The sequence below is a fragment of the Dysidea avara genome, chromosome 2, assembly GCF_963678975.1.
Source record: "Dysidea avara chromosome 2, odDysAvar1.4, whole genome shotgun sequence".
In the NCBI taxonomy this organism is placed as follows: domain Eukaryota; kingdom Metazoa; phylum Porifera; class Demospongiae; order Dictyoceratida; family Dysideidae; genus Dysidea; species Dysidea avara.
The window spans coordinates 29770259-29893825 of record NC_089273.1 but is presented as its reverse complement, the minus strand read 5'-3'; the positions used below and the strand labels follow the sequence as shown (position 1 = coordinate 29893825).

Sequence of the window (123567 nt, the reverse complement as noted above, 5' to 3'; positions counted from 1 at the left end):
AATTCATGTAAACTAGAAGAGTTAACTATACTAGTTTACATGAATTAGTTAGTTTTCCTGTCAATATACTCGCGCAACCCCGTGAGTATATTGACAGGAAGAAAGAAAACGCAATTTTCGCACCTCCGTAGCTCTGTGCTGCCTTGATGAAACAACACGAATTTTGCTGTGGACACTCCCTCCACCTTCAGCATTCCACATTCCAAATTTGAGCGAAATCGCTTCAAGCGTTCCCGAGATATGCGACTTCAAAAATTGGCTTAGTTTCTTCGTTTTTTTTTCTTCTTATTTTTCTTCCTCTTTTCGCACACTTACAAAAACTGATATAAAACGCGAACGCCTTATCCGATCGCCTTGAAATTTGGCACACAGAAGGGGGATATAAAGGCGCATCTCTGTACCAATTTTGGCTGGAATACGATAAACAGGCAAAGAGTTATGAGCGATTATGCACGAAAAATAACACCAATATGTTGTCACGCCTACAGGGTAAACCGCGTATGGGAAGAAGCTGAAAATCGGTGGGTGAATAGGTTAACTATTGAACCTCAAACCTTTTGTGGTTTGAAAGAAATCGAGCTAAAAACCAGGAAGATACAACGAAAAAACCAACAGTGTGTAACAATTACGCAATCGAGATTAGCTAATAAAAAACAACTGCTTGCCACGCCTACCAGGTAAACCGCTTGGGGTAATGCTTTGAAAATCGCTGTACAGATGGAGTTATCATCTTAGAAAGGCTCTTCAATGGTGTAGAAGAATCAGACTTAAAGCCACGGAGTTATAACACGAAATCCAACTTGGTGTAGCAAGTGCGAGATCGAGATACTCTAATAGAGCAGTCATCCTAATAGAGCAGTCACCCTGAACAGAATTCAAGAGATCAGTTAGAAATAAGTAACCTGTATAGAGATCAGCTACAAACAAATCACCCTGTAGAGAGTTCAGCTACAAACAATTCACCCTGTTCAGACATCAGTTAGAAGAAGTTTTCTTGTAGAGAGTTCAGTTACAAACAAATCACCCTGTTGAAAGATCAGCTAGAAGATGACACCTTGTAGATAGTTCAGTTACAAAGAAACCACCATGTAGAGAATTCAGCTACAAACTAGTGACCCTGTAGATACATCAGCTAGAAGAAGTTACCTTGTAGAGAGTTCAGCTACAAAGAAACCATTCTCAGACTGTAAAGAGCTCAGCTGCAAACAAATCACCTATACAGAATTCAGGTACAAACAAATCATCCTGTAGAGAGATCAGCTAGAAGAAGTTACCTTGTAGATAGTTCAGCTACAAACAAATCGTCCTGTAGAGAGATCAGTTAGAAGAAGTTACCTTGTAGATCGTTCAGCTACAAAGAATTCACCCTGTAAAGAGATCAGCTAGAAGAAGTTACCTTGTAGAGAGTTCAGCTACAAAGAAACCATCATGTAGAGAATTCAGCTGCAAACAAATCACGTGTAGAGAGTTCAGCTACAAACAAATCACCCTGTAGAGAGATCAGCTAGAAGAAGTTTCCTTGTAGAGAGTTCTGCTACAAACAAATCACCCTGTAGAAAGATCAGCTAGAAGAAATCACCTTGTAGAGAGTTCAGCTTCAAAGAAACAATCATGTGAGAGTTCAGCTACAAACAAATTGTCCTGTAAAGAGATCAGCTAGAAGAAGTTACCTTTTAGAGAGTTCAGCTACAAAGAAACCATCATGTAGAGAGTTCAGCTACAAACAAATCACCCTGTAGAAAGATCAGCTATAGAAGAAATCACCTTGTAGAGAGTTCAGCTACAAAGAAACCATCATGTATAGAGTTCAGCTACAAACAAATCACCCTGTAGAAAGATCAGCTATAGAAGAAATCACCTTGTAGAGAGTTCAGCTACAAAGAAACCATCATGTAGAGAGTTCAGCTACAAACAAATCATCCTGTAGAGAGATCAGCTAGAAGAAATTACCTTTTAGAGAGTTCAGCTACAAAGAAATCACCCTGTAGACAGATCAGCTAGAAGAAATTACCTTGTAGAGAGTTCAGCTACAAAGAAACCATCATGTAGAGAGTTCAGCTGCAAACAAATCACCTGTAGAGAGTTAAGCTACAAACAAATCTCCCTGTAGAGAGATCAGCTAGAAGAAGTCACCTTGCAGAGAGTTCAGTTACAAAGAAACCACCATGTAGAGAGTTCAGCTGCAAACAAATCATCTGTTGAGAGTTCAGCTACAAACAAATCTCCCTGTAGAGAGATCAGCTAGAAGAAGTTTCCTTGTAGAGAGTTCAGCTACAAAGAAATCACCCTGTAGAAAGATCAGCTAGAAGTAGTTACCTTGTGGAGAGTTCAGCTACAAAGAAACCATCATGTAGAGAGTTCAGCTGCAAACAAATCATCTGTAGAGAGATCAGCTACAAACAAATCTCCCTGTAGAGAGATCAGCTAGAAGAAGTTTCCTTGTAGATAGTTCAGCTACAAACAAATCTCCCTGTAGAGAGATCAGCTAGAAGAAATTACCTTGTAGAGAGTTCAGCTACAAAGAAATCACCCTGTAGAAAGATCAGCTAGAAGTAGTTACCTTGTAGAGAGTTCAGCTAGAAGAAGTCACATTGTAGAGAGTTCAGCTACAAAGAAACTACCATGTAGAGAGTTCAGCTACAAACAAATCACCCTGTAGAGAACTCAACTACAAACAAATCGCCCTGTAGAAAGATTAGCTAGAAGAAGTTACCTTATAGGGAGTTCAGCTACGAACAGATCACCCTGTAGAGAGTTCAGTTACAAAGAAACCACCATGTAGAGAGTTCAGCTGCATAAAATCAATCGCTCTGTAGAGAGTTCAGCTAGAAGAATTCACCTTGTAGAGAGTTCAGCTGCAAATAAATCACCCTGTAGAAAGTTCAGCTATGAACAGATCACCCTGTAGAGAGATCAGCTAGAAACAAGTCACCCTGTAGAGTTCAGCTAGAAGAAATTACCTTGTAGAGAGTTCAGCTACAAAGAAACCACCATTTAGAGAGTTCAGCTGCAAACAAATCACCCAGTAGAAAGTTCAGCTATGAACAGATCACCCTGTTGAGAGTTCAGTTAGAAACAAGGAATCCTGTAGAGAGATCACCTAGAAGTATCACCTTGTAGAGAGTTCAGCTACAAACAAATCACCTGTAGAGAGTTCAGCTACAAACAAATCACCCTGTACAGAGATCAGCTAGAAGAAGTCACCTTGTAGAGAGTTCAGCTATAAAGAAACAACCATGTAGAGAATTCAGCTGCAAACATACACCCTGTAGAGAACTCAGCTACAAACAAATCGCCCTGTAGAAAGATCAGCTAGAAGAAGTTACCTTGTAGGGATTTCAGCTACAAACAAATCATCCTGTAGAGAGTTCAGCTACAAAGAAACCATTCTTTAAAGAGCTCAGCTGCAAATAAATCACCTGTACAGAATTCAGCTACAAACAAATCACCCTGTAGAGAGATCAGCTAGAAGAAATTACCTTGTAGATAGTTCAGCTACAAACAAATCACCTTGTAGAAAGATCAGTTAGAAGAAGTTACCTTGGAGAGAGTTCAGCTACTAAGAAACCATTTTGTAAAGAGCTCAGCTGCAAACAAATCACCTGTACAGAATTCAGCTATGAACAAATCACCCTGTAGAGGGATCAGCTTTAAGAAGTTACCTTGTAGATAGTTCAGCTACAAACAAATCTCCCTGTAGAGAGATCAGCTAGAAGAAATTACCTTGTAGAGAGTTCAGCTACAAAGAAACCACCATGTAGAGAGTTCAGCTGCAAAGAAATCACCCTGTAGAAAATTCTGCCAGAAACAAATTGCCCTGTAGAAAGATCAGTTAGAAGAAGTTACCTTTTAGAGAGTTCAGCTACAAATAAACCATTCTGTAAAGATCTCAGCTGCAAACAAATTGCCCTGTAGAGAATTCAGCTACAAACACATCACCCTGTAGAGAGATCAGCTAGAAGAAGTTACCTTGTAGATCGTTCAGCTACAAACAATTCACCCTGTAGAGAGAGCAATTAGAAGAAGTCACCTTGTAGAGTGTTCAGTTACAAAGAAACCACCATGGAGATTTCTGTAATCAATATATGTGACCGGATTTGCGAAAAGGGGTCTTCCACACACATCCAATTCTGTAAACGGTGGAGACCATAACTCAGTGTTCAAGTAACATATTAACCTGAAAATTGCACCATGTATTCGGCTATAGTGGTGCTCACCACTGTCCAAATTTCAAGGCAATAGCTCTTTCCAATCTGAAGTTATCAATTGTCAAAGTTGACAAATTGGATGTGTGTGGAAGGCCCCTTTCGCAAATCCGGTCACATATGTATTATATATATAATTTGTACATTTACTGATAAAATATTTAAAGTACATCTACTTCATCTTTTCTTTTTCCTGTAGTAAAGAAAAAAACCATAGGTTAAAAAAGTCCCAAAGCTGGCCATAGGCCGGCTTTGGGGTATACAAATACAAAAAGAAATGAAATCTAATCCAAAACAGCTAAGCTGTAAAAAAAGTGTGCGGCCCTCAGAAAGGCTATGGTGAAAAAAGATGTGAAATCCAAGGTGGCGGCCAAGAAATGGCTGTGATGGTAGCTAGGTTAATGGTAAAAATTTTAATAATGACAATTCAGGTAAATTTTGTGAAGCGGCACAAAAATTCACCTGAATTGTCGTTATTAAAATTTTTACCATTAACCTACCATCACAGCCATTTCTTGGCCGCCACCTTGGATTTCACATCTTTTTTCACCATAGCCTTTCTGAGGGCCGCACACTTTTTTTACAGCTTAGCTGTTTTGGATTAGATATATATTTCTGTTGGATAAACAGCATGAGAAACTGAATTATTATCCCAGTCAATGTGTGGCAAATTAGCATCCCTGTTATCCAAATAACAGTATTCTTATACCTAATATACAATTCTTCAATAATTTGACATAGTTTCTGCATATAATTGATGTCTTGGTTTGGAGGTATATAATAATGAGAACTCTATTTCTGGAGAGAGAAATTTTACGCACCAAAATTTCACAAGTTGTGTTTATAGGAATTTTTACACAGGCAAGAGATTTGTGACAGGCAAAGAGAACACCCTTAGATCTATCGTTACGAAAAAGGTCATAATCTAGGGAAAAATTTCACAAGAATAAACTGAGGGTTTTAGCCATGTTTTGGTGCCAGCAATAAAATGGGGAGCTCCACTTTGGATAACATTTTAAAAAGATTCCTTCTTTGAAAGCAAACCTCTAAAATTTAATAATAATAATTTATATTGCATTTGATGATTGTTGTGACAAGGATTAACATGAACATCAGAATTACTAATAGTGTTATTATTATTATTTATATTATTGTAATTGAGAGGGCGGAAAGGAGTTAGCAATTCTCCCTCCACACAATCTGGCCAATTGTTGCCATTACAGAAGCAGCATTTCCATGTTGTACATCAATAGCAACCTTCTGAATCAAAAATTGGGTGGCCCTATTATCACCATGTATTAAGATTTATAAATTCTCAAATCCCTTCACAAAACAGCTATGTACATCGAATATTGAACTCATAGAACTGATGTGATTTCATCGTGTTGTTAAACCACATGCGTCTCACTTGAGTGATTCAATTTGCAAATATTATGACATGTCATGATTCACCTTGCACAATGGTGTAGTTGTTGTTGTTAATACGCATGCATGTAGTAAGTTACATGCAAATTGACCGCTTCAGTTAATAAGGTGGAAATGCTATTCCAAATGGCTGTGCCGCGATAATACATACTCCTCTTTCCACAGTTCAAATTCACAGCAGGTACATATAGATGATGTGCATTATGCCCAGCACGGCCTGTCACAAATACAGTAGTTCTGAAGGTGATGTGTAAATAGGGAGGATTACTGTACAAATGCACCTAAATTACACTTACAGCTGTCACCGATATTAATAAGTGTAATCCCTCACAAAGGCACCCCAAAATTTGGAGAATTTGATAATCAGGATGGTCAATGGCCACCCACTGTTTAATGATTTTTTCATTGCTTTGTTTTGTTTTTCATCAGTGACTACATTTATTTTCACTGCTGCACGTTTTCCCCATTAAGTCACTATTAATGATTTTCATCAGCACCCGCACGTATTTTACTGCCGCACATATTTTCCCATTACTTTTTTAATAGCAAAGATTATTTGACCTGATTACGAAATATACTATTGTGGATGCGCAGTTCAATTTTCAAGATTACTGCACTCATACAGTAGCTAGCTATCTCATGCATTGTAACCAAGAGAAGTGAAAGATATGTGCAGTTTGACATTGGTGTTTGCGGAATTTTACAAGTAAGAAGTTGGAGGCTCAAGTTGAACTCAGTGAACTGTCAAGAAGGACAACTATATGTACATATATGTGCCAGAATCTTGTGGTTGCTAGGATACCACATGTAGAGTTATCCAAGTTAGCTACCTGTAACTGTCACTAATACAGAGTTGAAGTATGAAAATAAGCCTAGCTATATTGTGGCAAGTACTAGGGATAATGGATAATGGTAATGACCTGCCCACCCACAGTCCACATTTTTGGAATTTTCTGATGAAAAACAGAAAATCACCAAAATTAATAGTGGCCTGAAGTAGCCATCATGATCGCTATTATGCGTTTAGTGTCTTAAAATCTGATGCCTCTCTAATAAGGTCACTTCTGCATGGTGACATGGTCCCAATGTTCATAGCTGAGATGTTACCTTGATATAGCCTATAGCTAGTAAGTATTGTTGACACAAAGATAGCTAAATGTCAGTTTTCCTGTATATGTTTACTTCCAGCACAAAACATGCCACCGTGGCTTATTCTTCCACGAGCTGTTTTATAATGCGCAAAAGAGATCAGGAAATGTAAAGAAAGAAAGAAATAAAGGAAACCAGCAAACAAACAAAAGAAAAAACAAACAAACAGTGATGTTATTTTTCATTGTTCGTGTTGTTAGGATTTTTGAAATTCACATAATTCCTTATAGTTTTCTCTATGGAGGCACTGCATGCTTTCATGCATGTGATTCATTGTGACTGTATCAACAAATTAAATGTTCCAATCCGAATATATTGCAAACATTTCTAAGTAGAGGATGAGAAAACGAAAATATAGCTTTGGATGGTGGCCGCTAATCAAGGGAAGGTAATAAAGTGTGCTTCCTCAATAGATATATTGTAGAGTGATTTTTGCTGTTATGTAGTCATCCAATAGTTTGCATAAAACCCTGTACAGTAAGTGTCTGTCATCCTTATTATGCAAATAACTATGTACATATATACTGTATGCATATACGTAGGTTGTTTTATAATTATAGCTATATATGCCCACTGTGCTGCATTGTACATTACACAGCTACAACTCTTTCATACTTACATTTACATTAATAAGCAGTGAAAGGAATTTCTGTGAATACATACTGATGTTATCAGGGGCGTATCCAGGGGGGGGGGGGGGCTTTGGGGGCTGAAGCCCCCCCCCCCCCCCCTCATATTTAGCTTTTACTTTATCAATATGCTGAGTATTATAATGAAATTTTGTCTTAGCATAATTATATGATCACTAATAATACAAATACTCATAAAACCACCTTATAAACATCTTTCCAAGGTATTATCAGTGGATTTATGCTAAAGTTTATGCAACAAGGACCTGGATCAGCATTGGAGGTGTACAGGATCGAGATACTCTAATAGAGCAGTCAGCTAACTACTCTAATAGAACATTCACTGGAAACATGTAGTTAGTTCTGTTGTGGAATTTTTCCAAATCTGCCTGCACCTATACATACAATGAAGTGCATTGGTCTGTTTAAAGGGCTTCATTCATCTACTTGTGTAGTTAATATGTATGGCAATACTTAAATCAGGTACACAATTTCCATTGAAAATGCTCTCAGATTCAATCTTGTATTGTTCAAATTTCAAAATTTTCCACTTTCAACATTATTATTCTAACATGCACCTATTTAGTGTTGTGCAATTGTGAGAGAGGTGCATCATGTACTTGGTTGTCTGTACCTACCCAAACTTTTCCATTAACAAAATGCTTCAGAGAGCCATACCAATAATCTAAAGGCAGTATATAAAATATCTACAGGCAGAAAATATTATGAATTTTAAGTGGAAATGTCTCCAAATTGCAGTATTTTAGCATCTATTTTTCAAAATTTTCCTGGGGGGGCATGCCCCCAGACCCCTCTAGTTCCAGCATGCTTCGCATGCTGGGAAGTGTGCTTCATACACCTCGACCCAAGAGATTAGTACCTTGAGTTAGCCCCCCCCCTTTTATAAATCCTAGATCCACCCCTGGTTATGACCATTAAGATGGTATGTATAGTTTCTCCAGGATGGTATAGATGACCAAAACAAGATGATATGTCACATTAGTAATTCATTGAAGCTAACCAAATCTGTAATCTCCTACACATCACAACATATAACTCAGGAATGTGTAACATGCACAATGTACAAAAGCACTATTCTAATGGTGCAGCTTTGTACACTGTCACAAATTAGATGAAGCAAGTAAAATATGTACCGCTTTATTAATTATGCTGATGACTTTTAGTACTTTGTAATCATTATGCATTTTCAGCACTTATTGGCATCTATATACCTACATAGTATAGACTTCCGACGCAACTTCAGATATTTATTATTTAGGTACCATATGATTTAGCGTGTGTACTGTGTTTGTGTGTATGTGTGTGTGTGTGTTTGCATGCGTGTGTGCTGGATCACAAGCAGTGGTCAGAGATGTTTTCCAGTGCTGTTGATGTTCTAGCTGAGCAATTACTTGTACTGCTAATGTATTTTCCAACCTAATGGAAATTGGCTTTCACTGTGTTTGTGGTTGATGTTTCAGAAGAAAGAGTGATTAACAAGACATCATAATGTTTGTGGGGCTGGCAAACGTGTCAGTTGTTGCTGGTTCAGAAGGACTCCTTTAAAGAACTCTGCCATTATGGTTCACTGCACTGTGGACAGCTACCAAGTGACGAAGTACATGTGTGAGTGTGTGCATGCATGTGTGTGTGTGTGTGTGTGATGTGTGCCTATGTGCTTGGTCATTTTAGCTAGCTACCATGTTATGTGAACTGCTTAATGTGGTATCTTCAAACTACGTTCAAGGCAATCACTCACAAACACAGTTCAACATCATCAATAGTGCACTATTAATAGAATCAATACACAAGGTGGGTGCATGCGCATACATATTGTACATTACATCATAGTGTCATTACAACACTTAACATATCCCATGTTCAGCACATAGGATTGTGAACAATGCATGTGTATTATAAATAGTTTTTCACAAAATACTTCAGGAATTTACCAAAATTTTCACCTATAATGCTCTTCATTGTTCCCATTTTGCTCCTAGGTTAGCAATTATTTTGGAATGTTTTAATCAGTGAATGCCCTGTTAGAGTGTTAAATAATTAGGGACCTGCCGATTATGCTAGCATAATTATGAGCATAATAGGTGTCTGAAAGCATTGAGCGTAATGCTAGCATAATAGGTAGAATATTTGTGTAATAGTATGAATTCTTGCTTATCAAAATAGCTATCACAGAAACATCGATATATTCTAATAGAACAGTCAATAACTAATAGAACAATCACATAGCTGACTGTTCTATTAGAGTATATCGATCTTTTCTGTGATATGCATTTTGACAAGTAAGTTTGTGCTTCAGCCACTTATTATTTATCCATAAATTGGAAATTATTAGCAGAGCATGAGAACTGAGGCATAAATAATTGGGCATAATTTGAGCATAATGGGTAAGTATTGAGCATAAATTTAAGCATAATATGTAAATTTTTTAGCAGTGCAGCATAGCATAATAGGTAAAATTATGAGCATAATCGGCGGGTTCCTATAAATAATTAATACAAAATGTGACTGAATTTTGGAAAATCATCTTTATGGGAGCATTCGACACATTAAATATGTGACTGGATTTGACAAATCCATGCTTCCGTATATATACATCCAATTCTTTGATTTCAACCAACTGTAAATTTTGATCATTCTGTATGCTACACTATTCTTTCATTGCAATATGCAATGACAGGTCAAAATTTAATTAGAAAGTGATAGTTTATTCATACATCACATTAAGGTTCTTTTTAAAGTCATAAATCTGGATGTGTGTAGTACCCTGGTTTTGTAAAATCCAGTCACGTACTTAGTTCTGAAACACAGCATTATATGTTTCTTATTCTTATTAGTACTTTACAGTGTCCAGCACTGACTGTTTAATTCCTACCCATTTAAGCGTAGAAAAAACCATACATTATACAGTAGATACCTTGAATTACAAGAAAAATTTAGAAATATTTTGAAAAGTGTATGCTGCTATTAGCACCATGCTAGTTTCATTATTTCAGGCACAAAAATAAGGGTCATTTTCTAACAATAATTATTGGTCACAAATGACTGTTCTATTAAAGAGTATCGATCTAAGAAGCTATGAGCTCTATTGCAGTTTCCACTGACTGCTCCATAGTATCGCCACAGTCAGCTACCTGCAGTTTGTGAAATATCCACCTATTATGCTATCATTACACTGGCATAGCACTCCAACCTATACCATTTTGCTTTTTATTGTGCTGATCAATAATAATAATTATACTTCACACAGGCCTAAACCTATGATCTTGTTTCACTATTTGTTTTGCTATTCCCTCGTTTTGCCACTTTCTTTGTCTTGATCCCTAATCCAAATTAAATTTTCTATTTTTATGAGCAAAAAATTAAGCAATTCAACACTGCTTGAAGAAGGCTGTTTTACCATATTATTATGTTGAACTGGGAGTAAACCACAATAAAAATCAAGCAGTAACTAACAAATTGGAGCATTTTATTTACTCATGATTCACTTCAGTAGAGTAAATCAACAGTTTCTGTTGATTTACTATTAGTTACTCTAAGTAAATCATCAGTAAGCAAAATGTTCCCATCCGTTAGTTTACTGTGGCTGCTCGATTTACAGTGGTAAAAACCTGGTGAAGCAGCCTTCTACAGTTCAAGCAGTGTTGTAGCTTGGGAAAAATAAATTTTATTGCATAACAATATGATATTATATTATTGATTCTATCAATGGAAAAGCATAAAAATACACAATAGGCTGATTTTGACAGCAATGGCAAACATATAATAATATAACCAAACTCAGATCTATATAGTGCTTGGTCATGTGTCCTAACATAAGTTATGATCACCCTAACCAGCAATGTATACAGACGTAATGATGTTTGCACAGCTGCAGCTGGGCAAACTAAAGTTGACAGGTCCAGTTGCATTTTCTGTATGTAGCATGGCAATAGCTACTAGATATTAATTTTGCCATAAAAGCAATATTAAAAGGACCATACTTAACTTCCAGTAGCCTTGTCAACTGTTCCAGTCCATTTATTGTATACAGTGGTATCTAAATTGCATATAATATTATGGACACTATTTACCATTATCGTTCATGGGTTATTTATTATTGTCCTTCATAAAGTGGTGTCCTTAGTTAAGGGTATATTAGTATTATTCCACTATTTACTGTTGGTATTATTAATTACTGGTAAAGGCACTGCCTGTATACCGGGTCAACACAAAATTTTTACAATCATAAGATGGCTATATAAACTAGTATAATGTTGATTTGGGACCCAGACAGGTGTTCTTTACAAAGTAGCTGTCTACAGTTCAGGGGTATGTATGTTATAGGAACAACCCCAAAGGAAGTCAGATAATAAGCTCACTGCAATGTTGACTGCTGAAATGTTTTGATGTTAAAGGATGCAGTACTACAGAAGCTTTATGTCTACTAATTGTCATGTTCTTTTGAATAACAGGACACTGTGTAAATAATTCAACACAGCTGATGGAATACAGGAGAAAGAAATGAAAATCGAAGACACATACACATTATAGAAGAGTTCTCTGACATTCTGAGTGTACATGTGTTATGACATGCAATGCAAAATAATCAACACAACAGCATTATAAGAATACAGAACTACAGTTCTGTTATATAAACAAAGTGCAAATAATGAGTAACATAACAGCAGATCTCTGTAAATGTCTGAGGTAAATCTTTAAAAGAGCAAAGCAATTATCAGTGCTAAAAATGTGATGGCTGGTATTGCAAATACTCTTCCACCAGTCTGTAAAAATAGAAATACAACATGAAAGTCAATGAATTCTTAGAGAATTATTGTGAAGAGTTATTAGAAAATTTAGTTAGTATGTGTGTATATAGCATAATGCATTGTGACACTATTCATTTAATTAATATTATGAACTTCAGTCAGTATGGACTGCATTGACACCCATGCAGTGAGGAGATACGTACCCCAAACTGGTAACTTTAACAAACTAGATTACCAAGTCTGAACAACACTGTTGACAGTACAATTACCGCATAGTTTTTGGCTGACCTACAAGCCATAAAAAATCATCCCCCTCTGAAACATTGGCTTCTTGTGCCCAAAATATGGTTGGGGAAATTTCCTTCAAAATTGGTATGCAGACTTCCCTTCCTGGAGGGAAACTCTACAACCAAATTGTTCCCAATTGGTTAAAATGAATCACTGAACTACATATGTGTGAATATTACATTTTCTCTCTTCCTGTCCATATATCCATGGTGTGGTGTGTTGGCTTTTCTTAGGTCACACAACACACTACTGTGTGTCTTGATGGAGATACACATCGTGCACACTGAAATTATATTATTGTACATTGCATGAACAACTTACAGAGCAAGTCCTAACAATCATGATGTCACATGCATCCAAAACGTCCTCAAAAGTAACTCTACGAACCAGTGAACTCCTGAAGTGGTTGAAGGTTAATATGCATCGTAAATTTACCAGCACTATATTTATGAAATCTGTACTGAGATACAATGCGATTACAAGACACAATATGCACTGTAAAAATTACATCCATACCTTTAGGGGTGTTTCTCTGCACCAATAGCATGTTTTAGCCAAAATTTGTGGAAACTCACAATTAAAAGTGATGCTTGGTTGTTAGATTATTAATACAAAATGCTAACCATTATAAGCAAGGTATAAATAAAAGCATGTAGCTGTGTTATATGTATTGTACATGTGTTATGATTCTATTTCAATATATAGGCAGACTTCTTTTGGCTTTAGAGATGTCATCCTGTTAGCATCTGTGACACCTGTCCCAACACCCTCCCTTCAAAGGGTCAGACATTTTAGTATTCGGTGTTATTTAACACCTTAGTGGGAGTTTTGTAACAAGCTGATGAAGTGTAATAAAACACCCGCAAGGGAGCCCCAGAAACATAGTAGCTAGGACACCCAAAAAGTTGTTTTGGAACATCTTTGTTTTTACAGTGTGTACAGTAAACATTTCAGGGTTCTGTAAATATTGAATTTTGCAGTATGGTAACGGTAGACTTATGCTTTCCAGATATTGACCAGAAACCAGCTTAATCATAGCACCTTGGCAGCATTGGTATAACCAGTGCAAATAAATGCCTTAAGTGCAATCCAAAGCATTTTAATAATTTGCTATATAATTAAAAACTTATCAACTATAGCCTTCAGACAAGCATAACTCAATGCTTAATTATGGGATTAATATTCCACTCTTAGATATGGCATCATCCCACTGGTGCCTTTTGGCATACTGCAGTACATACAGTACATGTGTCATGGACTTATGTACCACACTTCTTTTGCTAACAGGATGGCATGTAATGGCTTCATGTTGTGTCCATCACATAAGAACAAAAAGAGAATTGCCCATAATTTTCATACCGCACTTCCAAAATTTGAAGTGTGCAGATTGGTTGTAGTCTATGTTTGCATATTGTTCTTTGTGTGCATACAGGGCTGTGTTACCAGCTGAACATATTCAAATCTATGCTACATACTGGGCACATGTTCTGTCATACAGTCATAGCTAAATACATCTGGAGCTATTCTTTACTTTGATGTGGTGGTAAGGACTCAGGTGAATATCAACCAACTATAGCTTGTAAAATGAATACAATCCCTAATGTTCCCTTACACTTAAAATTTTTAACATTGTATAAAAGTTTTAAGCAGTCTTAACACTGGTAGTGACACTGCTCAAGTTCAAACCACACACACAACAAAACAACTTACAGAGCATGTGTAATAATATCATTAAGACAGCAGCCAGTGGCACTTATTGCTTCTTCTAACATCTATGAAAATGAAAATGTGCATAACACGTATGAAAGTGAACACAATGCTGTATGTAATGGTGCTTGCTGATAGAGCCAATAAGCACTACATTATGTACATTCACAGAATCTTGGTTGCAATTGTTTCAAGCCCAAACACGCATTCAAGCAACTTTCTATGAAACTTTATTTAACAGATATTCATACTGACTGACTGACTTACTATCTTACTTATTAATAACATCTTCAGGTAATTATAACTCGATAATGGACAATGACATGGATCTGTCATGATTAATGGTTATTTTGCCTGCTGATTAGAATGGGTGCATTTGTATTTTGTCTTTAAATCACTCAATGCCGTAACAGTCATTATTATACGGAATCCATTATAAAGCCCATAGCATCATTTCTAGTGCACTGCAACTTCTGTTTTATGTTTTAGTAGCTCCTATACTTATCCTGTAGCAGTCATGCCCTTAAGTGAATGAGAACAGGGATAACTGGTCCCTTGTGAAAAAGCCAAAAAGAGTACATAATTATTATGTAAGTATCTCATAAGTGGCTGGAGGTGATTCACTTGCTCAAACTTAGTGGAGTTGTCTGGTCCACCTGACAGTCAACTGTACTCTAAAATTATCTCCATTTACATGGCTAGCACAAAGCTGAAAACATACAAGCTACTTTATACTTTTTTGCTGCTTTCTTGTATCTCCTATTAACAACACACTAGCGTGTCCATTCATCTCATTACATAACTTGCAGACTAACAAAATGTATGGAATGATTCATGCAAACATACAGTACACATAGAGTAGCATACAGTTTTGCAGGTGGCAGGACAGGTACTGTCAGCACTTATAAGCAGAGATGAGCACATTCCAGTTGTCGAATCCTAATAATGAAAAGTAGTTATGCATAAAATACGTACATCAAATCGCATAACTAGATACAGTATAATATGCATACAGTATGCAGAAAAACTGACAGATTCAAATTTGACATGACCTATATAGTTGGGAGTGGTTGCTGGAGACATACACTCCCATATAGCAACAATACAGTAAAAAATTCTACTGCATACAATAGCATTTTTAATTATCTCTTGAACCCATTGTAGTCCCACCACAAAATTTTTATCAAACATGGACCATGACCCAATGATTATTCACTTTAAAAAGTCAAACAGTTTTAAACAGCAATATTTGAAATAATTATTAAGAATCATAGTGTTCAACTAAGATACCCCAAAATTTATGCATCACTTGAAAGGTCAATCAACAGTCTTCAATTGGTAATAGTTTTATTGTAAGATATTAACACAGTACAAAGTTACGATTGATTTTGTAACTTGAGATGGACCAAATTTTCATTGAATATTCAAAATATTTGTGGTCACAAATCAGAAACCATGTGGTGTGTGAAGTTAAAATTGGTATGGGTGATGAGTATCACAGGTACTTCAAACACACCAAGTTTCATCAAAATCCAAGAGGTGACCTTAAATTCCTTGTTGATTTGACACAGAATGACCCATAAACATCATTCTGTCTGAAATCAGGTAAAAACAAGTCCCCAAGCCAGTTCATAGTTGGCTTTGTAGGTATTGAAATACAAAAAGAAGTGAAATCACAAAACAGCTAAGCAGCCTTCATAATCCTAGGTGAAAAAAGTTGTGAAATCAAAGGTGGCGACAAGAAATGTAGGCACTCAAAATCCTAACAGTATAACTCTATAAAATGCTGGAAATAACCTTAAGGGGGCAAAGTGAAATGTGACATCATGAAAAAATCCTCTTAAAATGGCATACATAGTTTGCTAAACTCTAATATAGCCCTTTCCAGATATGACAATTTACAACTCATATCTTCTGATGCCTTTTATGGATCTATGTAAAACTTTGCCATATATTCTTGTACTACGAACAGCTGTAAGCTGACAAAGATTTAAGTTACAACCCTCTTTATAAAATAAGTGATAAACTATTGTTTTTATGTTGTACCATTGGAAATGCTACAAGTGTGTGCAAAATTATGCATGCATATGTAACACGTGCAGGGGATTTCATGCATACTAATGTTATGTTCAGAGCCAGTAATGAATACAAGAAAACAATACTTGCTATGAACATAACATCAAAAAATCACTTACAAATGCAGTTCTCAGGGTTTGAATTGTTGGCTCCACCAGATTTATAGCATAGCAACTCAGTCCAGTAACATCACTTCTTCTACATGCTAGTGCCTGAAAGTCACTAGCAAACTGACGAAACCCAGCATCAGTGTCCTAATAGAAATGAATATTTAATATGATACAACTGTGACCAGATTTGCAAAAAGGTATATTCTTTACAAATGAAATTGGACCACAGATTGAAGCTTCATAACTTTTTTTATCATTTCATATAATTGCCTAAAATTTTCCATGAGTGTAGCTACCAAATTAAGGTAGATTTTGACACTAAGAGCACGTTAATCAGTATAAGGAGTCAAGTGTTTGTTAGTTCATTTTATTTGCTGGTATGAAAAAGGTGTGGTAAGGTACCTTTACGCAAATCCCATCACAGTAATGCATTAACTGCTATACAACATGTGACCTGGTCTGCAAAATGGGGTCTGATAGCCTTGCATGTACTTGGCTACCCGTAACTTGATTTGTGAAAATGCGTGGTATCACGCTGAAATTTGGTCCCCTTATACCCGCAACATAGCACTATGGCTTGGTGTAATATGAAGGTGATAGATTGAAAATAATTATGAGGAATTATGATTAGTCAAACTTGACAATTTGGAAAGGCTGTAATGCAGACCGAATCACATATTATACAATAAGCTAATACTGTTTATCATATCATTCAATCAGTTGTAGGCTTGCGCCTATTATGCCGGCATAATTTTGAGAATAATAGGTCACCAATTTCGTGACAATAATTCCGGAATAATTAAATGCATAATTTTAGAATTATTGGACGTCCACAGGAATAATCAGTGGAATTAAAGGGCATGTCTATTCTTGATTAGCTAGAAGAAAGAGTTAAGCTACTAAGAGTGTTATATAGCTGATGTAAGTATATGAGTGCTGGCTGAAAAGGAGCTAAAAGCCTTTGATAGATCGATATACTCTAATAGAATGCTGAAACACTCTAATAGAGCAGTCAGATCATGAGCAGCTACAGAAGCTAAATGAGTATTATTTTGGAATAATAGGCTAGACACAAGAATAAAAAAGAATAGTAGTTGAAAAATTTGGGAAATTCTGGAAAGAATAATAGGTAATATTTTGAGCATAATACATGTAGGTGCAAGCCTAATCAGTTGTTGACACTGAGATGTCATTGAAAAGTATGATTTAAAGGTGTAGTTTCATTATTATGATTGAGTTACAATCCAGTCATACCCTGATTATAACAGAAGACATGTGGGCAATTAAATATATGCACCCTATTACAGTGTTAGTGCACAGACTCACATTTTTTGTTTCACAAGCAGTAAAGTATCTGGAAACAAGATCACCACAGCTTCCTTGACACATTATATTAAAGTAGCCATCCAATTGACCAATTGTTACTCCACGGCCACCAGCTGAAAGGATGGAAATGACACTGGTGAAGGCACTGGAACAAGTGCTGTTGGCCTTTATAGCATTTTCTGCCCTGGCACATTCATCAATGGCAGGATTGATGGCATATTCCTGTATAGTATAGGCAAAAGATATCATTAGTTATACACAGTATTGTAGTGATGTATACATATGAATAACACATGTATGTGTGTGTGAATATAAGAGATAGCTAGATTATTGCGTAGCAGTACAAAAGCTAAATTTAGTGTAACCTGAGGAGCAGTGTTTATTCTAGGGCTGTTATAGGAGGGGGGGGGGATTCCACCCTCCCTCCTAAAATCTTAGACTCACCCCCTAAAATTGTGAGCAACTACTACACTGTACTTAGGTTAACCTTGTTTTTAAAATGACACACCAAAAATACTCTCATATTCTATCTCAGAGTGGTTATATGTAAAATTTTCCCAGGTTGAGAATTGCAAATGTGACTTAAAATGCTCTCAGATTCAGTATCAGATCAATTAATCTGCTATGTCATAGGGTACATATACGACTAACAAAATTTCATGCATAATTATCATTATAGTGATGGCTATTCAATATCTGAGAGCCCAAGTCTACCCAGTTTTTTCCTAACTCTCCAAGTTATCCTTAAATTCAATCTCAGTATGTGTAATTTGTAAAAATTCCTACTTAAAAAAATAGCATGTACAGCCGCCACAAATACCCCTTAGATTTAATCTCAGAAAGCCTGATCATACAATCTGGCTTCACCCAATCAAAATCAACACTCATGACACAGCCTTAACCAGTGTTTGGCAACTATCTCAAGTGTTTTACATAGTTGTGAACTTGGACAACTATTTAGCAGACTTTCACCTGGTCACCCCCCAAATTCCTGCTAGGAGTGACCATGTATTAGAGTGTAGTACCTTTTCACAAATCTGGTTACAAATTACAAGTGTATTATTATAATACAAAACCTGTTATCCACTGAATAACTTATCCAATGTACACATGACAGTCATTTTTAGTTGAAATTGTGACCTTAGTATTAACGTTGAAGGTCTACCCACTTACAAGAAAGAATCAACCAATAAATATCTTGAATTACAATAATTTATTTGATATATTGATTGCTTTCTGATTGAACAGCACAACACAATATCTCAAAATTCTCATTGTTTCCTGTAAGACCATATGGCTAAGTTTTCTAAAGCTTGAGGCTGACTGAGCTGTAATCAAACCTCTTATCAGATAAATCTTCAACAAAACCATTGTTATGGCATTTATACTAGTGTGCAAAATTCAGTACTGTAGGACTTCCATTATCCGAACAACTGTGTGCCAGTTCAATCATAAAAGTGTTGAATTTGTTTGGATAAATGAAGCCCATTCATAGTGTTGGGCAAGTTACTTTGTAAAAGTAACTAGTTACATATTACATATTACTTGCAACTGAACTATTTAGTTACAGTTACATATTACTCATAAAATAAAGTAACTATAATAATATTACATATTATATTACTTTGTGTCCACAGCCTTAAGCTGTCACGTGTGAAACTACCACTTTATCACATGACATGATTGCGTTGTTGAACAGTGTGCAAAATCTTGGTTATAAGTAAGAAGCTGGTGAATAAGCTTCATTCAGTAGGCTTCGTTACTTCGTTGTGACTAGGCGTTACTCAGAGAATAAATAAACGAGATTAGTAACTTCGTTACTTGTAGTAATAATATTCCGTAATATTATACTAGTTACAGTAACTATATTACTTAGGTAACGCGTTACATTTGTAAGCAAAGTAACTTGAGTTATATTACCCGTTTTTATAGCGTATTCCGTTATATTACTTAGTTACCACAAAAGTAATAATATTACGTAACGCGTTACTTATGTAACGCGTTACTCCCAACACTGCCCATTCATTTATATACAGAGTTCTGTTCAACTACTCTAATAGAACATTCACCTAATGACAAAAATAATACTCTAATAGAACCATCACTTATATCATTTGGATAATTGAGATTCAAATAATCGAGGTCCTACTGTAATAATTGCTGAAGACAAAAAACACTGAATCACAAGAACTGTTAATTAGCACAACAATTCTGCAAACAAGATGTTCTAAAAAGCTACAAATAGTACCATCTTTCTACTCATATAGCTTTCAAAGATGGTGAGTTGTTTACACACTGTGTTCTCCTTTGGTTGTCTGTTAATATGCACTTGCAGCAAAGTCTAAACAAGTTCACATGCATACATTAAAAATGTTACATGGAGTGCTATAGACAAGAAATCTGTTGTGCTGTTATTGTATCATATAACACAAGTCCCTAGACTTTTAGCTGCATTTTTAGGAACCAAGAACAACTACTACCATGTAACTTGAAACAGATTGTGGCAAACATTAAGCTATGAAGAAATCAGAAAGGAGTTTATATGACACTTAAAAGACATCAGACCAGATTAAGAAGAATGAAACTTTGGGAGAGAAACTTTGCACATTGCCATATACAACCATAATCATAGGTGGCGAAAAGGGGGGGGGGGGGGGGACTAGGGGGCTAAAGCCCTCCCTCAGAATGATACCACGCCGAAATTATCCTTCTTGGAGTGGGGCTGAAACTGCGATAAAGATCGAGGTACTCTAATAGAGCAGTCACTCTAATAAAGCAGTCACAGTATTAGAGCAGTGTGTAGTGAGCTATGTAAGGAGTTTGATGTAGTTTATCAGCTATGAATGCGTAGCTGGTGAGGTGGACAGCTATTGTCAGCTGGTTGCAAACTTTTTGTTTTTTGGTCTCACCATACCAAACCAGAGACTAAGTCTGGGTCAGCCCAGCCCCCCCCCCCCCCCCCCCCCCCCCCTCATATCAACTACTTCCTCCGCCCCTGAGTCCATAATGTCATTTTGCAAGACTAAGGAGATGCCCACCCCTCCAAGAACAATAAGAGAATTCAGATTATTCTTGTGTGTTGTTATGCTACAGGTCTAGTAAACGTATCCAGAATTTGACTGTTCTATTAGAGTGGTTGGCTGTTTTATTACAGTATCTTGAACATTATAAGCACAAGAACTTGACCATCCCATCTTTACTTCCTACATGTATTTAGGCAATGATTGTAATTCCTCAGGCACTGTATTGTTTAAAGTCATACAGTATAAAAGAAAACTGTTCATATGTAGATGTTCTCTAGTAATTCAAGTGCACCAATTCTACACTGACAGTACAATGCTATTTTACATTGATGTGTCCAAACAATTGTACAATGATGGTATAGCATAATGCTACCTTGTTTTCTTTCCTATAAATTAGGCCTGCGCCTAATATGCCGGCATAATTTTGAGAATAATAGGTCACCAATTTCATGAGAATAATTCTGCAATAACAGGATGATTACAGGCATAATTTTAGAATTATTGGACGTCCACAGGAATAATCGTCGGAATTAAGGGGCGTGTCTCTTCTTGATTAGCTAGCTAGAAAAAGCAAGTAAGCTACTAAGAATGATAGACAGCTGGCATTATTATACGAGTGCTGGCTGAAAGAGGTTGAAGAGCCTCTAAAAGATCGATATATTCTAATAAACCGCTCAAATATTCTAAAAGAGCAGTCAGATCGTTTCATGTTAACAATCTGCAGACAGCATCAGGGATTTAGCTGCATGATTGTCTGCAATTCTGAAACTTGGTCACCTCATACCAGTGTATTTCTTTAAGTCTTTCAACAAACATATTGATATCATTGTCTACTGAACTTAGCTTGGTTATAGCTATAGCTTTAATACACTGATAATTGAAAAATTACTCCTGATAGCCATTTTAAACCTGTTGTAATGGCTATAACAATTATGTGTAAGGTGGAATGCTTCAATTTTGGCTAGCTATTAATCAATTCTGGCAAAACTACTTATATCAGGTCAGCATCTTGAGAACTAAGCGACTATAGTTACAAAAACTAAATGAGCATTATTATGGAATAATAGGATAGATACAAGAATAAAAAAAAGAATAATGGGAGAAATTTTAGGGAAATTCTGGAAAGAATAATAGGTAAAATTTTGAGCATATTAGGCACAGGCTTACTATAACTTACGTTTAACTCACAGCACGCACGTGGTAAAACAATTCTCTTACAATAATAAGTTGTTTGAACCAAGTATATAGTACTAATAAGCATTTAAAATGAATTTGAAAACACAAACTATTTTCATTTGTGAACTGCCATTATTATGTAACATTGTACTAGTCAACTACTGTGCAGCGAGTTGCCACAAAGTTGCATACTGTTGATAAGGTGTTAAAGTTTTCTGTGCCACTAGAATTATAATAATATTTTGTGACCGAATTTGCGAAAGGGGTCTTATAGCCTTTCCAAATTTCCAAGTTTGACAAATCATAACTCATCAAATGTTTAACCTATTGTCTTAAAATTACATCCAGGAATGGTGCTATGTTAGGAGTGTAGAGTGACCAAATTTAAGCTGATACATACTCACAAGTCAAGTTATGGATTGCCAAGCATATGTAATTGGAAAAGCTATAAGACCCCTTTTCGCAAATCCGATCACATATACTGTATGTGAATGCGAGTGGTTTTTCATGTGTGTAACCATAGATATTATACATAACATGGATTGGAAACGTGCATAAATAATTCCGTCTATCCTCGTTACAGTGCACTAGTTGTAAAGTTGTTGACAGCCTATTCACAGGCCTTTTCTCTTGGTTATTTAGCAGCGTAGACATGTTGTGTACTGAACAAGAATGCGGGCGTGTTTGCTGATATTGGAGGTAATACCATTGGCAACAGATGGATAGTGGCAGGTGAGTATCAGTGAATATCTCAGCAGTGCTGCTACTAGTCAACTAGTGATGGTCATATTTGCATTACTTATTAAATACTTGTATGTTACAATAAAGCCTTAACTGAAGTCTTACTCTGCTAGGGTAAAATAATTACTAAATTAATGTAGCGTCTGTTCTGGCTTTGTTTTATCGGAGTGGAAGAGCTATACAGTAATACAACTATATCTGAGTAGTCTATTTACATCGTACCTGTTATAAGTGGTGCAAGCAACAGAATAGAAGTGGTGCTGTTCATTTGGTTTTTTCAGGAAAATTACAGGTTTTCCATAACGCCATATATATTTCAAGTTAACAATGAGAATTTTGCCACCCTACTGTTCACCAAGAGCCAATGTGTCTAACCAGGCAAGCCTCCAGTTTATGTAGGTGGTAATTTTTCCAGCTATAATTGACAAGTTTTTGGCTGACGGTACAAGCCATAAAAAATCATCCCCCTCTGAAACATTGGCTTCTTGTGCCCAAAACATGGCTGGGGAAATTTCCTTCAAAATTGGTATGCAGACTTCCCTTCCTGGAGGGAAACTCTACAACCAAATTGTTCCCAATTGGTTAATGGATCAAGGAGCTACATATGTGTGAATATCACATTTTCTATCTTCCTGGCAATATATCCATGGTGTGGTGTGTTGGCTTTTCTTAGGTCACACAACACACTACTGTGTGTCTTGATGGAGATACATGTCATGCACACTTGAAATTATATTATTGTACATTGCATGAACAACTTACAGAGCATATCATGATGTCACATGCATCCAAAACGTCTTCAAAAGTAACTGTACGAACCAGTAAACTCCTGAAGTGGTTAAAGGTTAATATGCATCATAAATTTACCAGCACTATATTTATGAAATCTGTATTGAGATACAATGCAATTACAAGACACAATATGCACTGTAAAAATTACATCCATACCTTTAGGGGTGTTTCTCTGCACCAATAGCATGTTTTAGCCAAAATTTGTGGAAACTCACAATTAAAAGTGATGCTTGGTTGTTAGATTATTAATACAAAATGCTAACCAGACAACTACACACTCAACAAAACAACTTACAGAGCCTGTGTACTGATATCATTAAGACAGCAGCCACTGGCATTTATGGCTTCTTCTAACATCTATGAAAATGAAAATGTGCATAAAATGTATGAAAGTGCACACAAATGGACATATATTTAATTCTGTATGTAATTAATAGTGCATGCTGGTAGGGCCAATAAGCACTACAATCGTACATTCATAGCATCTTGGTTGTATTTGTCAAGCTCAAACACGCATTCAAGCAACTTTCGATGAAACTTTTATTTAACAGACTGACTGACTGACTTACTATCCTACTTATTAATAACATCTTCAGGTAAGCATGTAACTCAATAATGGACAATGACATGGATCTGTCTTTTCCATCACATTGCCTGAGATGTGTTTTTGGCGCATCATAGAATGTACAGCTTATGTGTCATGGACTTACAATACTTTGTCCCTCTTTGTGACCTATACATATATAATTTTTATTTTTTTGTTTGTAGCATAATAGTGTCAATTTGTGGGTAGTAAGTCAACGACTCTGTTGCATAAGCTAATAGAAACTAGGGCTGTGAGATCATATGATCATATCGATTATGGGATTAATCATGATTGTTTGTGAACATCATGATGTTGTGACATCATATGTAAATGTGAAAATTATACTGTCATACTATTGTGGAAGAACAAGCCATTTCTGAGACAGTTCATTTCCATACAAACGGTATAATGAATACTAGTTTCCTTAGAAATTCAACAGTTTGTAACAGGTATTAAGCTTTTTTAAATAGTAAGTTTTTTTTCACAAGGAAGTATCACTGCCTATGGCCTTAATTGTCAGTTGTACACAGTTTAACTATGAATTCATCATTAAATATACAAAGTTGTACACAAAATAGCCTTTAATGCATGTGAAGTATAACATCGTGATAGTTATCATAATTGTGATATGTTGCATCTTACAATCGTGAAGGTAACAAAATTTCATAATTGTTCAGCCCTAATAGAAACCATCCAATTTTTTGGATTGCAACAGTCAAAGTAAGTGAATCAATTGCAGGTTTTGTTTCCAGTATGTAGGGCTGTGTAACATGCAGGGAGATAATGGCATGAACATTAATGGTTATTTTGCCTGCTCATTAGCATGGTTGTATTTTGTATTTTGTCTTTAACTCACTCACTGCCGTAACAGTCATTATTCTACGGAATCAATTATAAAGCCCATAGCATCATTTCTAGTGCACTGCAACTTTTGTTTTATGTTTTAGTAGCTCTTGTACTTATCCTGTAGCAGTCATGCCTTTAAGTGAATGGGAACAGGAAAAAGTGGTCCCTTGTGAAAAAACCAAAAAGAGTACATAATTGTGACTGAATTTTGGAAAATCACCCATATGGGCACGCATGAAATAATTAGAATTTTCATGTTTAGTGGGTTGCTAATAAGAGCAGGACACAGTTATAAAAATATTTCAATAATTTTCTTGTAATGAAAGGTATTGAGAATGGCTAACAAACATTACCAAGTAGACTTGTACTATAAAGTTTGGTGAATGCACCCATATGGGTGATTTTCCAAAATTCGGTCACAATTATGTAAGTATCTCATAAGTGGCTGGGGGTGATTCGCTTGCTCAAACTTTGTCTGGTCCACCTGACAGTCAATTCCACTCTGCAACTATCTCCATTTAAGTGGCTAGTACAAAGCTGATTTATACTTTTTTGCTGCTTTCTTGTATCTCCTATTAACAACACACTAGCATGTTCATTCATCTCATTACATAACTTGCAAACTAACAAAACGTATGGAATGATTCATGCAAACATACAGTACACATAGAGTAGCATACAGTTTTGCAGGTGGCAGGACAGGTATTGTCAGCACTTCTCAGCAAGGATGAGCAAATTCCACTTGTCGGATCCTAATAGTGAAAAGTAGTTATGCATACTGTAAAATACGTATAGCATATCACATAACTAGATACAGTATAATGTGCATACAGTATGCAGAAAAACTGATAAATTCAAACTCGACATGACCTATATAGTTGGGAGTGGTTACTGGAGGAATACACTCCCGTACAGCAACAACAGAGTACAAAATTTCACTGCACACAATAGCATATTTAAGTATATCTCTTGAACCCATTGTGCATGGTCCCACTACAAAAAATTTATCAAACATGGACCATGACCCAACGATTATTCAATGACATTTAACAAGTCAGAGTTTTAAACAGCATTTTTTAGAAATATTAAGAATTAAAGTTTTCAACTAAGTACTTTTCAACCTTAATCAGGGTGATATCCCAAAATTTATGCATCGCTTGAAAGGTCAATCAACAGTCTTCAATTGGTAATAATTTATTTTAAGATATGTGACCCAGTCTGAGAAAACCGGTCTTATCACCCATGTCAGCAGATTCGATTTTTCACCCAGGACACACAGCTACATCAATAAACTATCTAATTCCACATTTAAAATCAGCTAGACTTGAGTGGTCTGGTTTTGCTGGCTGCTTTTCCCAAGCTCAGTGGCAATCCGTACGTGTGGTGTGGGGCCTTAATAGAGCTCTGGTCAGCCTGGGCATGACTGTGTGTGTGTGTGGCTGTACAGCTCTGTGGTGTTGAATAAGTACCTCTGCTGTGAGCTTCCTTTCATTTTAGCCAGTTTTGAGACCTCATTGGCTCAAAACTTGGCCTAATTCATCCCTTGGCCTTCCTATTCAATTTTCAACACCATCTTACCCACCTTCCAGGGCCCCCACCTCCCACCCAATTTGCAGCTCGCCTGATACAGTCAACCTTGGTTTAAAAACTATCTAAAATGGCGGGAAACTTAGTTGTTGACTACTTGCACAGTGGATGCTCTGGAAGGTAAGGAATTGGTGTAAAACGTGTGAAAATTCCAACACACATCCAATTCTTTGAACTTGGAAGACCATAACTTAATGATACAGTAACACATGAACCTGAACATTTCTCCATCCACTAAGCTATGGTGGTGCTCACTACTGACTAAATTTCAGGTCAATAACCTTTTCCAATCTGAAGTTATGAGTCGTCAAAGTTGGTAAATTGGATGTGTGTGGAAGACCCCTTTTTGCAAATCCGGTCACATTATTAACACAGTACAAAGTTACGATCGATTTTGTAACTTGAGATGGACCAAATTTTCATTGAATATTCAAAATATTTGTGGTCATAAATCAGAAACCATGTGGTGTATCAGGTTAAAAATTGGTATGGGTGATGAGCATCACAGGTACTTCAAACACCAAGTTTCATCAAAATCCAAGAGGTGACCTTAAATTCCTTGTTGATTTGACACAGAATGACCCATAATCATCATTCTGCCTGAAATTGGATAAAAAGAAGTCCTAAAACCAGTTTATAGTTGGCTTTGTAGGTATTAAAATACAAAAAGAAGTGAAATCACAAGACAGCTAAGCAGTATATAGGCCTTCAAAATCCTGGGTGAAAAAAAGTTGTGAAATCAAAGGTGGCGGTAAGAAATGCAAGCACTCAAAATCCTAACAGTATAACTCTATCAAATTAATGCTGGAAATAACCTTAAGGGGGCAAAGTGAAATGTGACATCATGAAAAAATCCTCATAAAATGGCATACATAGTTTGCTAAACTCTAATAATAACCTTTTCCAGATATGACAATTTTATAACTGATATCTTCTGATGCCTTTTATGGATCTATGTAAAACTTTGCCATATATTCTTGTACTATGAACAGCTGTAAACTGACAAAGATTTAAGTTGCAACCCTATTTATAAAATAAGTGATAAGCTATTGTTTTTTATGTTTTACCATTGGAAATGCTACAAGAGCGTGCAAAATTATGCATGCATACTGTATGTAATACGTGCAGGGGATTTCATGCATACTAATGTTATGTTCATAGCCAGTAATGAATACAAGTAAATAATACTGGTTATGAACATAACATTAAAAAATCACTTACAAATGCAGTCTTCAGGGTTTTAATTGTTGGCTCCACCAGATTTATAGCATAGCAGCTCAGTCCAGTAACATCACTACTTCTACATGCTAGTGCCTGAAAGTCACTAGCAAATTGACGAAACCCAGCATCAGTGTCCTAATAGAAGTGAATATTTAATTTGATAAAATTGTGACCAGATGTACAACAAGGTATATTCTTTACACACAAAATTGGACCACGGATTTGAAGCTTCATAACTTTTTTATTGTTACATATAATTGCCTAAAATTTTCCATGAGTGCAGCTACCAAATCAGGCTGGAGTTTGACACTAAGAGCAAGTTAATCACTATAAAGAGTGAAGTGTTAGTTAGATCATTTTTTATTTGCTGGTATGTAAAAGGTGTGGGAAAGGTACCTTTTCGCAAATCCAGTCACAAGTTATGCATTAACTGCCATCTAACATGTGACCAGGTCTGCAAAACGGGGTCTGATAGCCTTACATGTACTTGGCTATCTGTAGCTTGATTTGTGAATATGCATGGTATCACACTGAAATTTGGTCCCCTTATACCCATAACATAGCACTATGGCTTGGTGTAATATGAAGGTGATAGATTGAAAATAATTATGATTAGTCAAACTTGACAATTTGGAAATGCTGCAATGCAGACTGGGTCACATACAGTAGGTTGTAAAAAAAAGTTTACGTTTCATAATTGCAATTACACTGTAGTAGCGTAATTACAAAAGTGTAATTACTAATTATGCTCTATTGGTAATTATGAATATATTGTAAATATGGCTGGTGAAAAACCACTTCATTGCATAATTATGGATTACAGTCAAAATGTAATTACAGTACAAACATGCGTAATTACTTAGTAATCACACCGTAATTACAACTACAAAACGTAAACTTTTTGTTGTAATCTACTGTATAATACAATAAGCTAATACTGTTTATCATATCATTCAATCAGTTGTTGACAATGAGATGTTGTTGAAAGTATGATATAAAGGCATAGTTTCATTATTATGATTGAAATACCATCCAGTCACACCCTGACTATAACAGAAGACATGTGGGCAATTAAATATATGCACCCTATTACAGTGTTAGTGCACAGACTCACAATTTTTGCTTCGCAAGCAGTAAAGTATCTAGAAACAAGATCACCACAGCTTCCTTGACACATTATATTAAAGTAGCCATCCAATTGAACAATTGTTACTCCACGGGCACCAGCTGAAAGGATGGAAATGACACTGGTGAAGGCACTGGAACAAGTGCTATTGGCCTTTATAGCATTTTCTGCCCTGGCACATTCATCAATGGCAGGATTGATGGCATATTCCTGTGTAGTATAGGCAAAGATTATCATTAGTTATACACAGTATTGTAGTGATGTATACATATGAATAACACATGTATGTGTGTGTGAATATAAGAGATAGCTAGAATATTGTGTAGCAGTACAAAATCAAAAATTTAGTGCAACCTGAGTATAGTATTATCACTATCTTAGCACATTAAACAGGAAATCAAGACACACAGTAGAGTGCCATGCAGCCAAGAAGCCAGCATGCCACTCTGTGAGTACATTGACAGGAAGAAAGAAAACAGTATTTTTATGCTTGCATAGATACATGTTCTCTAGAATGTAGTATTGTCATTGTCTCAGCACATTAAACAGGAAGACTACATAAATATCATAATCTCTAATACTCAAATAAGTGATGGCATTGTTACCTTCAAATGTGACCAGATTTGCGAAAAGAGGTCTTCCGCACACATATAATTCTATGAAATTTTCTTTATCCACTACACTATATTAGTACTCTTAATTGCTTTCTGATTGAACAGCACAACATAATATCTCAAATTCTCATTGTTACCTGTAAGACCATATGGCTAAAGTTTGAGGCTGACTGAGCTGTAATCAAACCTCTTATCAAATAAATCTTCTGCAAAATCATTACTATGGCATTTATATTAGCGTGCAAAATCAGTACTGTAGAACATCCATCATCCAAACAACTGTGTGCTAGTTCAATCATAACAATGTTGAATTTGATAAATAAAGCCCATTCATTTATATACAGAGTTCTGTTCAACTACTCTAATAGACCATACACTACTCCTATAGAATGTTCACCTAATGGCGAAAATAATACTCTATTAGAACAATCGCTTATACCATTTGGATATTTGAGATTCAGATATAATCGAAGTCCTACTGTAATAATTACTAAAGACAAAAAACTGAATCACAAGAATAGCTAATTAGCACAACAATTTCTGCAACCAAGATGTTCTAAAAAGCCACAAATAGTACCATCTCCCTGATTCTTTTTTACTCATATAGCTTTCAAAGATGGTGAGTCGTTTACACACTGTGTTCTCCTTTGGCTGTCTGTTAATATGCACTTGCAGCAAAGTCTTAACAAGTTCATATGCATGCATTAAAAATGTTGCATGGATGAAATAGACAAGAAATCTGTTGCACTGTTACTGTGTCATATAACACAAGTTCCTAGACTTTTACTGCATTTTTCGGAACCAAGAACAATTACTACCATGTAATGTGAAACAGAATGTGGCAAACACTAAGCTATGAAGAAGTCAGAAAGGCGTTTATATGACACTTAAATGACATCAGACCGGATTAAAAGATTGGGAGGGGTGGAAACTTTGGGAGAGAACACTTTGCCCATTGTCATATACAACAATCATGTCATTTTGCAAGACTAAGGAGATGCCCACTCCTCCAAAAAATATGAGAATTCTGATTGTTTTCGTGTGTTGTTATGCTACAGGTCAAGTAAAAGTATCCAGAATTTGACTGTTCTTTTAGAGTGGTTGGCTGTTTTATTACAGTATTCTGAACGTTACAAGCACAAAAACTTGACCATCCCATCTTTACTTCCTACATGTATTGGGAATATTGTATGTTCTCAGACACTGCATTGTAAAAAGTCACACAGTATAAAAGAAACTATTCATATGTAGATGTTCTCTAGTAATTCAAGTGCACCAATTCTACACTGACAGTACAATGCTATTTTACATTGATGTGTCCAAACAATTGTACAATGATGGTATAGCATATTACCACCTTGTTTTCTTTCCTATAAATAACTTTTAACTCACAGCACGCACGTGGTAAAATAATTCTCTTACAGTAATAAGTTGTTTGAACAAGTACATAGTACTCATAAGCATATAAAATGAATCGGAGAACACAAACTATTTTCATTCATGAAATGCCATTACTATGCAATATTGTACTAGTCAACTTACTGTGCAGCGAGTTGCCACAAAGTTGCATACTGTTGATAATGTGCTAAAGTTTTCTGCACCACTACAATCATAATAATAACATAATATTCTGTGACCAAATCTGCGAAAGGGGTCTTATAGCCTTTCCAAATTTCCCAATTTGACTAGTCATAAATCCTCATAATATGTTTAAACCTATTATCATAAAATTACATCCAGGAATGGTGCTATGTTAGGAGCATAGAGTGACCAAATTTAAGCTGGTACCTTACAAGTCAAGTTATGGATTGCCAAGCACATATGTGACTGGATTTGACAAAACCAGGCTTCCACACACATCCAATTCTTCGACTTGAACTGCTTGTAACTTGACCAGTCAGTATGTTATTGACCTACTATCTTCACAAAAGTCTTTCACTACATTGTGCAATATAACAGGACAAAATTTGAAAGTGATAGCATACTCTTACATTGAGTTATGGTCATTCAAAGTCGCAAATCTGGATGTGTGGAAACCTGGTTTTGTCAAATCTGGTCACATATAATTGGAAAAGCTGTAAGACCCCTTTTTGCGAATCCAGCCACATATAATGTATGTGAATGCAAGTGACTTTCAATGTGTGTAACCATAGATATTATACATAACATGGATTGGAAATGTGCATAAATAATTTTGTCTATCCTTGTTATGGTGCACTAGTTGTCAAGATGTTGACAGCCTGTTCACAGGCCTTTTCTCTTGGTTACTTAGCAGCGTAGATATGTTGTGTACTGAACAAGAACACGGGCGCGTTTGCTGATATCAGAGGTAATACCATTGGCAACAGGTGGATAGTGGCAGGTGAGTATCAGTGAATGTCTCAGCAGCACTGCTACTAGTCAACTAGAGATGGCCATATTTGCATTACCTATTAAATACTTACAATAAAGCCTTAACTGAAGTCTTACTCTGGTAGGGTAATATAATTACAAAATTAATGTAGGACCTGTTTTGGCTTTGTTTTATCGAAGCAGAAGAGCTATGCATTAATACAACTATATCTGAGTAGTCTATTAATCTATTTACATCGTACCTGTTATAAGTGGTGCAAGCAACAGAATAGAAGTGGTGCTGAGCATTTAGTTCTTTCAGGAAAATTACAAGTGTTTCCATAATGCCATATTTCAAGTTAACAACAAGAATTTTGTTACCCTACTGTTCATCAAGAGCCAATGTGTCTAACCAGGCTAGCATCCAGTTAATGTAGGCGGTAATTTTCCCAGCTGTAATTGACAAACACCACTTAGTAGCTTACAAGAAAGTGAAATACTCCAGCTGTAATAGCCAAATTTATTTCATGCACCGTAACGAGGATAGGATACATTTTTATTAACACACATTTATATGCGTGTTTCCAATCCATGTTACATTGTACGTATAATATATGGTGTAACATATTCTTATTATGTATGTGGGTACAACATTCTTCTGATTGTACTACCTGAGGACAAAGTAAACTTACAGGAACGCAAGACCATACTCATTGAGACAGCAGCCAATTTCAGCTCTGGCATTCACAAGAAGCTGTGTATGTACATATATAAATAAATTGTATACAATTGAGTAAACAACATTGCAATAATTAATTAGCAAGTTAATGCTTTATAAACCAGTTGCCCAGTTAATACTAATTTAAAACCTGCAATTTCATCACATTAATATTGGTTATGTATTATTAAATGCATACAGCATGATATAGTAATCCATTATTACCACTGTTTGTTTTAAAGGGAGTGTATCTCAAACAAACTGCTTTTAACTACAAACAATGATTAAAACTAGTGTTGGCCAGAGCCTCTTATGCTTTTGAAATTGCCTATTATGTTTTTAAGCAATGTTCCAAAATTTCCCCTATTACACTCCAGTTATGCCCAATTATACTCCAAGATGCTCATATAAAATTGTGTCTTGGCTGTTCTATTAGAGTATCTTACTGTATCTAATACATCTGTGAACGTTCTATTAGGATATTTCAACTTTCAACATGGGTTGAATGTTCTATTAGAGTATACTGATCTTTATCTAATTTTTTCTTCACAATCATAGCTGTAGATCTAATTTTTTACCATGTTTACACACTATCCTATTCTGCATCATGCAAAATAGGCAGAGTTTCAGCTTCTTTGATAACCAATGCACAAAAATTGTGCCTATTATGCAGGCATTATGCTCAATGCTTTTGGCTATCTATTATGCCCCAAATTATGCTGGCATAAGCGGTGCAGGCCTAATATGTAACCTGCTGAGCAATAACCAGACTTGTTTGCACAATTCTGTTTTTGAGATGAATTCAATTAAAATTTACATTGGGAAAAACATGCATGCTACGTATGTATATTTTAATTATATTGTTACACTTTTATCTTGTGTGTATGTACAGTACCGTGTTGTGAGCAATTTCAATTGTTTGGTGTTTTGGATAACAAAGGGCATACCACACAAATTAATTTTGGTAATACAGCATACACAATATCACTTACAGTATGTAACATAACAAGGTAACATTGGGATACAGGTGTAGCACATAATCAAGCATAGATGTACACAACAGTGTTTCACAGTACAGACGTCCAAAATGCAATTACCTGGGCACATTCAACTGGACACTGACCATCAGTAAATACTGGAATACAAGCTGCAGAACCATCTGTATCCTAGGTTATATGTAAATAAAAACAGAGTTGTGTATTATAAATCAACAGGCTTTATTTATTTATTTGCCTACCAAAATATTTTGCAAAATTATTGATGATCCATATATACTTATGCAATTGTGCATGCAGTTAGCTACATACTTAAGCATGTACAAATCAATATTATCTTCACACATGCACAATTATGATTAATACTCTGTAGGTTGTAGGTGACAATGTTACTATATGGATAAAGTTTAGCTAAACTTCTTTTACAGCAAAACTCAAATGGAATTATTAATTTTTAATTTAGTTTATAACTCTGTATGTTTTGTAGTACAAAATCTACAGTAGTTGCACAGAGCAACAGCATGCAAAACTATATGAATATATGCAAGCAATATAGTAACTTACAAATGCAGAATGAACAGCAGTTATTCGTGTACTAAACAAAAGTACAGGTAGACAACTTCCTCGATCATTCCTTCTGCAAGTAGCATTAGGATACAAAGTAGCTACAAAGTCAAAACTTCCTAAAAGATTAACGTCCTAAAGAATGTACAATCAATGCAGGTTGTCACAAGCATAAATAGATATGCATAATAATTTATGCATGTACATATACTGTACATATGCAAAAGCAACTGTCACCATTTGCAGCTTTTGAAGTTACTGTACTGTATGAGACCTTGTACACTGTGGATTAATTTAAACTACAATTTGTGAATAGATATGGAAATTTGAATAAATTTAAGATAGTTGCTATTCTATTGTACTGAACAATATCACTTCAATACTAACTCGTGTCACCTAAATGTTGTTTATGCACATTTTAATTGCTTCAGTATGCACTGAAGCAAAGCTCAAACCAATAAAACCTACTTATGCACCATTGAATTTGCCTGGTCATGGAAAGTAAGAAAACTAAGCGGCACATGAGTTATGTGTGGTTATTTACAATGCAGTGGAATACAATCTACTTACATTTTTGTTGTTGTTGGAGTGACATTCTTTTGTTCATATGGAGGGGTAAAGGAAACACACTATATCTTGATGGATTTGCCAGCTCATGGTGAACAGATTGAGCAAAGATAGCTTGTGTATTGTGATTGCTTTTATTTGCTGAATTGTTGCTTTACAGATTAATTTTATTGCTGTTTCAACTGTTAAGTGGTATCTCTTTAAGAATATTCATCATAAACGACTGAAACTTTGGCCACTCACTCCTTTGTTATTATAGATAACAGAGAGGCAATAAAAATAATGAAATTTAGGGATATCTGAAATGCACATTTTATTGCACTGAGCAACATAGGCGGCAGAAAGGGGGGGGCTTAGCCCCCTCAGAATGATATCAGGTTGAAATTATCCTTCTTGGAGTGGGGCTTAAAACCGTGATAAAGAACAAGATACTCTAATAGAGCAGTCACTCTAATAAAGCAGTCACAGTATTACAGCAGCGTGTAGTGAGCTTTGTAAGGATTTTTATGCAGTTTATCAGCTATAAATGGGTAGCTGGTGAGGTGGGCAGCTATTGTCAGCTGGTTGTGACCTTTTTTTTGGTCTCACCTTACCAAACTGAGACAATGTAGTGCCTTATTTTCATAAATCTGGGTCAGCCTAACCCCCCTCATATAAACTGCTTACTCTGCCCCTGCTGAGCAATAAAACTTTAATACTCATGCCAAATACTGTACATTGCTGTTACATATGTATAGTTGATTAGTCAAATTAAGGTTTTCAAAGCTATTAGATGTTATTAAAAAATCGTTGTCAAATTTATAGTTTAGTAACAAACTGCTTATTTTCATACACTTTCCTGCATTCTTGATATGAGTCCTATTAGTGGTATCTACTATTAAAGTGGTTCTGACTGCTACAAATTATCTTAAGTATTTGGCATTGCATGAATTACATAATATATGTAGGTTGTTCCTTTAACTTCCATTAGTCATATACAGTAAGTGCATACTGCTTAAGGTAGACATGTGATGTTTCAGTACACCTCATCCCATTGTTCTTGCTAATGCAATTGGCTGAAAGATTGCAATGTACGAATAAGTACATGCAGGGACTTTTTGATAATTTTCTACTATTGATGTTGCAAGGGTGTACAGCCACATACGATACATATTAAGTAAACATTAGCAAGAAGAATGTGCAAATGTTAACATACATATTGTCACATTGTATATGTGACCAGGCCTGCAAAAATAGGGCATGTGTGCACATGATTTTTGCCAAACTTTTCAAAGTTGCATCACTCATAACTTTTGATACCATTGTGCTATGGCATTGCAATTTTCCACTTGTAGTACACATTTAATTGGCATCACGATGCAAGTTACAGAATGGAAATATACTTTTCCAGTACTGAGATATGACCTGTATAGTGGCAAGGTGTAGTTTGTGCCCACATGCCCTGTTTTCGCAGGCCAGGTCACATATATTGTATAACTCATTTTTTATACAATATGTATGCCTCTTGTTAACGTACATATTGTATACAAAATCAGCTATAGCATTCAATTAAATTATGTGCACATATACAAAGCTACTGCACATGTATGTGTGTGGCTGTACTATATTCAGAGATCAACTATTAAACTACGTAGATTGTATACCACCTGTCTAACATAACATTACAAGCTACTCATCATACTCACAGCATCAACTCCAAAAGCTTCACAAGCTCTTGCGTAGCTGGAAAATTTTCCAAGGAAGCCTTTACACAACTGATTAACACATATTGATCTGGCATTTGCTTCAAAATCTCCAAATGGCAATGGAGAATGGAATGCACGGAAATATGGCAAACAGAAATCATTGTTGTTATAATATGTATTTCCAGCATTGATGCAGCTGCTAGCAGCATCTGTGACCTGCACAACCTCCTAGAAAAACAGAATGTTTTATGTGCAATCAATATACATCCTACGTATAGTATCATATGACTATGGAAACCAGTAAGGAGTTGTCATAGACAAGTGTGTATACTGAAACCTCACTTTGCAGCAACCCATTTAGAAGACCACTCATTATTGGTAATCTCTAGTACTTGTTGATCCCAAACACTGCTAACTAAGGTGCATTTCATGCTCTCATTAATAAGGCCACCTCATTATATTGCTGCCAATTCTTCTGTCCATATTTCAATGACATATTGTTGTATTTTATACAGGAACTTATTATACTCATGTAGGATGATGCATAGCATATTAGCAGCAATTTCTTAGGAGTGGGACACCTTTATACTAAATTGTGGTCTAGACAGTGAAAGGTAAGGGTTTACATGCCAAAACTGAAAACTTCTGTGTTATTATTCTTCATAGATACCTTGTGTTACCAATAAAAGAAATGGGAGGACAAAGGTACGGTACGTACCGCTCTAAAGCAACGTCATCTTGCAAGTGTGAGCAACCAAAACTCATTACTTAAAGGGTGTAGCACTTAATTGTTCTACTTGTGAGTATTCATCCTAAACAACACAGGATGAATACTTGTGAATGAAATGGATGCTTCGTTCTTTAATTAACAAGTTTTATAATTGCTTGCACTCTCACAAGATGAGGTTACATTTGAGTGGTACATACATACTGTAAGTTCATAATGTGTGCATTGTATGCACCTAAAGGCATCTAAAGGCTGAAGTGATCTCTAACATTAAAAAAAATCAAGACCATTGGGCATTAGCCATTATTTAGGTACACTTGTCTGAAAGGGGGAGTCAGTTGGTTGGTTGGTTGGTTGACAAGCAGAAAATCACTGACTAAAATTTTTTAAAGAGTTTTGGGATCACACTGATGGAACTTTGATGATGATTGCTAACCAACACTGTCAAGGTATTGTCAGGCTGGATTCGAGCAACAATTTTGTTAGAAAGTGCAAAACCTTTGTGATCCCATACAGTACGACAGTACTGTATGATATCTGCCATGACCATAAAAGTTATATACAACTGTATTACATATATTGCAAACAATATCATACTGTTAGTGATAGTTGTACTGTTTTGTATTAAGATATTTAGGAAGGACGTCAAACATCAGAACATTGGAATTTAATTGAGTTATACATATATGGATAATTTAGTGGTGGCCACAAGCTCTGCCTTAAGTAAAAGTTAGGTATTCAGCTATTAGTGTTATTAGCCTTATTGAAGCCACTCCAAATTGACAAGCATACTGGAGATGCCACATCTCCATTATAATTGCTTTTATGCTGAAGCTGTATAACTTTCCATGTCTGCATATTGGAAAAACAATTCAAATTTCACATTAGAAGTTTCAAGATAAACAGTATAAAGGAATACAATGATTATAACTTGCCAAGGATAGTGAGCACGTATATGAAATTTTCACAAAAGATGTATCAGTTTATTATCTTTCGGACCACTTTCAGTACTTGTAGCTGTTTGCAGAGTTTTCCACCAAATAAGATAGAAAATCTGAGTAGTTGAGTGAGTGAAGTAATATCATGAGTGCTTACAAAGGAGCGGAGAGGTGGGGAGTGGCAGCATGGGCAAGAGATAGACTTCAAATGGAGGCAGACCACGAATGAAATCCAGACATGAGATTACAGGGTTGTGCCATGCATTTAAGTGCCTGATATGTAGTAATAAAATAAACACAGAAAATCTTTGACCAATTACATCAAGACATCACCAGTACACCACTCACTGACTATTGTCAAGTAAGGTACTTAATGCTAGAAATTGTCACTCAGGCTTGCCATGCAACCCAGAAAAGGCATCTGGTAAACCAAACTTTGAGACGTTTGAATAATGCTGAAGGTCAAAAATCAAAAATGTGGTAGTGTACGCTATCCGCTGGTGGTGTTAGTTTAATTTTGGATGATGTGTGATTCGGTGGTCGCATATACAGGCACCATCAGTTAAATATAAAATGTTACCAGATTTGACAAAACCAGGCTTTCACACACATTCACATTTTAAAAGACCATACCTTAATGTAGGAGTATATTATCATTTTCAAATTTTGACATGTTATTGTACAATGAAATACAATTAGTATGTGAAACTTTTAACTCAATAGCATACAAACTAATCAAGTTACAAGTGGTTAAAATCAAGGAATTGGATGTGTGGAAGCCTTGTCCTGTTAAATCTGGTCACAAATACTTTTCAAATCTCTAATAATCTATTAAATGTTTGTAATAGTTAAAGCATCACTATACGTGTGTACAGAAAAAACAGCTTGAGGGGTGTGTCAAGAGGGTAGGATGAGGGGTATTACCCCTCATGCCTTGAGGGCAAGGCTAATACCCTTCATGCCTTGAGGGCAAGGCAAGGCTAATACCCCTCAAGGCTAGGCATGAGGCAAAGCCGAGTGCTGTTTTTGCCTTGAGACAACCCCGAGTGTTGTATTTTTGTTCACACAGGAAAATGAGAATAGGAACAGAAGGCAAGGATGGAAACAGAAAGTGTAAACGTGAAAAATGTCATACCGCCGGATATTGAAGCTGTAACCCAGTGAAAAATGTTATCATGTCAATATACACAGGTTGTCATTTAGTATACTTATAGCTGCTTCTTTGCAGGTTTGTTAGATCCTTCCGCAAAAACAATTAAAACACTCTAATAGAGCAGTCACCTGCATTAAATTAAAATCAAGGAATGCAGATTGTTTAGTTTATAGCTATCACAGGGACCTGCATTGAAAGCATTTGATTTGATGGACTATCACTAGTTACAACTACAGTAGGTATATAGACAAGCCGAGTTGTCAACACTGAAAGCTAACTACTCCCTTAAAACCATATATTTATTGTACTTTGTATAGGAGGATCAAAGCGATACCGTGTACTGTATTGTCCATACAGTACTCTGTATGAGTCATACAGAACAGTTATGCAGCTAATTGGGCAAATGCAGCATACTTGGGAAAATGTAGTACAGTTATGCAGAGAATTTATTTAAGGAATGCTACAAAAACAACCCACTGGGGACAGCATGTGTGTAACTTTGAAAATCACTTATTATAAACTAGCCAAACTAATCCTATTAGTTTGCTCTACAACCAAAAATAGATTTAAAAACATTTACTGATACCCTGATCACCAAAAATCGTAGTGGTTTAAGTACTTGAGAAAACCACTCCGAGCCAGACAAAGTAGAAGTACAATATAACACTTAAGGCACAACCTATGCTTAGAATTTTACTTACCCTGCTGTGCCAGCCTACTTGTGTAAAATGGCAAAGTGTACTTACATTGTATAACTTGTTATATAGCTAGTTTATACTTGCAGCATATGCATGCAACTACAGTAGGATTTTATGTTGCAACTAACAGTATGTATAGAAATTACTTCTACATGTTTATATTGTGATATGAATAAACCTTGGTGATATACATATCAATGGCGGATCCAGGATGGGGCATTTGGGTCAAATGCCCCACCCCCCTTCTAGAAATTGCATACAAGATTGCGATACTCTAATAGAGCAGTCAATTACTCTAATAAAGCAGTCACAATGTTCATGAGGCAGTGCAGCTTACTTATGAAGCTATAAATAGGATTTTATTTTACATAGCATACATGATATAATATATTTGGTGAAGGATAACTAGCTATTATTGTTGTGACCTTTCTTTTATTTTATTTTATTTTTTGCTCTTCAACTTTTTTCAGCAAGGTGCCCCCCCTCTTTCCAAACTCTGGATCCGCCCCTGCATATCCACACAAAAATAGTCAGGCTGTGAAAAAATGGTGTGGCCTTAAAAAGCTTGGATGAAAAAAGTTGTGAAGTAAAATGTGGCGGCCAAGAAATGGCTGCAATGATGTTAATGCTAATAAATTTTAACAATGCACACAGCCGTTATTAAATTTTTTTAAGCATTAACATCATTGCAGTCATTTCTTGGCTGCCACATTTGATTTCACAACTTTTTCACCCAAGCTTTTAAGGCCGTGCCATTTTTCACAGCCTGGCTGTTTTTGAGGGGATTTCAGTTATTTTTGTATCCCAAATCCAGCCTATGGCTGACTTTGAGTTTTGTTTTTACTCACATTTCTTCTTTTCTATGTAGATACAATGATGATTATTGAAGACAGACTTATAAATGTATTTCATTGCATGATTAAATTCAATATTTGATAATATTATTGTAATACTCTAATAGAGTGCACATTTTGATGGCTTCTAATAGAGCATACATAGAATGTTCTAGAACAATCTAGTACTTCTATTGGTAGATCTATGAAATTACAATCGTTTGACTATAAGCAGATTTCAACTATAAATTTCATTTATAAAGCAGAAATTAAGTGAGGTGATCAGCCAAGGTAGCAGTGGTTCAGTGGTTAAGAATGCAGGTGCTAGGTATGGAGGTCCCTAGTTCGAACTCTGACAAGTTTGTTTAATATTTTTGCACACTTCCCCCCCCCCCCCCCCTCCCCCCCCACGCAGTTACTGCTGTATTAGAGTATCTTGATGCCATAATTTTACACTTGCTTGGTTTTTGCTTTATAACTTTGTCGCTGTAACTCTATTGCTATTCAAACTATCAAAAGGCACTGCTACAATGATCAACCTATCTACACACCAATCTTCTAGTTATTTCTATACTCGATTTACCCTGTAGCGGTGATAGAAGTATGATCTTTTTTTATGTAAATAAACACTCATAACTCCTTGAATATTCCTCAGATTCACAATACAATTGGTACATGAATCCACCGTTACATGCTCTTCATTTGTTCTCAAGATCAAGACAATTGAGTTACACACATTTGCATTTTATAGCCATTTTTCCAAAGTGTGCGAAAAGAAATTGAAGCCCCCATAGCCCCATATGGCATAAGAAGAAAAAAACGAACAAATTAAAACAAAATTTTGAATGCCCATGTCTCGCAAATGGCTGTTACGAATTTAATCAAATTTGCTGTGTGGCATACCCTACCTAGGGGACAGCTACGATTCAAAAATAGTGTACTTTGGAGAAGGGACCATGGAGCTATGCATGCATGAAAATGCTGTTTTCTTTCTTCCTGTTAATATACTCACAGTCTGGTCGCCGGCTTTCTTGGCAGCACGACACACTACCGTGTGTCTTGATATGTAGTATGTTGGAACTGACAGTGCTAAAGAGATCATCATCTGGCATATAAATGTAATTTCTATGAAGAAATCCATCTCTATAAGCTATAACAATACCTTATAGAACTTTACGTGGGCGAGATCAAAGGAAAAGGTGTACTTTAAATTTCATAAAGTACACTCTCAGCTGGCCAACAGTGCTTCATCGACCACAAAAAGTGCTTTTTTCATTCAATAAAGCATTCTTTGTGGTGCAATAAAGCACACTTTGTGGGCAATAAAGCACAGTTGCCCACATGCCTTAGTGCAGGCTAATAGCCTGCGGGGCTCATGCCAGTACGACTAATCCCTCAAGCTGGTGAAGGCTGATAGCCTCGCTGCACTGAGTAATCAATCACCCCAGCCAATATGAGTTGTACCACTGGATTGCTTTTATAGACATAATAATCTAAATGCTTCGATGATGATTGGGAGAAGGTAACGTTGCTGTTACGTTTGTTAATGTAAATGAACAAGTACTGGAGATATCACGGAAATACTTCACCATGTGACTCACAATAGAATCGATTGTGGGTTGCAAGCAAAACCTGCCAAAATATGCAATGAATATCTACCATGCCAAGCTATGGTGAACTACGCGTGAGTTACTATGTTAAACTAGTTTGTGTGTGTTCAACCTGCTAATAATTTGTGCAACACATGTTAATTATGAGTCCTAGTGTATGGTGAAGCTACACGACTAGAAAGTTCCATAAATCACTAAAGCATAGCCTTGCTCGTGCTATATGAAAAGTAAAGCACTCGGCGCTTGGCCTCGTGCTTTATTTTTCATATAGTACTCGCGGCTATGCTTTAACATATACATAAGGTAATAAAATAAATTGTCCTAAAAACTATCAGAATGAAAGTTATTCAAACATGTTGATGCTATATCTAGGGATCCATCAATTTCGCCGGCAAAATGTTTGGCAAAATGGGTGGTAAAAGCAATGAGCAAAATGCTGGCATAATAGATGCAATTTTTGTGAAGTGGACATAAAAATTGCACAAAAGATCGCGATACTCTAATAGAACAGTCAGACGTGCTAAAATATCAACAATGCATAGCTAATTGTTACAGGAACAACAAGTGACAATCGAGATACCCTAATAAAACAGTCACACATGTTAAGCAATATTAGCTAGCTTCTTGCTTTACATGATAGAAGTAATTGCTGATCGAGATACTCTAATAGAACAGTCAATTTAAGGCGAAACTGTAGCTTTGCAATTGGAATATTCAATTAACAAAGATCAGTGCTGAGCAAAATTTATAATTCTTGAGCAAAATATGAAACATAATAGGTGAAAAATAAAAGAATTGCTGGAAAGAAAAATAGGTGGAAGAAAAAGCAAAATAGATTGGTCCCTAGCTATATCCCTTGAATTTAACTCTTTATAAATTAATTAACACACACAGCATGCTATTAATTCATTTCTCGCCTTGTTGAGTAACAATACAGTGCATTAAAATTAAATTTATTTCATAATTCATCAATTACATTGCTATGTATCATTAAGTAAGTGTAACTAGAGCAAACCACTTTAAACCACAAATTATGCAAAGAAGTATCTTCTTAACTGTTTTATAGTTTGTTTGTCATGTTTTCATATGCGAATTCTCTACATAAAGCCTCATAGTTGCTCTTAATTTTGTTCACTTACAAAGAGGATATACCTCCTTTCAACTCAAGAAGATACACAATTTCTGGTAGCTTACTAGGCATGTTATGTTGTTTTTCAGTCATTCTACGCATGATACAGCAGCCCCTTATGAACTATTTCACCTGGTTTCAGTAAACAGCCACACCCCCTTTAAGTATTAAACAGTAAATATGATGAAAACAGAAAGTTAAGCTTTATACAATACCTAATCAGCCTCTATTCATTGAGTGAAGGTTTAATTTCTGTAGCTCAAAGCTTGTTTGCTCACATGGGTGTTGGACAGACATACCTACATGCAGACATGCAAACACATAGTTTTAGCCAAACAAATTTCAACCAAGCGCATGCCCACAGCCAGCCTTTGGCCTGCTGTGGGTGTGTGCCTGGTTAAGAAATAAAATTTTCCAAGTTCTACACTACATGCAGACTAGTGACTGTTATTATTATGAATTCTTGGTAACAGCAAGAGTATCCAACCCTGTATTGCTCCTTCAAAATGCACTGTGTAATAATGTTACACAATAGTCATCATCACCAAAGGTGTTAACTTGCTTCAAGAGCTACAAGAGCCTTGAAGTGCTTGCAAGTCTTTGCTTTGGTATATCATCACCTATTACCAAGTCTTTCATGGTGTGAAGCCATGTGTTGAAGTTTACTGAAATTACACTAAAATATTCAGATATGTTACACATTATTGCACAATTATTATGCAGTGCATTTTGAATGGGCAATACAGGTGTTGGATACTCTCCTATATATATCATACAGTACGATAGTAACTGTATAGTAGGGACCACAAAGGAGTAGGCGTGGGCCACGAAATAATATCACACAAAAACCAGCCTCAATTTTCCTTTACGACGATGAGGCAGCATTGGTGAGGTAAAACTAAGCCCAAACAAGCTTTCAGATCGACCCGAAACGCTTTCAACAAGTTGCTACAGAATTTTAATTTTTTTTTATTCAACGGAATTTTCTACTGACTGACTGAGTAAGTAAGTATAAGTAACTGACTGATGCCTTCAGACAAGCGTAACTTGATAATGGCTAAGGCTACGGGCTTGATTTTTTCACTGTTCGACGTCGTTTCGGCCCGACAGGTGCCTTTTGGCATACCGCAGTACATACAATGCATTCTTCATGGACTTACCAGTGTTCTCCTTTGTGTCCCATTCATCTTTGCTGACAGGGAAAGGTGTCGATTTGGCGCGAGCACGTGATGGCTTCCCTTCGAAACGGAAATCGTCCGTATTTTCATCGTGGCTATTTCGATTGCAGAGGTACTTTTCAAACAGGTCTTGATTCGTACTGCTGTGTAACGGGTTGAACATAGCCTACAGCGAAGCGTAATGGATACTTCACTTATCACACGATAATTAACATTATTGGGGCACGCGGCACGATATATTTTGGTGTGCGTGGATTGCAGAGGTGCTTTTCGAACAGTTCTTGATTCGAAATGCTGTGTAACGGGTTGAACATAGCTGACAACGAAGCGTAATTGATACTTCACTTTTCAGACGATGATTGATATAGCTGGGGCGTGCGGTGCCTCTTCAGATGCGGCATGCGTGGGTTCACCAGTCATAATAAAATTATTTACAAAAAAAGTTAACAAACAAGTACACGAAAAAATTTGGAATTTTCCACTGAAGTAGGGACCATAGCACATCGATAAAAAGTACTGAAACAAGTTGGAGTAGTCCATGATATTAAATCACTGTAAAACAATAAGAAGTGTTGTATCCCTACTGTGCATTTCCGTTACAGTGATTTAATATCATCATTATCATGGACTTCTCCAACTTGTTTCAGTACTTTTTATTGATGTGCTATGGTCCCTACTCTAGTGGAAAATTCCAAATGTTTTCGTGTACTTGTATATATATATATATATATTATGAACTCTTGCTGTTACACACAAATTTGAGGATAATGAATTTGTATAAATCATGGTATGTATATACGAGAAGTGTACATACGTATATGGTATAGCTATTACTTACCTGCCTACAATAATCAGTTGGCTGACGACCACAAAGACCATAAATGGTTTCTTCAAATGCAAATAAGGTATTGTCAGCGGCATTCAAACTGCGGAGAGTGACAAAGACATCTGATGTGTAATTAAAGAACACAATACTGTACATATATAAAGAACACAATAACAAACACAATACAATCAACCAAATAAATGTGACCCAAACCAGTCTTATTCCCTTTCCAGATATTCAAGTTTGATAGCTCACAACTTCCCATGTCATTAATTGATTTACTTGAGATGTTTCATATTATTCGACTATGCAACATCTTCAAGTTGCTACCTTATTTACAAAACAAGTTATGAGCTGTCGTCAAGTTGTAATAATTGGAAAGACCATAAAACAGACTGGGTCATATACTTTAATTTATGTACATAATTTATGTAAAGTATGTCATGCAACAAATGTGACTGGGCCTGTGAAAATAGGGCATGTGAGGTACATAATAATTGCCTACTTTTCCAACCTTTGATGCATCATAACTTCATACTTCATTATTACTTGGCCATGAAATTTTCACACTTATTGCAAATTTAGTTACTGTAGCTTTAAACTATAAGTTATAGCATGAAAATATGTGACCGGGCCTGCAAAAATAGTGCATGTGGGCACATGAAATTTGCCTACTTTTTCAAACTTCAATGATGTATAACTTTTATGTGATTAAGCTGTGATGATGCAATTTTCACCGATTATCAATGATTTAGTTGGCTTTATAATACAAGTTACAGAATGTAAATATGTGATTCCAGTACCTTGATATAACCTGTTATGTGATGGGCTGTAGTTTGTGCCCACATGCCCTATTTTTGCAGGCCCAGTCACATCTTCTATCCCAATACTGAGATATGAGATGTTGTGTGGCGGGGTGTATTTGTGCCCAAATGCCGTATTTTCAAAGGCCGGGTCACAAATAGAGAAATTATGGTAAAGGTAGCTACAACAGTAAGCACAGTATGTCAGTGGATTTATAAACATACCTTTTACCATAAAATGCTCTGAAGAAATCACGGTAGCAGCACCCATATCGATTGATGCCACGATCAATTGCCTACATATATACCACCGAGTACATAAATGTCAAACATAGTGGATTTACATGCTACAAAATACTATATAATTATTTGTGTATGCATGTATTGTGCACACTTAGGAATAATTTTATGCATACATAAATATGATTTTTTGTGTGTTATATTAAGGTAAGTGATTGCTCTATTAGAGTATCTTATCTTTTACTTACTTTGGTGAAGTGTAAATAAAAAGTAAATGCAGTAATACTACATGTTGTGAACTTTAGTATATAACAATGTACAAAATACTCATCAATTTGCTTTTTGAGCATGCACATTCAACATTTAAATTGAAAATCATTGTATCATACAGTATGATAGTACTGTATATATAGTAGGGACGGCGTAGGTGTGGACGTGGCCCACAATAAATTATCACCCCAAAATCTGCATCAATTTCCCATCATGATGACATGACAGTATTGGTTAAGTAAAATCTAGCCCAAAAATGCCTTCAGATAGACTCGAAACATTTCCATTAAGTTGCTACAGAATTATAAAAAATTGTATGAAGGAATTTTCTACTGGCTGCCTGCCTGACACATTCAGACAAGTGTAGCAGAAAAGTGGCTACAGCAACAGCCCTTCTTCTTTCACAGAAATGCTTCAAATTCAATTAAACGAAACCTTTGCTATATTGATAGTCATACAATAAGTGCATATTGTCTTACTTTTATCCTTCCATGTACTGAGCAGCCATAACACAGTATGGCTTCAATCTCCAAGCATGCATGTTCAGTTCACAATGTTATTGCACCAACATATTGGAATACATGTGTGAGTAGCTCGCCAGTGAGCTGTTCTCTGTTGTAGACAGTATGTTGCCAGCCACCAGGAAATGGACTGCTTGTGGAATGGTATGCACAAAGCATATGTATGAAAGTAGACAATTGTTTTAAGTGAGTTGGTTGGTGTAGCTGCATGTAAGTTGATTAGTCTGGTGGCTATACAACACATGCTGCGCTGTTGGTGTGTCTCATTGGTATAGATGCAGCTGGAATGTAAGTGGACTGTCTTGTGCTTTTATGAATAGATTCATGATTGCTGCAGATTATAATCTCACTCATGAATATGAGAATTTTAGCTATTTACATAATTATGTGATGGTAGCTAGCTTTTAATAGTGCTCATGATTGACAAAAAGTTCACAAACAAGTATAAGAAAAATTAGGAATTTTGAACTAGAGTAGGGACAATGTAGTACCACTTCAATAAAAACAGCTGGATTGGAGTAGTATGTAATGTTGTAAAACAATAAGAAGTGAACATCCCTACTGTGCATTCATAGCTAGTAGGGATATACACTTCTTACTGTTTTACTGTAGCTGGACATTATGTACCAATCCAATCCAGCTTGTTTCAGTACTTTTTTATTGCAGTGGTACTACAATGTCCCTACTCTAGTTTAGAATTCTACTTTTTCTTATACTTGTTATGATATGATTTGCCTATTATGCTCAAAGTGTTTGCTGACATAATTGGGCTAGTGTATTCATTATTATTGTATGTCAATTATTGCATGTCAATAGGTATTACAGTACTACATTAGGGCACAGTACTCTATAAACAATTACTCCAAACTTTAAGTCTTTAACACACTGTAGCTTATGATTTTGAAAATCAACATATTTGTCATACTGCTCAAATAGGTTTCACAGTTATTTTTTAAATAGAAAACTTACTCTAAGCCTATGTACAATAGCTCTAATTTCAGGAATAATTTTGGAATGAGCGGAAAATTGAAGTGTATATGTTAGACTAAATCTTTACACTGTATACACAATGCTATACGCTATAACTTTGAAAAGCCTGCAACACTTATACAGAAATAACCAACAACATGAGAAAATAATGTAGTTTGGTGTTTTTAATTACAGGCTTTGCTATGGATTTATAAGTTGGCAGAACTATATAATATTTTTATGTGTGGAAGATTTTTTAGCGAAATCTTATAAAAATAATATACAGCTTACATGTGTGTACATACGCACATACCTCTCTGCACTGATCAGTACATACCCTGGAAAGAAAACTCCGATGACAAGGATACTGTAAGCAAACAAAACACACAAAGCATATCAAAAATCATTATGAGTAGAATTATATAACGCCACAAAATGTAACTGAGCTTACAAAAACAGGGCATGTGGGCACAATCTCCACCCTGTTACACTACAGGTCATATCACAGTGCTGGAACAGAATATTTACATTCTGTAAATTGCATCATAAAGCCAATTAATGCTAATTAGCAACTGAAAATTGCGTTGCCATAGCATAATGGTATAAAAAGTAATAAGTGATGGAAGTGTGAAAAAGTAGGCAAAAATCAGGTGCTCACATGCCCTATTTTAGCTGGCCCAGTCACAAATATTAATTACATGTTTCTGGTTCTCTGCCTGTGATTTTATGCTGAATGAGTTACACAATCACCTTTACACTGATTGTCAAAAGTTTATAATTTTATTTTATTTATTTATTTATTTATTAATGCTTTACAGCACAATTGCTGAAGGTCTGTAGGACACCTGGTCCTACAGCCTGCTCAAAGACTTTAGCCACTAGACTTTAGCTACTTAAGGTGTGTTTGAAAAGTTGGAGAAAGGAAAAAAAATCCATGACTGGACCTAGGTAGCCTCGAACCTGCAGCCATCCGATTTACGCTTGAACGCTTACAGTAGTCTACCAGGTGGTCAGGATGTTTTCTCCTTGTTATTTTCATGTAATTATATCCATAAGTATTCTAGAGAGTAACTCATTATCTCTAAGTACCCCAAGTAGAACCAAATGGACACTAGTTTATTTATTAATGCTTTACAGCACAAGTGCTGAAGGTCTGTAGGACACCTGGTCCTACAGCCTGCTCAAAGACTTTAACCACTAGACTTTAGCTACTTAAGGTGTGTTTGAAAAGTTGGAGAAAGGAAAAAAAATCCATGACTGGACCTAGAATTGAAAATTTGTATTCTTGAATTGAAAATTTATGTTTTGTAACTTGTGTCAAGATACACTAACTTTATACATGAACTATCCTTTCACTTATAATTCATGTACTTATGTAGTGGACCACATCAAAACTTTTATAAACAAAAATGAAAAAGAAGTGTGGTCACCTGGTCATTTTGAAGAGTTGGTAGGACTAGAAATACATAATTAACTTTGCACAGCCTAATCTACAGTACTATAATTTGGAACTATCTAAAAACACATTTTAATAAGAAATATTCGAGACCTACATTTGAGTAGGGATATTAGAAATAAATTTTAAAAAGCAGCAAAAACAAGAGATGTTATCTACATCTGCAACTATACCTGTGGAAATTTAATTCCTACAAACTTCAATTGTATACAGCCTGTTATTATAGCCATAACTAATGCAAGGATTAAACGTCCATTAGTATAGCTGCAGAAGATGAGCTCCCTTGTTCCATTGCTTTATATTCTATAGTATCTACTGAAATGTAATATTAAAATTTTCCTTACACTTGTGTGTTTACCTTTTTGTAACATAATTTACAACTGGAGAACCAATGCGTACCCTATCAAAGTAAAGAATGCTGAAAGAGACATGTTATCAAAAAGATCAATCAAGCGACTGAACATGTGTCCTGACTATCAATTACTGAAAAGCAATGTTGACATTCCACTTCATTTTCAGCAATGTTCCACCCACTATACAATGTTACAAGCACAAAACAGTGCAACTAAACTTCAATCTGCAATCAATCCAGTCACTACAGAAATTATGACTGAATGTATGCCCTCACTATCAATTGTTGAAAAATGAAGTCCTCTATTTTCTTTTTTAAATTTTAATCTTTTGAAGATTGACACCTATTTTGTCTTTTGTACAGCCTTGATTCATTTACTTATAAATATATACAAGCAATAAATTTACCCTTAAAAGTTTGGGACATGAATATAATTTTATTTTGACCAACTTTTAATTAAACTTAATTGTGAAAGCAATGAAATAGGCCAATTACTTGATGTTGTGGTACATATATGACACTTTCAGATTATTTAAAGCATAAGTAGTATTATGGCCTTTTATTTGCAAGTTTAAACTGTTCAACATGCATGTATGTAATAATTACTATGAAATCCACTGGATAGAGCTGTAATCTATAACCGATGTGCATGCTCATTCACTTGACCTAATTTGGCAGCAAAAGGCAAAAATTGAAGGAGAAAGATGAAGTCACCCACCCTCCCACCTATAATATGTTTGTGGTATTTAGGCAGTTATACTTGAGAATAATTATATTGATAGATAAGTAGTTGAAGTTACAGTTGTTTACCTTTCTTAAGCATACCAATGTACAAACCCCCCCTTACAGAGTTTATTTATTTTGCATCATGGATCTGTGGGACACCAGTTCTAGATATGCATTGTTTAATTAGCTCATACAGTTGTACGCACTCATAAGCATGTGTCTGTATGTTTGTATGTATGTATGTATGTATGTATGTATGTATGTATGTATGTATGTATGTATGTATGTATGTATGTATGTATGTATGTATGTATGTATGTATGTATGTATGTATGTATGTATGTTTGTATGTATGTATGTATGTATGTATGTATGTATGTATGTATGTATGTATGTATGTATGTATGTATGTATGTATGTATGTATGTATGTATGTATGTATGTATGTATGTATGTTTGTATGTATGTATATCGGAATAGGTACAGAATTGCCATTTATGTATACGCATGAGCATGGCAATGTTGTATTGGTATGGATGCATGCATGCTCCTTCTTAAATGGAACATGTATGTAAGCATTGTAATGGTACTGTAGTTATGCACATAGATGTGTAGTATATATTGTGTCAGTGTGAGTACACTAGTGTATATAACCATTCATTGTGCGTGGTGGAGTATCAACAATACAACTGTACAGATGGTAATCATGGGTATTGTAGGCTATGTACAAGAAGCAGGTTGTTAAAAAAGCTGTGAATGGTAGTTGGCTAGTGCATAACTAAAATATTCATAAAATCCTGATGAAATTTTAAAAGACTCAACGGTTGGGTTTACCCCATGTGTATGCAATCAGCTACCATTACTAGTCCTGATTGTCCAGTTATCCTATATACCCCGCATTATTGTATGTTGCATGTGATACTAACACCCCCTACCCCTCCATTCCATCCTTTTAGTTCTAGTTCCATCCTTTCAGCTATAGATACAGTAGTATAATAATGGTCAGAAATTGCCTGTATCTAATCCCTCTTCTACGTGGTTACGTGGTTTTACGTGGTTTTCTAATCCCTCTTCTTACTTGGTATAGTGGGATGCTTCTGTAGTGTCCAGACTATATTATTGTCCTCTGTCCTCTACAATGTGGTAGTAGGAGGACATGAAGGTGGTCAGTGTGAAGCCCCTAATTGGTATAGTAGGGTGTTTCTGCAGTGAGCAGGATATACTGTCTTCTGCCTCTCCTACATTGTGGTAGAAAGGCTCTATGGAGTCAAACGAATTGGTGCACAGCTCCAAATGGTGACAGGAATAGTTCTGCAGCTGGAATATTGTCCATTTCTTGTAATGAGACAGTACAGTCAAGGTTCGATTAAGAAGCTGTATGCCCTCTAAGTTGGTTTATTTTTGGCATAAATGAAACACGGATCCCCAAAATAGCCTGTTTTGTACCTTAGCATTATGTTCCTTTAGTGGAGTTTACCCTTACTCTCCTGATTCAATAGGCCCCTGCAGCTGGAACCACTGGTACACCTACCAAACCCACACCCAATAATTTGACTGGGTGCTTGCTTCCTCCAGAATCTACCCTGAGTCCAGGTACTGTGCAGTAGAGGAGGGTAAAACAAATAAAAATATTAACTAAAAGCTATACTGTACTAATGGCTTGTCAAGCCTTAAGAACAGAATAAATAACAACATAAATGTGCTTTACCAGCAAAGCTAGGGATTCTGCAATGGATGATTCTGTTGTACTAAAGAATTTAGAGCAACACAGCTGAATTTAGTTCAATGCAGCTAATAGGATGTTAGCAAATCTTATAAATCCATAAATAACTTGCATAAACACCAGTGTATAGGTAGGTTTACAGTTAGTTGTGTAAGCACAGTTTGTGCTGTGTTGTTAAATCATATTAAGTGTATACATAATCTCTAAGACTCTCCACCTCACAAATGAATTCCCTCCTGAAATTACTTTGATTGTGTCAAATCATAACTACAAAACATTCTGAAACTCAGATACTGAAAGAATTTCCACAATGTGTTACAATGTGTATATACAATGATGTGTATTACATACTTTGTTAATAATGCACACATATACTCATTAAACAAGAAACATACATGCTGTAACTCACATTAAAATTACTGGCAATTATTTCTGGTATGAATGGTCTACATCTTTCCACCTGACCTAAATCTCCTATAATAGCTCCCACTGCATTAAACTACAGTAAACAAGAGAGTGAATAAAAGAATACAGCAATCCTTTAAGGGTTTATACACAAACTATTACATTATATATCAAACAGTATAGTAGTACAGTTTAAGAAGGGATTGCCCAAAAGTGACGTGCACCGCCAATATTGCCGCCTTTAAAAATCATCCTAGAGAAATTATATGGGACAAAAATCATTTTTGTGGAATAATATTAGTTCATCTAACATGAAATCCAGCATTAAAAACTTATCGATGACCAGATAAAGATTTTTTTTTAAATTGCCAAAACCTGAAATTTTGTTTGCCTCTCTACCTGCTTGATCACATTCACAAGCCTAGAGGCCAAATGAAGCAGTGCATGGCCACCATTTTAAGCCACAATAGTAAACACACCAGTGGGATGTGCCTTTTGGGGTTTGGAACAGTGAAGGTGCTCTGTGCCTTGTCTTTCTTTTATCTTCAATCAGAAAGCTTGTCTTCTTCATCCACAAAATCATACCGAGGCATTAATTTTCCGTATCAACACTTTCTTCATACATGTAGATAATAGATACCCCTACTGCTTTCTTTTAGCAGTACATATAGATGCCACAGAATTATTTTGGAAATGGATTTCAGAAGCGCTTTAGTCCTGGCACTACTTAAGATATATACTAGCTAGATATCGCGATTGGTATCCCGTTTGCAATAGGTTCATGACCACACCCATCAATTAATATCTAAATGGACTAATAGTGATAGAGTATGGAAACCACACCTTCATAACAATCTAGCTGTTTACATAACAGTAAAGAAGATGACGTCACCCCTTATTGGTCTAGCTAGTCGCACACCTCTTGGCTGACTCGAGGTATATACTCTAATACAACAGTCACAAGATATTAGCTGTACTACAACAAAAACTAAACAAACTAGTATTTTTACAAAATCATTAATTTAAAAATGAAGTAGGGACCTATGCAACAAAAAGTAGTGAAACAAGAGATGAATGAAGGTATTACAGCATATATAACTCAGTGGGAAAGTCCCTACTCTGGCATTGAGCAAAATAATTGTTATAGCATGTGCCAAAGTAGGGACTTTCCTACTGTAATACCATCATTCATCTCTTCTTTCACTACTTTGTGCTGCATGCATCTCAACTTCATCTTTAGATTAACAATTTAAAAAATATATAAAACGTTACAAGATGCATAAGTAAGGCCATTGTCTACATATTTGACAGTATCAAGGTACAGGAACATGGCAACCAATTTGGTGATAATTGTGGTCATCTGGATCAATTCAAAATTGTGACCGAATTTTGGGAAGTCATCCATATGGGCACATTTGACATCTAAATTATTTAATGATCAAATCACAACCTTTATAGTGCAAATCTACTTGTTGATGGCTTTAAGGCATTCTCAGTACCTTAAATTACAAGAAAATTCTTGAAATATTTTTAAAACTATGCCCTGCTCTTATTAGCAACCAGCTAAATATGAAAATTCTAATTTTTTATGTGCGCTCGTATTCTGATTTTCCAAAATTCAGTCACAAATATACTATTAAGGTAGCCATCCTTACAGCTCATAGCAACACATAATGATATTTGCACACTGAGAGGTTTGTCTGCAACTACAATTCTCTATGAAGAAAATCTATAAATGGTATGAATATATTGCTATAACAAATTAAAATATTAAAGTTTCTATGGATACATAATAAATCAAATTGACAAGGAGAAAACATCCTGACCACCTGGCAGACTCCTGTAAGCGTACGAGTGATAATCAGACGGCTGCAGATTTGAGGCAGTCATGGATTTTTTCACCTTTCTGTACCTTTTCAAACATACTTATATAACAACTTTAAATGGGCTGTAGGACCAAGCATCCTATGGACCTTCAGCACTTGTGCTATAAAGCCTCAATAAATAAAATAAAATTAGGTGCACATGATCTGTATAAGAAAGGAAGCTGTACACGTTGCCTTTCATACTGCAATAAAATAGATAACTTCAGGGCACAATGATGTTTAACGTCAAAATCATGATATGAATTAACATACTGCAGCCATTTCTTTACCACTATTTTTTGATCTTGATCTCATATCTTAGCTGTTTTCAGTGGCAGATGTAGAAAATTTTCAGAGGAGGTCTCAGGTTTATGCAAGAGGAAAAGGTTTAGGATTGGCATTAGTGGAAGTTGCTCAACAATTGTGCGAAGCATGTTCTAACTGGAGGTGTCTGGGGATGTGCCTCATACATAGAAAAATTAGCCTTCTGAGATTGGATTTGGTAACAATTTAAACACTATGTGAATTACATCTCAATAATATAGTGGCAATTCTAGAAGCTGACATGCAGAGGACATGAATGTACACCACAGAAAAATTTTGACATTAATGTTTTTAGCCTTCTTTGGTAAGAATCTTTGTTGAGTGCATATACTTAAATGATTACTTGTTAAAAGAAAGCTCATTATTCAACACCAGTCTCTGGAAGTGGCAATTGTGAATCTGCATTACATGCAAGCACAACTTAAAGCAGCAGTACGGCATGATTTTTCAGCAGGTACAACCCTTAAAGTCATAAGAAAATAGCTTTACAAAAAAAAATATCACATATACCACTTTGCAATGAATCTGCAGGTCCAAAGCCAACTTGAGAAGTACCTTGGAGCATGGTTTTTTGTATAGGACCATACATGTAATTATTCATGATAACTTGTACTGTATTACTATTTGTGTCACTTTATTAGAACAGTCATTAATTTCAACTGCTGAGTTTTAATCTTGTACCTATTAGGTAATAATGCACTTCAAACCACAGAGGTTTGAGCTACAACTGATATCCTGTCCACATCGTGATTTAGGGGTTCACCCTATACTGAAGACATGGCAATAGACCAGTGTTTTTATATCAGAAGTCAATTGCATCTGTACATACATAATTTTAAATGTTGCATAATTTCACAGCAACTGTATTTTATGTTTGCATCTTAGAAGTGATTTTGTAAGTGGAAAAACCTATTTAATAGCATATTGATTATAATGATTGCATAGATACTGTAAGTTATGAGTTGACAAGGATTTGTAGATTTGTTTTTTGCATACATTCAATTTTATTTAAGACACGTATATCATTTTGTTAGAAACCCTTTCTCTATTTTGGTAAAGATTAGATATGCTTGACATGTTTGTAGATGATATTCATAGTCAACCATAAGCACTTTAATGACAATCATGTATGTCAAACAAAGGTTAAACTTTACTGTGTGTATAATACCACAGTAAAGTACATAGATGTAGTGTACATTAGTGTTATTGGGTATATGTGATCCAGTCTGAGAAAACCGGTCTTATCGCCCATGTCAGCAGATTCGATTTTTCACCCAGGACATACAGCTACATGAATAAACTATCTAATTCCACAATCAAAATCAGCTAGACTTGAGTGGTCTGGTTTTGCTGGCTACTTTTCCCAAGCCCAGTGGCGATCTGTACGTGTGGTGTGGGGCCTTAATGGAGCTCTGGTTAGCCTGGGGATGACTGTATGTGGCTGTCCAGCTCTGTGGTGTTGAATAAGTACCTCTGCTGTGAATTTCCTTTCATTTTAGCCAATTTTGAGACCTCAATGGCCCAAAACTTGGCCTAATTCATCCCTTGGCATTCCTTTTCAATTTCTGAAAACCATCTTGCTGCCTTCCAGGGCCCCCGCCTCCCACCCAATTTGCATCTCGCCTGATACAGTCAACCTCAGTTTAAAAAGCTACCTAAAATGGCTGGAAACTTAGTTGTTGGGTACTTGCACAGTGGATGCTCTGGAAGGTAAGAAATTGGTGTAAAACGTGTGAGAATTTGGTACACATAGCTTCAACCATTGGCTAGCTACATCACACTAAATACTTAAAACCGGCTTTTTTCGATACTTTTAAACAGGCGAAAAGCCCGGTTTTCCCAGACTGGGTCACATATTACAATCACTCTTACGTACTACGTATAAAGAAGCCATATCTAGTGGACTACAGGCTGCAGTAAATCTACCATAAAGAGCTGGACATCCTTCAGTGTTCAATACTTCATTAATACCAGTTCGGTATTGTGATCTGTGAAATGGTATCACTGCTGCACCACAAGCAGCATTAGTGACAAACAACTCCTGGCGAAAATTATCACAATCATTTGGTGCAGGTATTGCATGATCCTAGACGAAGAAGAATGATATGTTAATAGACAAAAAGAATATCTGCACACATACAAACCAAGTACATAGGTAAGGCACACATGTCCACTCTTAATGCTATTATATTGTCATAACTAACCATTATTTTGGCTGAAATGTTATGAAAAAGCCCAAAATTTAAAAATATATTCTCAAATAGCAACTCAATATGAGCATGCATAATAAAGCAACTTAATACAGTAGTATTATAGTATGGCCTACTATATAGGTAACAGTATAGTAAGCTGTTGACAATATGTATGTTATGGCTTCTATACCAATAAATAATTATGGATAGACTTATATTCAACAATGTTGAGAAATTTGCTATGTAATTTGCCAACCTACATAATTCTTAAATACCAATTGGCATTTAACAATTCCAATTACTTAATTATGTTTCAGTCATTCAGTACGGAAATTGTCAAAACTTTGTGAAACTTCACAAAAACTGGATGACTACATGAAGTTGTAAGAGAGTTGTTATATAGACTACTTTGCCAAATTCTTTTATCACTCTAAAATGGAAATAGAGTACAGTTTGAATGACTAAAATGATGGAGTAGTTCTTACTTACACTGAATTAAGACTTATTTAAGTACTTCAACTCTAAAAATTTACAGCTAAAATCAATACATAATATGTACTTGTAATGTGTGAGAGAATATTTTTCTTCATAATATTACTTATCACTTACAAAGTTTTGTCAAAGGATGAAGTTTTAAATGTTAAAAAGTGACAGACTTAAAAACACTAATATGTTGGAGAGGCAGGTCTACGTGATATTTGCAACAACAACATAATAAGTGAGGTACATATAATGCTATGTACTACAATAAGCATTCTTTTGAATAAAACAAGCTTCACGTACGTAGTTGAAAATAATTATGTACTTCAATCAAAATTAATAAGGCTCAACCTTGTCAATAAGAGGAGATCCACAGAACCCTTATAGCCAGTTGGGTCCATTACTGCACAAATTCAAAGAAATGTAGCAAACACTTAAACTTACTACAGCCCAGTTAATATGTGTGAATATGTGACTGCACCTGCAAAAATAGGACATGTAGGCACAAACAACGTCATCCTATTATGGGTTATATCTCAGTACTGGAATGGAATACCTGCAATATGTAACTTGCATTATAATGCCAATTACATTTATGATAAGTGTTGAAACAGCCATAACTGTAGCATCACTAACTGAAAAGTTATGACATATGGAAATTTCAAAAAGTAGTCAAATTTTTTGTGCCCACGTGCCCTGTTTTTGCAGGCCCAGTCACATATAATAAATGAAAGTACATAAGTGCAGCTGTGCATTGGGTAGCACAATGTGTACGTATTACTAATTTGAGAAACAAAATTCATCATACATACATAGCAAAATGGTGTATCAACATTACAAAGAGCTGGCAATGATGTAATCATCCAAGAGATTTGAAGAGCAGAAGCATTCCTGTACAAAATACACATATGTAGATTACTACCATTATGTGTGACCAATATTTTGAAAATCATCAATCTCTGCTCACTTTACTGAAGTTGAACTTTCCTCATGAATGGGTGGCCACACAAATAAACTACACATTTGCACTATATGCTACTAGATCACTCAGCCTGCTATTGACAATTGGATTTCTACAGATGCGTGACAGAGCCACTGGACACGTTTTGTTAACTTGGAATGCTACTGGCCAGCCAGAACATGAGGTTAAAGACCCCAGACATTTTCTACATGTACTTTGAGTGGGACAGATGGTCCTCTATTAAGATATTACCTACTGTATAGGGAGATGTATGAAATTGCCCACCTGTGAACTCATTGCATGCAACTGTGAAAAATATTGCCTCACAATCATTATTATATTATTTTGTATGTAGCTAGCAACTATATGGAAAAACATAATATTACATAGTTGACTGCATATAGTGAAAATGTCAAACTGGCTTAATTCCCTATAATTATGTAAACTGGATAGAACTATTTAAAATTATGTATCTTCCAATCTGTTTATGTGAAAACATCAGCAATTTTCCCAAATTTGATGCAGTGCTGCAACTATAATAACACGGCATTCCACAGAAATACACATACTGTATGTAACAAGTTTATAGTGTGCTGTATTCACAACAAAATTAATAATAGTTAGGATTGGCAATAAAAAAATCATCCTTTATAGTTTCTCCTCCAACTCTGGGTGTTCAATCCTACCCAAGACTACATCAAAATCATAGGGTAATAATACGGTGATTCCCCTTGCTGTTTTATAGTGCACATTTTAATTTTCTGTGATTTTTCACGTTTTTTAATAAAAATGGCAGCAGCATTGTTTAGCAAGCTTCAATGTTTCCATGAATGGTACATTACATGGCGGTCATTGTACTTGAAGTCAGATGCATATTCTTGGTGAAATGGATGCTGCAAGTTTCTAAATCATAGTGTCAGCAAGAGCATCAGCTTGTGTTGGCACATAAACACTATAAAGCTCCACTTAATAAGGTCCAAAAGTGTGCCTGGGAGTTTGTAAACCAACCTTGGCCTTTGTTACATGAGTTTCAGTGGGTTGTATTGCTGACTCATCAAGCATTATTTTAGCGGAAATTGAAGTACAGCGCATCATCTTTTAAGCAAATGTGTTTTGTAGAGCACCTCACCCAATAATGCAAAAAAGCATTGGACATCATTCTAGATGTTCCTGCCCATTTTAATGAATATGAGCCAAAATCATTCAAAATTTACGACATGGCTATATCCCAAACGGAAGGCATTTGGCCTCTACCAAACCCACCATTTAAACTAGACCATTGGTAGGCTCCATCCCCTGAGTTACAAGTTACTCTGCAGGGGGTAGATTTTTTCATTGCCAATCCTATAGTAGTATATGATATTACACAACACACATATCCATGCATGATAGTCACAAACTTGCAACATGATGATGGCTATGTACAGACACACGCACACCTGGTGCACATATACATACATACACATAGCCATCATAGGCATAGCATCTTGCAATTTTCTGATTGTAATTGCAAAAGATTGAGATACTCTAATAGAGCAATCAATTCAGTGGATGTACGTACAATTCACGTGATTTTTAAACCAGGCATGTGCCCACAGCCGGCTGTGGGCATGCGCCTGGTTTACTGAAATTGTTTTCCGAAATGTGTGTTTGTGTTTACATGTTTGTTTGTATATTTGTTTGTCTTTCCACACCCACATGAGCAAAACTTTGTTTGCTAAAAACAGCCTTTATGTGATAAAGGTCATACGGAGCCTTTAGGGCAAGTAAGCTGTAGTTTAAGACGGTTAGGCCACTCCAAATAAATTTCCTGTTTCCTGTCCTGACCTTAGGCATATTTGCATGCAGGCAGGCAGTCCATTTCCATTATTTCATTATGAGATTGGCAGCTTTTCAAGCCATTATTTGCCTGGCACAGCTATAAAATGCTGTACAAAAGAATATCCCTTCCTTTTCAAGTTGCAAAAATAACACAAACATGAAGTTTGTGCCAACTTGATAGTTCTGTGACACACAAACTGACACTGTTTTAAGATGGCTTTTACTGAGCCTGTCAGTATGCTAGAATAACCAGAAAATAATGGAAGAACACAGAATAATGGAATAGGGGATTTTGTGAATTGCACATATTTATGGATTTTTCATGCAACGCAAAAAATTACAATACTGTACCATGACTGGACGTAAAAATTTATGAGGTAACTGGACAAAACGTGAAAAAGCAGCCCTATGTAGTACTCTTGTTTATTAACAAAGGTTTAGAATTGATTGCTATTTTTTTTTCAAAGCTTTCCTGCAACATACTCAGAGAGAAAATTTGCTAAGAGTGTGATTTTGCTTGTACCCATGCCTGATACTAACATTGGCATAACAGCCTTACTGTTAAAGTTTTAGGGCTCAAACTCCTGACACAACATTGCTGTGAATCAGTTAACAACAAGACGTGTTCAATTGCAAAATCGGGCTGCTTGTTCAGTAGAAACCTCGACTTCAATTTCGTCATTGGAAATGCATGGTGATATTGAAGTCAAGATTTCTACTGAACAAGCAGCGTGATTTTGTAACTGAACACGTCTTGTTGTTAACCAGTTCACAGCAATGTTGTGTTGGGAGTTTGAGGTCCGAAGTTGTATTAGTAAGGCTGTTATGCCAATGTCCGTATCAGGCATGGGTACAAGCAAAACCACCCTCTTATCGAATTTTCTCTCTAAATATCTCGCTACAAAGCTTTGAAAAACATTAGCGACCAATTCTAAACCTTTGTGAATACACAAGAGTAACTCATAGGGCTGCTTTTTCATGTTTTGTCAAAATACCTCATAAATTTATACGTCCAGTTCTGGTCAGTTTTATGATGTTCTGTTTACTTTTAGTATGCGCAAATCACAAATTCCCCTATATTTAGAGCTGACAGTAACCAGATGCGGGTGGTGAATGGGAAACAGGAAATTTATTTGGAGTGGTCTTAATACATGCTAGTTTGAAATATGGGTGAAACAAGTTTATAAGGATGCAGTGAAGGCCTTTCCCAATGAGCTCTATGGATGTAAAACAGCCAAAAACAACACAGCTGACCTCCTAGGCTACCAGGTATAATGAATTCCTTCAAGCTGAAAAAGGGACATGCCTGTACATACACGAACAAAAATGAAGAGCAGCTTTGATGCCTGGAGAATTTGTGTAAGAAAATGATATAGACAAATTACAAAACAGTATAGAAGATACTTCGGTGCATTATTAGTGGCTTAAAGTGTTTTGTTCAAGGTATGTCTCCTAAGCAGTGCTTAGCAACATATTTACGAAATTATGAAAATATTTCATCAATTACAAAATATAAACTACTATGATTCCATTGTGTACGTAGCAACAAAACAAAACCCAATATAAATATTAGTTTAATACACTGTTAATTAATTCCATTTAGGTTTGTTTGCTACATGGCGCCTGGTTTTTAGAAGTAGCACAGTATCAACTTGTTTAGGTTACATAAGTTGACCATGCCTTCCTGCTAAACCCATCTACGAGAAGTAGTGTAACAAACTAAATACGGATTTTTATGTGCTTTATCAGTGATGCAATGTGTATTTGGTTCTTAGCAGGTATTGACCTTTTTTTGTTTTTCAACACTGTGCCATACCAAACCGAGAGTCTAGAGCTCCTATCTAAAAATATCTTGCTATACCTATGACCATATTTACTACAGCATTTATACAAGCACATAATAATATAGCTTTTAGTTCATAAACCCCAAACCTGCACACACACACACGCACGCACACGCACACACATACACTCGAGTGCATATATACTATGCACTAACATGCACATACATGTGGTATGTAACAGTATACACAGCACACATACACCACTCACACTCCAGCACTTAACAATGGGTTGATAATTTTACATAATTATTCTAGTAGCACTTACAAAAGTAATGAAGTATCCAGAATATCAACAAATTCAGCCCAACAACATCCCATAGAATCAGTCGCATTCCTCAATGACTATAATGGCACATATCATGAAACATAATATTATGTATATACATGACAGCCAAATGAGCACCGGCATTATGATAAATATAATGGTACACACAATACAATATATGTGCAAAAAAGGCCACTGGAGTTCTTAATGTCTTTCTGAGTTGTCAAGTTTGACTATTCATAGCTCCTCAAGTTTTCAACCTATCACCTTCATATTACACCAAGCCATAGTGCTACATTAGGCATATAAGGGGACTACATTTCAGGATGATACCACATTCACAAGTTATGTTACAGGTTGCCAAGTACATGCAATTGAAACCTCTTTTCACAGACCAGGTCACTATAAAGAAATTAATGTTATTTGGGTAATCAGTATCATACAGTACAGTAGTGCTTTATACTAGGGATCATGGTGGTTTGGGCTTTCTTGCCCAACAATATTACCTATAAACAGCCTCACCTTTCTTTTAAAACAGCTTGGCAGTATTGGTTAGGCATAGCGGAGCCCATAAATGTTTTCAGAGCAACTCTAAACCCTTCCAACTAATTTCTATGAAATTTTAAAAAGTTCTGTCCAACATAATATTTTATGCTAACTGACCGACTAACTAATTAGCTAACTAATGTCTCCAGCCAAGCATAACTCAACAATGGATAAGGCTATGGGTTTGATTTCTTCACTGTTTGAGGTCACTTCATCCCGTGACATGCTTTTTTGCCAACCACAGCATGTACAATTAATGCAGCATGGACTTCACGTTTCCTCCTTTGTGTCCAAGTTCTTTTTGCTGGTGTTGATTTATGATAGTGCGATACGGCTTCCCTGTAGCTAGCTATCATGTTTATTGTCCATATTTTTGTAGAATTAGATTTATTGCAGAGACGCTGCTTGTACTGTTCTTCATTAACGCTATATAACGGCCAGAACATAGCTTAAAATGAAGTGTAATGGCCACTTCACTTTGCAGTTATTGATTGTTGGGGCACACATTCAGATTCACTGGTCCCATTTTTCTTTTGATGTAGTATATGCAGGATTGGTAGTCATATAATTATGCTATAACAAGTATTTTAATTTGGTCAAAGAAAAAAGTTGTAAAACAATGGAATAGCCAAAGAATAGTGAAACAAGAGAGGTGCAGATATAGTAATGGACATTTAATCCATAATTCAGTCAAGGTTATAGACTTGTAGGGATTAAATGTCCATTAGTGTATCTGTAGTCAGCGATAGTAGTCATCGTATCACCTCAGCTTCCACATTGAAAAACAGAATAGTTATACACTTAGCAAAAAGATATGCCTCCATGGTGTTTCTGTAATGAAGCTTAAATGAAATTTTCAGGAAATAATACAAGTTTATCACACAGATTGTCATAATTTATTTGCATTTTTTGATTGGAATTTGGCACATTCCTTTGCATAAATTGCCAAAAAGTAAATTAGTTGTGACAAATCCCTACACAAATCCTTTACATTTCCTTTACCTCAGGAATGTTTCAAATTCAGGTATTTCTGACTCAAGGAAATGTCACAATTTGTTAGCACAAAATCTCAGGAAACATAATTTTTGCACAGTGATATCTTTTAACCACTGAAATTCCCTAGAATTTAATCTCCTGACACTTAACTTCTGGCGATCAGACTCCCTAGAGTATGCATGTAACAACTACTAAAATGAGGTCATACATGTACCGTATAGCCCAAATATTTCGAGGGGCAAATATTTCGAGGTTGAGCAATGTTGCTAAAAATAAATTTTTTTGCGGATTTGCAAACACTCCCAAAATGTATTGGACTATATATATGGAGGTCTAAATATTTCAAGGATAAAATTTTCACTGATAACCCCCAAAACCACGAAATCAGCGAAAATTCCCCCCCCCCCCCCTCAAAATATTTAAGCTATACGGTATGACTGTCAAGATTTTCAGGGGATAAGCATACTAAAATACTAGAAGTAGAAGAGAATCAGACTTGTACACACTATACAATTTACTTTCCTGCATGTTATGTGTATGTTCTGTTAGAGGTAAATTATGCTACTAGAAGAAAACTTTCATTATCTACATGACCTCCACCAGTCTGCATTTATGGTACATCTGATCTCTCCATCTAACTATTGAGGATGCACCGATACAGATGTATCAGCCATTTTTGGTGGTATTGGATCAGTATCGGTTATACCATAACTGATACTTCGCATGACGTCCTTTAATTGTTCAAGATGGTGGCATACATAGCAAGTGGAATGAACTATTAAGGAAGAACATATAACCACTTGAAAAAATCCAATGATTATGATTGTTAGCACAGTTGAATGGGAATTAAGCCACAAAACAAGATTCATTGAAGCCATAATATGTGCTGATTGATTTTGATGGACACAAAACCAATAATCAGTGCAATAATACATTAACAAGTGTATTTAAAGTAAGTTGCTTCTTTTAAACAATGTGGAAATACTGGCTGTTTCTTGTAAATAATATCTAATCCAAAACAGCCAAGCTGTAAAAAAAGAGTGCGGCCCTGAGAAAGGCTATGGTGAAAAAAGATGTGAAATCCAAGGTGGCGGCCAAGAAATGGCTGTGATGGTAGGCTAATGGTAAAAATTTTAATAACGACAATTCAAGTGAATTTTGTGCCAAGACCAAGTGGCACCAAATTCACTGAATTGTTGTTATTAAAATTTTTACCATTAACCTACCATCACAGCTATTTCTTGGCCGCCACCTTGGATTTCACATCTTTTTTCACCATAGCCTTTCTCAGGGCCGCACTCTTTTTTTACAGCTTGGCTGTTTTGGATTAGATTTCACTTCTTTTTGCATTTGTATACCCAAAAGCCGCCTATGGCCGGCTTTAGGGCTTTTTAACCTGTCATTTTTTTCTTTACTACAGGAAGAAGAAAAGATGAAGCAGGGTGATTTCTTTGTAGCTGACCTCTCTGCAAGGTGATCCTTCTAGCTGATCCCTCTACCGGATGACTTGTTTGTAGCTGAACTCTCTACAGGGTGATTTGTTTGTAGCTGAACTCTCTACAAGGTAACTTCTTCTAGCTGATCTTTCTACAGGGTGATTTGTTTGTAGCTGAATTCTCTACAGGGCGATTTGTTTGCAGCTAAACTGCTGAACTCTCTAAAATGTAACTTCTTCTAGCTAAACTCTCTACGGGTGGCTTGTTTCTAGCTGATCTCTCTACAGGGTGACTTGTTTGTAGCTGAACTCTCTACAAGGTGATTTGTTTGTAGCTGGACTCTCTACAAGGTAACTTCTTCTAGCTGATCTTTCTACAGGGTGATTTGTTTGTAGCTGAATTCTCTACAGGGCAATTTGTTTGCAGCTGAACTCTCTACATGGTAGCTTCTTTGTAGCTGAACTCTCTACAATGTAACTTCTTCTAGCTGAACTCTCGACGGGTGGCTTGTTTCTAGCTGATCTCTCTACAGGGTGACTTGTTTCTAGCTGAACTCTCTACATGGTGATTTGTTTGTAGCTGAATTCTCTACAGGGCGATCTGTTTGCAGCTGAACTCTCTATATGGTAGATTCTTTGTAACTGAACTCTCTACAGGGTCATTTGTTTGTAGCTGAACTCTCTACAAGGTAACGTCTTCTAGCTGATCTTTCTACAGGGTGATTTGTTTGTAGCTGAATTCTCTACTGGGTGATCAGTTTGCAGCTGATCTTTCTACAGGGTGATTTGTTTGCAGCTGAACTCTCTACATGGTAGTTTCTTTGTAGCTGAACTCTCTACAATGTAACTTCTTCTAGCTGAACTCTCTACAGGATGACTTGTTTCTAGCTGATCTCTCTACAGGGTGACTTGTTTGTAGCTGAACTCTCTACAAGGTAACTTCTTCTAGCTGATCTTTCTACAGGGTGATTTGTTTGTAGCTGAATTCTCTACAGGGCGGTTTGCTTGCAGCTGAACTCTCTACATGGTAGTTTCTTTGTAGCTGAACTCTCTACAATGTAACTTATTCTAGCTGAACTCTCTACAGGATGATTTGTTTGTAGCTGAACTCTCTACAAGGTAACTTCTTCTAGCTGATCTTTTTACAGGGTAATTTGTTTGTAGCTGAATTCTCTACAGGGCGATTTGTTTGCAGCTGAACTCTCTACATGGTAGTTTCTTTGTAGCTGAACTCTCTACAATGTAACTTCTTCTAGCTGAACTCTCTACATGGTGACTTGTTCGTAGCTGAACTCTCTACAGGGTGATTTGTTTGTAGCTGAACTCTCTACAAGGTAACTTTTTCTAGCTGATCTTTCTACAGGGTGATTTGTTTGTAGTTGAATTCTCTACAGGTGATTTGTTTGCAGCTGAACTCTTTTACATGGTGGTTTCTTTGTAGCTGAACTCTCTACAAAGTGACTCCTTCTAGCTGATCTATCTACAGGATGACTTGTTTCTAACTGAACTCTCTACAGTGTGATCTGTTAATAGCGGAACTTTCTCCTGGGTGATTTGTTTGCAGCTAAACTCTTTGCATGATTGTTTCTTTTTAACTGAACTCTCTACAAGGTGACTTCTTCTAGCTGATCTCTCTACAGGATGACTTGTTTCTAACTGAACTCTCTACAGTGTGATCTGTTAGTAGCGGAACTTTCTACTGGGTGATTTGTTTGCAGCTAAACTCTTTGCGTGATTGTTTCTTTTTAACTGAACTCTCTTCAAGGTGATTTCTTCTAGCTGATCTCTCTACAGGATGACTTGTTTCTAACTGAACTCTCTACAGTGTGATCTGTTCATAGCGGAACTTTTTACTGGGTGATTTGTTTGTAGCTAAACTCTTTGCATGATTGTTTCTTTGTAACTGAACTCTCTACAAGGTAACTTCTTCTAGCTGATCTCTCTACAGGGCAATTTGTTTGTAGCTGAATTCTCTACAGGGTGATTTATTTGAGCTGAACTCTCTACATGATGGCTTATTTGTAGCTGAACTCTCTATTAGGTACCTTCTTCTAGCTGATCTGACTACAGGGTGACTTGTTTGTAGCTGAATTCCCTACAGAATAACTTACAATGTAATATAACTGAGTGAATTATAAATGCAACTGAATGCTTTATTAGGGTGACTGTTCTATTAGAGTATCTCAATCTCGCATTTGCTGCACCCAGTTGCCTTTCGAATCATAACTCAGTGATTTGTATTCCGATTCTTCTGTACTACTGCAAGGACTTTCTATGATGATTATTCCAGCTACATACTGATTTTCAGCTCGTTGCTCTAAGCGGTTTACCTGCTAGATACGAAAACTAATAGTTTTTTTATTCATAAAAATCGATCACGTAATTTTGACACAGGTTGGGTTTCGTGTCATATCTCCATGGTCTTTATCTCGATTCCTTTCAAACCACAAAAACGCACTCCTACGATGGTTGCTCCATCTACATATCAATTTTCAACTGATTCCTCGAAGGGATTTACCCTGTAGGCGTGACAGACCTTCGACCTTATTTTACGCAAATAATCGGTCATAACTCCGTGAATGTTCATCGGATTCCTACCAAAGTTGGTACGGCGATCCGCCTTAATGAGCCCTTTAAGTGTGCCAAATTTCAGCCCGATCCGAGCACGAATTCGTGTTTTATGGCGAATTTTGCGAAGTTAGCGAAATGAAGAAGATGAAGAAGAAAAAAACGAAGAAATTAAAACGAAATTTTGTTCGCTCGTATCTCGGAAATGGCTAGAGCGATTTTCTTCACATTTGGTATGTAGACTACCCTAACTGGGCGGCAAGTCTCCAGTAAATTTGGTTCCAATCGGATAAGGGATCACAGAGCTACATAGGTGTGAAAATTGCGTTTTCTTTCTTCTGTTAATATACTCACGGTGTGGAGCGCCGGCTTCTTGGGCCGCACGACACACTATCGTGTGTGTTGATTTCTATAGCAAACTATCAGTATTGGCCAATTTTAAGTCATTTTCCACCAAAAATGTATTGGTATTGGATTGGCTAGTGAAAAGTGGTATCGGTGCATCCCTGCTAACTATTTACACAGCATAATTCATACACAAATACTGACTGTATTTATTCCATCTATGTTTAGGTGTTTGAACTAATAGTCCAAAAATTCTACCTTGGCTCAAACAAAAACAGACCATAGCCCCTAATAGTGAATAACATTAGGGTCATTTATAGATTTGAGGTTCGTTTTGTCTCATTATAGGGAGTTTAAAAATAGTTGTTCCAATACTGAATAAATACGGGGTTAGAATAGGTAGTATTGGAACACTATTTTTGCTGCGTTACATGCCTGGGTCATACTTCGGCCTTGTTTGAAAGATGTCTTTTTGACCCGAATCACCTACTGAACAGAGAAATGGCAAGTACAAATCCCTCAATGAATCGAAATGTGACCATGAAGCAGCAGTTTAAATAGAGGAGCATGCATATTTTCAAATGAAGATTCTCTATTGCTATCCTCACCAATCATGTGGATTAATTTAGAAGTTAATTTTGATGTCATTACAGGATATGTATAATTATGTAATAGGATGGATGGTTGTGGCATAGATAATAGAGTAAAGGGATAGGAAACGCAAGCGATTTCCGGTTTGATTTCCGTTACGCGTGACTTGAAAGGACAAGACAGTTTTGTGAGAATTAGTGTTCTAAGCAGCGTAAATAGTAATCCAACAGACTACAGTAAGTATTTAGGCCTATGTGAGAGATTTTGGCAAGAGAATTCAGACCGTAGATTTTGTAACAAAGCGTATCGCATTAACCGTGATTGTTACACGCTGTCACACTTTCGCTCATCGTACCTTCATGCCTCGTCCATACCGCTTTTTTTTATAGCCGGTTCCACTTTCGAATCTTGTGGTAAGCTAGGCGTGTCACCAACACAGTCTTTTACCGTTGCGTTGTACTGCAAGGTGGTTTAAACTTTTGGTTAAAAATGGAAGATACTTAGTCGTTTCTTCAAGCAACAGTTCCTGTTTTGCTCCGATATTTCCTCTGGTTCCCTCTGTTAAATGGTAAGGAATAGGTTTATCACAGTTAAAAGGATAGAATATATTTACGAAGAAAGTAAAGTGGTTTAAAGTAATTTTTGGGCCGTTTTTTTCACTTTCAATCTCCTTTAATTTTTCGTATAACTTCCTTGAGGGTTGGTACCATCCTATTTCCCTCGATTACTTACTTGAGTTCACTGTAGCAAAGTTTCACAGTCGTTGGTTACAAAATTCTGTCGTTACAACAATTTGTTTCTCTTTGATACAAGCGCAGCAAGCGTAACGAGTATGTTCGTGACGTACTACACGGAATTCCAATAGAAATGTACGTATTTTGTGATGTCACGTTATTGCGTTTCCTATCCCTTTACTCTATTATCTATGGTTGTGGTATTCGGGATTAATAGTGCGAGCATTGTAAACAGGAAGGAGTAAAATAGTGCGAGGCGAAGCCAAGCACTATTTCCTTCCTGTTTAAAATGCGAGAACTACTAATCCCGAATACCACAGCCATCCATCCTATTACAAATTAATCCAACAACCATAGCAACTGTTACTAGGCAACAGAAATTCAAAAAATAACCATTGCAAAAGACCAATAGTACTTAGAAACCATTGCCTAGCAACTGTTGCTATAGTCTCAAAATGATGTCTACCATAGCAACGGTTAATTAGCAACCATTGCTAAGCAACCATACATGTTGTTGCAATGCCATGGGGCATCTATCACTATGGTAACACTAGTTGTCAAGAAGGACATTTACTTCTAATAGAAACACACCATGCTATTTTAGCTAATCAAATAAGTATTACATGTTTTTGTCAAGGGACCTTGACAAACAAGTGTAATACTAATTCTATTGGCTAATCGCTTGATGTAGTTCAATATAATACGTCAAGCTGCTATTGAAAGTATTATACAGCAACACATTCACTTGTTGGATTAACATATGTATGGGCATCTACTTCATTAGATATCAAACTAGAGGTGGTGAAGTGGAGATGATCTGCTATTTTTAATTAAGTGCTTAAATCCTGTCTATTGCAATTTTTGCGGTGCAAGACAACTTTTAAGAGGTCATTATAAAGCATATTGGCTGCTCTAATAGGGTATTTGAACATTCTGTTAATTTTTATCAGCAGCCCTAGAAATACAAACTCACTTAACTCAGCCAGACCTACCTTAATCAACTGAGGAAGGACTTTAGTTTCTAGGCTCCTCTCCATGTGCTTTTTGCTGTGTACGCCTGATTTTGAAATTCACCTGACTTTATAACTAGCCCGCTACCAAACATTTAGTAGTAATACAACCATTCTGATGTTGTAAAACATTTTCAAAATTCACTTTCATTAGGCAATGCTATAACCTATCAGGCTCAAACATAATCAGCAAAAGTCTATTTGTGTAATCTGGCTAACAATCTCCAGGGGCGGATCCAGGAGCTGGCTAGGGGAGGGGCACAAACAGGGTAAGTTGCAGGTGGTTGCATGCATGGGGAGAACCATATTCTCTATAGTTCAGTGCTGCTTTTTTAAAGCAGCAAATAATCACCTCTTAGTGGTGTCTCACTGTTGACATTTGCCATTTTGGCCTTTTCAGATGGTTGTGAAGTCTTAAAACTGTTTAAAAGGCTCTGAATGTCTTAAATAACAGCAACACGATAATTATTTTTAGAGGCGCTTAGTACGCACGAAGGTGCTGAGTGACTATTTTACAGTTAGTTTGACTTCGGTTCGCTTTGATCTCAGGTGAATTTGTAATAAATGCTAATAAAATGTGCATATTTTCATAAGTTTTAAACTGATCTCGGTTGGCCTGACATAAAATTTACTAGCTGTTTTAATCAGAAGCATGGCTGGCTCCTCCACAAGGTGGAGAGGGGGGGGAGGGGGCATTTGCCCCAAATGCCCCATCCTGGATCCGCCATTGATCTTCACATAAATTTTGCTTGTTTCTGCTTCTAGAGACACTGTACAGCTGTTGGGTACAACCCTCTATGAATTGCTTTCCTGTGGGCATTGATGCAACCATGTAATGGTTAGCTGGCTGACTGTTAATATGAAAAAATGCAGCTTGCTTTCAGCAGATTATATTTTGGTCATAAAAGATTGAAAATCTACACATAGGAAACTCTACTGATTTATATAAAAGAGTACCTTGAGTTATAAACACTAAACTAACAAGGTGATTTATTTTGATAATATATAATTATTTAGTCTCAAATATTCAAATGATAATTATTTGTGACCAGGCCTACAAAAATAGGGCATGTGGGCACAAACTACATCCTGTCACACAATGGGTCATATCTCAGTACTGGAATACACTATCTGCATTCTATAACTTGCATTATATAGCCAATGAAATGATTCATAAAATTAATGCTGAAAATGACATGGCCATTGTTTAATGGTATCAAAAGGTATAAGCCATGAAAGCTACAAAAAATTTGCAAAATTTTATGTGCCCACATGCCCTATTTTTGCAGGTCTGGTCACATTTGTCTTTATGTATAAAATAAAACTGGCTGTTATAAAACAACCGTGCATGTCATATGATAGATATAGTAATCCTTACGGGAATTGGAGATGGAAGTTGTGGTTACAGGTACCTTTGTTTTGCCTGGTGTAATGATTCACCTTATTTTGTACTATGGTGTATGTAAAGTATGGTCAAGAATCATTGCTGCAAACAGAAAAGATATTGCTGTGTTGCTGCAGAATAAATAGCAGAAGGTGTTAAAAGCAACAATGTCTAATTTCAAAATGGTTTGCTGCTTTGTCTAGGCAACGCATGTATAAAGACAAACTGAAACACACAGAAACTTTTGTCCCTGAAAGTGACAGTTTGTCATGACTAATATAAACCATTAAAACTATTACAGCTTGTAATAGCCTGAAAATGCACCAACTTGAGCTGCACTAGTTATCTAGGGGTGTTCCAATGCAGCTGCACACTTAGTTACAGGTGACCTACAAAACTCCAGTTTCAACTCTGAGCAACATTATTAAAATGTTAGCTATTTATATACTCTGGTAATGTAATACTTTGCAACATTTCCACTACAGTTTCTATAGGAAACAGTCTGCCATGCTTGGAAGTAGACAAGTTGAAACATTTAATACGTAACTTCAAAGGGATATTCCACCCACTGTGTGGTTTCTATATAAAATTTTCATATGCACAACTTCTGTGTCCAATCATGGTAAGAATTATTGTATCTATTGTGGTCACACTCACTGCTGCACATTCTGCTGCACAGATTCCATTGGTGAGATAACCTGTCAGGCAGCTAGCAGTAACCTGCAAAATAACACATTATTAATAATATAATTAAAGCACTTTGCATGGACAATGTCAAAATAAAAAAAGTCTATTAAAAACTGTTGAAGTGTTAACAGTAGAAGTGTGAACTTTATTTATTTTTATTGTTATTATCTAATCCAAAACAGGCAAGCTTTTAAAAAAGAGTGCGGCCCCCAAAAAGGCCAGGATCAAAAAGATGTGAAATTCAAGGTGGTGGCCAAGAAATGGCTGTGATGGTAGGTTAATGGAAAAAATTTTAATTACAACAATTCAGGTGAATTTGCATTGCCTCCTCCACTAGGATTCAGCACCAAATTCACCTGAATTGTTGTAATTAAAAATTTTGCCTTTAACTTGCTATCACAGCTATTTCTTGGCTGCCACCTATCTTGTTTCATCCTGGACTTTTTGGGGGCCACACTCATTTTTTTACAGCTTGGCTGTTTTGGCTTAGATGTCACTTCTTTTTATATTGCAAGCCACAAAGCTGGCCATTAACTGGCTTTGGTGCTAACTTGTTGTTTTTTTTCTTTCTTTTCTGCAGGAATTGTGGAACAAAGGAAGAAATGTTGTGTACAGTTTTTTTTGTCTATATGTATGTTTAACAATGAAAGATTATCATACTGTAGGTAATAAGGTGAATTCTTATACATAACTAAACTGTAACTGAAACTCCCATTGTCTGTAGCCGAACTCTTTTCAGAGTGACTTGTTTCTAGCTGAGCTCTCTACATATATAGTGATTTGTTTCCAACACATATTCCTACAGGGTGATTTGTTTCTAGCTGATCCCTATAAAGTAACTTGTATCTAGCTGATATCTCTACAGGGTGACTTGTTTGTAGCTGAGGGTGATGTGTTTGCAAGGCCGGAGGAGACGGTCCGGTTGGTCAGGCTTGAGCTGGACCAATAATCTGGAGTTGAACCAACTATAGCTGACCAGCTCGAACTATATTACTCTCATGCAATCTTTGGACGATCACATCTACATGTAGCTACGTACATTTTACAAATGCTATTGAAAATACATGACACGAGTAGTTACCTGGTTTCTCAGCCTAACTAAAGCACAGAACTACACGTATAGTCTACCTCCAATTACCTTACAGTACAGCATAGCATTCGTATCGTTTCGTACAGAAATGATTGTGGGTTCTACGTACAGTATCACGTGTGCTGCATGTTGGCATTTATCACGTGTAAGGCAGGTGCCTTCTTTGATTCTAAACCAGCACACTTATATCACAATCCAATCTTCATAAAATAATCATTAGCATTCCTTGGCTTGTCTCTCTTGTCTTCTTTTACTGGGCGAAGGGCTGGCAGTGACAAACCAGATGACTCAATCCGCGGCAAGAAGCTGTACACCCATACATTACATGGTGTCCATCTGGATGAGATGTTGAGTAGAAATCACTCCTCTTCAACTACCCACTCGTCCTGTCGAGATACTGAGCAAACTCTCAGTCTCACCCACATCGCGCCATTTTCGAATACTGATTGGTCTCGTGACTGTCCACCAGTATATTTACGTGATGATCCGTTCACTTCATACAAACCAGTATAGTTGTGTAGCTTTTTATTGTAGCTGTGTGAATTCACTGTATAGTAATTATATCCTAGCTAAAGGGGGGAATGCTGCATGCATAGATATCTATGCTGCATGGGTGGTAAGATGGGGTCCCTGTGAAATTTGGGGGGAAAGTTGCAAGTTGCTAGCTAGTTTTACTTTAAAATTTAGCATCAATTTTTAAAATTTAAAGCATTTTCAAGCCTTTAAATTGCAAAAATTCTGCAGCTCCTGGGGGTTGCACCCCCAGACCCCCCTTGAACTTCAAATTGCTAGCTATAACTAAATGAACCATACAGCAGGTTTCATGCTGTGTCCCTTGTATGTCAGATCTACAATTATACATAGTATAGAAAGTCTGAAGAACAACAGATAGGCTTGGGCATATTTATATAGCTAGCTAGCAGTGAAATATCACTAAGACTGCATATCTGAGTGTCTAATTTTCAAAAATTTCCTGTGGGGGTATGCCCCCAGACCCCCCTAGAATGCTCGTGCTTCACACTTCGCACAGTGTGCTTCACACACTGTGTAACAGCTCCTCTCTCATTGCCATGTATATAGTAGCAATTTCAACATTATAGTCAATGGCCTGGCCAACTCAATTTTCCCTCCTCCGGCCCTGGTTTGTAGATGAACTTTCAACTTGATGGTTTCTTGTAGCTGAACTCTCTACAAGGTAACTTCTTCTAGCTGATCTTTCTGCAGGGCAATTTATTTGTAGCTGAATTCTCTACAGGATGGTTTGTTTGCAGCTGAACTCTCTACATGGTGGCTTCTTTGTAGCTGAACTCTCTACAAGGTTACTTCTTATAGCTGAAATATCTACACAGTGATCTTTTCATAGCTGAACTCTCTACAGGGTGATTTGTTTGTAGCTGAACTCTCTACAAGATGATTTGTTTCTAGCTGATCTCTCCATAGGGTAACTTGTTTGTAGCTGAACTCTCTACAGGATGGTTTCTTTGTAGCTGATCTCTCTAAGGGGTGACTTGTTTATAGCTGAACTCTCTACAAGGTGACTTCTTCTAGCTGAGGGTGATTTGTTTGTTTTGCTGAATTGTCTACAGGGTGATTTGTTTGCAGCTGAACTCTCGACATGATGATTTCTTTGTAGCCAAACTCTATGCAGGGTGATGCGGTTGTAGCTGAACTCTCTACAGGGTGATTTGTTTGTAGCTGAACTCTCTACAAGATAGTTTCTTTGTAGCTGAACTCTCTGCAAGGTGATTTTTTCTAGCTGATCTCTCTACAAAGTAACTTCTTGTAGTTGATCTCTCTACTGGGTGATTTGTGTCCAGTTGTACACTCTACAAGGTGATTTGTTTGTAGCTGAATACTCTACAGGGTGATTTTTTGTAACCAAACTCTCTGCAAGGTGATTTGTTTGTAGCTAAACTCTCTACAGGATGGTCTCTTAGTAGCTGATGTTGCTACAGGTGACTTCTTTCTAGCTGATCTCTCTACAGGATGGTTTCTTTGTAGTTGAACTCTCTGCAGGGTGATTTTTTTTCTAGCTGAACTTCCTCTAGGGTGATTTTTTTTCAAGGTGGCTTCTTCTATCTTATCTCTCTACAGTGTGACTTGTTGGTAGCTGAACTCTTTACAAAGTGACGTTTTCTAGCTGAGCTCTCTCTTATTTCTATAGTTGATCTCTCTACAGAGTAACTTGTCAGTAAAGCTGAAGTCTTTCCAAGATGGATTTTGGTTGTTAAACTCTCTGCATGTAGACTTGTTTGTAGCAGAACTTCTACAGAAGTGAATTGTTTGTAGCTGAACTCTCTTCAGTGTGACTTGTAATGTTCTGAATCACTACAGCAATATATTTGTAGCTGAACTCTCTATAGGATGACTTGCTTCTTGCTGAATTGTCTATAAGATTAACTGTTTGCAGCTAAACTCCCTACAGAATAACTTGTAATGCAATAGAATTCTATAATGGAGTAAATAAATTAGCTGAATGCTCTAATAGTGTGACTGTTCTATTAGAGTATCTCGATCTCGCATTGGAGTTGACTTTCGAATCATAACTCAGTGGTTTGTAATCCGATTCTTCTGTACTACTACTACAAGGACTTTCTATGAAGATTATTCCAGCTATACACTGATTTTCAGCTCAATGCTCTAAGCGGTCTATTACGTGTAAAAACTAATCTAAACCAAAACAGCCAAGCTGTAAAAAAATGAGTGAGGCCCCCAAAAAGGCCAGGATGAAAAAAGATGTGAAATCCAAGGTGGTGGCCAAGAAATGGCTGTGATGGTAGGTTAATGGCGAAAAGTTTAATTATGACAATTCAGGTGATTTTGCATTGCCTCCTCCACTAGGATTTAGCACCAAATCTACCTGAATTGTCGTAATTAAATTTTTTTGCCATTAACCTACCATCACAGCCATTTCTTGGACGCCACTTTGGCTTTCACTTTTTTTATTCATCCTGGCCTTTTTGGGGGCTGCAGTTGTTCTTTTTACAGCTTGGCTGTTTTGGTTTAGATATCATTTCTTTTTGTATTGCAAGCCACAAAGCCGGTTATTAACGGGCTTTGGTGCTTCCTTCAAATTTTTTTCTTCTTTTCTGCAGGAATTGTGAAACAAAGGAAGAAATGTTGTGTACAGTTTTTTGTCTGATTAAAAATATTTGTATATTTAACAATAAAAGATAATCATACTGTAGGTAATAAGGTGACTTCTTATACATAACTGAACTGTAGCTGAAACTCCCATTGTTTGTAGCTGAACTCTTGTCAGAGTGACTTGCTTCTAGCTGAACTCTCTACATTGTGATTTGTTTCCAACACATATTTCTACAGGGTGATTTGTTTGTAGCTGATCCCTATAAGGTAACTTGTATCTAGCTGATAATTCTACAGGGTGACTTGTTTGTAGCTGATCTCTCTACAGGGTGATTTGTTTGTAACTGAACTCTCTACATGACGGTTTCTTTGTAGCTGAACTCTCTACAAGGTAGCTTCTTCTAGCTGATCTCTCTACAGGGTGACTTTTTTTGTAGCTGAACTTTCAACTTGATGGTTTCTTTGTAGCGGAACTCTCTACTAGGTAACTTCTTCTAGTTGATCTTTCTACAGGATGACTTGTTTGTAGCTGAACTCTCTACAGGGTGATTTGTTTGTAACTGAACTCTCTACATGATGGTTTCTTTGTAGCTGAACTCTCTACAAGGTAGCTTCTTCTAGCTGATCTCTCTACAGGATGACTTGTTTGTAGCTGAACTTTCAACTTGATGGTTTCTTTGTAGCGGAACTCTCTACAAGGTAACTTCTTCTAGTTGATCTTTCTACAGGATGACTTGCTTATAGCTGAACTCTCTTCAGTGTGACTTGTAATGTTCTGAATCACTACAGCAATATATTTGTAGCTGAACTCTCTATAGGGTGACTTGCTTCTTGCGGAACTGTCTATAAGATTAACTGTTTGCAGCTGAACTCCCTACAGAATAACTTGTAATGTAATAGAACTCTATAATGGAGTAAGTCATAAACTAGCCGAATGCTTTATTAGGGTGACTGATCTATTAGATTATCTCGATCTCGCATTTGCTACATGAAGTTGGCTTTCAAATCATAACTCAGTGGTTTGTAATCCGATTCTTCTGTGCTACTGCAAAGGACTTTCTATGAAGCTTATTCCAGCTATACACCGATTTCCAGCTCATTGCTCTAAGCAGTTTGCCTAGTAGGCGTAAAAACTAATACTTTTTTCCATAAAAATCGATCGCGTAATTGTGATACAGGTTGGGTTTTGTGTCATATCTCCATGGTCTTTATCTCGATTCCTTTCAAACCACTAAAAGGCACTCCAACGATGGTTACTCCATCTACATAGCAATTTTCAACTCATTCCATGAAGTGGTTTACCCTGTAGGCGTGACAACAAATCGATCTTGTTTTACGCGAATAATCGGTCATAACTCCCGAACCATTAATCGAATTTACTCCAAATTTGATGCAAGGATTCGCCTTTGCACTCCCTTTCTGTGTGCCGAATTTCAATGCGATCGATAACGCGTTTGCGTTTTATAGCAATTTTTGCAAGTGTGCGAAAACATGCACGAAGAAAAAAAATCGAAACTTTGGCAGCTTGTATCGCGGAAATGGCTGGCGCAATTTCCTTCATATCTGGTATGTAGACTCCCTTGGCTGGCGGGTAACTATGTAGAAAATTTGGTTCCAATCGGATAAGGGATCACCTAGATACAAAAGTGACGTTTTCTTTCTTCCTGTCAATATACCCACGGCGTGGCGCGCCGATTTCTTGGCCCGCACGTGTCTTGATATAATCCAAAACAGCCAAGCTGTAAAAAAAAGTGCGGCCTTCAAAAAGGCTATAGTGAAAAAATATTTTTGGGTGAAATACTTGCGTATTATTGAAAAAATTCCGTAAATTATTTAACCCCTCTGTCTTAGTGAAGCAAGGGGGTGTCACGACGGTGCGCGCTGTAGGTAGATCTGCGACCGCTGTCAAACTATTGACCGGCCGAAATTTCGCTTTTACCTGTGACTAAGAGCTTTTTCCGACCTTTGACAGGTGACTTAGCGACGATATTTCAGAACTTTTCGATTGTGGGTTGGAAGCTTTTACCCTTGACCGTTGAATTGGCACGATTTTGGTGGTCTTGACCTTTGACTTGGACTTTGACCACGGTCGCAGATCTACCTACAGTGAGTGCCTGTGTGTCACCCCCTTGTGAAGGAAGGGACTAACAATAAAAACCTGGATATCATTTAATTCGCCTGCTCAAAAGGAGTTGGAAACTCTTTGTTTCGTTGCAGTAGACCCAAGGATAGATAAATTATGAGTGTTTGTTTACGTCATGTCGAAGCGATCATACGCGATTGATTTTCTTCAAAAATTCGCCTTTGTATGCAGTGAAGAAGAGTGAGTAAAGGAAAAACTTACCCAGTAGTTGATTCCCCTGTTCATGGCGAATACGACGGTGAATAGTGTAGCCCCGTACCTCAATCCATTTGTAAGTTACAATGGTTTTTGTAGCATCAGTAATTTATTTTCCCTATACTTGCTGTACATTTTTTTTATTATTCCGGCCCTAATGGCACTCCCATCCTCCCTGATCTCTAGCTAGAAGTTAAACCTAATTTAATTATAAAAGACAAAAAGCAGCTAAACCTACAGAGCCTACACAGACCTACAAAAACACCGCATGGACCGCCAGAATACACACAGCAAAACCCCCGGACAGGGGCCTTAAGACTGATTTTTCTGTTGCTATTTTGTAGGTCTGTAACTTCCAGGCAAATGGGGCTGAAACTTTGCCAGTGGGTACACTTGGCTAAGTAGATGATAAATATTTAACAAACAGGAATTTAAAAAGAGTGCGATTATGTCCTATTTTTGCAGATCCGGTCACAATTAGATGGAGAAAATGTTAGGCTTGTATCTTTTTGAACACACAATTATGGTCTTCCAAGTTCATAGAATTGGATGTGTGTGTGGAAGACCCTTTTCACAAATCCGGTCACAATTACCAGCTTATTGCACAGAAAATTACTGTGGTTTATGATTATTACACTACTTAACAGGGTTGGAATGCTAGCAGTAACGTGCACCTGGACTACTACCACCACTTGGACTAGTATTGTATTATGTAAGTGAATAACCTGTATTGTGTGATTAAGTCTGATAAAAACAGTCTTATAGCCTGAAAATACATATGTTGGCTTAATAATTGTCTGTATACATGAAAATAGTAAGAAGAAAATATCCTGACCGCATGGCAGACCCATGTAAGTGTTCGAGCGTTATTTGGATGGCTGCAGGTTTGAGGCTGCCCAGGTCCAGTCATGGATTTTTCTTCTTTCTCCTACTTTTCAAACATACCTAGTTCAGTTAATATAAACATCTTAGGCCTTTATAAGGCCTTCTGGTATACAGGCTCTGCCTTTACCAGGTACTTTAATCATAATAGTATAAGCTTTAACAGTTCTGCAAAATCTCAAGGGATGTTTACATAAGTGGTAAAAATGCCTACATATGTACTTGTCATGTTCAGAGAGAGAGGCATTAAAACTTCAAACTTAAAACAGTAGGCAAAATTTGATGGCTTATAAGACTGCTTTTGTCAGACCAGATCACATATTACAAACAAAAAGGGCCCAGCACTTGACAAGGTTGGTGGAATAAGGGAGGGAGGTGGCTCTCTCCCCCTCCCCCCCCCCCCCCCCCCCCCCCCCATTCTAAAGTAAGGGTACTTCCCCCCCCAAAATGTTGGCTTGACACTTTGCCACATTCACAGCAGCATACATGAACAAAAATTAGAAGTGCAAATACATAGGAATGGAAGGGAATTAACTTTAGTACTAGACAGCTCAGTGACTGTTACACATGCAGATAAATAGCTTACAGCTTAACAGATCATGTGGTGCATCCAATCGCAACCCACAATTGATTTTTATACTTTTTGCACACAATTAAAGTTCATGTGAAGAATTGGTTCAAAATTGTACTCTTGTAAAAACACGTGACCAGTCAGCGGGAGATGTTGTTTCCAATTATATTTGATTGTTCTAATGATGTACAGGACCTAGAGCAATGTGTTCATGAGTAGCTATGCTGGATAGGAACAGCAATTATAGTGGAGTATTCTAATTGGAGAGCAACAGTGCTGCCTTGTGAAAAGATCAGTTGTCAGTAATAATGTACAGTACATTGGTGGAAGGCTGCCAACATTTTGTTTATAAGGTGATCACCAAGGTATTGTGATTGACTCCAATGTAAATCACATGACATGCTGATCACTTGACATAAAAAGCATCACACTGATCACAGTTGCGAGAGTGAGCAGCAGTGGATGAAGTATAACGGGTGCACTGCATACAGTATGTCAATAGCTAGCATAATAAGGCTCGCAGACAATAGGTAGCTAGGTGTGCATGATGCATTTTTATATTACTCTGTTAGGAGCCCATAATTAAAATTATTATGAAGATGGGCTCCAAAACGTATGCAGAATCAAACTGCTTGTAGGTTCTACGGCTGCTAGGCATATGAGAGAACTGTACTTTGGAAAGTGATAGACATTCTGTCTTGGGATACCTGGTTGTTGATTGTGTAAATGCCTCCTCCCCTAAAGCTGTAATTGCTGTATTGACTGTAGTTGTGCATGTATACATGCATGTGTGTGTGTTTGTTGGTCCTCAAGTTTGTGTGCGCTTGTTTGTTTGTGGGAAGCATCATCCAGTAAATGGCTTCATTTCAGTGTAGTCTGTGTGCATGCATACGTGTATGTTGTGGCACATGATTAATCATGCAGTACAGCACCAGTGCAACTTACTCTTAATACAAGTGCATAGGCATCATCATATCCAATAGTGTTATTCAAGACGTCATTGCAAGTGGTGTTTGGATTTGGCATAGCACAAATCAATGAAGCAACATCAGCACCAGAAAAATCCTATAAAAGACAACACAATGTCATAATAAGTGCTATCAAACAGATACATCATGCTAGCATATCTACAGAGTCTGGCAAAATAGCTAGTTTTATAAAATCAAGCAAAAACAAGCAGCCTGTAAAAATGTGCAGCACTCAAAGGTCTAGGAGAAAAGAGGCCAGGAAATGGCTGCAATGATACTACGTATAATGCTGGTCAATTTTAATAACATACACACTCGTTATTAAAATTGACCATTTCTTGGTTGCCACCTTTGATTTTGATTTACCTAAACTTTCACCCAGGCTTTTAAAGGTTGCACCAATTTTAACAGCTGTGTATTCAAATTGCAATACCACCGAGCACTATAAAATTTAATGATCAACCAATATTGGTATTGGAAATTATAACTAATGAAGAAACCAATTAATTTTATCTACCCTGATGATACTGTTTTCATAAAGATAAGGTTTAATAGTTGTGGAATTTTGGTAAACATGAACATTGGATTGGGTATCATATCGGCCTTTATGTGAATTTTAAATTGGCTGATTGGATAATTGGTAAAATCTGTTATTGGTGCATAACTACAATAATCAAAAACATCACAGCTAGTCTATGAAATAAATCTCTTTAAGTTAAAAAGACGGGTCCCCACTACAAAAAATGAGGAAGTTGGTGAAATAGAAGCTCCAGTCAGTCACTACATAAAGAAAACTTAGTTAACTAAGTAATTCAATTGAATGAAGCTATATGTAAATCCTGTAATTTTATGGCTTGTGTTGCTACAATTTGGGTATTTATCAACGATGTACCACACTGTTACTACATATGAAGAAGGATGCAGACATTTACTATTAACCTGCTCAGAACACATTTGCCAGCTAGTACAGACATGTCCAATACATTTGCTACTGAAAAACCACTTAAAAAGAAAATTATACCTAGTTACCTTGGTGTGTCATGTGTGTAGCAACTATAATGATGCTGGAAGCACAATAAATGGAAATTTTGGTGCATCAAACCAACCTAGTGTAGCAGGTTTCCCCATACATTTTGTATTGGGAATTTTAGGGCCATCATATAAATGACATACCTACCCACAACATGTGATCATGATAGACACCACAAAATGCACATAAGGGTAATTCAAACGAGAAGGAAATCAAAGGGCCCATATTATAATAGTGTTACAAAAACACTCCGTTGTAGGTTAGTTTGTAAATTTCACAAACTGGTCCAACAAAGAGCTGCTAACATTAGCACTAATCATGTAATTAATTGTAATTGTACTGCACATCAGCACTAAACCCCTGGAGGCTCCTGCTGATTAAAAATAAATAAATAATAAACTGCTTCATAGCTATATAGCTACTTAGCTAGCTATGGTCATCGTAACTTACAGGGTTACAATTGTTGATCATGGTCCTCCAAAGGTCTTTACACTGCTCTCCATCCGTACACGCCATTGCAAACTGCACAGCATCTTGAGTTCTCTGGGTTACGTTTCCCACAGCTTCATAACAAGTTCTGACACCCGTTAACGCGTTACTAGACGCGACACATTCAACGCTATCTTGTGCTTCTGAAACAGAGCCAAGAAGGACTACCACTAAAAACCACAGCATCTCTGACAAGAGCAACACGAAAATAATATTAATGACGACTACTCCACCATATATAATAGACACCCCTACCTGGATTGGAAGCACACGTATACCGTATAGGCTAAATATTTGGAGGGGTGAATTTTCGCTGATTTCGCGGTCTTGGGTGTTAAATTTTACCCTTGAAATATTTTGATCTCCATGTAGTCTAATAAATTTTGGGAGTGTTTGCAAATTCGCAAACATATATTTTTTAGCAACATTGCTCAAATCCACTCCCGGAACTATGTACAGTATAAGGGGAGCGAAGCGCGGATATATTAGGCCACTCCAAATAAATTCTCTGTTTCCCGTCCTGGACTCATGCATATTTGCATGCGGGCGGGCGATATATTTCATTATAAAACTGGCTAGCTTTTCAAGCCATTATTTGCCTGGCACAGCCAAAAAGGCTGCATAAAAACATACTTAAGCTTGTTCCTTCCTTTGTAAGTTGTAAAAAATAACAAACGAGACAATGGCGGATCCAGGATGGGGCATTTGGAGCAAATTCCCCCTCCCTCATCTTGTGGAGGAGCCAGCCCGAGGGGTCCGTCACGAGCTGGAATCCCGTACAACTCGTTTGGAATCCCTCGGAATCCCACGCGGAATTTGGAATCTGGAATCTTAGGCTTGATAAAAGTCCGTTTATTTCAGGAGACTTCTGGATATTTTAATAGCGCGCGCCTACGTTCTGTATATGGGCCTCGCTTGGCCTGTTCTGCCCGAGTTGTTCTTTCAACCTATAACTTTGAACGTTACGGTTTGAGCTGACTTTTTACGGATTCAAGAGAGATAGAACGTGGTCCGCGACGTGCGAGGCGACGTGGTTGATTGCGTAGCTGTGTCTAACTCGAGATACCAGTAGCCTAGTGAGCAGCGAGCAATAGTGTGATAGCTAACCCAGAGCCTCGCCCCTCGCCAGCTCAGTGGCCATGCAGTGAACGTATGCATTTTAAAATTTTATTTAGATTGTTTTTTTTATTTAGTTTTTGTTCGTAGTGATTCTGATTTTGCCTCGCCGGATGTTTCTTCGCCAGAGTTGTTATCATTGATGAAAGAAAGGTTACCAGGATATGTACAGAAATGTTTTCTTGCATCAGGATTTGACACGGAAGAATCTATTGCTTACATGGATGCATGCAGATTCTGTTAAACCAATGGAAACATTTGTAGAGAAACAATTTTCACACTATCCTAGCATGCACAGCAAGTTCTTACCTACTAGTTCTGGGTCCTCGTTTGAATTTCCTCCAGGTCACAAAGCTTTGATCTTGAAGAATTATAATACCAAGCATTCACATCTACTTTTGCGATCACATCTACAGGAGATTCTAGAAACTTGCCGGATAAAAGAATTCCCCTCCGCACAAGGTCGCAAGCGTAATTCTAGGATTTTAAGCACTGAAGTAGTTGAAGTTCACTGCATATGTCAAATTCCAGATGATGGTTGCAAGATGGTATGTTGCGATAGATGTAATAAATGGTTTCATGCTGCTTGTGTGGACTACTGTGATGATATAAAATTTTGGTACTGTGTTGAATGCAGCAAATTTAAGGAGTGGAATCTATAGGTAGCTAACATTTATAGCTACGTGTTTACATTATTGTTTGACATATCATGTATTTGTAATTGTCGAGGTAGCTAATTGTCATTGTGCTTATATTATAATTATTGAATTTTAATAATCTGTTTTGAATTGAGTTGATTGTATACAAAGTTTGTAAACATTAGATCTATAGTTACTTGCTTGTTACAAGATAAAAAGCAGCTTTCTGGATCATCCTTACGCTCAGAAAACCTTTTATCTCGCCTTCTAGAGTATTATTGAGCTTTTCACAGCTAGAGTAAAGTATCAATTATCGGACAATATGATGTTCGGACAGCTGCCATTCACTTCCTGGGAATCCAGCAGCTTTGGTTATTGTACCAAAAGGTAGGCTACAATAAGCAATAATTATCCTCCAATAATCAGCTTTGCATGATTAAAAGTTTAAGAGTTACAGCCAATAGTATGCTTAGTCCGATAAAATCTATGCTCGGATAAAACTATCAGTTGTCGGACTTTGATTTTTACTACCAGTAAACAATGTCCAATTTATTTCAAATTTGTATGCAATATACCTGTACTCATTAGCTATTAATGACCAAAAAATGGTTTCGTTATCTTTAGCATAGAGGGAGTACGAGTCCCCCAATTTTTAGCCGTATTGTCGGACGCCCTCCGCTTTAATTTAGCCATGCCCACCAACAGAGTTCATGCTTTTTGCAACAAATGCACCATTGCTAAACCACAGAAGAAGGTAAATAAATATCTTTCAAGAGTAGAGGTGTGTTTTAAAGTTGATATTCAGGATATTTCTATTGGAACGCAGTATTTTTGGCTCCTAAATTAAGGAGATGCACGCTAGGTGGAAAAATGAAATTACGAGGCGCAACTTTCTGACCAACCACATTTGTTAGTCTTGGTGCCTCAGTCGCGAATACCACCTAGAAATGAAAAGATATTCCATTTTCTACCTTCTATGGATGCACAAAGTAACATTTTCGTCCTTTTTGTTTCACCCATATAAGATAGAGAAAGAAAAGCCTTTCAATTTTCGTGACAGTATTTGTGATAGGACACCAAGACTAGCATATGTAGGTGGTCAGAAGGTGGTTTTGCATAACTTCATTTTTCCACCTTGCGCGCATCTCCTTCATTTAGGAGTCAAAAATACTGAGTTCCAATAGAAATATCCTGAATATCAACTTTAAAGCACACTTCTACTCGTTAGAGATATTTATTTACCTTTTTCTGTGGTTTAGCAATGGTGCATTTGTTACAAAAGCATACAAACTCTGTTGGTGGGCATGATTAAATTAAAGCGGAGGGAGTCCGACAATACCGCTAAAAATTGGGGGGCTCGTATTCCCTCTATGCTAAAGATAACGAAACCATTTTTTGGCCATTAATAGCTAATGAGTACAGGTATATTGCATACAAATTTGAAATAAATTGGACATTGTTTACTGGTAGTAAAAATCAAAGTCCGACAACTGATAGTTTTATCCGAGCATAGATTTTATCGGAATAAGCATACTATTGGCTGTAACTCTTAAACTTTTAATCACACAAAGCTGATTGTTGGAGGATAATTATTGCTTATTGTAGCCTACCTTTTGGTACAATAACCTAAGCTGCAGGATTTCCATGAAGTGGGTGGCAGCTGTCCGAACATCATATTGTCCGATAATTGATACTTTACTCTAGTTCCGTAGCTAGCTGTAACTGGATATCTGGAATCCGGAATTTTGCTTGGAATCTGGAATCTTTGGTTGGAATCCGGAATCTTGCCTGGAATTTCGTGGGATTCGGAATCTCGTACAGGATTCTAGGGTCGTGACGGACCCCTCGAGCCAGCCATGCTTTTGATTAAAATAGCTATACTAAACTTAATGTCAGGCCAAGATCAGTTTATCAACTCATGAAAATATGCACAGTTTACTACAAAATTCACCTGAAACCAAAGCAAACGAACTAAAATAGTCACCTAGTCTCGCATCTAGCACCTTCTTTCGTACTAAGCGCCTCTAAAATAATTATTGTGTTGCTGTTGTTTAAGACATTCAGAGCCTTTTTATCAGCTTTTAAGACTTCACAACCATCTGAAAAGGCCAAAAATGGAAAAAAATTGTAGTGAGACACTACTAAGAGTAGTCTGGCGCCGCCCGCCCCTTCGCAAAAAGTAAGAGTCTGGTGAAATACAAATACCTAATCATTTCAAAAAGAATTCAATTAGACAGCGTACGTATGCTAGTTACGTCAGATGATTGCACTTCAATTCGAACAAAAGTATTGTGTTGCCAAGGCGATTTCTGCGTGAACGTCATTGGCATGCACTAATTGGCTAGCGCCGAATCTGGGCGCTAGAAATGATTTAGTATCTGTATTTCACCAGACCCTTACTTTATGCGAAGGGCGGGCGGCGCCAGACTATACTAAGAGGTGATAATTTATTGTTTCAAAAATGTTGCACTGAACTAGAGAATCTGGCTCTCCCCAACCACCTACAACTTACCCCCTCCCTTGCCAGCTCCTGGGTCCGCCCCTGCGTGAAGTTTGTGCTGACTTGTTAGCACTGCTCAGGGGCGGATCCAGGACTTGGCAAAGGGAGGGGCACAAACGGGCAAGTCACTTGTAGGTGGTCACGTTTATAGGCCAGATCATCTTGTTAATTGCTGCATTTTTGGAGCAGCAAATAATACACCTCTTAGTAGTATCCCACTGTTGATTTTTTTATCATTTTCGCCTTTGTAGAAGGCTGTGAAGTCTTTCTTAAACAACAGCAACACGATAATTATTATTAGAGGCGCTTAGTACGCACAAAGGTGCTGGATGACGCATTTCATAGTTAGTTTGACTTTGGTTCGTTTTAGTAGCAGGAGAATTAATGTGTATATTTCGTGAGTTTAATAAGCTGATCTTGCCTGGCATAAAGTTTAGTGTTTTAATCAGAAATATGGCTCCTCCACAAGGTGAGTGGGGGGGGGGGGGGCATTTGCCCCAAATGCCCCATCCTGGATCCGCCATTGCTGCTGACACGAGAGTTGACACTGTTTCAAGATAGCTTTTACTGAGCCTATCAGCATGCAAGAATAACCGGAAAATAATGGAAGAATACGGAATAATGGAATATTTAGAGCTGGAAGTATTAACCAGATGCGGGCGGTGGACGCGAAACAGAGAATTTATTTGGAGTGGCCTTAAGTGGCGCTTAGAAGCAGTGTTGGGAGTAACTCGTTACGTAATATTATTACTTTTGTGGTAATAAAGTAATATAACGAAATACGCTATAAAAACAGGTAATATAACGAAAGTTACTTTACTTACGAATGTAACGCGTTACCTAAGTAATATAGTTACTGTAACGAGCCTAATATTACGTATATTATTACTACAAGTAACGAAGTTACCAATCTTGTTAGTTATCCTCTGAGTAACGCCTAGCCACAACGAAGTAACGAGGCCTACTGAATGAAGCTTATTCACCCGCTTCTTACTTATAACCAAGATTTGCACATTGTCCAACAACGCAATCATGTCACGTGATAAGGTGGTAGTTTCATACGTGACAGCTTAAGGCTGTGAACACAAAGTAATATAATATGTAATATTTATTACAGTTACTTTATTTTATGGTGGGTAATATGTAACTGTAACTAAATAGTTCAGTTGCAAGTAATATGTAATATGTAACTAGTTACTTTTACAAAGTAACTTGCCCAACACTGCTTAGAAGTTTCCAATCCAGTATGGAGTGTCTATTATTGAGTAAGGAGAAGGAGTCTGCGGCACACAGATGCAATACCTTTGAGGGATGCATTTTTGCAGCAAAAATTGACCCCGCACACAATAGTTTTTTTTTTTAATTGCCATAAATGTTCTATTTTAGTAGTATTTCATGGAGTAATACAATTACAAGCATAATAGTGACCTACTTTACTCAATTGTTATCACATTCACCACTTGCAGTACTCTTTAATCTTTCAAGCAGCTACACAGATAGCTACTTTAGCCCTGTCAGTTTTGCTGAAATATTAATTGCATAAAGTAATGTAGCTATTTCAAGTCCAACATTGATTTAGTTGAAATTGTTAAGGACTCAACCACAAATTAACAAGGGAATATTGAGTCAGTGGCTATTTGAAAGGTTTCTTAAGAGTGGTCGTACAGTGATTGCAGACTGTACAATGCTTGCTCAGCTCACAATGATTTTTCTGGCATTCCAGTTTGAAAGATTGATACTTTATCAAGTAGTAACTGTTGCAGGTAAGCTTTTTGGTTGTTTGCAGTGGTTTCTGGAGCTTTTTAAGAGAATGAAAGTGTAATTTCTAATGTCGCTAATATTTTACACAATTGTACATGTACATGTGTGAAAAACACAATCACTACACAAACTTAATCACAAGTGTATTGTTAACATTTGTAGTTGGAGAAGACCTGGATTCTTTTGTTGAGGAAGTCACTAACATAAATATCACCATTCTTGTTGCTAACAGCTATTCCACGAGGATATAAGAATTCACCATCACCAGATCCTCTACAGCCAAACTTGTGTACAAGATTTCCAAATACGTTGAATATTACAACTTCATGATTGTGGGTATCAGTCATTAAAATGAAGTCATTTGAGTCAACAGTGATACTCCTTGGAGAAAAGGATTTATCAGCATCATTACTGAACTTACCAACGTAATTGCCATCCAATGTAAACCTATATATACAATTGTGATCACTGTCAATCAAAAGCAGCTTATCATTACTTGTAACTGCTACATCACAAGGATAATCCAGCTGTCCTCTCCCTATAGTCTTTTGAAATGTACCATCAGTAAGAAACACTGAGATGTGCTTGTTACCATAGTCAGCAACATACACTTTACCATTGTGGATTGCAAGGCCATCAGGAAACTTTATTTCACCATCATTAGATCCATACTTTCCTAACTGCAGCAAGTAGTCACCATCAATAGTAAACTTCTGTACCCTGCAGTGATCAGCAATGTACAGGTGATCGTCATCATCATCAAATGTAACTCTTCTAGGACAATTAAACTCGCCACTATTGTGTCCAAAGTTGCCAATCTTCCTCACACTTGCAAATTGGTCCTCAGCATCATAAAGGTATACACAGTGATTGTAATGGTCAGCTACTGCCCAGTTACCATTCTTACAAAATCCAATTCCCCAGGGTCTTCCCATCCTAGCATCATTGTTCACTATTTTACTGGGCTTGCGTAGTGAGGTGTAATCATGACTAGCTACAGTGCTATGAGGGCTTCCATTGACGTGCTTTTTACTACCACACACTAACAATTTTACTTCCTTTCTACACTGGGGCCTGGACTCTGCCTTCATCTTCTCTAGACACCTTTCAAAGTAGGGATGATGACAAGGTAAAGACTTAGGCATCTTGAAAAACTTTTTACATGTTGGACAACTGATTCTAATGACAACTTTCTGCACTTGTTTAGTAGCCATCTCATCAATTATGTAGTAGATACTTCACCTATCACTAGTATACAAGAAATGACCACAGTGTTATCATACTAGAAGGCTAGTGTATTTATAGCTTTAAAAGTGCTGACCATTCTGACAGGTATGCATACTAGAGTACAAGACATTTCAAGCCCAAAATTTTTAAAGATCCAGTTTGATCAAGTCTCTGTCAACTCAGCGTATCTAGTAAGTGCTTCATGTAGTAATCAAGTGTAGGGTTTCATTAGAGACAAAATGACACTATGTGTAGAAACAGAATAGACAGATTCACTGTACCTACTTCTTATAGCTTTATTTAACTGAACAACAAGGTACATAGCTACAGTATATCAGGTTGGTTTTGTAATAGTATTGTCAAGTCATCTGTAATATCTTTGTTGATGTAGTAACTTATGGCCATGCAATTAAAACAGATAAAGTTGCATATTAATTTTTAAGTACAATTTTAAATCAAAAATAGCAGTCAAGAAATGTAAGCCTTGCTATTTCATTATTAAACTACTTTTTGCCAACATTTTACTTTTTAGTTTGTAATTTAGAACATTGGCACTACGCCGACTTTTAACTATTTTGGTAAACATTGTACCTTTTAGTTTGTGACTCAGAACACTGCAGTTGCAATGCCACTACATTGATTTTTCATAACTTGACTGTTTACTTTTGGGCACTTTGTTCGTTGGGACCAAGCGTTGTCCCCCGAATCTACCACTATGGATTATCTGTACCACTGCATTTCATAGAAAACTGTACATGTGTAAGTACTGTATATGTATTATATGTAATAATTTTTTTGCAACTGATTACAAGTGCATCTGTTACTAAGATATTTATCCATACATCCACTGTGTAGCTATAGCACATGTCATGTACATGTGCACACATCATGGCATGCTATTAACTACTGACCCATTATGTGATCCAATTTTGTATTTTTTAGGCTTCAGGGGCATCATACAGTATGATAGTACTGTATAGTAGGGACTACAGCTAGGAACAAGTCACCCTGTACAGAGATCTGCTAGAAACAAGTCACCCTGTAGAGAATTCAGCTACAAACAAATCACCCCGTAGAAAGATCAGCTAGAAGAAGTTACCTTGTAGAGAGTTTAGCTACAAACAAATCACCCTGTAGAGAGTTCAGCTAGAAACAAGTCACCCTGTAGAGAGATCAGCTAGAAACAAGTCACCCTGTAGAGAGCTCAGCTAGAAGAAGTTACATTGTAGATAGTTCAGCTACAAAGAAACTACCATGTAGAGAGTTCAGCTGCAAACAAATCGCCCTGTAGAAAATGTAGCTACAAACAAACCACCCTGTAGAGAGTTCAGCTACAAACAAGTCATCCGGTAGTGAGATCAGCTAGAAGGATAACCTTGTAGAGAGGTCAGCTACAAAGAAATCACCCTGCTTCATCTTTTCTTCTTCCTGTGGTAAAGAAAAAATGATAGGTTAAAAAAAGCCCTAAAGCCGGCCATAGGCCAGAATTAGGGTATACAAATACAAAAAGAAGTGAAATCTAATCCAAAACAGCCAAGCTGTAAAAAAAGAGTGCGGCCCTCAGAAAGGCTATGGTGAAAAAAGATGTGAAAACCAAGCTGGCGGCCAAGAAATGGCTGTGATGTTAGGTTAATGATAAAAATTTTAATAATGACAGTTCAGGTGAATTTAATGAACTTCGAGACTTAACAGCAGAATGGTTACAAGAAGTGTGTCATGATGTTACTGTTGAACCTCCATTACTGCCACTTAATGGGGAACTAATTACACCATCTTCAGCTAACTGCAGTAATACTGCAAGAGCTGACATCCATGCAAGGGGCTTCTGGGGCAGACGACAAGGTGCATTGTTTGACGTCAGGGTTTTCCATCCCAACGCACCAAGTTATCGTCAGACCCGGTTGCTTCCCTTTTTCGTCGACATGAGCTTGAGAAGAAGCGAGAATATGGGGATCGTATACGCAGTGTTGACTGTGAATCTTTCACCCCCCGCTAGTTTTTTCAACTTTTGATGGTTGGGGCAAGGAGGCTACTATTTTCTACAACCGTTTGGCAGATCTTTTATCACAGAAGCACAATACGTCTTACAACCTGACACTCTCCTGGATGCGCTGTGCTTTATCATTTTCCCTGTTACGTTCCGCTGTACTGGCCATTCGTGGGAGCAGAAAGCTGCAGTCAACCGAGTTCCCCGCCGTCTCCACCGAGCTGCGCTTAGTGGAGAGCCGTATTCTTACTGATTAGAACAATTGTTTTTATGTGTTGTTAAAACGTGTTCATTAATAATGGAAAAAAAAAAATTTGGTGAATTTTGTGCCAAGAGCAATCGGCACCATGCAAATTCACCTAGCTGAATTGTCGTTATTAAAATATTTACATAAAACACGAATGCGTACTCGGATAGTGCTGAAAGTTGGCACACTTGAAGGGCTCATTAAGGCGGATCTCAGTACCAACTTTGGTAGGAATCCGATGAACATACACGGAGTTATGACCGATTATGTGCATAAAATAAGGTCGAAGGTCTGTCACGCCTACAGAGTAAACCCCTTGGAGGAATGAGTTGAAAATTGATATGTAGATGGAGTAACCATCGTAGGAGTGCCTTTTTGTGGTTTGAAAGGAATTGAGATAAAGACCATGGAGATATGACACAAAACCCAACCTGTGTTAAAATTACGCGATCGATTTTTATGAATAAAAAACTATTATTTTTCACATCTACCACGCAAACCGCTTAGAACAATGAGCTGAAAATCAGTATGTAGCTGGAATAACCATCATAGAAAGTCCTTGCAGTAGTACAGAAGAATCGGATTACAAACTACTGAGTTACGATTCGAAAGGAAACTACGTGTAGCAAATGCGAGATCGAGATACTATAATAGAACAGTCACCCTAATAGAACATTCAGCTACGTTTATAACTTACTCCATTATAGAGTTATATTACATTGCAAGATATTCTGTACGGAATTCAGCTACAAACAGTTAATCTGATAGACAATTCAGCTACATGCAAGTCACCCTGTAGAGAGTTCATCTAGAAACAAGCACTGTGCAAAAAGTGGGATATAATATGGTATTTCCAGTGGCTTATTGAATACAAATAAGCCTTAATATAAATCCTGTATTATACTCATTTTATACTTTAGTATAATCCATACTATACTATTGCATATATGGTTTCAGTTTATTTACCACATTACCTCAAATAGCTTATGTCTAATATAATGCCCACACTATACCATCGCATATATGGTTTCAGTATATTTAACACATTAACTGAAGTCTTACATGAGATTGTTAGTATAATACAGGTTATACCAAGCTTTTTTGTATTCAATAAGCCACTGGAAATACCATCTTATATCCCTCTTTTTTCACAGTGAAGGCACCGTGTATCAGCTAGAAGAAGTTACCTTGTAGAGAGTTCAGCTACAAAGAAACCACCATGTAGAGAGTTCAGCTGCAAATAAATCCCCTGTAGAGAGATCAGCTAGAAACAAGTTACCCTGTAGAGAGATCAGCTAGAAACAAGTCACCCTGTAGAGAGTTGAGCTAGAAGAAGTCACATTATAGAGAGTTCAGCTACAAAGAAACTACCATGTAGAGAGTTCAGCTGCAAACAAATCACCTTGTAGAGAACTCAGCTACAAACAAATCGCCCTGTAGAAAGATCAGCTAGAAGAAGTTACCTTGTAGGGAGTTCAGCTACAAACAAATCACCCTGTAGAGAGTTCAGCTACAAAGAAATCATCATGTAGAGAGTTCAGCTGCAAACAGATCATCCCGTAGAGAGTTCAGCTATGAAAAGATCAGCCTGTAGAGAGTTCAGCTAGAAGAAGTCACCTTTTAGAGAGTTCAGCTACAAAGCAACCACCATGTAGAGAGTTCAGCTGCAAAAAATCAATCACTCTGTAGAGAGTTCAGCTAGAAGGAGTCACCTTGTAGAGAGTTCAGCTGCAAATAAATCACCCTGTAGAGAATTCAGCTACAAACAAATCACCCTGTAGAAAGATCAGCTAGAAGAAGTTACCTTGTAGAGAGTTCAGCTACAAAGAAACCACCATGTAGAGAATTCAGCTGCAAACAAATCACCTGTAGAGAGTTAGGCCTGCGCCGATTATGCCAACATAATTTGGGGCATAATACAGTAGGTAGCCTAAAGCATCAGCATAATGCCAGCATAATAGACAAAATTTTTGTGCATTGGTTATCAGAGAAGCTGAAACTCTGCCTATTTTGCATGATGCAGAATGGGATAGTGTGCAAACATGGTAAAAATCAAATTTACAGCTACGTTGTGAAAAAAGATTAGTTAAAGATCGATATACTCTAATAGAACAGTCACCGCATAATGAAATATCCTAATAGAACGTTCACAGATGTATTAGGTACTCTAATAGAGCAGTCAAGGCACAATTTTATATGAGCATATTTGGATCATAAATGGGCATAATTGGAGCATAATAAGACATATTTTGGAGCAATGCTCAAAAGCATAATAGGCAATTTCAAAAGCATAATAGGCTCAGGCCTATAGAGAGTTCAGCTAGAAACAAGTCACCCTGTAGAGAGATCAGCTAGAAACAAGTCACCCTGTAGAGAGTTCAGCTAGAAGAAGTCACATTGTAGAGAGTTCAGCTACAAAGAAACTACCATGTAGAGAGTTCAGCTGCAAACAAACACCCTGTAGAGAACTCAGCTACAAACAAATCGCCCTGTAGAGAGACCAGCTAGAAACAAGTCACCCTGTAGACAGATCAGCTAGAAGAAGTTACCTTGTAGAGAGTTCAGCTACAAACAAATCACCCTGTAGAGAGTTCGGCTACAAAGAAATCATCATGTAGAGAGTTCAGATGCAAACAAATCATCCTGTAGAGAGTTCAACTATGAAAAGATCACCCTGTAGAGAGTTCAGCTAGAAGAAGTCACCTTTTAGAGAGTTCAGCTACAAAGCAACCACCATGTAGAGAGTTCAGCTGCAAACAAATCACCCTATAGAGAATTCAGCTATATACAAACAAATCGCCCTGTAGAGAGACCAGCTAGAAACAAGTCACCCTGTAGACAGATCAGCTAGAAGAAGTTACCTTGTAGAGAGTTCAGCTGCAAACATATCACCAAGAGTTAATAATAGTATTAACTCTTGATATCACCCTGTAGAGAATTCAACTACAAACAGATAACCCTGCAGAGAGTTCAGCTAGAGTCAAGTAACCCTGTAGAGAGAATCCTGTAAAGAGTTCATCTACGTACAAGCAGATCACCCTGTAGAGAGTTTAGCTCCATTTCAAGTCACCCAGTAGAGAGATCAGCTGCAAATTATCCTGTGGGGATTAATTGACATGTAATAAATATATGCAAGAGTTCATAATGTAATAAAAGAGGAGAGTGTCCTACTTCAGTATAGCCTGTATAAATGCGTATCTCAAAGTAATACAGTAAAACTTTGATTACTTTAGGATATCATGTCAACAAACAAACTGTTAAGGAGTGTTGACACTGTCATCAGTAGGCTGCTTATTAAAGCCATAACTACAACAGTCATTGAAACTTAATGCTGAGTACATGCCTGACCAACTAGCACATTGAAAGTGACTATAGGTATTACATCATAACTTCGAGATTCGCGTTTGTACAGGCTATACTGCAGTAGGACACTCTCCTTTCTTCTTATATTATGAACTCGTGATATATGCATTATATATATAATTTGTACATTTACTGATAAAATCAGAATGAGTTAAAGTATTTTACTGTATTTATAAAATCTGCTTCATCTTTTTCTTTTTCCTGTGGTAAAGAAAAATATATAGGTTAAAAAGCCCAAAGCTGGCCTTAGGCTGGCTTTGGGGTATACAAATACAAAAAGAAGTGAAATCTAATCAAACACAGCCAAGCTGTAAAAAAGGAGTGCTGCCCTTGAAAAGGCTATGGTGAAAAAAGATGTGAAATCCAAGGTGGCGGCCAAGAAATGGCTGTGATGGTAGGTTAATGGTAAAAATTTTAATAACGACAATTCAGGTGAATTTTGTGCCAATTGACCAAGCGGCACCAAATTCACCTGAATTGTCGTTATTAAAATTTTTACCATTAGCCTACCATCACAGCCATTTCTTGCCGCCACCTTGGATTTCACATCTTTTTTCACCATAGCCTTTTCAGGGCCGCACTCCTTTTTTTACAGCTTAGCTGTTTTTGATTAGATAGTTATTATGTCCACAGAAAAGTTATAAAATTTCAAACTTTGACATTATGGTCAAAATATGATGGGCTATAAGTCCCATTTTGTCAGACTGGGTCACAAATATGAAAATTTTCCTGGGGACAACCCCCAGATATAGATCCCCTTAGATAACATTTAGATCTGTTGTATACTCCATACTCCATTGTATAAATCTCAGTTGGCGCCTGCTCCTGAGTGCTCCACTGCTCCTGTCTTAGGAAGTTGGATGGTGGTAATATATTCTTAGTAAAAATATGCAACATGACCTAATCATATATATTATATTATATTATATTCAAGACAAAATTATTATAGTTAGAATGTTGACATAGCCAAGCCACTGAAGATAGACTATTTGTATTAAGATAACACATTATAGTGATGCCATGTATGTGTGGATGAATGGCCACACATTTTCATCATTGTGTCTGCTGATAACTAAAACTTTGCCAAAATTACCAACTATAATTATAGCCAGTTATAACATTGCACTGCCATACTAATACTGCAAGAAGATGACAAGTAATAGTTGTATATACATGTAATGTGGGCACAAGAGGTTTTTCTGATATGTGTACCCAAACCCAAACCACAGCCTGAGGGTTGCAGGCATAGCAAACCCATGTTTTAGCTAATATATAGTACTTCTGTTATTATGGGCTAATAGACTGCATTAAGTAAGTAATCACCCATGCCAATAAAAGTACATGTCCACTTTTATTATGGCCAGGCAGCAAGCCTTTATATAAAACAAACAAGGTGGCATTACTACCTCATCCACATATAGGCAAGTGTAGTGACTTTCCCAGGTTACATCTCAAAGTACACCAGTGTGCATTGTGATGTATCCTTGTGAAGAGGAATATATATATATATATATATATGGCAATATTAATGTATATATCCTCTGGAATTCCTTGGATCTGAGATGTGTAACTGTAACATGTGTACATAGTAGTAGTTCTTAAGATAAACATGCAATTATTGACTTGCACATTTGATTCGATTTGATTTATATATTTAACCTACAGGCAACCAGCTACAGCCATTCTGGCATTCTTCCTTGCCCAGAGGAACACTTCACATACACATAACTTAACATAAGTAAACACCAAAACAATACAAAAAACTACCAAAAAAAATTAGCTAGTAATAAGTGTACACTATGTGTAATAATTATAAACCAAAGGCTTTGCTGATATTAGATTATAGTAAGCAAACATGACTATTATTATTATTATATAAGTGTAAATCTACACAGCTAATGTACAAGAATAAAAATAAACTAATTGAGATGGAGGCCATCTGATAATCTGTAACCTTAGAAAATTGCACACGCATGTACTGTATTTGTATGACTTCAGTGTACTTTATAGTCCTACATCAAACATGCCAGCATAATAAAAAAGCATAATAGGCTGGATAGCTAATGCTATATAGCATATTAGGTGGATATTTCAAACTATGTATATGAAAATAGATCGATACTCCCTAAATTTAGAATGTCCAAGATAATTGTAAGAAAAGTTGCTAACCTAGGAGCATAATGCAAACATAATGGGAACATGTAAGAGCATGATAGGTGAAAATTTCTGGAAATTCTTGAAAGTATGTTGGCAAAATTTTGAACACAGGCTTAGTATTTACCTGTTGCAGGAAACCAAAGCTTATGAAGCAGCAATAGCTTTCTTCTATTATATGGTATATAATATTCTGCATCAGATCATGTTCACTCCAAAAATACCATAGGTTATTTGGAATTTAACTTGCTGGATAAAATTAATGCAGGGAGATGATTTATGTGCACTTGTGTATATAGTAACATTGCAGCTAGCAATACAGCAAGCACAGAGGAGGACATAAAGGCTATGTACCATGTATGCAGGACACCTGCATCACTGTGGTAGATGTACGTAGTGTAGAAAAGTAGGCATTAATTAGAGGGTGTTATGAATGTATGCACAGAAAATGTGGCATGATAGGGTGTATCAACCATCAGGCTTGCGGAATAAGGGTCAATCCCTCCAAAAGCCTACTCCTAGGTCTAGGAGACTGCACTGACAATGAGTATATACAAACCAACAGTTGCATGTATTTATGCTGTTATAAAAGCAATAATTAATGAATTTTATAAATAATAAGAAAAAATTTTTATGGTATGGGATTGCGCATGGAATTATTCTGTCAGCAAAGGAAATGCATAGAGATTGAAGAGAATCTTGTGTGGTAAACTCCAGCCCACACTCCTATAGAATAGCTCTTTCATCTCAAGACTAATTTTTGGAGTGTAATATTGGAGGGGTTTTGTTAGGATGGCCTTTGAAATTCATGCGACTTGAAAGTTTGGTACCCCCAGGTATTTTCCCCACAAGCCTCATGCAATAAGAAGCCACAACTTGTGTCTGATAAATATTAGTGGTCCTATTGCATAATAGCACATCTGAGCTTTTGGTCTGAAGAAGCCAGCATTACTTTTAATAAGCATCTCATTAAAATTTATTGCATATAGCTACTTGCCCCCGGTGGAAAGTTGGAAAGCAAAAATAGAGAATTCATTGGACAGGTTGCATGTTTGCTCTAGAAATCAACAGAATTGATTCACAAAGAACTTGCAAATCTTAGCAATGTGGTGTTGGTGATATTTGCACTCAACAAAGATGGTCATTTGTACAGAGTGAATGATGCAAATCAGCTGAAAGATGAACAAGTTGTATGGATCAAGGTGGTCTTTCACCGATTACTTCTATACTACTAGTTTCATTAATAGCACCTAAACACTGCTGATTTAAAGATTTACCAAATTGCATTTTTTACTGAGAATAAGTGGCAGGCTCATCATAGCACTAATTCAAAGATCAGATTTGAAAAGGCCATTAGGCCCATTATTGATGACCCACTGTTCTTCCTCTATCACCTTTCAAAGCCAGCTAAGTGATTTAGAGAATTGTGGGAATTAGCTGCAGCTGAATTTGAATGTTAGTGTTGTATAATATTATATTGCTTCTTAGTGCAGACTCAATACACACAAACACAAGTACACTTCCTTGCTTTTACATATTTTGTATACAAGCTGAATAATTTGTCCTGCTACAGTTGTACATTCAATGTAGCTCTAAGTATACAGTGAATGTTTACAGTAAAATCGTATCATTCACATTTCCAAATAATATAATGAACCCAATTACACTACTGTTATCTACCAGTACTTTAAGATTTCAATTGGATATAGAAATTGGACTACAAATATTCACTGACCAACCATAAACTGCTCATCAATATTGTAAAAAATCATTTAGCTAGTACTGGTAGATGTATAAAATATTATAATTCATATTATGTTTCACATGGTCTAACTATAACAATGAGCATGATGCAAAATGAATAGTGAAATAATCAACCTAAAAGAAATTATGAACAATACAATGTCTTCACTCTACCGTATAGTGGTGCATAATATACTACCCTACATACTGATGCTATACACAATGCTACAATACAATTTTATTCTTCTATTATAACTTATAATAGTATTCTTCACTGTAAATATTAGTCTAAAATTAGACACTTCATTGTGGAGGCATTCTTTGCTGCTTGACTGATAACACTGGTACTTGCTTCTTGTAAATTGCAATTTGACAGATCAAAGTGTTCAAGAAAAGTGTTATTAGTGATAATATTTGCTATATGCTTGACTGTGTCATTTGAAATAGCAGGATTGTGACTTGCAATAAATGTTCTAAGAGTTTTAACATTACACAGAGCATCAGCAATGCATTTAATTCCATCGTCCCGTAAGTTACAGTTGCTAAAGTTTACATACTGCAGTGTTCTATTCCCATCAATGATAGATGCAATTTCAGCTGCAACTTCACTGGTAATAATATTGTGACTGACATTTAAATATGTTAACAGCACATTGTTGCTTAGAGACTTGCATATTATAGCAAATTCTCGTTCACCCAGTTTGCAACCTGATAAATCCAAATATTCCAGTGACGTGTTTGCATGAAGAGTGGTTGAAATTGACTTAGCAGCACTGAATAAAATTGTGTTGAAGCTCATATCTATATGTTCTAGTGAAGTTTTATTGTGTTTCATCAATGATTCAGCTATCAACCTAAAACCATGACCAGAAATATTGCAGGAGCCAATTTCTAGTTCAGTTAAGAATGTGCTAGCAGCAATAACCTCACAGATTTTGGCAGCTGTTTGATCTGAAATAATGTTACAATTTACATTAAGATGATGTAGAACATTATTGCAACAGAGTGTTCCCAGTAATATGTCAAATCCTAGTTCTGGTATGTCACAGTTGTAAAGGATTAAGTAATTTAGAGTGGATATTTTGCTGAGAGCTACTGTCAAAACTTCAGCAACAGAATTACTTATTTTATTATCTGACACATTCAAATGTCGTAAAGTGGAAGTTGTCAAGAGAGATTTGCAAATTATACAAAATCCATTCCTATCAAGGTTGCAATATGATACATCCAAGTGCTGCAGGGATGTGTTACATGAAAGAGCAGTTGCCAGCTTATCAGCTGCTGCATCACTGATAGAATTATAGCTAATATTAAGATGTGTTAATGATGATATTTTAGATAGTGAATTAGCAATGGTTTTTACACCTATGTCAGTTAAGTTGCAAGAGACCATTTCCAAGTGACTAAAAATGCTGTTCAATACAAAAGCTTCACCAAGCTCATAAGCCACATTATCTGATGTTTTGTTGTAATTCAGATTTAGAGTCCGCAAGCAACCAATGCTCTTTAAGGCTTTTGATATTGCTACAAACCCTTGCTCTTTTACGTCACAGTGATGAAGTATCAAATGTTTTAAAGTATAATTGCTTGTGATAGTTGATTCTAATTGTAAGGCTGCATCATTGCTAATGTGATTGTAACTGGTGTCAAGATAATAGAAATTCCTCTTGTTGAACTGTAAACACTTGAATATGTATTTTAACCCATCTTCCTTAAACGAGCAACTGGATATCTGTAAATGTTGAAGTGTGTTATGCCTGAGGATATGTTCACCTAGGCTTCTGCTAGTTGCGCCATCAAATGCATTACCACTAATATCCAGATACTTAATAGATGATGAAATCTCAGTGGCTTGCAAGATTGGCTGAAAGTTAGCTCCCTTCAAGCCACATGATGCAACACTTAAGTGGTTCAAATTTATGTTTCTAGTTAAGGTTGCTGCTAAATTTTTAATTACAGGTGCAGTTAAACATGTTTTACTAAGACCTAATTCTCTCACCGAAGAAGCTATTTCTAACACTAAGGAAATCTTCTCAATCCCTCGCCTTTTCAGGTTGCAGTTATTCAAGAATACATGGCTAGCATTTTTTAAGGCAGGAGCTAAATTTTGAGCTACATGATCAGATATTTCATTGAAGCTTAGGTCAATGTATTTCAGGAAAACTAATTTTGAAAGTGATCTACTTACTTTGATCAGTCCCTTCTCCTTCAGCATACACCTACTTAAATCCACGTGACTTAAATTATTATTCATGTCAATCACATTAGATAACAGAACAGCAGACTCATCATTAATTCTATTTGAGCTTAGATCTAGGTAAGTTAAGGTCAAGATTTTCTTCAAGGTATCTACAATGAAAAACAATCCATTCTCCTGCAACTTACAGTTTGAAAGGTTCAAATGAGAAAGCAATGAATTATTCGCCATGATGGATGCAAGCTCTGTAGCACATTTATCAGTGATGTAATTGCCACTTAAATTGCAGTACTTTAGTGATGTTACTGATCTAAGAGATCTGATAATTGTCAGCATTCCTTGTTCTCTAAGTTCACAATGACTTAGGTGAAAATGCTCCAGATCAACATTGCAACTTATGGCTAAAGCAAATGTTTGTGCTGCATTGTTGCTAACAACATTTTTGCTAACACAGAGGTATAGTAGAGTTGATGTGCATTGCAAAGCTGTTACAATTTTTATTATGTCTTTCTCTTCCACATTGTTGCTCACAAGCTCCATAGATTCAAGTTGTCTTCCAGAGCTGATTGTCTCTGATATGTGACATGCAATTTCGGCTGTAATGTTACTGTTTATTACATGAATATGTTGAATAGGTGCCATGAATTTTGCCTCTTGAGTCACGTAAAGATAGTTCCTATAAGGAATTATACCTTTCTTTAAATCAAGGTACAACTGTGTGTCATGCATTCCAACAGTAACACTACTTATAATGTTAAGGTTGTCTTGCGGTACATCTGGCAATGCTATTGCTGAGGTGTTATAGCTTTCAAGAAGAGGCGGTGCTATAGTTGAAGATCTCAAAATCTGCTGACTGTCAATCAAATTGTTGCTAATCATTTTTCCAAACATTGCTTTCTCAAAAGTCAATATTTTTGACAGATACTGTTTGCAGTTACTATGATTATGAATGATAATGCTTTTATGCACAGCTCCCACTTCAATTTGAAATGAATACTGTTTAAAAATCTCATGTTTTGCCATTGCAGAAATTGTGTGACTAAGATCATACTGGGGAATGTTGTTGCGAGAAATCACAACCTTCTCAACTTTCCATAGTAAAACAATCGTGCTAATATCCTTAAGAGATGCCATTGTTAACCCATTGTTTGAAAGATTAAGAACCTTTACAGTGACATCATCAATCTTAGTGTAATCTTTGCACATCCGTGATAATGTACCACAACCTCTATCTTCAATGTTGCATCCTGAAATATCTATACATTTCCATTGCCTTTTGGAACTTGATATAATCCTTCCCAGCTGTGAAAGTTCCACTGAAGACGGTATGTTACAATTAATAAGTTGCAATGTGTCCAAGTTAAGTTGATCTATTACTCTCTGGCTTAATACTTCAAATATTTGGCAATGAAACATTTTGAAGCACAGTAACTTATTTTTGTATATCAAAATGCAACCCGAACGATTAGTTCCTTTAATGACTTCTACTGGTCGGTCATCTTCTCTTTCACAGTTACATGTTCCACTAATGGATTTGATTTTCACATATTGATCTTGCTCAAGGCTTAGAGTAAGCAGCTCATCACTCTTCACTATTATTTCATTATTGCAAAAAACAAGCTTATAAACTAATACATTTTCTTCTGATAATTCGTTGCAAATATTCATAGTGTGTTTAGTAATAGTAGTATTAACAAAGTAAATGTATGCATACTTTTTGCTGTTTTTTGACTGATCCAAATTCCCACAGCTGTTGCTAATACTGGTAATAACTGTTAAAGGAATATGGCTGTTGAAATTAAGAATGTTGCTATTGGACTGAATTCCTTGAAGAATTGCATTGTGTAGCACTTGGGGATAAAGGTTGTTATGAGCAATTATCAGCTTTTCTATTGTCGAAGAATGGAGAATACCCACAAGTAAATCAATGGAATATGAAGTTAAGTTATTGCCTGTCAGGTTTAACACTTTCAAGTGCAGTGGCATCTCTGTACTAGCTAGGTATGTGTGCAAAGCCAAACAGCCTTTGTCTTTTATGGAGCTTCCTGTAAAATCAATTAATTGTAGTTTAGATGAACATTTACTAAAAATCGCATCTAACACTTCATTGCAAGAGATTTGGCAATCAGTTATCTGTAAATAATTTATTGTATTTGATGCAGTATGTGAAATTTGTGAAATGATCTTATCAATTTGCTTGTCACAAGTTTGATTGCACATGAGTTTTGTTTGAGATAACAATGTATATTCAACTTCAGTAACTTTCTTTAGATTTGTAAGAGATTCTAATGCAACCTCATCTGAAATACTTGCTTGAAATATGTTAAGCTTTAAAATCTGGATATTGGGTAGAAACAATGAAAAGATATGTAATTTATCTTTGTAGAAATCATTGTTTGCAAGTATGAGCTCATTAATTGTCCATTGTTTTTGCAATACAGTTTTGAAAACAGAACTATCAATCTCACAATTAATAATATACACATTACAAGTATCTCTGTTGTTTAGTTTTAACTGTGTACTCAGCTGTTTTACATCATTAACAATTATCAAAGGGTGTTTTTGCAGAAAGTTTGCTGAAACAAATTGAGTATGCAACTGTGTGTTGACTGCATCTGACAATTCTTGTTGTGGTACATTGTTATGTGATAAAATGTACTGATTTACAATACAGTGTCTGAGGGAGTTCATAATAGTTGGTACCGAAAGTGAAGACAAACAGTTACCTGAAATGTTGAACACTTTAATGCTGACTGCAACATTAATGTAGTCACTTGCAACACTAGGAAAGTAGCTACAAAGAATTGCAAAGCCTTCATTATCAATGTTACATTTAGTCAAGTCAACCATCTCCCAGCTGATTCTGTTTCTAGATATGATGGCTCCTATGCAATGCAAAGCTGCAGGTGTAAGCTGACAATCAGTTACTTGAAGAAGTGATAGAGTTGTAAAAGTATTCTTAAAAATGAGAATGCTATGTTGAATATTTGCTCCAAATATCAACAATCGTTTCTCAGATTTCATAATATAATTTATAGCATTTTCCTTGGCAAGTGATGAATTTGATGCAAGACATTCCTGAAATTCTGACTGTAGGTAATCAAGTTCACCATCATCCAAGTTGGTGTTTACAATGCTTATTTGTAAATTTGCATTATTTCTAGCAAGCATTTTAAGATCATCAACACTCAAAATTGAATTCCATAAAAAAAGGCGCTGAGCATGAGAAAAGTAAGTTTCATTAGTGATGTGCTTCAACATCTGATTACACTTACAATTGATGACGTACTCAGACGTTGTGTCCTCAAAGCTTGTACTATTGTAAGGACTGCCTAGGCTGAAGCTAGCACTATTCGTGGTTCCCTGACTACTGACAACTGATAATGAAACGCAAAAGTTGCAGCTATCGTCATCAATAATAACATTTAAAAGTGCTACTGAAATCTCTTCATCGCTTATATTATCATTAAGGATGATTAATTTTTGAACTTGTAAGCAAACTACCAATTTGCAAATTTCGTGAAGAGCAGATGACGTTATGTTGTTAGAGGAAATATCCAATATCTTGATGCTTAGATTATTTGCTTGATCTGAAAGACATGACTTTGAAAGGATCTTAACATATTTATTATTAATGTAACAGTTTGACAGGTTTAAAACTTCCCATTCTTTGTGAATAAATCTTGTTAGGAAAAAGCCGAGGGTATGCATTACTCTTGACGTGATTGCTTGACCACTCAAATCAATTATAAAATCATTAAGGAAATTTCCAACTTGCTGACACATAGTTTCATTACCAGCCTCCAAAAAGCATTGAAATAAGTGAAGACATTTGATTTTGTCTTCGATAATAGATTCATCAATTGCATCTTTGGCCTTAAATTTGAACTTGGCAAGCCAATTGAATCGACTACCAGACAAAAAGTGTAGCAGTGGACGTGAATTACCTTTAGTCAAGCCAAAATACATAATCCACATGTTTAGGTATCTGTCATTCCAAAAATTTTCATTCATGATTCTATGTTGTTCAGTGTTGGGTGATGATGCAACATGAAAAGCAGCAAGAAATTCTTGTAAGGAGAAGTGCAAAAAGTTGAAGGAAACTTGTTCACAATTGTCTGTAAAACTAAAATGCTTCACAGCTTTTAATAACCCCAAGCCATTTAAATTCTTTGAGAACAGTTGTGATTTGATTTTGATGTCTGTGTAGTTAAAAACAATTTTGTCATTACCAAGAAGATCAAATGCAAGCTTAGACAGCTCTTTCAGTTTCCCCATGTGCTCTGCTGGCATGTCAAATAATGATATTATATTAAGTTTTTCCTTCTCCTCTCTCAAAAAATACCTTGAGATAGTCATACAGATGAACCGATTGTTAATTTCTGTTTGAGTTGTGGGAAATTCGCTCTGAACTGAGCTTCTCAGCAAGCAAATAAATATGGACATGTTCAATGGGATGTAGCATAAGCTATTGATGACTGGGTTATCTTCTAGGTATGCAAAGGTTTTTTCGACCTTTTCTAGATCATTATTTAAAGCTCGTGTTATGTATATTCTTCGATCATCATCAGTGAATCCTAAAATTTCAATTCTACATTCCACCTTTTTGTGAAGTCGTGCTGAAGCTGATGGACGTGATGTAATTACTATTTTGCTACATGGAAACATTTTGCGGTTTATTATACTTGCTATGAAAGATTCTTGCCTCAAGGATTCTGGTAGCTCATCATATCCATCAAACACAAACATTATATCTGTTCCACATGTATCAGTGAGATAGTTAGTTAAGCACTTGTTCATCATATTTTGTAGACTTGTGCTTGTGATATATTGTGCAAAGTCAGTACAATTTGAAATTTTATGCACACTAGGGTCACGTAAGTATATTGAAATCAGCAGCTTTGTATCTTCCAGTATTGTACCATTTGCCCAGAGAAATGCAATTTCCTTAGTCAAAATTGTTTTACCGATTCCTGGTGCACCTTCAATCAACACCGTGTAGGATCGAGAGGTACTGTCAACTGGAAAGATGTCAGAAACTTGTTTAATGTATTTGCATCTAGAAAGATATGAATCTTTTGTTGAGCAAGACAAAGACTTTACTTCATCAGTGCTATCATTTGTGGTACTGCCTGGTGACTTAACCTTTCCTTTGTGTGCTTTCTTTGCAATAGCAAGAACAGCTTCTTTAAAGGCTATCTTTTCTTTATGATGTATAAGTGCAACAGTTGTATAAGTTTCAGGTTGATATGGTGGCCAATCATCTTCACTAATCTTAGACCGCTTGTTAATACACATTGTCTTGACAATGTCTACCACTTCATGTGGCAGAGGAACAGCCTGGGTGTTGGCAGGTATCCTGGCAGCATCAATTGCTGCGACTACTTTACCCCATGTTGCGTTGTTTTCTGTATCAAGCCACCGTTGCCACATCTTATTGCAACAAGTTTCAGTACTGTGATTGTCACTATCTATGATGTCTAGCCTACCATTTGTTAGGCCTAAGAATGCACCAATAGCCCTCCATTTTGCAGCATATTCAGGCGTCACAAGGTTGCTCAGATCTTTCATTATGGGTTTACTAGCACATTCTAAATAAGGTAAATAAATACAAAATATTAATTTATAGCATATTAAAATTGATAAAAGGGTATACCTTACTGGAGGGAATGTATACATGCAAAATGACAATACATAAATGGTACAACGGGTAGAACATGGTGGATAGGCAAGACAACAACATACAGGTAAAGGAAAAGACGCTTTATAACTACTGCTGATACAGTAGTGTAATACTATTACAGCTGTATTTATCACAGACAAATTGAAATACAACATTGCTTTATAATCACCATTATCACAATTAAAATGACCAGGATTGTAGAAAGTGATATTGTACTAATTTCATCCAATGAAGTAGCTCTGACAAAAGATAGGATTGATTGTGAGTTGGCAGGTTAACAAGGATGCATTGACGTTTGAACAAGGAGAAAATCCCCAGGTAGAAGACTGCAGGTTATTTTAAGCCGTAACAGATGCATTCATTGCATAGTACTTTTGTCCAGTAAAGCAAAGAGTGCCAAGTGCTTTTCATCACCGCTTACAGTTCATTGATTAGTAAGGAAGACAGGAAGCAGGTAGTCGACAAACTCATGTGTCTATAAAATACACTCAAGTCTCCACATGGGCATAATGTATACGGTCTTGATACCTTACACAACTGTTGAAGGCATTTGGAAAAAAATATACTTCTCTGGTGTCTGAAGCTAATGCCATCGTGTCTGCACCGCTTTGATGATAAAAACAAAATGATTAAATTAAAATCAGGATCAGCTCCCCACTTGGTAAAATCTTCAGACTACAGGTACCAGTGTGATGATTGATGCCCACAATTTAAATCAGTCAGAATTAATTTTGTTCTCATGTGGTGGCTGCAGCAGAAACATGTGGTCTGTATTACAGTACTGTATAATGTGTTGATAGTCAACAAGTGGCTCCAGCTCCTAATGCTCATGCAAGAAATTATAGACTTCATCTTCACTAACTGTTCTTTTATGGACTATAACTTTATTTGCATTTAATTTATCAGGATCAATTCAGTTTCTCAACTTTTGCAGTTAGACATTTTAGAAATAGATTCCTTTCAAGAACTGTGGTAACTCAGCATAAACTACATGCAGCTTAAAGCATCCCTGTTGCCTGGAGTTATTCAGTCATCTTTACAAACTACTTACACAATAGTCTTTGCTTCCTTCCTGAAGTTTTTGGTAATCCTGCCTTTCGACATGTGGAATAACAGCTACCCTCATCACTTTCATGCTGTGGTGGACTGGATATTGTCCCTTCTACAGCCTCACTACCTACTTCTCAATGCATCCTTGTTGGCCAACTGCTGCAACAATGTTTGTCCTCTTACCAACAACTGTGACTAGGCCTGCGATAATAAGGCGTGTGAGCGCATAAAATTTACCTACTTATTCAAATTTTCATGGCTCATAACTACAGTAACTGTAATTTCAATTCCATTATTTGTGTGGCTATGAAACTTTCAGCTCACATCAAGCATGTAAATGGCTTTATAATACAAGTTACAGATTGCATCCACTACTGAGATATGATTTGTTATGTTTTGGGGTGCAGTTTGTGCCCACATATCCAGTTATTGCAGGTCCGGTCACTAATATATTCTAGAGCAAGTGCGAGGTATAACATTCACATCATATCGCTTAGAGTAGTTTGGCTATTTCACTTCCAGAATGACACGTTTTGACATAATTTTGAAGCTACAGCTGCTGTTGACTGTGGTGCTCACTTACTCCTCTAATTTCCAAACCTGAAATATTAGGTATGTGAGAATCAGAAATTTCGCTGGCAGTTTGAAGCAATTTAAAGGTTTTCATATATGAAAAAGTGCAATATCCATGATACAATTAAAGAAGAGAAATACTTTAATTAAGTGATCAGAAATTTTAATAGACAAGCCACACAATTTTATGACTAATAAATTGTTCAACACATAGAAATTGATCATGAAATACTCTAATATAGCAGTCACCTAAAACAATGAAGCCTTTCTGAAGCAAAAAAAGTCAATGGAGATCAAAGGCAAATTCCAGTATACAACACTCATGCACACTCATCATAGCATTGTTTACTATACCAAGCTGGGATACAATTTTAAATTAGGAGCTTTCTTTGCCATACTACAACTTCATTGGAATGAAGCCAGAAATGACAGACCATTTAGAAGTTTACCCAACACACTACAATACTTGCCCTTCACTGGGTACATGTTTCACGTTTTACACTATATATGTAGCCATATGCAGTCGTAATTGTGGGATATACTTTTTTAACATAATGTACAAACCAACATACCCACTATTTAGCTGTACAGTACATACTATACAGTTCTACAATCACTGTAGGATTGTAAAATGGATTTCACCAGTCAACAAACAGCACACACTTTTTGTATCTACTAGTGAAGTATGCGTTAGATTGGAATTACCAGCTAACACAACCACTTGCACGATACTTCTTTGATGTTCAACACAACCTCAAGACTAGAATCACCAATTATGCTGTTTTCTAGCCATGTATCAAATGTTCCATCATCTTTTAGTTTTTCTACATCAATATTGCACCAATTATTCACTATGGTTACATAATGTGCATAGTGCATCACCGTTTACTTCGACCACAACTCCTGACTCCATTGTATTGTCGAGTGATCAGCAAATACACTGTATCAGTAGCTCATGCAGAATAAATCACAGTACAAGTACCTTGGTGATCATTCATTAAAATAAATGTTGGCAGCCTTCCTTGAATTTATGCACTGTAATTATCTAGTGATCTGTTGACCAAACTAACAGTTGCTATTGTCAAATTAGAATACCCTTCTACAGTCATGCACTGTTCCCATCCCATTTATTCATGAAAAACGCTGCTGATGTCATCACAACAATTAATTATCTTCAGCAACAACAACTAATCTGACTGGTCACATTGTCTAACAGAGCACATTTTAAACCAATTCCCCATGCAAGCTTCAACTGTGCATACAAATGTATAGGAATCAATTGTGGACTCTCATTGGATGCTTCACATTATTCACTAAAGCCGTATGTTGTGTATCTGCTTACAGTCTAATACAGCAATAAAATATGACACTGTTGACCAAAGATGGCGACGAAGTTGGGGATTTGCTTCGCATGAAAGAAAGGCTATTAGAACTGAGCATTATGCTTTTGGAATATTATGTGCATTATTCCTGAACCTTTGTGTAACAAACTTTCAGTTGTCCTTATGGTGTTTTTCCAGAATGAATCGATTTATCTCAATGCTAGAACTTTTAGCATGGTTTGTACTAATGTTTACGTGTTGTAGGTGTAACACAGCAGTGAGGGATTTGTCTAATTTGTGCACCCGATGCCTGAGGGTGCACAGGGCCTGAGGAGGGAATGGGTGTACATATCAGGCAAATCCCAAACATGTGTGTGTGTGTGTGTGTGTGTGTGTGTGTGTGTGTGTGTGTGTGTGTGTGTGTGTGTGTGTGTGTGTGTGTGTGTGTGTGTGTGTGTGTGTGTGTGTGTGTGTGTGTGTGTGTGTGTGTGTGTGTGTGTGTGTGTGTTACCAACTGTTATGTAACACTTCCTAGTTATTTGGCATCCATGTTATCAACCGTTATGTAACTCTTCCTGGTAAGGGTGGTAGAACAGGGGGCTGGGAGCATGTGCACCTGATCAAAAAGTAGGCCCCCTGAAATAGGCCTGAAAATTCACACAGTTGCAGCGGCATAAATGCACAAAAATAAGACTAATGAGTGGCTCCAATGCACAGGAAAGGGAGGCTACTAATGTACTGGACAGCTGAATGACTTTCAGACATTGAGATTGCTCTCAGACCCTGCAAGAGTGAACCTCATTAGTACGCAACTGTTAATCATGTAGGATGGTGCATAAGTTGATATAATACCCTGGAACTTGTGGGATCAGAATAGGTAGCACACTTTTTATTTTTTTAAAGTTAGGGTTCTTATTCATGATTATGTTGTCGCAAAAGTTTTTTAAAAGTGTTACATTTGAGTAGAGATAATAGAATAAAAAGCAATAAACAAGGCAGGTGTCAGCTACAGTGTATACTAATGATATTTAATCTCTACTTCAGCAGTAAACAGCACTAGGGATTAAATATCAAAAAGTTTAGCTGCAAGCTCATGTAGATGACTTCCTATGCTTCATTGCTTTTAGTTTCAATGATAACTACCTGCTCAAAATTAAATGTGCATATGTTTCAAAGTTTCCTTACACTTTCTGTTTACTCTTTTAATAGATAGATTCTTTATTGGTAAACTATTGCATACCACATCTATGCACCAGACACAAAAACTGTGACTAAACATTGCCTGATAGAAATTTTATTATCAATGTGAAATGGTCGTTGCTCTATGTTTTCAGCTATATTCCTGTATTAAAAACAAAGAGCAGTACAAGAAGAACCTTTGCAGTATGTGCAGTCACACAAAAGAAATTAAAGAGCTGAAGCTATGACAAGTTACAGTACCATGAATCAAACCTAGGGGGTGTTGGAGAAAGAAATGGAAAACAATGGAAGAAAAGCTAAGATAAGTCCATCAGGCATACATTGTATAGCTGCTGAAAAGCCATGTCTCAGGCTTAAGCAATGTTCAACAATGAAGATATCAGGCCCATAGAGGTTTCAATTCTGTAGTCGAGTTGTGTTTGGCTCAGTGGAGGCATCACGTAAAAAGGCAGACATTCATTTAGTAAAGAATTCAACTCAATAATATTAAGAAAATCACTCTGAAGACTTTTAAGGGCTTGTTTATTGCCTAACCAAAACTACCAAGCTGGTATGTAGGAAACATTTGGGAAGAAAACGCCATGATCCCTACCATACAGTACATAATTATAACATGTATTACATGATCAAGAGAAGTGTGCAGAGGTGCATGAGATGGACAACACATAATACGAGGTTTTCAGCTACTGGTATATAGCAAGAGTCCATCTCCAACCACTATCTTGTTTGCAGAAAAATGGCATTTATGATAATTCTGGCTAAGATGCAGGTTTTGATGTCATTGTTTAGGTCTGCCATAATCCACATGAAGGGTCATTGATTAAATAATATCTTGCTCTGATCCTGGGTAGACTCAACTGTGATGTCATTGTGTTAGATCATCATGACAAATTGCCATCAATTGCTTGTTAGATAGCAACACTAGTTTGAAACATCACACATAACTTTGCTTCATCTTTGCCAACTTATATTAACCTGCAGTTGAGGTAGTCTAAAGTTGTGACACAACACAGATGTTGTGCCACACTATAATGTGTCTTGCAGTTGTTGTGAAGACATGTCAATAAAGAAGAAGAAAAGTAGAACAGAGTGGAAAGATAACTAGCATTTCTATAGATAAAACAAACTCTAGTTTACTGACCAGGTACATAGCTGCTTTGCATTGTACATGCAATGACATCAGTTTGTTTTACCAAATGACTTTAAAAAACATATTTAATCGCAGTACTGTTCAATATCAGTAAAAGTTGCACTGTAGAAGTTCAGTTGGTGTAGTATGTTGTCCACGTGATCATTCCAATATACGTATATAACCACACCAATAAAAATGCCACACCAATAAAAATATTGTCATACATGTGATTGTCATGTGAAGACCGTGCACACAGAAGTCCTGCTGAAGCTGCATTTACAGTAAACAGAAACCATTTGTGATCTTACAATGCCTGTAGACATCATATCACATTTTTGCTTTATTTTTTTTGTGAAGTAAAGGCCACTATTAGCCTTCATGAATCCAATATACAAATCAATGCTTACTTACTGTAAGTCCCATTATAAGTGTTACTTAGTATGCATTATCACACAGATGTACTGCTCACATTAGAATTGCCAATAAAAGAGTGCCACTTCACAAATAGTATGACAGTTCTACATTGTCACTCCACTGAGATCATCAAGCAGTAGTCATATTATGCAAGTTTAATTAATGACAGGACAGTCCCTCGCACTTACAGTGCTTTACACTAATGTGACAAATTTTCTCATGTAACACAAGCAGACTATAAACATAATATTAGCCCACTGAAGTGCAGTTAATCATGTTAAGAAGCCCTTGTAAATTATTTGTGGAATGTAAAGCTAGGCATTAATTGGTACACAGTACAGGTATGTAATAACAACGCTGAGCCTAACTTGCTTGTTATTTCTATGACTGTCAAGAAAACCAACATTCTTTTTAACATAAAAGTACTGTTATTATAAATTTTCCAGTTAGCATTGGAGGGTTAACACAGTGTATGTGGTGATTACTTATACTTTTTCTTCCTAGACTAGATGAGATACTCTTGTTACTACTGGCTGTCAAGTGCTGGACACCTGGTTTTAATAGTGATGGTTATTTCTGGTTTACATACATACCAAAACTGAATGTCATATACAATAATTAACTGTGCAAAAACTTTAGTGATTCATTGAATTGTTGCCAGGTGGCATTCATATATAATACTGCATCTCCTTATGTGGTTTGCCTGTAGTTATTCAGGTGTGAATGTAGATATTACATATGCTTGATCACTGTGACCTATCAGAGAAAATTCTAAGTTTCAGTGGCTTCTTCAAAGCACTTTCTGATGTCAGTTTGAAAACTAAGTGTGCTCTCTAAAATGGCCTGTTTGGTTTCAGCAACCTCTTTAATGGATCCTAGTGGTATATAAAAACCAGCCATCAGCTTGTGATTACAGCAGTCACATGGACATACGATATAGGCAATTTCCTTCATTCCTTAGTTAGCAGCTAGTAAGCTTCAATATCAAGTGACTGTTATTGTCTATAATGCTCCTCTAACAGGTACTTCAGTATATACAACATACAGTGAAATGGACAATGCATAAGTGTGGCCTTATTAATAGGTAGCCTAGTTAACAAGGTCACAAATATACACCTTAGTTGTATTTTGGGACTTAGTAGAGATGGCCACTAACAAGAGGCAGTCCAAATAAAGAGGTGGCTACTAACTGAAGTTTCATAATTATAGATGGTCAATCCATGTAGGTACTGTATTAATCACATGTACTGTAACATTGTGTATTCTGTGTGGCAATACAGCTAATTATTTCTGTATATAGTACATACTAATAGTTTACTCTATATGCACAGCTAGGACCATATAGTATGTATGTGTGATAAGCATATACTACTGTGTGTACATGTAATGTACCATACAATGACTTATCAAAACATTACACCAGACTCTGAACAATCTGTATATCATTAAACTGTGCAACTCATAGCAACCATTGGTATTAAAAATCTACCTTACACTTTAATAATTAAGTTAACCTGTATCACTAAAAGTGACACAAGGAATCCAATATATGCATAAAAGTTCAGCCATTCTATAAATTGGTTTAGCCATATTTGGCATAAAAGCCATACGATTTTCATAAATGTACTGCATTCTACCCTGTATAATTTATAGTACTGATGTTTCCTTACGTTCTTCAGATGCTCTGATAGCTGCCAAACTCAAAGATTCTGTACCATCTGAAGTCATTCTGATCATACAATCTAAAAGGTGTTATTATTCATTGCATATAAGACCAAATAAACCAAACAGATAAATATTTCTACACATATGTAGACTTTACTGTAAATCTAAACATAATAAGCAAACCAGATGTTTGATACTTTCAGTTCATAATATAATTTTTTTTTACAAGAATGTTCTTACCTTTCCGTACTAGTAGGAAAAATGTTTTAATGAGTCTAGCACATGTACAGATTTCTACCTATGGAAGTAATCATGTAGCTAAAGATATCCGCACATATAGCACCAACAATGATTTCAATATGTACCTTGATAAACGTTTACTTTTGGGAAATGTGTCAGTAGTAACTCCACAAGCAGCTTTAAATTCCACACAAAACTACACAATAAATGATGCAACAAAATATCAGACATTGATCATGAAAGTTAACGAGAAATCATGAGTATGCGTTGTGTACACAATTATAATTTTCTGCGATGTGGTAAATTTTAGCATTATTTAACTAGTATGTACATAAAGCCTAGTATTGTGTCCCAAACCATATTTTCCCTTTTGTATTTTTGAGCAAAGGGAAAGCTCAGCAATATAATTATCTGATTACTATGACTGTTGCACTAAACATTAAAAAACATAAGATTTGCTTTGCTCATGGTTTGTTTTCAACGCTTCATCAAACCATCCCCAAAATCTGGCTATTGGAGTTACACCAGATCATTTTCCCCCACCAAAATAGAGTAGGGGAAAAGTAGCCTGGAAATGAGACTACAGTATATGAAGCCTCCTAGGCATAAATACTCCAGCAAATGCATAAATCAGATGGCTACAGGTTTGAGGCTGCCCAGGTCCAGTCATGGATTTTTTCTCCTTTCTTTACCTAACCAAACATATTTAGTACAATATCTTTAAACAGGCTGTAGGACCAGTGCTCTACAGACCTTCAGCCATGTGTTGTAAAGCATTAATTTTTTAAACAATTGGTTTTGCAAACTGTATGCATTGCATAGGGTTTTAATGACTGGACCTAGATAAATAATGGTGGATACACTCCAGGTTACATATGTACAGTGTATAGTATTGTATTGATGGCATGACTGTTGATGATGTGTTTATAACATACATGTGAGAGACTTACTACACATTAACATGTTAAATACCCTTGAAGATGTCCAATACCTAATGTTTTTATGACATTAACGTATTTAAAGCTTGCACTAACCACAAACCATACAAGATTTTGTGAGGTATGTACAATAGTGTTATAGTCATATTACAAGGATTTTATGTACAACACTATCACAAACACTTGAGGATAACAATGTAACTATGTACTGACAAAAAATAGTTACTGTACCTATCCAAATAATATACCCACTTGCTATGTATGGTATGACATGTAGAAAACAGGCTTAATTTAAATATTGCATCATACAGTACAGAGTTGCATAGCAGCTGTATAATTTGAGGTAAGAATGTCACAACATAGGGATTCTATTTTGATACACTATACATGTAATTATAGTGTAGGTTTTGACTACTGACAAAGGCCAGGTATTTCTCTTCTGTGAGCATGCATCTAGCTGCGCAGAAAAACTTTTATTCATTGACATAAAAATAAGGATGTTAATACCAGCTCCACAAAAAGACTCTTGCATAATCACAATCCCAGATAAATCATGAATGAATATTAGCAACATAATTATAACATAATGTCAACAAGGCAACTTAGTTCATTAAGCCAAAGTGTTTGACTTAAAGCTATACTTTTGGATCAACACATATAGTAGCTAATAACACTGATCACAACAAATTCCAATTGATCAGTCCATTACAAGTATGCCACATACCAGAGGATAAATCTTTTCAATCACAAGAGTCCTTTTATAATCCTCACAACACATGGGAAGTCACAGTTTAAGAAATGTCACCACAAGGAGCAGATATTTAAAGTACCTTTAGAGAAGCCTTCCAATTATTATGGTTTCAGTTTCAAAAGTATCCTCATGGCTTCACGACAAGGAAATGTACATAACAATGCAGACCCTATCCACTGCATGTGCATGGCTGATCAATTAGAGATTATAATATATAATCCTCTATAATCAATAAGCCCCAGTGGATAGGGTCTGTCATGTACCAGACTACTACATCTGAACTATGTGGCAATCATAAAATCAGATCGTATCAATGTATAGCCCTATGTGTTGTATACTAAATGTGGCTTTAGTATCTGTTTTACCAGTTAGGCTACAGTCTTACAGAGAAGATATGAGGTCTAGCGACTCTAGCCAACGGAGGCTTTAATTCTTTAGTGATGTAAGTAAAACAGGATAAACTCTTATGACTTGTTGTGGAGGAGTCAAGAACTCACTAATTACTATCCCAAGCATACACGTATATAGTAATGTGTGCATATGTAGCTGTCTAGTGTCTATCTTAATTAGAACTGGCTCTATAAAACCAGTCTTAAAGCATTTCCGATACCAGTAGTGTGTTGTGTGAACAAGTAATCAGTGTGGGCACTTGACAGACAAGTGCGATCAGCTGGGAAAGTCTGTATTACTTGCATTTGTAGCTTGATAGTGCCTAAATAATAAATAAAATAAATACATTATAGAATAGAAAGTGTTCACCTTTCTGTACTCGAAAGAATATTTTAATGAGTCCATAGTATGTACAAGTTGAACTTGATCCTGAAAGACAGCTAAAAATTTTAAAAAGGATTTTTCTCAAGAGAGTAAACATTTCAGCTGATCAGATGATTAATGGTGACAGCAAAGGCGTGAACAACAGTTAAGAAGTCAGGAAAGGGAGGTAATGGGCACTGCGTTTTTATGGCTTCCACATAAGAAATGTATTGTAAAATTTTTGATTGGCCGTAAACATTATGTCAGACATTTGAATGAATAGATTTTGAAATGTTTTTAGCAGGTCAAGCAGTACTACAGATGAGCCAAATTTCAAAAGATTGTGTGTAATTGCACCCATGAGTTATTAAATGTTTTTGAGGATCCAGCTCAACGAGTACACACTATAGTGCACAAAACATGAAGAAACAAGTTCATGGCTAGTTTGCAACCGTTCAAACCATCCTCAAAATCTAGGGATTCAGAACAAACTGGCTGTTGGTGGGAGCTATGAGAGATTTTTCCCCACCAAAACACAAAAGAAAGAAAAAGTGATCTAGGAATGCACACACTGTTGTGGTAAATGCTCTTGAAGGTGTCCAATGCATATCACATTAATTTATTTTTAAACCAAATGCCACATAATTCCTTGTGAGGTATACATGTACATCAGTGTTGTAGTCACATTATAAGTGCTTTTGTGCATAATGTACTTAAAATTAGTAATGGTAAGGATAGAGGTTGAAAAAGGATAACAAACAACAGTTACAGTACCTCATGGAATATTCCCAGTAAACACCCACTGCAATGCATGGTATGACATCATTGACATGTAGAAAACAAGCTTTAATAAATATTGCATCATACAACACAGAGTTCTGAAGCTATGCAATTACAAATCTAATTTGCAACAAAAATTTCACAACATAAGGATTCTATGATAGTACATGTCCTGTATAGTGCATGAGCACGGCAGTAATATAATAGACTATGTACATCTTGTTGTGCAGATAATCATTCATTCACATAAATATCTAGGGATGCTAAAACCAGCACCATAAAAGACATTTTCACAATGACCATCCCAGACTAAATAACATCATACCAGTTAGGCCACTTAGTTTGTGAAACCAAAGTGTTTGTCTTAAAGCTACACTTTTAAATCTACACATACAGTAGCTAATAACACTGCTCACTACAGTTAGCTAATAATCATTCCATTACAAATACAGGTGTGCCACATACCAGGGGACAAATTCTTTCAACCACAAGCGTTCTTTTGTAACAATCACAAATTTAATCACACATGAGAAGTCACAGTTTTAAAAAATGTCACCACAAGGAGCAACTACTGTATATAAAGTATTATATTCCTTTAGAGAAGCCTTTCAATTATCATGGCTTCATGACAAGGAAATGTACAAAAAATCTGAACTATGTGGCAATCACAATATCAGTACATATAGCTATGTATATATGTGACCGGATCTGCAAAAAGGGATTTTATAATATAGTCTTTCTGAATTTCCAAGTTTAACGAATCATAACTATCGTAACTCATCAAGTGTTTAACCTATTGTCTTAAAATTACATCCATGCCAGGAATAGTGCTATGTTAGGAGTGTAAAGTGATCAAAGTTCAAGCTGGTACCATACTCACAAGTCAAGTTATGGATTGCCAAGTACATGCAATTGGAAAGGCTATAAGACCACATCCGGTCATATACATATATCTATAGCTTATTGTGGACACTAGAAAAGCATTTCTTAATATATATACAACCTGAAAAGCCATTATGTGGTCATCATTTGCATGCTCAAGTACACAACCAAAATTATGTTGTTTCCATGGTGATATAGTGAGCTATACTTGAAGTCATTATAAAATGCATACATAGCAGTAATATTACTAAGGGTAATAATGAATATCATTATACAAAAGATGAATTTGAATGCATGTACTCTGAAGTTTCAAGAACAAAGGTGTGCGATATTCAATTGTAGGTTTCGATGATAAAAGCCACCAACCATGTCGAAAAGTGTATTGAACCCCTATTGAATTTAGTGTATGATCAGATCTCACTGTCTATATACATAACTAAATGCATTGATATGTCACCTATTGGAATTGTGAATACTGGTAACTGCTGAAAGTGTCATCAATGATGGAGGAAATAGAAATGAGCTGCCTATGCATGGCTGAGGTGTAGCCAGATCTGGGGAAGAAAGTATTGTTGAAGGTGTGGAAGTTGTGCTGTATACAAGCTTGAATGACAAGACGTACTGGAACTGATGATGTCTTCAAGAATTGATAAAAGTGATTTAGTTGCAGCTGAAACTGTAGCTATATCACACAAAACGTCTTTCACGATTTATGGCATACTCAAATATCCAGAAAAAGCACTAACAGCTGAAGATCACAGAATGTTGTATTGGATTGAAATGTCATGCAATAGTGGCTTGAATTATACCGAAAACTTCCTTGTGCAAAAGTTATAATAGTCATGATCAAAAGAACAACAACGGATATATCAGTCATAATCAATGATATCACTGCAACAATGCAGCAGATGGGCAAGCCCAGCAGAATGTTTTTAACCACACATGGTAACATTTGTTATGTGTTTAAATAACAATTCATAGAGATGATACCCATGCAGTAAAACACTACTATACGTAGATCCTCAGAAGCTTCCACCCACAGAATGAGCAGCATAACATCACAGCTTGCACAATTGTGAGTTCACATATAAGTTTTATTTTATTTATTAATGTGTTAAGGCTTTACAGCAGGTCTATAGACACCTGGTCCTACAGCCTGGTATACTAGCTAAGTATGTTTGAAAATTGGAGAGAATAGAAAAATCCACCACTGGCCTGGACCTTGGCAGCTTCGAACCTGCAGCCATTTGATTATGCAGACTACATGGGATTTGAGGAATGGGTCTTATATCTAGAACACTGGAGATATCGATGTTCTATGCATAATATCCCTGGAGCCTCAGGACAGAATATGCTTGGAGTTATCATGAATTGAGGATGGTCAGAACTGGGATATGAGGGATTGATGGCTTTTATGGTTAAGCCATTGTTAATTATTTTATGTTTCAGATCAGAAAGTTATCCTAAAAACTGATGTGGATGGGCAGCTCATTCTTATTCTTACAATCCTGACTGTTTTATTGGAGTTAGCTGAATGCTCTATTAGAGTTTCTTGATCTTTTGTAAATCATGTTCTTTCAATTTTCTTCTTTTACTTGTGTCTTGTAGAACTGTGAAGTAAAATGGTTATTAAACCCCCTTCACTTGACATTGGTTGTACCCCATCTAGTCTTCCTTTCCTTATGCCTAACTATATGTAAGTAAGTTCATTTATTAACTTCTAAACAACCATTCAACATTGAGAGATAAAATCTCATAATAGCTAATGACCAAACTTAGCTAGGCGATGAGACATAGCTAGCAATTGTGGGAGGGGGATAAAATTGAACACTTGAGACATTTAATGCTGTTCCAAGTTTACCATTTCTTCCATGGTGAAAGCTTCAAGCATCCATCCATACTATGAAAAGACAAATCATAGGGAGCTGTCTTATTTTATTTTTATTATTATTATTATTTCCTTCACAAGGCCAGAAACCAGCACTCACGTGATCAATATTCAAATCTCGGAAATACAACCATAATCTATTCCAATGACCTTAAAATCACTTCGAATCAAGTGAACAATCAGTTTGTGTGCATTAGGTTCAGCATCTCGATTAGCCCAGCAGTCTAAGACCCTCCCTATGATGCCATCACAGCATAAAACACACCTGCACTGGCCCAGACCAGGCCTGAGTGAACAATTAACACAAATATTTACAAAAGGAGCACACTACATGGTTCCTATTCAGAAATGAAAGCGATTTCATGGGTATTTCCGCGATTGGAATTTCGATCACGTGAATGCTTATTTTATTTTATTTATTCTCCAAAAATGTGCAGCCTCAGTTTGAGGATTAACGCACATATGAAACATGCATACAAAATGTTTTACAATATGATTGATTATGGGATTACTGATTGGTAGGGGAAAGTAATAATAATTTCAGTTGGTACTTAAAAATTTGTAATGATTGTTGTTGGATTAGGTCAGATGGGAGTGAATTCCACAGACTAATTGATCTAGGGAAGAATGAATTACTGTACTGATTGGTCCTTGCATAGATATGATGAAATCTTTGATCATGTCCTCTGGTGTTAGAAGTGACAGGGATTAAATCAACTGGGGATATATCAATGAGATTAGGCCAATGAAACTTGATTACCAGTTTCTCGCTCAGATTTTTGAAAATTTGATGCGGGCGGGCGGTTATTATTCATTATTTTCCAAAAGGCACAACACACATCCCAAACATGAAGATTTCTGCCAAAAAAGTGAGTCTACATTGATTAGCTACTCCTGCATTAAATAGCTAAAATACGTTACCCATATAACAAGTGATTTTTCCATTAGAGTATAGCTCATTGCTCCATTAGAGTAAACGTGACTGCTCTATTAGAGTATTTCAATCTGAAATACCAATAATGAAATTCCATGCGGGTGTATCAAAAGCATGCGGGCGATGACGCGAAACTGCTAATCAAATTTCATTGGCCTTATGAACAATTTTGTAGAGGAGGGTGATACTAGATACTTGTCTGCGGTGTTCTAAGCTGGGAATGTTAAGGTCAATGAGCATGTTAGTTACGCTGCTGAAACGCGAGAAGTCAGCCATAATGAATCTGGCAGATTTCCTCTGTACTCGTTCAAGCCTATCAATGTCTCTTCTTATGTGAGGGGACCAGACTATTTCATGCGTTGGATTGCTCTATGCGTTTACTGGGCGAGATAGCCGTATTGTTAGGTGTTTATAAGCTTCATATCCTTGCTGTTTGAGACTGTCTCACTGATGTATCAACTATTCTGGTAATTGTTTGCAAAAATCGCGTCATTTTGGCCGAATTTCAGCATATTGATGGCTCAGCCAGATGGCTAACAAGCTTCAATTATAACCATACTCCGCATGCAGGTACTTTACCTAGTACTGGTCATTGCTGACCCACGGCGCAGTTGCTGCTCTGCTTGTCCTGTGCTCCAGAGGAAGAAACATTTTGTCTGTCGCCAAAAAGCTGCACAGATCGTGCTGCTACCAGAAACTGACCAATAAAATCAAACCACCAATACTTCGAGTTGATGATAGACTACTTGAACAATGTTGAGAGTGAATATCGTGACATACGAAGAATCCTACGAACTGCTGCAACGAAAAATCACGTGATTTTAAGACATTTGTATCGTTTTCTACCAAAAGAAAGTGACAAACTTGGCTGCCACGCTGGTGTTATTCAAGTTACACTTAGTCTAACACATGACAATAGTTAGGTAGTTGATTGGAGGATATCGATTTTTCGCGTTGCGGACCCTAGCTTAGAGCAACGAGCTGAAAATCAGTATGTAGCTGGAATAATCATCATAGAAAGTCCTTGCAGTAGTACAGAAGAATCAGATTACAAATCACTGAGTTATGATTCGAAAGGCAAATAGGTGCAGCAAATGCGAGATCGAGATACTC

At 36.5% G+C, this 123567-nt stretch overlaps 3 protein-coding genes across 6 annotated transcripts; all 3 read right to left on the bottom strand.

Annotated features, from left to right (window-relative positions):
• Nucleotides 1–11974: 11974 nt before the first annotated feature.
• Nucleotides 11975–83541, bottom strand: LOC136247048 (uncharacterized). Of its 2 annotated transcripts, XM_066038645.1 has the most exons (26): nucleotides 83278–83541; nucleotides 81775–81894; nucleotides 72832–72894; nucleotides 62566–62642; nucleotides 58487–58565; nucleotides 56879–57088; nucleotides 52818–52907; nucleotides 48465–48518; nucleotides 46377–46447; nucleotides 45361–45448; nucleotides 36257–36484; nucleotides 34005–34139; nucleotides 33543–33611; nucleotides 32420–32481; nucleotides 30939–30999; nucleotides 28771–28992; nucleotides 27657–27791; nucleotides 25529–25600; nucleotides 23712–23773; nucleotides 23387–23453; nucleotides 17685–17906; nucleotides 16368–16502; nucleotides 15040–15111; nucleotides 14176–14237; nucleotides 12787–12862; nucleotides 11975–12192 (listed from the first exon to the last, which is right to left on the bottom strand). In XM_066038645.1, exons 1-26 carry the CDS (start codon nucleotides 83500–83502, stop codon nucleotides 12124–12126), a joined length of 2826 nt encoding a protein of 941 aa, XP_065894717.1. In that variant the 5' UTR covers nucleotides 83503–83541; the 3' UTR covers nucleotides 11975–12123. The 2 variants fall into 2 exon arrangements, with proteins under 2 accessions (XP_065894717.1, XP_065894718.1); XM_066038646.1 differs by lacking the exons at nucleotides 14176–14237; nucleotides 15040–15111; nucleotides 16368–16502; nucleotides 17685–17906; nucleotides 23387–23453.
• A 5939-nt stretch (nucleotides 83542–89480) lies between these two features.
• On the bottom strand, nucleotides 89481–90545 carry LOC136247990 (tripartite motif-containing protein 2-like). The gene has a single exon (XM_066039807.1). The coding sequence runs from the start codon at nucleotides 90543–90545 to the stop codon at nucleotides 89481–89483; it is 1065 nt and encodes a 354-aa protein (XP_065895879.1).
• Nucleotides 90546–100099: 9554 nt separating this feature from the next.
• Nucleotides 100100–121443, bottom strand: LOC136247047 (uncharacterized). 3 transcript variants are annotated; one of them, XM_066038644.1, is made up of 6 exons: nucleotides 119216–121443; nucleotides 118745–118772; nucleotides 115654–115724; nucleotides 115529–115586; nucleotides 115294–115365; nucleotides 100100–107840 (listed from the first exon to the last, which is right to left on the bottom strand). In XM_066038644.1, exons 5-6 carry the CDS (start codon nucleotides 115358–115360, stop codon nucleotides 100336–100338), a joined length of 7572 nt encoding a protein of 2523 aa, XP_065894716.1. In that variant the 5' UTR covers nucleotides 115361–115365; nucleotides 115529–115586; nucleotides 115654–115724; nucleotides 118745–118772; nucleotides 119216–121443; the 3' UTR covers nucleotides 100100–100335. The 3 variants fall into 3 exon arrangements, with proteins under 3 accessions (XP_065894716.1, XP_065894715.1, XP_065894714.1); XM_066038643.1 differs by lacking the exon at nucleotides 118745–118772; XM_066038642.1 differs by lacking the exons at nucleotides 118745–118772; nucleotides 119216–121443 and adding an exon at nucleotides 117191–118647.
• Nucleotides 121444–123567: the final 2124 nt, after the last annotated feature.

Coding starts and splice junctions, on each gene's coding strand:
- LOC136247048 (XM_066038645.1), bottom strand. CDS start 83,502: ATGCTGTGGTTTTTAGTGGTAGTCCTTCTTGGCTCTGTTTCAGAAGCA. Junction 58,566..62,565: donor CTGGATACTTCATTACTTTT/GTAAGTGCTACT, acceptor TATTTTGTACAG/GAATGCTTCTGCTCTTCAAA. Junction 12,863..14,175: donor GATATTATTACACATGCTCT/GTAAGTTGTTTT, acceptor CAACCACTTCAG/GAGTTCACTGGTTCGTAGAG.
- LOC136247990 (XM_066039807.1), bottom strand. CDS start 90,545: ATGGCTACTAAACAAGTGCAGAAAGTTGTCATTAGAATCAGTTGTCCA.
- LOC136247047 (XM_066038644.1), bottom strand. CDS start 115,360: ATGATCAGAATGACTTCAGATGGTACAGAATCTTTGAGTTTGGCAGCT. Junction 107,841..115,293: donor TATCAGAGCATCTGAAGAAC/GTAAGGAAACAT, acceptor TACCTTATTTAG/AATGTGCTAGTAAACCCATA.